The sequence below is a fragment of the Hirsutella rhossiliensis genome, assembly GCF_020360975.1.
Source record: "Hirsutella rhossiliensis strain HR02 chromosome Unknown scaffold00020, whole genome shotgun sequence".
Classification (NCBI taxonomy): Eukaryota; Fungi; Ascomycota; class Sordariomycetes; order Hypocreales; family Ophiocordycipitaceae; genus Hirsutella; species Hirsutella rhossiliensis.
Window position 1 is genome coordinate 767925 of NW_025408686.1, and position 133325 is coordinate 901249.

The 133325-nt window shown below is 55.9% G+C and overlaps 26 protein-coding genes across 26 annotated transcripts in view; 14 read left to right on the top strand and 12 right to left on the bottom strand.

Annotated features, from left to right (window-relative positions):
* Positions 1 to 183, top strand: part of HRG_11394 (uncharacterized protein) — a gene marked incomplete at both ends in the record, with an annotated part of 1505 nt that extends 1322 nt beyond the window's left edge. Inside the window, one exon of the mRNA XM_044869864.1 lies at positions 1 to 183. This exon is cut by the window's left edge and continues 15 nt beyond it. Coding sequence (XP_044715126.1) covers positions 1 to 183 — 183 coding nt within the window.
* A 3404-nt stretch (positions 184 to 3587) lies between these two features.
* On the bottom strand, positions 3588 to 4379 carry HRG_11395 (uncharacterized protein; the record flags this gene model as incomplete). The annotated part of the gene is made up of 1 exon (XM_044869865.1): positions 3588 to 4379. The coding sequence occupies one exon, from the start codon at positions 4377 to 4379 to the stop codon at positions 3588 to 3590; it is 792 nt and encodes a 263-aa protein (XP_044715127.1).
* Positions 4380 to 9991: 5612 nt separating this feature from the next.
* HRG_11396 (uncharacterized protein) lies at positions 9992 to 10848 on the bottom strand (the record flags this gene model as incomplete). Its single annotated transcript, XM_044869866.1, has 2 exons — positions 9992 to 10352; positions 10436 to 10848. 2 exons carry the CDS (start codon positions 10846 to 10848, stop codon positions 9992 to 9994), a joined length of 774 nt encoding a protein of 257 aa, XP_044715128.1.
* Positions 10849 to 14825: 3977 nt separating this feature from the next.
* Positions 14826 to 15287, top strand: HRG_11397 (uncharacterized protein; the record flags this gene model as incomplete). The annotated part of the gene is made up of 1 exon (XM_044869867.1): positions 14826 to 15287. The coding sequence occupies one exon, from the start codon at positions 14826 to 14828 to the stop codon at positions 15285 to 15287; it is 462 nt and encodes a 153-aa protein (XP_044715129.1).
* A 3579-nt stretch (positions 15288 to 18866) lies between these two features.
* On the top strand, positions 18867 to 19929 carry HRG_11398 (uncharacterized protein; the record flags this gene model as incomplete). The annotated part of the gene is made up of 4 exons (XM_044869868.1): positions 18867 to 19336; positions 19402 to 19673; positions 19737 to 19793; positions 19844 to 19929. 4 exons carry the CDS (start codon positions 18867 to 18869, stop codon positions 19927 to 19929), a joined length of 885 nt encoding a protein of 294 aa, XP_044715130.1.
* Positions 19930 to 20866: 937 nt separating this feature from the next.
* On the bottom strand, positions 20867 to 24982 carry HRG_11399 (PIF1-like helicase domain-containing protein; the record flags this gene model as incomplete). Its single annotated transcript, XM_044869869.1, has 7 exons — positions 20867 to 21001; positions 21057 to 21437; positions 21500 to 21502; positions 21574 to 22212; positions 22255 to 23338; positions 23411 to 24456; positions 24518 to 24982. The coding sequence occupies 7 exons, from the start codon at positions 24980 to 24982 to the stop codon at positions 20867 to 20869; spliced, it is 3753 nt and encodes a 1250-aa protein (XP_044715131.1).
* A 1700-nt stretch (positions 24983 to 26682) lies between these two features.
* HRG_11400 (reverse transcriptase (RNA-dependent DNA polymerase) domain-containing protein) lies at positions 26683 to 30415 on the bottom strand (the record flags this gene model as incomplete). The annotated part of the gene is made up of 7 exons (XM_044869870.1): positions 26683 to 27375; positions 27431 to 27643; positions 27693 to 28313; positions 28450 to 29186; positions 29284 to 29721; positions 29767 to 30239; positions 30351 to 30415. The coding sequence occupies 7 exons, from the start codon at positions 30413 to 30415 to the stop codon at positions 26683 to 26685; spliced, it is 3240 nt and encodes a 1079-aa protein (XP_044715132.1).
* A 2022-nt stretch (positions 30416 to 32437) lies between these two features.
* Positions 32438 to 33543, top strand: HRG_11401 (argonaute linker 1 domain-containing protein; the record flags this gene model as incomplete). Its single annotated transcript, XM_044869871.1, has 4 exons — positions 32438 to 32628; positions 32672 to 32759; positions 32805 to 33062; positions 33109 to 33543. 4 exons carry the CDS (start codon positions 32438 to 32440, stop codon positions 33541 to 33543), a joined length of 972 nt encoding a protein of 323 aa, XP_044715133.1.
* Positions 33544 to 37753: 4210 nt separating this feature from the next.
* HRG_11402 (reverse transcriptase (RNA-dependent DNA polymerase) domain-containing protein) lies at positions 37754 to 40118 on the top strand (the record flags this gene model as incomplete). The annotated part of the gene is made up of 7 exons (XM_044869872.1): positions 37754 to 37836; positions 37912 to 37960; positions 38027 to 38171; positions 38285 to 39432; positions 39509 to 39609; positions 39659 to 39812; positions 39861 to 40118. The coding sequence occupies 7 exons, from the start codon at positions 37754 to 37756 to the stop codon at positions 40116 to 40118; spliced, it is 1938 nt and encodes a 645-aa protein (XP_044715134.1).
* Positions 40119 to 42382: 2264 nt separating this feature from the next.
* On the top strand, positions 42383 to 43819 carry HRG_11403 (Heat-labile enterotoxin, A chain; the record flags this gene model as incomplete). The annotated part of the gene is made up of 4 exons (XM_044869873.1): positions 42383 to 42545; positions 42601 to 42679; positions 42773 to 43245; positions 43302 to 43819. The coding sequence occupies 4 exons, from the start codon at positions 42383 to 42385 to the stop codon at positions 43817 to 43819; spliced, it is 1233 nt and encodes a 410-aa protein (XP_044715135.1).
* A 2341-nt stretch (positions 43820 to 46160) lies between these two features.
* Positions 46161 to 46964, top strand: HRG_11404 (uncharacterized protein; the record flags this gene model as incomplete). The annotated part of the gene is made up of 3 exons (XM_044869874.1): positions 46161 to 46234; positions 46299 to 46410; positions 46488 to 46964. 3 exons carry the CDS (start codon positions 46161 to 46163, stop codon positions 46962 to 46964), a joined length of 663 nt encoding a protein of 220 aa, XP_044715136.1.
* Positions 46965 to 47732: 768 nt separating this feature from the next.
* On the bottom strand, positions 47733 to 49360 carry HRG_11405 (uncharacterized protein; the record flags this gene model as incomplete). Its single annotated transcript, XM_044869875.1, has 3 exons — positions 47733 to 48004; positions 48060 to 49270; positions 49335 to 49360. 3 exons carry the CDS (start codon positions 49358 to 49360, stop codon positions 47733 to 47735), a joined length of 1509 nt encoding a protein of 502 aa, XP_044715137.1.
* A 7158-nt stretch (positions 49361 to 56518) lies between these two features.
* HRG_11406 (reverse transcriptase (RNA-dependent DNA polymerase) domain-containing protein) lies at positions 56519 to 58598 on the bottom strand (the record flags this gene model as incomplete). The annotated part of the gene is made up of 5 exons (XM_044869876.1): positions 56519 to 57510; positions 57563 to 57632; positions 57699 to 57726; positions 57787 to 58017; positions 58099 to 58598. The coding sequence occupies 5 exons, from the start codon at positions 58596 to 58598 to the stop codon at positions 56519 to 56521; spliced, it is 1821 nt and encodes a 606-aa protein (XP_044715138.1).
* A 5269-nt stretch (positions 58599 to 63867) lies between these two features.
* HRG_11407 (reverse transcriptase (RNA-dependent DNA polymerase) domain-containing protein) lies at positions 63868 to 66410 on the bottom strand (the record flags this gene model as incomplete). Its single annotated transcript, XM_044869877.1, has 3 exons — positions 63868 to 64252; positions 65560 to 65891; positions 66366 to 66410. 3 exons carry the CDS (start codon positions 66408 to 66410, stop codon positions 63868 to 63870), a joined length of 762 nt encoding a protein of 253 aa, XP_044715139.1.
* Positions 66411 to 70331: 3921 nt separating this feature from the next.
* Positions 70332 to 71274, bottom strand: HRG_11408 (polyprotein; the record flags this gene model as incomplete). The annotated part of the gene is made up of 3 exons (XM_044869878.1): positions 70332 to 70516; positions 70594 to 71028; positions 71055 to 71274. 3 exons carry the CDS (start codon positions 71272 to 71274, stop codon positions 70332 to 70334), a joined length of 840 nt encoding a protein of 279 aa, XP_044715140.1.
* Positions 71275 to 71816: 542 nt separating this feature from the next.
* HRG_11409 (uncharacterized protein) lies at positions 71817 to 73122 on the top strand (the record flags this gene model as incomplete). The annotated part of the gene is made up of 5 exons (XM_044869879.1): positions 71817 to 71849; positions 71896 to 71964; positions 72027 to 72402; positions 72470 to 72994; positions 73052 to 73122. 5 exons carry the CDS (start codon positions 71817 to 71819, stop codon positions 73120 to 73122), a joined length of 1074 nt encoding a protein of 357 aa, XP_044715141.1.
* A 1913-nt stretch (positions 73123 to 75035) lies between these two features.
* HRG_11410 (GAG-pre-integrase domain-containing protein) lies at positions 75036 to 76409 on the bottom strand (the record flags this gene model as incomplete). Its single annotated transcript, XM_044869880.1, has 3 exons — positions 75036 to 75343; positions 75795 to 75817; positions 76012 to 76409. The coding sequence occupies 3 exons, from the start codon at positions 76407 to 76409 to the stop codon at positions 75036 to 75038; spliced, it is 729 nt and encodes a 242-aa protein (XP_044715142.1).
* A 3308-nt stretch (positions 76410 to 79717) lies between these two features.
* HRG_11411 (amidase domain-containing protein) lies at positions 79718 to 81521 on the top strand (the record flags this gene model as incomplete). Its single annotated transcript, XM_044869881.1, has 5 exons — positions 79718 to 79837; positions 79893 to 80017; positions 80081 to 80148; positions 80224 to 80398; positions 80441 to 81521. 5 exons carry the CDS (start codon positions 79718 to 79720, stop codon positions 81519 to 81521), a joined length of 1569 nt encoding a protein of 522 aa, XP_044715143.1.
* A 274-nt stretch (positions 81522 to 81795) lies between these two features.
* HRG_11412 (ATP-dependent DNA helicase PIF1) lies at positions 81796 to 83264 on the bottom strand (the record flags this gene model as incomplete). Its single annotated transcript, XM_044869882.1, has 6 exons — positions 81796 to 81865; positions 81979 to 81999; positions 82042 to 82321; positions 82477 to 82769; positions 82852 to 83098; positions 83180 to 83264. The coding sequence occupies 6 exons, from the start codon at positions 83262 to 83264 to the stop codon at positions 81796 to 81798; spliced, it is 996 nt and encodes a 331-aa protein (XP_044715144.1).
* Positions 83265 to 90721: 7457 nt separating this feature from the next.
* Positions 90722 to 94616, top strand: HRG_11413 (PIF1-like helicase domain-containing protein; the record flags this gene model as incomplete). The annotated part of the gene is made up of 18 exons (XM_044869883.1): positions 90722 to 90792; positions 90900 to 90984; positions 91071 to 91208; positions 91255 to 91296; positions 91340 to 91541; positions 91607 to 91839; positions 92033 to 92124; positions 92186 to 92246; positions 92324 to 92576; positions 92665 to 92729; positions 92811 to 92906; positions 92984 to 93070; positions 93293 to 93500; positions 93542 to 93728; positions 93794 to 93992; positions 94058 to 94170; positions 94225 to 94270; positions 94398 to 94616. The coding sequence occupies 18 exons, from the start codon at positions 90722 to 90724 to the stop codon at positions 94614 to 94616; spliced, it is 2397 nt and encodes a 798-aa protein (XP_044715145.1).
* Positions 94617 to 99712: 5096 nt separating this feature from the next.
* Positions 99713 to 105166, top strand: HRG_11414 (PIF1 protein; the record flags this gene model as incomplete). Its single annotated transcript, XM_044869884.1, has 17 exons — positions 99713 to 99783; positions 99862 to 99991; positions 100260 to 100482; positions 100529 to 100636; positions 100712 to 100937; positions 100998 to 101319; positions 101438 to 101521; positions 101604 to 102116; positions 102205 to 102369; positions 102566 to 102661; positions 102727 to 102788; positions 102836 to 103275; positions 103338 to 103818; positions 103975 to 104155; positions 104218 to 104532; positions 104600 to 104713; positions 104795 to 105166. The coding sequence occupies 17 exons, from the start codon at positions 99713 to 99715 to the stop codon at positions 105164 to 105166; spliced, it is 3903 nt and encodes a 1300-aa protein (XP_044715146.1).
* A 5278-nt stretch (positions 105167 to 110444) lies between these two features.
* Positions 110445 to 115901, top strand: HRG_11415 (PIF1-like helicase domain-containing protein; the record flags this gene model as incomplete). Its single annotated transcript, XM_044869885.1, has 17 exons — positions 110445 to 110596; positions 110647 to 110758; positions 110800 to 110870; positions 111023 to 111368; positions 111437 to 111616; positions 111691 to 111830; positions 111887 to 112256; positions 112335 to 112496; positions 112549 to 112842; positions 112894 to 113127; positions 113326 to 113420; positions 113493 to 113583; positions 113627 to 114205; positions 114267 to 114463; positions 114551 to 115014; positions 115240 to 115699; positions 115802 to 115901. 17 exons carry the CDS (start codon positions 110445 to 110447, stop codon positions 115899 to 115901), a joined length of 4047 nt encoding a protein of 1348 aa, XP_044715147.1.
* A 472-nt stretch (positions 115902 to 116373) lies between these two features.
* Positions 116374 to 117114, bottom strand: HRG_11416 (prokaryotic phospholipase a2 domain-containing protein; the record flags this gene model as incomplete). Its single annotated transcript, XM_044869886.1, has 2 exons — positions 116374 to 116485; positions 116789 to 117114. 2 exons carry the CDS (start codon positions 117112 to 117114, stop codon positions 116374 to 116376), a joined length of 438 nt encoding a protein of 145 aa, XP_044715148.1.
* A 1888-nt stretch (positions 117115 to 119002) lies between these two features.
* On the top strand, positions 119003 to 120600 carry HRG_11417 (uncharacterized protein; the record flags this gene model as incomplete). The annotated part of the gene is made up of 5 exons (XM_044869887.1): positions 119003 to 119084; positions 119135 to 119368; positions 119420 to 119990; positions 120088 to 120270; positions 120315 to 120600. 5 exons carry the CDS (start codon positions 119003 to 119005, stop codon positions 120598 to 120600), a joined length of 1356 nt encoding a protein of 451 aa, XP_044715149.1.
* Positions 120601 to 127028: 6428 nt separating this feature from the next.
* Positions 127029 to 127614, top strand: HRG_11418 (uncharacterized protein; the record flags this gene model as incomplete). The annotated part of the gene is made up of 2 exons (XM_044869888.1): positions 127029 to 127133; positions 127183 to 127614. The coding sequence occupies 2 exons, from the start codon at positions 127029 to 127031 to the stop codon at positions 127612 to 127614; spliced, it is 537 nt and encodes a 178-aa protein (XP_044715150.1).
* A 292-nt stretch (positions 127615 to 127906) lies between these two features.
* Positions 127907 to 128906, bottom strand: HRG_11419 (transposase-like protein; the record flags this gene model as incomplete). The annotated part of the gene is made up of 3 exons (XM_044869889.1): positions 127907 to 128329; positions 128433 to 128836; positions 128894 to 128906. 3 exons carry the CDS (start codon positions 128904 to 128906, stop codon positions 127907 to 127909), a joined length of 840 nt encoding a protein of 279 aa, XP_044715151.1.
* Between the last annotated feature and the right edge of the window lie 4419 nt (positions 128907 to 133325).

Genomic DNA, 133325 nt, shown 5'->3' on the forward strand with positions numbered 1-133325 from the left:
ATCTCGGATGTTTCAAGCGTGGACGGCTTTAGCACCTATCAAGACGTGTCCCCCTCCCCGACTGCCGCCAAAGTGCCCATAATGGCCCACGCGAGCCAATTGCTGGCAGAGATGAGCTCCAACCGTCGAATGGCCTCATCCATAGAGAAGATGCTTCGAGGATATCTTACCGAGTTATGGTGATGCAGAGTAGACTCGACAGAGTCTTGTTGTAACTTAACGGGTTCTCGCATCGGCCGGGGTCTTTGCGGGCGCGCTTCAGTACAAGTAGCAAGGCAATCGTGTCGCATTCAGGATGCGTATAATGAAATGCGCGGTTGATAAGCGATGTCATCGAACTTTCTAGATAACATTACAAAAGCACCCTGGGTGGCAAGTGGCAATTCGCCACCGCAAGGCAGTCATATTCCTCAGGACTATAAGGAGACAGAACTTCTCATTCATTTTAGATAGACGACAATGAACAGATTGACTCTTACCCTCATTTTATTGCGAGAAATCGCCTCACCGGGTTCGAACGCCGTTGGACAAGGCAGCCACAGTGCTTTTGCTCTCTTGCCAAACGCCGAATCTTGATAATTACCCACCCATTGCGTAAGTCTTCAATATGCATACACATATTTTCTAGTCCTGTTTTACGCGTTTGACTGTACTATGCCATGCACTGTCCGAATCCACCCTTCTCTTCGATGAATCGATGAAAATATTATCAGGGCTCGGAGCTCAACCGCTTCCCCATTTTCCTGTTGCCTCTGATCTGGGCTGGTGGCTTGAATGTCCAAAGAAACTGAATCGACGCTAGGAGATCGCCTTGATGTCCCAAGGCTTGATGACCCAAGCCAGTGCCTGTGACCTCGCAACCTCCTTAGCCAAGAATTTTCTTCCCTTCGCAATTGTCAGGTATCTCTGAGCATTTTTGAGCCATTCCTGCAGTTCGTCGAAGCTAGTGGTAGCAGTGAACGAGCGATCGCCATGTATCTTCAACACTCGTGGAAACCGTAGAGTATAGTACCGTGCATTTGCGGGCTTGTCGAAGCCAGATCCCACGAGTTCTACTATAAATGGATGCTGAAATAACGCCTTTGGGCGTAGTCCACGGTCGGGTCCAAGACCACGTCAAAATTTGGCGTGGACTCAATGAAGGGTATTTGTGTGAAATATCCATGTCGGTTGAGATATTGCATATGGTCTTTCGGGATGCCATGTTTGTCGATGATGTCGATGATGCGAAGTCTTGGCTTAGAATTATAACGGCAGACCTCATCTTTATTTTCCATGCATCCGATAAAAAACGACGTCCACCAGAGCTTGCCAATTCCAATCTCTTGTTCGTCCTCCGCGCTATGGTTGCCACCGACAATAGTGAAGTCGGCAGAGTCACCGAGGCCTGGAATGTAGTCTTTCTTGAGTTTGATGGATGACTTGTCGCAATCGGAGGTGAAGTAAGGGTCGTTGCAACCTTTCAGCACCAGTCCCTCCCACCGTTGTGTAATGGCTCGTGCGAATAGTTCAGTGAGCCGCTCAGCAGCATTGGCTGAGGAGAATGCAACCACTTCGCGGAACCCGACCTCGGCAAGACCAGGGATCCGGCGAACCAGAGACCGAAGTAGTCGTCGCCGCTTAGCATGGCTTTTTCTAGCGCAGACCGTGTCGTCCAGCAACAGAAGATCGTAGAACATAATCATGAGATGTTCATTCATATTGAATGGGGGGTCTTGGGCCGCTCCAAGGAGCCGTCCTGATCGTCTGACGTGTTTACGAATTTTGTGGAAGGGCTCGATTACCCTACTGTCGTCGTTCCATACCAGCAGCTCGCCCTCCAGTATGCATTGTTTCTTGATCCTGCAGCCTGCCGTGCCAAGGTCGAGGCTTTCTCGTAACGCGCGATGAAGGCCAATGCGGTCGATGGTAGAGTCCCTCCCACTCTTGGAGAATATTTTGATGCAGGCTCTGGTTTGCTTAAGTCAACATGAAGTTGACAGTATTCTCCATCGTATTTCCGCTCCACGCTCATTAGTCTTGAGCCAGCCAAGTGGCAGCAATGCTTGATGCTCCTTGCTTTCGCATAAGCTGGCCGTTCAATCATGACTCCAACCTGCGGCTGTAGGACTTTCCTCAACTCTTCCCAGGGATTTACCACGGCCTGTAGGGGTGTATTCCGGATCTCAAGTCCCCCTAGGATACTTACGGCAACTTGGATTGAATTCTGAAAACGGAGGAGATTCCACAAAAACGGATGAAATCTGCCCATCGCCAGTCTTTCTGGGACAGAGGCCGGATTGTAGTTTTTGGATAGCATGCGAACCAGCCATTTGGCCTCAAAGCTGTTTAATCTTCGGAACAAACTGATGAGCAGATCGTCCGAGCTGCTGCAGGGTTGACGGTATTTCCGCTCAGTTTCTTCTCGCAGATCAGCGGACGAGAAAGGTGAGAAGGCTGCAATCCGATCGAGCACATCGTCAAGTTCTTGCAGAGTCACTTTCGGACCCATCCTTGGTTCGCAGTCCGTTATAGCCATAACGCGCTCAACACAAGTTGCGAAGTCCGGGCCGTTCCTGGTTTGCCATATCTGTAGCTCCTTCATTCGGGACGATCCAAGACATTGTGCTTGTTGGACAATCCTTTCGAGCTGAATTTTTGATAAGCCGAAAACTCGGTCCGGCCTGCGTTCGGGAAAGAGGCATGACAAGAATGCCACGGCTTCTGACCCTAGACGTGGGATGGCTGTATCATGTTTGTCGAACCAGCCAACAAGACTGCGCACATCGAAGTCCTGGGTCTTCTGAATACTGAAAGACCTCGTGTGATTTCTTTCGAGTTCACTGAGGAGTTCACATAAGAGATGCAACGGAAATGGCATATTGGCTGAATATTTGTAGTCCAGGGCTGTTCAACCAGAGGATGGCGAATGTATGACGGAATGAGTCTTAGCACAAGCTCTGGGATGAGCGGAGGGAGTCGTAATCCAACTTATAAACGATGTCCTCCCTGCTCCATTTCCACTGAATCTATGGCCCTCGAGGCGAACTCAGACTTGTAGCATGCGGGTGGGTTGCTCCGTCTAATGACGACGTCGTGAATCTCGTCGCTGCGGCTGACAGCCCTTGCGACATAAGTACCCATTCTGCCTTGCCAAGTTATTTGTCGTGACTGGATTCGGCACCTCTAGTTCGAAGGTTAGGTGGGACTACTGACCTCGCAACGCAATAGCCATGAACGGCAAAACATGTTCACGGCTGGACGCTCGAATGCGACCTCCTTGGCATCCTGTGCCAACCCAAAACGGCTTCACGGCAACCGGCGCATGTATATTGTCACTTGATCTCTGCCCCAGCGCTATTTCCAGAAAGTAGTATCCCACTCGTATCTGCAACAAATGCTGCGTCTCGTTGCAAACCGTACAGTACGACTAGGCTCTAGCAGACTATTGTGATCCGTTGTACTCATACTTGACAAACCCGCCAATCCCTACACGCCTGATAGGGGTTGCAGAGCATCTCAAACATCTCGTCGTAACCGATGAGGAGATTCATTTCCTCAGCATATCCTGCCCTCGAAGGCTTCGGTCTCGTCATTCCATTGCAGCGTTATGGGAAAGTGGCTGCCGCCGTTAATCTCGACTTCAAGAAAAGAACGTCCGTCATCAGCGCAAAATGTACTCCTTCCAGCGTGGTATCGGCCCCGATTGTTTCAGACCTCCAGAGCCCTCCGGCCCCTCCACCATGCTCTCTTGGGCCTTTCAACGTATACTCATGGCGGGCACTCCCTTGGTTATTTCCGAGCCAGACCCGTGAGAGCTTGACTTTGTTCACTGTTTTCGCGGCTCCGCTCGCCCCCTCTGGGCAAGTCTTCCGATGCCTTCCACCGCTTCGGCGACGCGCGCGTGGTTCGTCATCCAGCGCCTGCTCTGCGGGCCCATGAGGTGGCTGGTCTCGCTGCTGCTGCGGGTCCTGTTTGGCATGCCGTTTGCGATCCTTGGTGCTGTGGCACTCCTGACAGACGGGTTTGGTATTGGCAAGTTGAGCTTCTAAGGCGCCGAGACGAGAGCTGATGTCGGCCAGCTGATTTCGAATTTCGCAGTGCTCGTTGTAGCAAAGGTCTCTGATCTTGCGGTCCGTCACAGCAAAGAGGCTGCCACATGTACAAGTAGTGCTCGCAGCGGCAGTTTCATTACAGCCGACATGATCGATTCCACTGTCTGCTGGCATGTGGCAGGATTTAAGTGCCTCGTTCACATAGGCAAGTTCTTCCAATTCGATGTGACCTTCGAAAACGGGATCACGACTGGAGTCGTCGACATTGTATTCGCGAATATATTTCGGCCCGGATTGACCCGGAAACGGTGTGATACGAGACGCAAATCCAGAAGCCCAAGCCATTCTCCGTCCGGCGTATCTGGCTACCATCTAGAGGCTAGCTCTAGACCGCGCCGTCACGTCGCAATTCATCGCCGAGCAGACCTTTGAGCTGGCAGCCCTCCACCCGCCGCACTGACTGCTGTCCACGACTGGCTCGCCGCCATACCGCCGTAGGCTCCGCCTAGCAAGCCTCCGGGCCGAGAGATGTACGATGAGGTGACAATGTGCTCCAATCAGAAGCGTCTGCGGCTTTGTGAAGCGGTATCAATCTGACTGATGATGAATCAGTGGATGAAGTCGTTTCCCAGACGTGGCGGCCGGTCTATGGTCCAATGGCCTGCGTGCTCCTCTGCACCCATGCCAGTATCGAGAGATACTTGCCCCGTTAGGGCCAACAGGCGTAATGAAGAGGCGATCATTCAGTGCGAGATAGCACGTATAATGGAACTTGTAAAGGCAAATATTGCTCCCGCTGATCGGTTGGAAAGCTCTATAGCCCCGCCAGGCAGTCATTGTAACGCCTCCCATGTCTCCGCTTGTAGTGGAAACGCAGCTGGGCTCGCGCGAGGTGTCATCGTCGTTCGCCGGTGAATACAACTGCCTGACGCTTGCTGGTTTGTGCGAGGCTTTCGTCCTGTGAGAGCTTTCAAGCTTAGATGGGCTCGTGCCCTCGGGTTGTCAGCCTGAGTATCGACACCGCTTTCGAAGTCGTCGTTATTGTCGTTGTCATTGCCTCATTTTCTGGGAAGCGATACTTCTGGCAGGGGTCGGCCAGGCAGGGGGACTCTGCTCGCAGGGACTTGGCTGGCCGCGGTTGTGATTGTGCCGCCGGTATGAGCCTTTGAACATGTGCCTTTGGACATCTAGTAGCGGCTCTATCCTATGGCGGAATAATGGTGAACTCAAGTGAGTGGTTGGCGGATGATTGGTACTGTAGGACAAAATTACCAGCTGTCGCAAAGAGAAGTTCGGGGAGAAGGCTGGGTACAGAAAACGCGGGGTGTCGCTCCTAGACCCTTCCGCTCATCATGGGTGCCTGGATTCCCGTTACCGTACCTGCGGCCGATTCTGGCTTCACAACAGTGCAGCAAGTCCTCGTCTTGGGCGATTGACAGCATCCTAGCTTCTGGCTGCTTGGTAGTACTGAGCTGTAAGGACTGCAACCCCTTCTTGGTAAGCAAAATCGTCTTCACTGCAGCCAGAAAGTGAGCTGGCGCCGAGCACCAGGCAGCAGCGGAAGGGTCTAGGAGCGACACCCCGAGTTTCCTCGACCAACCCGTTCCCCGCCACTCGCCTCTACAACAGTTGGTGATCTAGTCATGCCAGTCCTCCGCCAACCTCTTGACTTCACCATCACTCTACCACGGCGTTGCAACAATTCTCCGCTCATAGATCAGCGTCCCGGTATAACATGGAAATATGTTCTGACGAAGATGGCACATTGTATGACCAGTGCGTCTTTCTCCCGCCAATCCATCCGAGACTGGCCATGGACGAGCCGGTCCGCTTGGTTGGCAGTCACACCTCGACAAGATCTCTGGCCGTGTTCGCGGCCGCCCTTAGTCTTTGGAGAACCCGCAGGTGGAAGTGGATCGTGATACTGTTGATGAGCGCTGCGGCAGTCCCTGATGTCGCCGTGATCAGCAGGCGATTCGAAAGGCTCCTCCTACTGAACAACTCGACGAATGCCTCGATGATTCGCGACTTGCCAGTCCTGCCCTCGCCACCGACGAACTGGCAGAGTTGGCCGACTTCGCCTCCGTCGTTTTGTCGCATCAAATCGAGCTGGCAGCATATGATTGGGAAAGCGATCGACTGCGTTTTGTTCAGCGTCGGCCGTGTTGCCAACTCTCTGCCCGCCAAGCCTGCATTCCCGCCTCTACGTCGTCTGCGGTCTCGTCGAAGTCGGCCATCGCCATTTCGACATCTACCTCCTCGAAGCCAGCTAAGCCGGCCATGACCCTCCGCAACGCAGCACGGCAGTCGCTTTCTCGGACCACGGTTATACTTTGTATGCCTTGGATCATCCTCTCCCTCTCTTTCGAGGCACTCATCTGCTGCGACTTGGTGGCCCTGACCTGATCCTACGGTGGCAGTGCGACCCCGGAAAATACCCGCCCTACATGCTTATCCGTCTCGCCCCTTGTTCGGGTACTGTACCACGGCGGCCTGCAGCTCGGCCGTCGAGGAAAGCGCTGATCGATGGAACCGATAGAGCTGTTGCATCATCGCCATTGCTCCGGCGACTTGGCCGTCACCTGATTCGAGTCCAGTGCACCTCGGACGACGTCGATCAGCTGCGTTGCGTTTCCGATGCTGTTTGGACTGATACGTCGCTGTTGATTCTGCGCCCGCCTCGTCCGTCCCGCCCCTTCCACGTGTGCGACCGTCGGATAGGCATCTCCGGATGAGGATGCCCATTGCTTAGCGTCGCGTTTTGCGTCTTCGGCTGATCGTCGAACCAGCCGCACGATATCGGCACGATGTCGTCGAGACATGATATTCTCGGAGCCAGCGCCTCTCGCGCCCGCGCCCAGATGCTGTTGATGTCGCCCATTTCTTCGCACATGAAAGACTCCCATGGTCCGCGCAAACCTCCGATTACACGAGTCCTCGTCGTGGGCAAAGTCTTGCTCAGGTAGCCGTCAAGGCAAACGGTGGCCTGCTTTCCCGGCCGCCTGAGCACCTGAACCCAGCGTCTTCCTGGTGCCCGCCCATCATCGAAAGGCAACCCCCTCCTAGCCCCACAGCTCCCGTCGTTGCTGTTGCGTTTGAGTCTGACCAGCGATACGTAGTCGTACAGGCATAGGCCTCGCAGGAGATCTCCACGGTGCTGATATGCCTCGACGCGGGAGATCCTGGGGCCTGCTTCTTCGACGACGACCGACTCATCCAGGGGATCATCTGTGACCCATGCGCTACTTGTCGCAGATGCCGCAATCGTCGAAAGACGTGCCAGTACAGCTAGTACCGGTATGTGTTTAGGTACGCCTAGGCGCTGCCATTGGAAAATTCGGCTGGATATCCTAGAAGATGAGCGACGACCTCGACCTGCGACAGGGGACGCTCCGTGAACATACGGTTCGTCACCCTCATCAAGAACTGTATGGTCCGATCCGTGCTCCATGAGGTGTATATTGCATGTCACCATCTCGTCTGCCGGTTCGGTTCGGCCGACGCAAGCACTAGATCAATCGTGCTTTCCGAGTCTTGGCCCTGCCACGTCTTGGTGCCTCGCGGCAGGCTGCAGAGCCCACAGTCATTCATCAGGTCGATGATCGGCTGCGCTTCCCCTTGTCTTCTTGTTGCTACCTCATCGCCTCCCCAGAGCAGATCGTGGCGATTAAAGTCCCCCGCGACGACGTCCAGTTCCACCACGGAAGCCCACCACTAATCCATGCAGTTCTCTTACCGCTCTCGATAGCACCTCGCTCTTCTACTCTACGTATACCGACACTACCATCAGATCTCGGTCCGGTAGCCGAAGGATTACCGCCGTCAAATCCGCTGACTGCGTTACCGCTTGCTCCGCCTCGAGGTCACTCCGCACCCAGAGCATGCTCCGGATCGGCCAGCCGGTCTCGTGTATCGTCGTCAGTATCATTGTCACCCAACTGCTGTGGCTTATTGAGCTCGTAATTACCCTGTCGTTTATCCTCCTTGCGTACGGAATCCTGCGCGGCACCATGAACGGCAGTATGAGCGACAGTATGAGCGACTCTACCGCCGGTGACGGCATCTTGTGCTCGATGTCGGACCAAAAGGGGATAAATATCATCAGTAAAGATATCGACGGCGGTATAGTGCTGGAGATCTTAACATTAGATCTCAACTACCGTGGCTTCAAGGTCGCGCGTCATTTTCACTGGGTCTAACCAGACAGAGAAATATGGTTTTGGATGCTATACGCCAAGCTAGACCTACGAGGGCACGAGCCGACAACTCCACAGGCTAAAAATCTCGAAGCTAGTAGCCTCGAGAAGACTTTGAGAAAGATATCTAGAGTGTTTGAGCGCAAGGAGCAGAGTTGGTGTTGAAGGATCAGAGATTTCAGGCCTCGGCGGCTACGCTGCATCGCATGAGGCCAAGGAAGGAAAGAATGATCCCCAATCATAATAATATGTTCATAAACCTCCGATATATATTAGGGATTGGAGGGTAAAGCCACCTGATTCGTCGCCTTCTTACACATGGGCGGAGACAGACCAGAAACCCAACAGTCCACGGCAATTAAACATTGAAAGCACTACAGGGTAGTATTTCTTTTATAATTTATTATGGGCTAATAGCTTCAATTCAATTGATATAGTTTGTATGGTCAAGGCACCTTTTTGTGGTACCGGTGAAGGGGGTGTAACAGGCGATGGGTGGGGCATGGTAGGCCCGGTCGCCCTCGCTAAGCAGGCGCCGAGGGTGGGTCCGAGTACTCTTCGGCTACACGAAGAATATAAATCGAGCACGAATCTGTCATTGGGAAGATGCCACGTGATCACGGCGTAACAGTCACATCCACAGTCGACGAGAGTGCGTATTCAGTAGCCTCTGTTGACGGGTCGACCGTTCATTGGTGGCTTGAACGCTTCCTAGTCGACCATGCCGGTCACAGCCCGTGACAGATGGCCAGCTGTTGGAACGGCGCAGCAGGAAGGGCGGCATGGGTCACCTGCCAGATCACGTGGGGCATTCAGCTGAGATTTCTGCGGGCCCAAAAGGGGCACATTCCTAGCCGGAAGGGGCAACACACATCGCCTTTACACACACACAGCCGTGCCTATAGCTCCAATTGACCTCCTCTGTGTGCCCACTATCGTTGCCACCTTCCTCATTCGGACGAGCCGCAGAACCGCTGTTCTGACACCAGCTTAGGATGGTAGCTTAATACTACAAAGGAACCCCAAACGAGCGGCAACACTCTGGGCACAGGGAGCAAGACGTATCAGCAGATTGAACAACTGGACGCACGTATACAGGCACGCCGCCATGAACAGTAACGCTGCATGGCTGCCTAACCAACAACCGCCTGTCAAGAAGAGATTGTCCCTTGTGTGGTCCAAATCGACAATGATGTGGCTGGCCACGGCCTGCCCCCATAACCTCGTCCGCAAAAGTCAGTTTACTTTCCCGAATAAGATCCAGGAGATTTGGGTGTATCAGAAGACTTGGGCGATAGCATGAAGCCTCGCCCGTACCTTGCCCCAAATTGGGACCTGGCCTCTGTTTTGGCACCGACATCAGGTCCAGGATATGCATTGTCTTGCGATTGAGATTCCTCCTCCTTGGGCCTTTGGATATTAAGTGTGATCATGTCCCGTGATATCTGCCGGACCGTTTCATCACGAAGGTGACCCCCTACTTGCCTGCTCCTCCATCCAAGTCCCTTGTTTTGTCCGTGAATCGTCTTTCCGTCAGTCGAAACCATGAACTGCATGGCGTCGCCTGTAGCGTAGTTGTCAATAACGCTAATGTTTTCCTTTAAGCGCTTGTTTGCTTCAGAACAAATGCTCAAGCTTTGGCGCGCGTTTTCCCATTCTTCACGCAGCCTCGCAATCTCGGAAGTATCCCCCTCAGAAGCAGGCACTTTCTTTATTTTCCCATCAAGCGATCGAACAAATCCTTCTCGTGTTGTCCCAGTTTCACGACTGTGTTGTCAAGGTCTTCCTGCACCCATTCAGACCCTCATTGACGACCTTTTCGGGGAACGTAGCTGTCTCTTCATTTTCGGACGAGCTTCCACTGCGTTTGGTGGCCAGCTGAAATTCATCGATATGCTTCGACAGTTGGTCACAAATTTCAAGGCATCGCTGCGTGCTCAATCGCTCTTCCTGCATGGTTTGCAATTCTGGCGCGCCTGAGCCGGTCTCCGATATGGCGTCTGCGAGAAAGACACCTATTTTCTCGTCGATACTTTCGAGGTGAGCCCGGAGGTCACTGTGCGCTGTCTCGACAAGGTCTTTGTAGCTTCGAATGGTCTCGGCGGTGGCAGAGCATACGCGGCTACATTCACAGCATAAACATTAGAGTTGTTGCTGAATGGTTTATTTTATGGAGGGTGGTGGCTTGCAGACCGTGAAACGTACAGATTGGCGTCAGTGAGGGCAATAGTGATTGTCGACTTGTAGCCGGATAACAACCGCCTAAATCCGTCGATATCATCACCCATGTACTTGAGTTTAGCCCACCCCGAAAGGTCGTCTGAGTCCCCGGACTGCGACACGCATTTCATGAGTTCCTGATTGAACTCTGCACAGGCATGGCCGCATCGCAGCAACGGTCGATCGAGCGCTGAGAGGTCGACAGTATGGACGGCACTGACCGTCTCCGTAAGTGGGCCTAAGACTCCGCTCAAAGCTTCAAGCTCGTCAATGAGATCGCGCACACGTTTGGGATGGTCTCGAAAACTCTGGACAGTGCTGTAAAGCGTAATGCTGGATTGGAAGGCGAACGTAGCCAGGGCCAATAGCCCGGAAGCCAGTCCTACCGGCTCGGCCATCGCGGTGGACGGCCTCAGGCATGAAGAGCGTGTAGGAAGATTGCAGGAAGGTTTACAAATAGTTGTGGGGTGATCGCTCGTTTTATGATCTGCGAGGCGGTGCCTAGAGCTTCTTCGTCATACTTGATTGGTTCATCTCAGCCGAATGCCCCACGTGACCTGGCAGGTGACCTACTCCGCCCTTCCTGCTCGCGTTCCAACAACATGCTATATTACCGAAATTCTGCCTTACGACAATAAGCGGGAACGCCAGTGCGCCAATCAGTGGAGTTCGTGCGCCAGGGGGGTACCATGATTTGCCGCTTCTTAACTGGCTCAGCACAGAACAAGGCGAATACGTGTAAAAAACAATTCTTTGACTTTCTGGCCAAATTTTCGAAAAGGCCACTGAAATCCGAAACACCCATACCATGAAAATCGCCTCGACCGCCGTCCCCTGCCTACGGAAGTGCAGCCGCGCGCACGTTGTTGCGGGTGCGCTACGTGGCTGCAAAGATGGCGAGAACAGGCGGAAAATTCGCTCTGCTTGCGCTGGAGCCCCCAACGGGAACCTTGGTCGGCGGGTTGACCGGGGTAATTAGCGCCATGCGCCAACCTGACGTGACTTAATTCAGGGCTGCAGATATAATCGTAGGCTTTAACCGTGCCGTACCTTCCTCTCTCCACATTCTGCTCCACTTTCTTTCGTCCCATGCAGAAACCTGATTCCCCCCCCCTATAAGTGCAAAATATGGTCAAGGACGAGGAAGGCGGCGGCAACAAAGAGTGCACCCGTGCCGCTTTGGTTATTCATGACTCGTGATTGGTGAGCACTATCGTTGCGTTGTTGGTCTGCTGTGCTGCTAATGCATCATCGCAGTTCGTTGTTGGGCTCCACTTTAACCTACTGGGATGCACCAGCGTACCACAGAGCGTGGACAGACGGAAGGAACGTCATCTGGACTACTCGGGGGTTCCCCTGCTAGTCAACCCCCCGAGTATGGAGGCTTAGTGCGATCGATAAGAGCTAGCGTAGGATTTTGAGAGTGACAGGTCAGTCTGCAGGTCCAGGCAGCATCCAAAACACATTGTCTGTAGATTAGTTGGTTCCCATCGACTGGAGTAACCCTACATACATTCGATGTGTAACACGTGAATGCGGCTCGCTGTGCGACTGCGGCAAAGTCGCCTCCTTCCTCGCTCCACCTCTTATTGCGAAGCGGCAGTTGGGGCAGTATTACTCGTCTTCGCTTATCGATATGGAAGCCAAATAGCTCACGACTGTCGCCCGGTTCTAGTTCAAAATACGACATGCTCCCATGTAGACGCAGTCTTCGCCGAAAAGGGAACCATGCGCCTCGTGTATGCGTATGACTCCGTTACAGTACTAGTTACAGGGCTGCAACAAACCAAGAACCAACAACCGGCCTCTAAGGCCAATCGGAGGTGTCCCGCCCCTGTAGGGCATTCACTGCCCACCTAACTATCATCCTGCAGCACGAGCGTGCATCATGAAAAGGATGTGGGGCCTGGCTGCAGCGCAATGTCTTGCAGAACAAGTGCTATTGGAAGTGGAAGCACAATGTGGCTGCAGCGTGGCAGCTCGCAGAGCGATGACATCAAAGTTGTTACGAGCCCAATAAGCCCCAGCGACGAGGTGAAAATGTTACCGCCGACGACGCACGAGACAGGCTGGCCGATCCGGAGCATGCTCTGGATGCGATGTGACCTTCAGGCGGAGCAGGTGGCAACGCATTCAGCGGATTTGACGGCGCCACTCCTGCGGCTGCCGGATCGAGACCTGATGGCAGTATCGGTGTACGCAGAGGGGAAGAGTGGGGGAGGCAATGTAGATATGATGGTATCGAGGTACTATGAAGTACAACAGGAGAGAGGAGGAGGAAGGAAGGGAAGCTGGGCGACGCGGGGTCTCGGAGTCGTTGGTGATAAAGTGACCAGGAGCCAGAATCTACATTGCCAGACAGCGTCCGCTTCGAGATGCATTTCAGCAGCTCTACTTTTGGGTACATGTACATAATCACCCATAGTTCCGTGTTGCTCCTAATACTGCAGTTGGTTCTCAATGCGAGGTGGTGACCGCAAGGTGGATGTGCGTTGCTGCAAGTGGGTGCTTCTGACTGTCCCCGGCACGGGTGGTGTGAGTCATTTGGACGGCATTGCAGCTGCAGATCGTAGCCCCGTCACATCCTCTCCCTGTGCATTAGCGGATGTTTGCCTGCATCGAACTGCAGCCACCATTGTGATGGATGCCAGTCTTTCTGCATGAACCCCGGTATGTACATACAGTACAGTACGAGCCTTTTAACGTGTCAAATTACCAGCTGTCGCACAAGAGAAGTTCGGGGGAGAAGGTTGGGCACAAAAACGCGGGGTGTCGCTCCTAGACCCTTCGCCCATGGTGCCTGGGTTCCCGTTACGTACCTGCGGCCGATTCTGGCTTCACAACAGTGCAGCAAGTCCTCGTCTTGGGCGACTGACAGCACCTTCACTTCTCGCTGCTTGGTAGTACTGAGCTGTAAGGACTGCAACCCCTTCTTAATAAGCAATATCGTCTTCACTGCAGCCAGAAAGTGAGCTGGTACCGAGTAGCATTGCTGCCCCCAACCAGGCAGCAGCGGAAGGGTCTAGGAGCGACACCCCGAGTTTCCTCGCTCAACCCGTTCCCCCGCAACTTGTCTCTACAACAGTTGGTAATCTGGTCATGCCAGCCCTCCACGAACGTCTTGACTTCACCATCACTCTACTGCGGGGTTGCAACGTTTCCCCGCTCACAGACCAGCGCACCGGTATGACATGGAAACACGTTCTGACGAAGATGGCGCATGGTATAATCAGCGCGTCTTTCTTCTGCCAATGCATCCGAAACTGGCCATGGACGAACCGATCCGCTTGCTTGGCAGTCGCACCTCGTCGAGATCTCTCGCCGTGTTCGCGGCCGCCCCTTGTCTTTGGAGAACCCGCATGTGGAATGGATTGTGATACTGTTGATCCGGACTGCGGCAATCCCTGACGTCGCCATGATCAGCGGCGATTCGAAAGGCTCCTCCTACTGAACAACTCGACGAGTGCCTCGATGATTCGCGACTTGCCGGTCCCGCCCTCGCCGCTGACGAACTGGCAGAGCTGGCCGACATCGCCTCCGTCATTTTGTCCCATCAAATCGAGCTGGCGGCATATAATTGAGAAAGCGATCGACTGCGTTTTGTTCAGCGTCAGCCGCGTTGCCCACTCTCTGCCCGCCGCAGAATAAGAGGTTGATAGGCCAAACCGGACCTGCATTCCCGCCTCTGCGTCGCCTGCCTGGCAGCACGCTCAGTCATTGTCGTACCGCAGCGAAAAGAGATTACACGTCGTCGCTTCGCGTTTGCTCCCTCCTCTTGTCCGTTGCTGCGAGGCAGCCATCACTGCTTGCATGCGTTCATTGACCTCTTGCAGGCGGGTGAGTACGACGTCCGCTTTACCCTCGCCCCGGGCTCGAGGCGGATCCTCCGAGTCTTCGACCCTGAAGGGGTCGACGTGGTAGCCGTTCTATCGCATATCAAGTATTATCAGGGAGTAAGTACCCTTGTGCCTTGCCAGGAGCGTGGCAGGCGTCTTCAGGGTCCTTTTCAGTGTTAAATTCTCGGCAGTACACACTGACTCCATAGCGGCGTAGGCGGCGGTAGCGGCAGAGATATCACGAGAAGCTGTCACACAATGCGTAGAGGAAGACCGCCCACATGCAAAATTTTGCGAGGCCGGCCAACCAACGTCAGATGCCGGGCGGCGAGCGGGTTCTGCCCACACACCGAGAACAGAACTCATTTCACCCTTGCAGGAAGGGGACATCCGCGGCGCGGAGCGACTCGCCTCTGAACTCTTATGCCCCTGTCGGCTGGGAAAGCAAGAAAGCACCAGATTGGCTGTTCATTAACGAACCAAAAGTAGAGAGGACACTTCGCCGTCGGACCCCTTCGCCTTTTGTCCAGCCGTGCGCAATGGAGGAGTCTGCCACTGAGAAGTACAGCAAGCCGCAGGTCGCGCCGACAGTGCCCAAGTCTTCATCAGCTGCCTCCGCTGCCGGCGGCCACGAGCCAGCGGCCGCGACGGCGCCATCGCCAGCCGCAGGCTTTCGAGAGTCGTCCTTGGCCGCAGGAGCAGGAGCGGACGCTACCGCAGCCGCTATGGTCGGCGACGAGTCATCACGGCAGGCTGTCTCTCACTACCCCAAGCGCAAGCGCGCCTGCTTGTATAACGACCTGAGCGAGAGCAAGATGGAGATTTCTCAGCCAGCGTCCACTCAGCCCATGGCCGTTCATCAAACCCGCTTTCCCACCGACCCTCTGCCTGGCACCCGCCCGACACGAATCCTTCCAGGATACTGGAAGCAATCCAGCGAGCCTGATCCAAGGGATCGGCATGCCGTCTATGGAATACTTGACCACGACAACAAGTTCTGAGTCAAGGTGGTACGAGAGACGAGAGACGGCCGCTTCGTGGATGGAAACTCCCCCCTCGGGAGCTGGGGCTCTGGATTCCGTACGAGGAGGTAGGCTTTGAGAACCACCTCAAGGCTCTCAACAAACAGGAAGTCAAGGAGTACTGCCGCATTCGGCAGTACCAGCTGGATCACGGCGAAATTGATAGGAAGCGGGTCGAAAACGAAACAAGGGCCGTGTATGAGGCCAAGACCCGAGCCAGAACCCCCATTAAACAGACCAGTGTCGCTATGCCGACTTTCAGCATCACCCGTCCTGCCAACGTGGACATGGATCGGACCAGCCGAGAACAAGCTATGGCGGCGGTGAGCCTGGCCAGTCGCGGCGAATCGATCCGCGAGCGGACAGACGGGCGCCGCGTCAATTGCTCAACGAGAACGAGCTGAGCTCGGCTCAGCTTCGTCAGAGGCTCCACGTCATAGAACGCACCAGCGCCTTAGCGCGTCGCGAGCTAGCCAGAGCTGAGGCGGCCCAGGATCGCGCCGACCGCCTTGCTCTAACCCGAGAACGTGCTTTCTTCGCCGCGGCTAACAATGCTGTTGCGATAGCGGCTCCGCTTCAGCCATCAACGGACGGACGCTTCTTCACGAGTCAGAGGATACGCAGCACGTCAACAAGGTCTGGGCTCGCAAGGAGTCGTTTCGCATGAAAGCCTATGCCGAGGACGCCAAGATGCACGACGGCGTCAAGTATGGGCGGAAGTCGACCGGGCCATTTACGGGAAAGTTCGTGTCGGCGGGCACTATCGTTCATATTGACGGCGAGGACTATGTTGAGTATCGTGTTCTGACCACGTCCGTATCGGCAGCGTGTCTACGTCATGGAATGCCCGATAGAAGCCTCGCACCGTTGATACCCTCCTCTCGTCCGATACTGGTATGCACCAGGTTTGCTCGTTGGATAGCCTCTCCTTGACGGCAAATTCCTCTTCAAGGTAACGCAAGACGCTGGCCAAATCTTCCGCCTGTAGCTCACTTCTCCTCTGCCTCCGATGACCGACTCGGCTACGTTTCGGTGGGAGCTGGTCTCGGTCGGGCTGGCGGATCCTCTTCCTCTGTTCCACGGGCGGCGAAGATCTCGCCGCCGCCTCGACTCGCCTCGGCCGATCCTCTTCTCCCACCGCTGCCTGGCGTGGTGGCCGTAATGCCAAGCGTCCGGATGGCTGTCTATCTCCTGCTCCATCTTGCGTCTCTTTAGGTTGGATTGGCCGAACGAAGGGCTCCTTGACGGCTGTAGAGGAAATCCCGACTGTCGTTGCCGGCCGATCCTGCCCTGCCTGCCGTGACGGACGTGGTGATGACCATCCGGATGACTCCGCATCCCCTACTCTATCCTTCGTCGCTTTGGCTTGAATTGGCTGGATGAAGGGCTCCCTGACGACTCTAGGCGAACTCCCAGCAGCACCTGCCAGCTGATCCTGTCCTCCTGAGCCAGTTGAGTGTCCCTCAGGGGGTAGCATATTTCCGGCCGCATCCCTGATCTCGTTAGACTGGATGGGTTGAGGTGAGTGCTGGCATGCGTCTTCCGGCCGAAATCTAAACCTGCCAGTCGGTCTTCTCCTCCTATGCCCCCCGCCCACGCCCGTTGCCCGCTCGACAAGACCTCTTAGGATTATCTGTACGCCATCGCTCGGTTGCCTGGGCCTAACTGTCTCGAGGCCACCGCCAACCGCAACGGACGACTCCCCGATGCCTGATCCTTTGTTTCCCCTGACAAAGGCCTCCGGCCTGTCCCGCACGTTTATCGATGCTGAACGTGGCGCTTGGCCTCCCTCCGAAGTGGCACCATCGACGCGCGTCGTCTTCTTTCGCGACCAACCGCCTCTCCGACTTCCCTTAGGCATCGCTCTTTTCACTCCTTCCGCTTGTTCCCTTCGCGAGCCTTCCTCGGACGCCGGCACCGGCTTCGCCTCGATTGGCCGCAGCACAAGTGCCCCGCCCGCTTGACTTTCGTGGCCTAACGCCCGCCTCGGCCCTTCGTTCGTTGCGCTCGGTCTCGCCTCCGCAATGCTCCTCGTTATAGCAACTGCCGCTGGCCCGACGTTAGACCCGCCCTCGTCCGGTGGAGCTATGTGTCCGGCCGCGTCCCCGATCCCTTTGGGCCGGATGGGTTGGGGCGAGTGCTTGCTTACGCCCTTCAGCCGAAATCTTATTAAACGTAATGCTTGCCCTCCCTCTGAAGTGGCACCATCGACGTGCGGCAGCTTTTTTCCCAGCTGACCGCCTCGCCGACTTCGCTGAGGCAACAATCTTTTGAGTGCTTCTGCTTCTTCCCCTCGTGAGTCCCCCTCGGACGCCGGCGCCTTCTTCGCCTCGATAGGCCGCAACCTAGGTGCCGCGCCCGCTTGACTTTCGTCGCCCGACCCCCGATTCGGCCCTGTGTCCGTTGCGATCATCCTCGCCTCCGCAATGATCCTCGTTGCAGCAGCGGCAGCCCCTACTGTCTCCGGTTCACCTCTCCTACCACCGACCTAACGTCGCCCCTAGGATTCTCCCCAAACTTATATTTCCCTTACGGTAAGGGTCTGCGAACAGGCGAGAAATTACGAAGCCTTCGCCTGAGGTGTGATCCAAGGCCACCCCCTTGCAAGCGATGGCAAACTTATAGTCTCGATAACATGCGGGCAACACGGCAGTACCTGGTCCGGGAGAGGCCCCCCCTCCCCATCTATTCCCCCTTCTCCCCATCCTTCCCTACCTTACCGCCATGTGTCTATCCCTACGGACGGCCTTGACCGGCCCTAGCCCAGGCAATGATGCTGCAGCTCTATCTAGCGCGGCCTTCTCCTGGTCGACTCCCCTTGGCAGCTCCCTATTTGACCGTTGCCAAAGGGCGTCCAATCGGGCATTATACTAAGACATTCTCCTTCCTTGGTATCTCTTACCATCCCCGCCGCGCCGAAACCAGGAATCGCCCTGCCATCCGGCTCCGCTCGCCTAGCACGGTGGTTTTTAGGTCCGTCTTGCCCGACCTTCCCTGTCAACCCTAACTGCGACCTTCCTTATAGCCGCTCTCCGTGCGCTTGTTTATATTATATGATGTTCGGTCGACTTCTTCTACCCCTACTGAAGACGGCGTGCTAGTCATCATACGGCAAGGCGAGGAAGGCCGGGACTCGGTTCCGTGTGTCGACCTGGCTTGCTTTATCCTCCTATATTTCGGCCTTCCAACACGCCCCTTGTGTATGTCCTTCCGCAATAATGCCCCCCTTTATGCATTGGGCCTCCATTCTCCCGGACCTTCCGGGCTTCCTCTAGACCTATCGGCAGACGAGTCTGCCGACAGCCCTGCCGGACTCTTAAGTCCGCGTCACCCTTGGTGCCTGACTGGAGCCCAGCTTCGCGACACCACTGCGTATCCCTTCGACATCTAGGCAAACACTTGCCGTGGCGAAACTCCTCACATTTCCCGGCCAATCTATATCACCCTTGGTTTATTCTACGTACGTTTACGCTCGATCTCCTCCTTACTCCGCTCTTAACGCCAGGCAGCGGTCGTTCTAGGGGGCGCGACGGGTCTATCGACCGGCCCAGGTGCACGATGTCTTCCTCTCTACATCCTACCGACCTGCCCGCACCGCACCTCCGAAAGCCGCTCGATAGCCAAACCGGCGCTGGCGGTGATATGTCCGTGATGCTTTTCGTCCAAACCGACTGCCCCGCCAGGTTTGCCCACCTGGACGAACACCGCATCAAGGGACTTAACGCCGAAGCCATGGCCCGCGTCTTGCTGCCTCCACCCGCGTGGCTGCTCACAGCGGAATATGCGCCCCTGCGGTCGGGTGCCGACAGTTCCCCAACCTCCGTCTTCTTTAGCCTTAACCTCTCGATTTACGGTCAGTCGATTCTTGACACCGACTGGACCGAGCAGTGGTTCTTCATGAACGGCCGCGTCCACCCCTACGCCCTTGCGTGGGAGGTCGAACAGCGCGACGGCCTGGAGTCTGACACGGGCGGCACCGTTCTCTATACCATGCCCGCCCTCGTCGTCCGCGACCAGGGCTACCAGCCGTAGGCCGGGTCCCATTCCCCCGCGCGTGGCAGCGAGGAAATGGGTAGCTAAATCTGTCCTAAAGCGTTCTTCCTAGGCTCTTTGCCTCTATGGACGACTTCCCCCACGTCCCGCCTGTTGTTTCCTTCACCGGCCTCGTCGTCGGCACCGGCCACTCCCTGCTGCGGAGGGACCTTCTGCCAGGCCTAGACACCGCCCAACTTAGATGTTGCGGCTTCGTCCACCTATCTACCTACGTCGCCCCGGGGAACCCCGATAAGATCCCCTTTAAGGGCTTCCACCCCTTCCAGGCCTTCGTCATCTTCCCTATTCACGCCAGCCCCTGGGCCGTCCTATGTAAGAAGATGGCCGAGAGGCGAAACTCTTACTTTCAGCCTAATGTCCCCTTTACCTGCACAGGCAAGGTCGCTGGCCTGCTGGACCACGGCGTCATGGTTCACCCGCCGGGCTCTGACCGTGACTTTGTTTTTATAGTCGTCCCGGATTCCTGGACTTTTCTCGACAAGTCGTCCACCTCTATGGCTGCGATGACACCGCTACCCTCTACGCCACCAAAACGACAACAGTCCTCCGCTTCTGCCGCTTTTCATAATATGCGCGCTGCCTCTATGTCCGTGGTTATTCCTAGCACTCTCCCAATTAGTCCTCCGTCTTTAGCTTCGGCTGCGCCTTCGACTTGCTCCCCACGCCGCCCCAAAAGCGCCATTATCCTGAACCTGCCGATACGCCGACGAAGCGACCGTGCCTGACGCAACAGGCCTCTGGGTCTTCTTCTTCCCCTATCCCTGGCCCCTTGGCTACTCAACCCTTCTCGGTCTCGGCTGTCTCCTCCATTCCCGACCCGGATGTATCATCTAAACAGGGTCCCGCCTCGGGAAACCCGCCCCTTGATTCGATTGTCGCCCACCCCGTAGCCTCGTCGGCCCGCCCGCCTCGAAACCGTCACCCAGCTAAGAGAACGATAGATATAGAATAACAAGGCAAGTTTACTGTCGGCTGGGATTTCTTGAACAGCTCATGTTAGTTGACCTTTATTTTATCTACTCTTATATTACTTGATAGAGGCCTTGACCTGGCACATTATGTCGTGAATCGTCACTTACATCTACCGAACTAAACCTCGTCCCTTCCTATATCGTCCTAACTTCCTATCACCCCGCCCAACTTTGAGTCCTTTCTGCCTCCCCCTTTCCTACCTTGAGTCTTCCTAACTTTCCAACCTTAACTTAAAGTCTTTTTCTTTCTTTCTTAACTTCCCCCTCTTAACTAATCTTAAATCTTCCTAGCTTCCCTTTCTGAGCTTGGATCTTTTTTAGCTTGAGTCTTTCCAAACCTCCCCTTCCAACCGCAAGTCTTTCGTTCCTCAAGGCTCTTTGCGCAACCCCGCTGGGTTGCCTTCTCCTGTTTGCGCAACCCATGAGGTGTTGCCTTACCCGTTCCGTAAAATCTGCCTCTTTTGACTTAGCCGCCTCGTTCTCAACCCGATTGGGCTGAAAATAGCCTCTTTCGTTTTGGCCTCCTTGCTCACGTCAGCCGTTCCCGCGGCGTCCGACGACGTCGTGCCTCACCAAGCCTTCCCTCTCTTGCCTCGCGGCGTCCAAGTCGTCGCCGAGCCAGCACAGCGCCTCCCGAACGCTTCTGTCGCTTAGTTCCTCCAGTCTCGCCTGTGCGGCGGTCATCTCCCCGGGGACCCGGTTTCCCACCAGGTCCCTCTCGCACCTTCGACACGAGCATGATGCCGTCCAGCGTCGGGCACCGCGATAGCTGCACGTACAGGCTGTACGGGTCGCACTGCGACGGGACGGCGCGTCCGCCGACGTTGGTCGTCCTCGTCCCCCGCAGCTCGAGCGCCACGCGCTCCAGCGTCCCCCCCTGCACCTTGTAATCCGTGCACGCGAAGGCGGCGGCGCACGGCAGGCCCTTGCGGCTGACGTCGTTCTGCTGCCACGGTCGCTTCCGCTGACGCTGGACCCTGACGCTCATGGGCGTCAGCAGGATGGTGCCGGCCGGCATCCCGACGAAGTGGAAGTCCTTGGTCGTCTCCGACCCCAGTATGATCGCCGCCGGCGGCCCGAAGTGGATCGTCATGTCGGCCGAGATCTGATGCCCCGGTACGCCTTGTCGATGATGACCTCCGCCGCCGTGTAGCCGGCGCCGTTCACCAGCTTCAGCCCTGGTGAGTGTTGTGGTTCACGACGACCGGCATCCCCGGCACGAACATGAAGACGGCCGGCACCGGGATCGCGCTGTCGTCGCCCTGGTTCAGCATCGTGATGGCCTCTTCCTCGGTCGGCAGGCCGTCCTTCCACTTGTGTTCGGAGAGGAAGATGCGCACCGTCGACCGCTGCTGCATCTGGAACGCCAGGCTCGCCTCCATGTTGAGGTTCCACCGGTTCCTGTTGAGCGGCGTCACCACCGTGATGCCCGTTTCCCACGGGATCCGCCTGCCTTCCCGGTGGCACCTCGAGTTGAGGAGGTCCAGGTCCGCGTGGTCCTGCACGCCCCGTCGGATCCGCCGCAGGAGCCCCTGCAGCTCCGGGTCGCCGGCGGCGCGCATCTGCTCGTCCAGCATGACGACGGTCGTGAACCGCCTCCACAGCGCGTGCGCCCTGTCGTGCTGGTGGTGCCGCTCGGCCCTGAACGAGCTGTCCTCGTCCCACGAGACGGCGGCGCTCGGCAGCAGGATCGACCGCTCCTGGACCGGGCGGAACTGGTGGAAGTCCCCGCAGAAGAGGACGATGGGGATGCCGCCGAAGTCCCGCCGCGATCCCCGGAGCTGGCAGAGCCGCTCGTTGACGGCGTGCAGCGTCCGCGCGCCGAGCATGCTCACCTCGTCGATGACGAGCACGTCCTTGTCCTGCCAGTCCATCCGGGACTGGCCGTTGACGAACCGCTCCGCCTGCTTCGGCAGCCGCACGCCGTCGACGTTCCTCGCCGTGTTCTCGCCCGGCCCTTGGTCCTTGGTGAAGCCGCAGGCGGAGTGGATGGTGATGCCGTTGACCCGTGCGGCGGCGGTCCCCGACGTCGCCGTGACCAGCAGGCGACTCGAGATACCCTTGGCGGCGAAGAGGCCCACGAGTGCTTCGATGACGCGCGACTTGCCGGTGCCGCCCTCGCCGCCGACGAACTGGCAGAGCTGGCTGACGTCGCCTCCGTCTCTTTCCCGCATCGAGTCCAGGTGGCGGCATATTATCGAGAAGGCGATCGCCTGTTTCTTGTTCAGCGTCAACCGTGTTCTTAAGCCTTTCCCAGCCTCGAGGAAGGAGGTCGACGGGCCGAGGCGGATTTCCATGCCGGCCTGCGCGTTACCTGCCGTCTCCTCAGCTGCCGCTCCCGTCATCTGCACGTCTTCCTCCCCGAAGCCGGTCAGCACGCTCCGCGCCGCTGCGCCGCGATCGGTGCCGTGGGCCGGGGCCATGCTTTGTATGCCCTGGATCATCTTCACCCTCTCCCTGGAGGCGCAAGTCTGCTGCGACTTGATGGCCCTGACCTGATCCTGCGGCGGCACGGCGGCCCCGGAGAACACCTGGCCGGGCATGTTGATGTACCTCCCGCCCCGTTCGGTCACCATGGTGGCCTGGAGCTCGGCCGTCGAGGCTAGTGCGGATTGTTGGAAGCGGCAGAGCTGCTGCATCATTCCCGAAAGCTCCTGCGATCCCGCCGTGATCTGGTTCGCCCCGGCCGCGCTTCGCACGACGTCAATCAGTCGCGTCGCCATTCCGACGTCGTCCGACTGGTACGCCGATGCCGCCTCGTGATCCGCTTGGCCCTGGCCCTGCCCCTCCCCCCCCTCCCCGTCGCCGGACGAGGCTGCCCATTGCTTGGCGTCTCGCTTGGCGTCCTCGGCGGAACGCCTGAGCAATTGAACGTTGTCGACGAGGCACGAGGTTCTCGGCGGAAGCTGCTCCCGCGCGCGCCTCCATATGTCGTTGATGTCGCCTCGCTCCTCGCTAAGAAAGGCCTCCCACGGGGTGAACAACGCAAGATGCTGCACGGCTGACCTATAACGAACAGAACGGTTTAGTTGCGACGCGTTGCGATCCCCTTTTCAACCGCCCGTTTGCCGTGCTTACCTGCGATGGCATGATCCCTCGTCGTCCTCTTCAAAATCCTTGCTTAGGTACCCGTCAAGGCAGACGACGGCATGCTTCCCCGGCCGCCTCAATACCTGCACCCAGTCTTTACCCGCCACCCAGCCGCTCTCGAACGCCACCTCTCCCCAGGCACCGGAGCACCCGTCCTTGCCGACGCGTTGGAGCCTGACGAGCGAAACGTAGTCGTATAGGCATAAGCCTCGTAGGACGTTTCCGCGATGATGGTACGCCTCGGCGAAGCTGATCCGTTCGCCCGCTTCTTCCACGACGACCGACTCATCTACGGACACGTCAGCGACCGCGGTGCCGCTCTCCTGTCGAAGGTGTCGCCACCGTCTCGAGACGTGCCAGTAGAGCACCGACACGTTTAGGTACGCCCAGGCGCTGCTGCTCGTGAACTCGCTTGGGTACCCTAGCAGATGGGCGACGACCTCGACTTGGGACAGAGCCCGCTCCGTGAAGACACGGTTCGCCACTCTCATAAGAAACTGCCGTGTCTTGTTCTTGGTTCCATCATCACCGCCCACGACGCCACTTCCGGCGTCCTCCCCGGCCGAGACGACGGGCAGTAGATCCGCCGCGGCGGCGACGCGCTTCCACGTCGGGTCCTCTACCTTGGTCGCGTAGTTCGTGACGTAGTAGACGAGCGCCATGGTCTTCCGCTGCGTCGCTATGAAGGAGATGTCGTGGTTGTGGCGGAGCCCCACGGCGATGGCCTTATTCCATCGATTCACCATGGGATGCGTCCTACGGATCCGCAGCACGCCGTCCGGCGAGAAGGCCGTCTTCTCCACCAGCTTCCATGGCGCCTTGAAGCGACAGAGGTCGCCCTTTCCTCCCTTGTCACCCAGGGAGTACTTGACGCATGTCGGACTATGGGTGTCGATCTGCGTCGCGCCGGCGCAGAAGTTGGCTTCCTCTTCGAATGCGGCCGAGAACCGCTCGGCACTGTCCAGCAGGGACGAGACATCGGACGTCACCGAACGCTCCGCGTGGACGGCGCAAAACCCCTCCTGGTCCAGGTCCTGCTTTCCGTGTGTCAGCTTGCATCCTCTTGGCCCATGACCGCGACGCCCCGCCCCTTACCTCGCAGAAGACGCTATCGACATAGCGGACGATCCGCTCGCGGTACGCCGCCTGTTCCTCGCCGTGGGCGTCGGCGAGCATCGAGCCCAGGTGCGCGTTCCCGTGTAGCCAGAGCAGCCCGTGGACGTGATGGGAGCCTCGTTCGTTGGTCTCCACGGCACCGTAATACTGGCTGATGCGCCCGAACACCGACTCCCCCCCCCCTGCATTTACGTAATGCTCGAAGAACAGCGCCATCTCGCGATGGAAGAACATGGCCGAGCTCATCGGGTCGGAGACGGATAGCCGGACCCGTTTGAACGACATATCGAGGCTTCGCAGGAACGCCTCGGCCGCCTCGGGGTCGCGCGTGCGGTACGCTGCCAGCCGGAGCTTCACTGGGTTCGTAATGTCATTTGGGTTGATCGTGAACCAGATCGCGGGCACGCCGTAGCGGACGATGAGCGCCAGGATCTTGTGCCGCATGCTGAGACGGAGCTCAGTTCTTATCAACACCTTCATTCTTCAGTCTCGTGGCCGGCCTCAGTGGAAGCCCTACCTCTCACAGGGCCAGTGGCGGCAGCAGCTTGTTGACGAGATTATCGCAAGATACGGAAAAAGCGGCAGCTCGAGGCAACGATATAACGCCGGCAACGAATTCGTGCCAATATCACAGCATCAACATATCAACAGGGGGAAAATGCTCTCGCTGCTTGGCCTGCCAAGGATTCAAGCTGGGCCAAACACGGTCTCAAAGCCAGCAAAAAAGGGGCCAGAGGGCGGCTCTGGCTGACTTGACTGGCAATGCCCTCAACCGCCGGCAGGCGCGGCAGACACGTTGGGGATGTAATGCATGCGATGTAGCTTTGTGTAAAGACGGGAAGTAACTATTAATGTGTGAGTTTTTATTGGCTGTAATCCCTGTAAGGTACACGCTTGCAGCCTTCGTACACTCAATGGGATAGGGGCACGATTTTGAGGCTTAGTCAGAAAGCGCGCCCCGGGCGCCAGTGTAAGTTATCAGCCGCCGACGCAGTGGGGTACGTTAATCATCCTAGGCAGGCTTGATATGCGACTATCCATCCACCAAAAAAGCGGGGACGGTTTGAACTACCACCTCACCCTCGTCTCGTCTGCATTTTTCGCCTCCTCCACGACGATGCCAGGCCAGCCAGCATCCTCTCCGGCCCTGTTCTCTAGTGTGTCGTGAACAGCGGGCGCATCGAGGTGCAAAGACTGCGGGAACAGGCCCTGGCTAAAGAGGATAAAGGACGGGACACAGCTCTTGCAAGGCGCTCTCCCCGCCCGCCGCCCGTCACCCAGCACCGGCCCATCTCGCCATTCACTTCGTGCGAGCCCGTGCTCTTGCTCACAGGCAGCAAACGGCCTGCCCTGCGCCTGCGCCTGCCTCGCACACATTCCTCTTCACGGCCTCTGCCGCCCCGCGCAAACGGCGACTGCGCTGCTTGCTTGCTCACCGCCTCGGCGTGCACGTATATATAAATAACATGTAAGCCCCCCGCTGCCGTGCTCCGAGCAAGACCCTGGCCTGTCGCGACATCCCTTGCCCGGTCCGCGTTAATTTTTTTTGACACGTCCCTGGAGATAGACTTGGCTGTTGCGATGTCAGACCGCGGCGGAGACCGGGGCGGCGGCGGCTCCTCTGCCCGCGGCCGCGGCGGCTTCTCGGACCGGAGCGGACGCGGTGGCTATCGCGGCGGACGCGGTGGCTATCGCGGCGGCCGTGGCGACGGCGGTGACCGGGGCGGTCGCGGAGGCGGCTTCCGCGGTGGTCGTGGGGGCCGGCCGCGCGACACGACGATCGAGCTGGCGTATAGGTGTGTATATTGCCCCCGTCTGCCGTGCTCGACACCCGGCCCGCTGACAAGGCCCGCAGCGTCAATGGATCTTTCCCGCAGCCCGATGTTACGGCCAGGCACATACGAGCCTTGACGGCTATAAAGATGTATTGGCACTATGAACAAAGACTCAAAGCTAAGGAGCAAGAAAGGAAGACTAGACTACACGACCGAGCGGGCCCTTATATAGACACGAGGTCGCGCGTGGGCACGTGATGCTGCTTGGGCACGTGACACTGGTGAGGTTCTGCGCTGGCGGCTCTACGCCGGCGCCCAGGGTCGTGACACTACCCCCCGTCTAAGGCCTTGATATGCGTATCAAGGTAGTCAGTCGTGGCGGCGGGTTCTTGGTTTCACGGCTTTCTCTGCTGTGTCGTCATCGTCTCGTTCCTCGCAGCCCTCCTCCGCTGCAGCACATTCGATCCAGTATTGCAGGTTGACGGGTGGGCCTGCTGCGTCCGGATGTTCATCGTGGAAAATCTTCAATGCCATTGGTGCGTTACGGAAATTCCTAGCCGGGTACCAGGTCTCATCAGGGTCACATCCCTTCCATAAGACCTGGTATTCCAGTCGTCGACTCCTACCGGTTACTCGAGACTGCTGGACTTGATCAACCTCCCACTCGGGTTCTCCGTTGATCTCCTCGGGTGGCGGAGGTGACTGGATCTGCTGGGGCAAGGGGTTATCGGCTGCTTTTCGAAGACGGTCGGCGTGGAATAGGTTCTTCATTTTGTACGACTCGGGCAGCTGCAGTACGTAGCTATGACCGCGTTCTTCCAGGATTACGAACGGACCTGACCATTGGTTATCTAGCCGAGTAGTCGGAGCGTTCGTGGCGAAGCCTTTCCTGCTGAGAAAAACTCGGTCACCGATGGCAAAGTCGGTTGGTCGTCGTTTCCTATTAGCCTGTTCCTTCTGACGTTCTTGAGCGGCGGTGGCAGCATTCCTGGCGTCTTCCTGGGTTTCCTGGGCGGTCTGCACAAGTTCCCTAGCTCTGGCGGCGGGTCCGGTGGCAGCGGTCTTGTCAGTCGGGGGCAGTGACAGGGGGGTTCCGGATATCTCGGCCTAGGGCTACTTTTAACGGTGCCATGTCGATGGAAGAGTGCCAAGACGAGTTATGGGCGAAGTCGAGGGCGGGCAGCAGGGAACTCCAGTTATCTTGATGCTTCGTCACGTAGAATCGTAGCTTTTGATCTAGGTATTGATTTGTAACTTCTACACCCCCCTTGGGTCTGAGGGTGTAGGGAGCTTCCATGACGATGCTTCGTTCCCGTGAGCCGGTTAATCTCTGCGAGGAAGGCAGAAATAAACTGTCCAGCGTTGTCAGAAATCCATACGAGGGGCATACCGAAGAAACGATAGAGGTAGCGGAAGTAGCGGCTAGCTAAGACTTCTGCCGTATCGTTTTTCTTTCCTGGGAGCGTGGCGATAATCCGGCTTAGCTTGCAGACGAAGGTCCAAACATAGTCATATCCGTAACGGTCTTTCGGCATATCCTTCCCGTCACATTCGACGTGCTCCCAAACAGAGGTCGGTACGGGCAGTGGATGGAGCAGTCCAGGGGTCTTGTCTCGAGGGGTTTTGTTGCGGCGGCAGTCGTGGCAGTTCCGAATATAACGACGGATATCCTCCTTCATCCTTGGCCAGTAGAAGTCTCGTTGGAGCAGCTTGATCACCTTGTTCTGTCCGGCGTGAGCGAAGATCTGGGGTTCGTGGGCTTCGCGAATGAGCGCGGTCTGAAGAAACGTCTGCTTGTCTGAGGTCTGGGCTGGTACGACCAGGTGTGTTCCATGGGTACCGAGGTCTTGGAGGAGGTTCTCCTGGCGGATCAACGAAACGAGTTCGGCTCCCTTCGGGACCGAGTTCGGGTCTAGTTCTGGGCGGTCTTGATCGGGCGTCTGCTGTATCCTCGGTCTTCTGGGGTCTGTAGGGCACTCGTGGCCCTCAGAACTAATGGTCTAGTAGGCTTAGGTTCGGGACTAAAGTTCTGAGGGCAGGTTGCCGGCGGCCGTAGGGTCTAGAGAGTCGGTCGCGAAGCCTAGCCTTTCCGGAGGATCAGGGTCACCGTGCGTTCCTCGGCTTCCCGGCCTTTACGGTAGGGAGCTCCGCTGTCTTCCTGGAGAGGGCATCGGCGACTACGTTCAGTCGACCGGGGCGGTAGAGGAAACGGATGTCGAACTGGGCGAGAAAGTCGGACCATCTGATCTGTCGTACCGAGAGCAGGCGCTTCGTAGAGAAATGGACTAAGGCTTCGTGATCGGTGATCACATCGAACTTCTGGCCTAAGAGCTCTGGGTAGAAGTGCTCTAGACTCTGTACGACGGCGAGGAGCTCTCGATCTTGGATTGGGTAGGCTCGCTCGGCCGGGGTCATGGTCTTAGAGAAGAATCCAACGGGCTTCCAGGTCTGATCAGGCTGTTCCTGCCATAGAACACCAGCTGTGGCATTCCGGGAGGCATCGGTCTCCAGTCGGGTCGGCAGTTCTGGTCTAAAGAAGGCGAGGACCGGGGCTTCGATAGCCAGGCGCTTGAGTTGATCAAATGCTTCGCGTTGCTCCGGGCCCATCACAAAGGCAACATCCTTCTTAAGCAACCGGTTCAAGGGTTCTGCCACTCCGGAGGCGTGGTAGCAGAAAACACGGATGAAGTTGCATAGGCCAACGAATGATCGGATCGCGGTGCGGTCTCGGAGGTCTTCAAACTTCCAGTCTTGTATCGATCGAACTTTCCGAGGGTCGACACTAAGGCCCACACCGGCTTCAAGCAGAACGCCGAGGTAGTCAACCTTGGTCACGTTAAATCTAGACTTCTTGATGTCTCCCTGAGGTTGGCCTGATGGAGTCGCCAGATCACTTCTTGACAGTCTTTCCAGTGGTCTTCTTCTTTATCCGAGTAGATCAGGACGTCATCTGCGTAGGCGCTGGCGCACCGGTCGAGGAGATCGTGAGCTGCGCGTTGATAAACTGCTGGAACCAGGCGGGACCTACCTTCAGACCGAACGGGAGGACTTTCCAGCGGAAAGTTCCGAAACGGGTGCGAAAGGCGGTCAAATACTCGGAGTCAGGGTCCATGCGGAGACGGTGGAAGGCCTGGATCACATCGATCTTCGTGAAGCGTTGAGCTTCACGGCAACCGAAAGCAGTACCTTCGAGGGACGGAGCGGGCGTGATGCGACTTTTAAGATGATCGTTCATCCAACGGTAGTCGATGCAGAAGCGGCGGGCGGTCGTGTTCGGTTTCGGAGCGAAGAGGACGGATGCGGCGTGCGGACTCGGATCGGGCTCGATGAAGTCTATCTCCCGGAGGTGATCGACAGTCTCTTTCTCTAGAGGCAGATACTTAACGGGCGTGCGGTACGATGGGGGTCCTGTCGGCGAAAGAGGCTTCTCAAGCTCTAGGACTACATCGTGACCGGGTCGGCTCGAAGGTAGGGTGTGGGCCTCTTTCTTCGAGAAGAATCCCTCTAGATGGGTGAGCTGGGGCGGTAGACGACTACGGACACAAGCAACATGCTCAGGGTCTTCTCCCTGAGGGAACGGAATGCTTTGTCCCTGGTAGGTCTTCTGATCCGGGGAGACTTTAGCAACGGTTCGAGCACTAGGGACGGTCTGGTCAAGGCCGGAGCTTGGCTCGAGCTGGACTGGATCCCGGGGCATCAACGGTTCGAGTTCGTTCCACTGTTCGAATCTCTCGTGAGACTCTACTTGGCAGACCAGGGCGTTAATCAGGGCTTGATCTTCGGAGGCTTGGACCGAGGCGACGGAGACGAAGTCGGTAGCAGGGGCGGTCGTGAGCTGAAAACGGACAGACTTCTTGGCAGACGGAGACTTGGACTGAAACGACGGAGACGGAGTCGGTAACGGGTCGGGACAGAGGCCGGAGGAGCTTGATCAGAGCGGCGCCAGTTCTTGTGGAGGATCCGGTAGCGTTTCTCCTCTTTCTCGAGCAGGCGGTTCCGCCTCTCAGCGTCGGCCTGGATCTTAGGGTCGATCCGACCCGAGAGCGGGGCTTGACGAGAGAGCTGGATCGTCGGGGAGAACTTGGCGAGGCAGGAAGATCATCTGGCCAGATGATCTGTCGGGCGGCGCAGTCAAGCAGGAGGCGCTTCTCCGCATCCAGAAAAGACCGATAAAGATATCATGGCCACACTCAGCTATATCAAATGTCTCGTTTGCGAACGAACGGCCATCGATGACGAAAGTGGCGACCAGCTGTTTCTGGATATAGCCGGCTGGCTTTCCACGGAAGTCTTGGAGGGGAATCCGACTCGGGAGCTCCTTAATCTGGGCTCCGAGTCTTTGGGCGGCGGACTGGGCGAAGGTTGGGCTAACCAGCAAACGGGTTTCGGCTCCGGTATCACAGAGGGAGCGGGCAGGTAAGCTCACACCATCCACTTGGACTTGACTTGGCAGAGTGAATGACTTGCTAGACCTACTCGCTATCTGTGACACCTTAGGGACCATCAAGGAGTCTTGTGATGGTCCTATTCGTTTCCCGAATCTTGATCAGAGTCGTTGGCAGGGACAGGGACGGAGGCGACACGGGAGACAGCATGGGTGCGGTCGGGACAGTCGCGAGAGGTGCCCTGTTTTTCCACAAATAAAGCAGGTGCCATTATCCCAATGGACCCTTTTCTCATCGTCGGTCAAGGCTCTGCCAGCATCACGCGAGGTGATAGGGTCGAGCCGGTCTTGTTCGGAGTCTTGGCGGTAGTCGGAGCAGTCTTAGTCGGCGCGCGGCGAGATCGGTCGGAAGAGCGGGAGTCCTGTGTCTGCCTCATACTCCTCTTCTGGCAGTGGACAGCGTCCTTAATGAACCCACAGAAAACCTCGTAGGTCACGGACTCGTCACGGGTCTTGGTCAAGAGGCTGTTATCTAGGTTGGCCGGGATGTGCTGCCACAAGGTATGCTTCATCTGGTCCTCGGGCACACGACCGGTCGCAGTTAAGTAGTCAAATTCCGCAAGGAAGTCCACAATGTCGGTCTTCCCATTCACGGTAAACTGGAGGCGTTGCAGGCGGTCAAGAGCCTCGGAAAGCTCATTCGGATTGCCATAGGCGGACTCGAGGGCTTGGATCATCTCTGCCACTCCAGAGAAGGGTCGAGTGTCAGAGGAGAAGCGGGTTTCAAGTGCTCGGCGGGCTTTTCCTCGAGCAGGTTATACAGACAGACCATCCGGCTGTTCTCAGTCCGGAAGGTTCGCACGTCTTCGTCAAATTTGTTCTTTATGCTCAGGATGAAGGAATGGAACTCGTCCTTCTTTCCTGAGAACGTCGCGGAGGCCTTGATGCGCGATTTGGCGGCGTCGCTGTACTCGGGGTTCTTGCCCTCTGGGAAGGGGGCAAAAACAGGCCAGGCAGCTTTGCCTGTTGGTCGGAAGGCCGGGCCATTTGGGCCGGCAAAAGCAGTCGAGGGCTCCCGGTGCTGTCGATTTGATTCAACAGACGGAGAGCGTTCATTTAGACGGGCCGTTAAGGCCGCAATCTGTTCCCTCATCTCGCGGATGAGAGCGTCTTGGGGCTCAGGGCAGCCATGGCTACTATTTCGGATTCAGTGGCTTGGCCAGCAAGCCGGGTGGAACGGCGAGGCTGATCAGAGGGCAGGGCTTCCTCGGATATCATAGTCGCGAGGTGATAGGTGTCGGAAATGATACCACGCGGAATCACGGTCAGATGCCTGCACGAGCAGGGACGGTCGGAGGTCAGACGGGACGAATCCCTTGGTCGGAACGGTTGGTCGGACGGCTACACACACGCGTAGTCTTGGTCGGAACGGACGTGATCTCAGCCTTGAGGATCACTTGGTCGGTGGTCGGAGTCTTGGTCGGAACGGTCAGAACGGATGCGCTGGATTTACGTCAGGCGCGTGTGACGTGAAAGCTCGGTGCCTATTTGCTTAATCGCTGGCAAGCGATCTTATTGAGCTTTGAGTAGTGTTACGGCCAGGCACATACGAGCCTTGACGGCTATAAAGATGTATTGGCACTATGAACAAAGACTCAAAGCTAAGGAGCAAGAAAGGAAGACTAGACTACACGACCGAGCGGGCCCTTATATAGACACGAGGTCGCGCGTGGGCACGTGATGCTGCTTGGGCACGTGACACTGGTGAGGTTCTGCGCTGGCGGCTCTACGCCGGCGCCCAGGGTCGTGACACCCGACGCTGCCGTGACGGCCCTCGAGGACCGCCTCATCAAGACGCAGAGATCCTCGGCCGCCGGCCTCGCGGCGCAGATGGCCAAGACCAACATCCAGGCGCCGCCCCTCCAGGCCCGGTCCACTGACGTGTTTCCCCCTGAGGCCGGCCTTTGGCACAAGCGGCCAGCCCGTCACGCTGTGGTCCAACTACTTCAACGTCACCTTCAAACCCATGGTGCTGTACAAGTACACCTTTGAGTTTGTCCAGGTCGGCTCCGAGACGTCGTCGGGCGAGCCGTCCAAGTCGTCCAAGGCCGCCAGCCGCGAGGTCAAGGGCCGCAAGCTCTACTTTGCCGTCCGCGAGCTGCTCGCCACCCTCAAGGCCGCCGACAAGACGCTCGTGCTCGCCACCGAGTACAAGAGCCAGCTCGTCTCGCTCCAGAAGCTCAAGCTGGCCGAGAACCCGGTGCGGTTCCGGCTGGCCGTCGAGACCAGCGGCGACAAGTGGGACGTCATCGAGGCCACCATCCACGGCCCGACAGAGGCGCCCCTCGACGCCCTGCTCAAGTACGTCGGCACCATGAGCGAGGGCCCCGTCGACGGCCTCTTCCCCCAAGTACCCGGACGTCGTCGACGCCCTCAACGTCATTCTCGGCCACGGCCCGCGCTCCAAGCTGCACGACATCTCGGCCGTCGGCAGCGCCCGCTTCTTCCCCTTTGGCAAAGACGAGGCCGCCACCAACCTGTTCCAGGACTTTCACCAGCTCATCGCCGCCCGGGGTTTCTTCCAGTCGGCCCGCCTAGGCACCGGCCGGCTTCTGCTCAACGCAAACGTCAGCCACGGCGTCTTCCCAAAGTTGATGCCGACGTGGGCAGCCCTCCCCTTGTCGCGAGGCTCCCTCCGCTGCAAGCTTCGCCACCCCCGACACTTCCCAGGCATGCACATGTACATTGTCATACATTGGGTCAACGGCGAGGGAAGAGAAATTAACGGACAAGTCCTGCCTCGCGTTCCCTCCCTGAACCCCGTCGCAGGGGAGGCTGCGGACTAGTCTGCACGATTCGGTTCGCCCCCCTGCGCCTACAGAGAATTTGGCTACTCGTAATTTTGCAGCATTAGCGGATGTGATCGGCGCATAGATGCAGAAGCTGAACCTGGTCAAAGACGCATAAACCATCTCAGGGGTGGCCGGCAGGCGTCAGCTACAACAACGGACCACAGCCCGGAAGTGGAGGAAGGCGCATGATCCCACCCGACGATATGTGCAATGAGATGGCCAAAGCTGCGCCTTGGGGATTCTCGGGATGATTCGCTGGAGCTCTCGTCCCGGCCAGGCAGCCCGTCTCATACTCGTTTAGATAGTGAAGGAGGTAGGCACCACCCCCTTTTGTCCCAGTTTCCATATCTCCCATTTTCTTGCAACTCTCCGAAAGCCAACGAAGCCCTCCTTCCCGCCATGTCGACTGACACTACCTCGACTATGCAGGGGAATATGAGTTCCACTGAATCGATTGCCTGTGGACAAACTGGTCATCTTCGTGCTCTCGATATGCTTCTTTGTCCTACCTCGCCCACATCAGAATTCTCGGATACCGAAAGCCAATTCAACAGCACAAACTGCCGTGACAGATATCCACAAGACGAGATTGAAGTGTCACCTACACAAAATATACAGCCCTCGTTTGCACCTAGCGATCTTGAAGAGAGTGATTACTCTTCATTTTGGGGCGATGACAAGGAGAATCGTCCTCCTACTGGGCTCGTTTTCGAGTCACTGTATCCGATACTTGCCATCGAGTAGAGGCCAGCGGTACAGTCGAGAACGGACAAGGCAAACAGGTTGAGATGGAACTTGACCTCCCTCTCTGCAAGCCTGTTAGAATTACTATCAGCATTTCTCAGTCTTCTCCTTCGGACTCGTCACGACACACCAGGAAATGCGAGCGGAGAGACCATGGCGGGATATACGGGGGTGTGAGTACAGAATGTCGAGCGCCTGAAAGAATATGGCAAAGCCATGGGCAAGGGCATAAGCGACAGCGGATTCACAAAATCCGGAGGAGCAAGCAACCAGCCGTGGAGGAGTGTTGAATTGTTATATCTTCACCAGTCCTTATAATGGTAGTAGTCCTTAGATATCTCCTCTAAGAAACGCTGGTTCCACAAGCTGGCATTTGCATCCTCGCTCGCCTTCATGCGAGACTTGTCGGGGAATTGCCCTCGGGTCACCGAATCATGCGAGGCGTATCGATGATCCAAAACGGCGTCGGTTGTGACCGCCCCCTGCCGCCTTTCAGCACGAGTCCAAGTCTAAGTGAGTCGGTCAACAGCGTCAACTCGGTCGTGAGCACACTGCGGCGAGTCGTTTGTGGCGATAGAACTGCCCGGGGCTTCCCGCAGTCGCATGTGACTTGAGCATGTTGAAATTGAATCCAGGCTCCTCGCCAAATCCCTTGTCTGAGGTTGACTGTTGCTTTTTGGCACTCTCCACCACAAGTGTGATGAGTGATTGCCGCTGCTTTCCCCTAGGTTTGGGTGTCGTGCGCTGGAATAGCTGCCGCTGCATGCTCGGCTCGCTGCGGTCACTGCCATCTGAACTGTACCTAGTCGTCTGCGTTGAGCTCTTCGGCCCCAGAGTTTGGAATCCGATTGAAGCTTCGGTTGTAGACGTAAGTAGAGCATATATAGACGTCTGGACACTCCCTACAGCGTGACGGGTAGGGCGGGACGAGCCGGTAATCCTTAACTAGCGAGCCCTTCTGCGAGTCCGAGGAAAACCTTCTTGTCATTTAGACGACTGGTGGAAATTTTCGTGAACTAACGTAGGGAGTTCGAGTGAAGAGAGTGTGACTAAACTGAAGATCATACATGCAAGATGATGTACGCGGAAGGCATGGCTTCCTTTAATGCTTTGGAGGGCACCTTTGCGTCGCGCTTGCAGCTATGAAAGAATTATTTGGAGCGTTTGCATCGACCTGAACGCGGCATCTGCGGGTGACCTAATTTGGAACGTTTAAATTGAAGGAAGTAGCCGTAGGCAGACCGAGGACAGTGATGTAAAATTACCGTCACTCTGAATCAATGCCCTCAGAATGATACCAGTGCTCCGCCGACCGTTCAGTACCGGGTTCTGTCACCACAGACAGCTGCATCTCTCTATCTACCCGTTTCCTCTGGTGCTCTCTGTCACGGGCTGTGCCCGGCTGGTGGACCCGGTTGTACCGGGTCCGGTGGGTCGTGCTCCGGTGGCAACACCGGCCCCGCTCCGCGGACCCAGAAGCTGCGAGAACATTCCGAGAAGGGTAATATAAGCTCGCACTCGAGGCTACGCCTCGAGTTCAGCTTCTTTCCTCCTTAGCTCTAGATAGACAACACCTAGGCACCTGCTTGTTGAATAAACTCCGGGCCAGCCTTTCACATATCTAGAGCTCCTTCTAAATACCGCAAGCTGCAGACTGCTCGTCAGGATGGACCAGCAGAGTGAGCCCAAGTCTCCAGCAGCAATGGATTGACCAACGCATTCAAGAAGCGGTCAATGCGACTCTCAGCCCTCTACAGGACCAACTTTCCTTGCTGATGGAGCAACTCGGGCGAGCGCAGCCGCAGAGCGCCGACTTGCAATCGCCGCCAGTGGCACGAGGATTGGGCGAGAGCACGCCTGGCTTGGGCACGCCCTCCCAAAACCTGCGGTACTGGAATGCGGAAACCGTTGCCCAACCCACCCAAGTATGACGGCTCACGGAAGAGCTACTCCGCCTGGGCCAGGCAGATGCGAGACAAGCTGGACCTTGATGCACACTACTACAGTGGAAATCGCGAACTTTGGTACCTCATCAACTCATGTTTGGACGAGCGACCACAGCAAGTGGTCGCTACCTTTTACGCCGCGGGAGGCCCTGGGGTAGCTACGACCCCAAGAGTTCATGCGATACCTCGACCGAACCTACCAGGACAGCAACATCCAATCCCGCGCTGCTGCCACGCTGAGAACTATGCGGCAGCGCGAAGACCAACCTCTCGCGTCCTTCCTTCCCCGATTCGAACAGGCATTAGCTGAAGCCGGGGGAGCAGACTGGCCGGACAGTGCAAAGATCGTATTTCTAGAGAACGCAATAAATGCACGCCTCCAAGAGAGTTTGGTCACAGCCGTCCTACCCGACGACTACCAGGGATGGCTTGCGAGAGTTCAGGAAATTGCGGGCAGATTGGAGAGACTGAAACCCGGTAGGCAGCCGACGTCGACTGAGCGGACGCCTCAACAGCTACCAAGGCAACGACCCAAGGAGGAACCGGAGGACCCCGACGGAGATGTTAAGATGACGGACATCAACCGTATTGGCCACGAGTCGAAGGGTCGTCGACATGTCGATAAGAAGCCGAAGGATGAGCGCCGCTGCTATCGCTGTGGTCGGACGGATCATCTTATCGTGGACTGCCCAGCCCAGGTGGTCTTTCCTGGCGAAGGGAAGCAACAGCGACCTAAAGCTGCGCGCATGAAGAAGCCCGATGCCGCAGATGATTCGGAATCAACCGCAGCATCCAGTGAGGACGAGTCGGCGGGAAAAGACTAGCCCCGGGCGAAAGCGGGCGCCGGGGCCTGCAAAGGCAGACATCCGGGACTGGGAAGCGTTCAAGCCACGAATGAATAGTCGGACTGTATTAGTCAACGCGCGGGTAAACCGAGGCTATCGAATACGCGCCCTTGTCGACTGTGGATGTGACTGCTATGCCGTGATCGACGAAGCCCTTGTTCGGAAGCTGCGGATACCCTTCGTCGACTCGAAACCACGAGAAATTGGGGGATTCTCAGAGTCAGCGAAGAGTGTCATATCCCCAGGGTCGTGGCTGTTGTGGTCGAGACAGCTGGATTTGACGAACGTGTCTTTGCATACGTGATCCCAAGCCTGGGCCAGGACATGTTCCTCGGCCGGCCTTGGATGGAGAGAAATCACGTCGTGTACGATGCTGCCAAGCAGCGAATGTACCATGGGAGGGCAGGTGTGACGATACGCCTCATTGGGCAGGAAGAGCCCGCCAAGATACGCGCGATTCGAAGCGCAAGACTCGTGTCGGCAGCCGTATTCACGGCGGAGTGTCGACGCGCAAAGAGACGCAAGAAGTGCAACGCGATCTCGATTCATGCAATCAGTTTGTCGGATATAGAGAGGGCGCTTCAGCCGAAGCCGCCAGTCGATCCGAGCGAGAAGGTCCCGGCAGAAGTGCTGAAAGAATTCCGCGACCTATTCTCACCAGAAGAGGCAATGAAGCTGCCGCCACATCGACCGGGTGTGGATCATGAAGTCAACCTGCAGCCTGACAAGAACGGCAACGAGCCACCCCTTCCGTGGGGCCCACTCTACAACATGTCACGAGAAGAGCTGTTGGTCTTGCGAAAGACCCTGAAAGACCTGCTGGACAGAGGATTCATCCGAGCGAGTAGCTCAGCGGCTGCCGCGCCGGTGCTGTTCGTGCGGAAGCCGAATGGAGGGCTGCGATTTTGTTGCGACTACCGAGCGCTGAATGCAATCACCAAGCGCGACCGATACCCACTGCCCTTCATCGCGGAGACCCTGCAGAATCTGGCCAAGGCTAAGTGGTTCACCAAGTTGGACGTGGTGGCCGCTTTCCATAAGATCCGCATGGCTCCGGGACATGAGGAAAGAATGCATTTCGCACGAGGTTTGGGCTCTACAAGTGGCTCGTGTGCCCTTTCGGCCTGAGCGGCGCCCCGGCATCATTCCAACGATACATGAACAGTGTATTGCGCGAATGGCTGGACGACTTTGTCACAGCGTACCTGGATGATGTACTGATCTACTCGAGCGGTTCGAAGGCGGATCATGAGGCTAAGGTGCGACGAGTTCTCCAAGCACTCGCCGACGCTGGGCTGCACCTAGACCCAGCGAAGTGCGAGTTTTCGGTACAAGAGGTCAAATACCTTGGGTTCATCGTCAACGCAGGGAAAGGAATCGCCTGCGACCCCGAAAAGCAGCGCGCCATCCGCGAATGGGAGGCCCCGACCACGGTGAAGGGTGTCAGAAGCTTTCTGGGCTTCGCCAACTATTACCGGATCTTCATCCCCGACTATGCCAAGATCACGCAGTCTCTGGATGCCCTGCTTAAGAAAGGAACTGCCTTTCATTGGGGACGAGCGGAGAACGAGGCGTTTCAGGAGCTGAAGCGACGATTTTGCGAGTCACCGGTGCTCAAGCAGTGGGACCCGAGCCTCCCGACCTTTTTGGAGACGGATTGCTCAGGCTACGCATTGGGAGGCGTCCTGTCGCAGGAAGGCCCAGATGGACGTCGACACGCATGCGCCTTCTTCTCGAAGCGACTTTCGCCAGCGGAGTACAACTATCCCATTCACGACAAGGAGATGCTTGCCATCATGAGATGTCTCGACAACTGGAACGCCGAACTTAGGAGCTGCGGCCCATTTACAATCCTTACCGATCACCGCAACCTGGAGTATTTCATGACACGCCAGAAGCTCACGGAACGGCAGAGCCGTTGGGCAGCCGAATTGTCCCAGTTCGACTTCAAGCTCGAGTATCGACCGGGAAGCGAGGCTGTCGTGCCTGATGCGTTGTCCCGCCGTGAACAAGACAAGCCACAGGGCATTGACGACGAGCGGGAACAAGGAAGAATGATACAGTTGATACCGGATAGTGCCATTCCATCATCGACAAGAGCATGTATCAACGCGATGAGTTCTGACTGTTCAGAGGCATCCACCCTGCCGAAGATGAAGGTCTTCGAGGTAGCGGACCTGCAGCAACTCTGGGACGAAACGGTGGCGAAGGACTCGATATTCCGGGCAGCCTATAAGGCAGTCCGCGATCGCGAGCGTGCCTTCCCGCCCTCGCTGGGCCTGAAGATCCAGATTTCAGAATGTGCGATCGACGCAGGCAAAAGGCTGACATTCAGAGACCGTATTTGGGTGCCGGGTGGATCCGGAGGAGGGTAACCAGGAGGAAGCTGAGAAAGACCAGTTGAGAACCCGCATTGTGCAGCAGTCGCATGACTCTGTTGCGACCGGTCATCCCGGCAGGGAAGGTACGCTGGCTATTGTGGCTCGGCGATTCTACTGGCCTGGGCAGTCCCAGCTGGTTCGCCGGTACGTAGCCAATTGCGACACCTGCGGCAGAGCACACATCTGGCGCCAGTCGAAAGGGATTTCTCAAGCCTCTGCCGATTCCAGATCGACCCCGAAGCCATTTGTCCATGGACTTCATCACAGATCTGCCGCCTACTGGACCGAGCAAGGCAAGGTACCTGTGGGTGATTGTGGACAGACTGACAAAGGCTGTGACCCTCGAGGTGATGGACAACATGGAAGCTGAGCAGTGTGCAAACCGTTTTCTCCAGTGTCATTACCGATTTCACGGAATGCCACGGTCCATCGTCAGCGACCGCGGGAGCAACTGGCTAAGTAGGTTCTGGAAGAGGTTCTGCCGTCTTGCAGGTGTCACGCAGAAATTGAGCACGGCCTATCATCCTCAGACGGACGGAGGGCCAGAGAGAATGAACCAGGAGATCGAGGCCTACCTGAGAGCCTACGTGTCGTACGTGCAGGACGACTGGGAGAACTGCTCCTGCCGCGCAGCTGGCACTCAACAATCGTGAATCCGCAGCGACCAAGATCAGCCCCTTTTTCGCTGAGCATGGTTACCACGTCGATCCCATCAGCGTCGAGGAATCGGAAGAGCCACCGAGGCATAGAGAGGAAAGCAGAGCTGATAGCCTACTCAGTCGCCTGCAGGAGGTCAATGAGTACATGCAAGCAGTGATGGCCTCCTCACAGCAACAACAAGAAGAGGCTGCCAACGCAAAGCGACAGCCTGCGGAGCGATTTGAAGTTGGTGACAAGGTGTGGCTCTCGATGGCAAACTACAGATCGCCACGACCGTGCAAGAAGCTCGACTGGCTGCATCACAAGTACACAGTCACGAAGGTAATTAGTTCGCACGTTGTTGAGCTCGATGTTCGTGGCTCAATTTACCCGCGATTTCATGTTGACCTTTGCGGCGGGCGCATCAAGATCCGGCTCCTGGCCAAAGGTAGATGACGCACAGCCACCACCGGTACAAGATGAGTCCGGCACGGATCTGTGGGATGTCGACGAGATCCTCTGCGCGAGATGGAAGAAGCGCGGACGAGGGAATTCAGGCAAGCACTAGTGCGATGGACGGGCTACGCAGAGCCGACTTGGGAGCCAGTTGAGTGGTTGCAAGGAACAATTGCGATGAAGGCATTCGAGGACAAGTACGGGCCAATCAAGACCAATGATGGCCCTAGGGAGAGGTACGAGACGCTGGCAGGAACGCAAGAACCCCGCAGACGCCGACCTGGTCGGAGGGGACAAGGGGGGTAATGTCACGGGCTGTGCCCGGCTGGTGGACCCGGTTGTACCGGGTCCGGTGGGTCGTGCTCGGTGGCAACACCGGCCGGCCCGCGGACCCAGAAGCTGCGAGAACATTCCGAGAAGGGCAATATAAGCTCGCACTCGAGGCTACGCCTCGAGTTCAGCTTCTTTTCCTCCTTAGCTCTAGATAGACAACACCTAGGCACCTGCTTGTTGAATAAACTCCGGGCCAGCCTTTCACACAGGGGACTCCTCTAGCGTTCGGCCAACCTTACCTTGACCGCAGGAGCCGTCATGTAGTTATAGGATACAGACTTGTCAATACCGTGAGTCCCGAGAATAGCCACCTTGTCCCTCTCTTTTGATTCCGGTTCTTGAGTATTGGTCCTCACATTATAACATAGGAACAAGCACGCGACTACAACAATGCTGGAACTTTCACCCACCAGGACGAGAACCCAGGAGGCTCACAGATTGGGCCAGGAGTTTATATGACTGCTGGCCCCGGGGAATACCGAGATCTTGATGCAAACTGGTATTTGCAACCTTGAAGTACACCGTATCAGAATTAATATATCTAACTTCAATATTGCTAGGATTTGTGACATCAAAGCCGATGAAGAAGCATTCGCGCGACTACCCAAGGTCATTATACCCATTGAAATGATAAATGGGGGTTGGTTAGGTGACGACGAAGCCGAGATATATATCAAATCACTCAACTCCACCTGGGCGGTCAACGAGCCCGTGCGTATCTCATATCTCGATGAGGAGAGAGCAGCCGACAATACGAGAGTAGTACAGATCCTACTCCCTTTTCATCTTACGAACGACCAACCAGATGGGATCGACTTTCAAGTGGAGTGCTTCGTTAAGTCGGATGAAATTCTCCACCGGCCACGTGTTGACGTCTCCACCTGGACGAATGTGCGAGGTCGATGGGAGCAGCGAGATGATCACGGTCAGGGTATAACATCACTTCCTCCACCGCAGTCTAGTCACGAACCCATGGAGGTTGAAAATACGGCGGAACGGCCTCCTACACCACAGCTTAGCCATGAACCCATGGAGGTTGATGTCTTACATTGCTATTCCACCCAAGGCCAAAGTGCAAATGCCTATACACAACAGACTTGCCCCGAACCAATGGATGTTGACCCTGCTCCTAACGGAATGATCACGGAAGCGGATATGATGGAGGCTGCCGAGTATCTGCGCGAGCACAACGAACCATGCCGGTCCGATTCCGATTATCCCAATAGCCAATTGGCTATGGACGTGGAGATGCCATCACGACGTCCTTGGAGCGGCTTGACCAGCACAACCCCAGCGGACCGTTCGGACACAACCATGGCATTTTAGACGCCTCTATTCAGCAAGCTATAGAAAGGATGAGGCAAGGTGGGAATGGTGTATGCAATCTGATTGACGGATGCGGTTCGGAGTTTGGCAAGTTTCAGCGACGCAAGAGGGCCCAAGGTAAGATACCCAATGTTGGTTGATAACTGACAAACGCATCGAATCGATGCCCCTGCTAATTCGAGACGTTTCAGACGGGCCCAAGAAGGAACTGGGATCTTTCTGTCGCAAACTCAAAGAGACAATCGCCAAGCCTGCTGTCCATCTTTGCGAAAACGATACCTTCAATCCGCCGTGTACTACTGTTAAGAGCTCGGCCGGGCAGTGCGGTAGGTCCCGCCTCAAGTCAGTCCTTATACTTTCGGCTAACCACTTGTCTTGAAGTCTCTGTGCCCACCTCGTTGAAAGGCAAGGTGTCTTCGGTACGGCCAAATGAAGCTGCCGGTACCTGTCGCTTCTATAAGTAGGCTTTCTTATTTCTTCTTCTTCTTCTTCTTCTTCTTCTTCTTCTTCTCTTCTATTAACCTACGGCGTGGAAGCTAACGACCTCTTTTAGTAAGCCTGGCTGCAAGGACGGCGAGGGCGGTCACTTCGATGTCTCTTACCCAGGCGCTGATGTCTCCAAGGGCGAGTGGCCAAGGCCCGAAGACTTCAATGATAAGATCGCTTCCTTCCGCTGCGACGCGGCGAAAGAGTCGAACACGCCTGAACAATGGGAATGGTCGCCTAAGTCTCAGCCGCAGCTCTGCTCTCATTTCGATCACTTGAACCTTGGTTTCCAGTTATCGGACAGTAGTGGCGCCGGAACCTGGGATACCATTAAGCTCGACTTCCCGAATGCGGCTTCAAAAAAACACGTCATCGCAAACGGTCCAGCCGCTGGATTTCATGAGTGGCAGCCCATCAATATGCAGAATGTGTTTGGGTCGGATTTAGTCGAGGTCCGCCGTATGTCAAAGATCCGCCTTGCCACCGAGATAAATCAGGCAGTCCTTGATTTCAAGGAGGCAGATGAGTGGAGCCTTATAGGTGCGTATTATTACTTCGCTTTGCCCTGCCGCGAAAGACACTAACTCCTTATATAGGCCTAAAACTGACAGCACGATGCGCTAAGTCTGGTATATGGGTTGACATGGACAAATTCGCCTCGATGAATAGGCTGATGCAGGCTAAGCCTACTGACAGTGGCAGGTACCGATATCATAGGGATTGGGAAGTCTGGGCCGACGATATCAAATCCGAAGACTGGGTTCCGAGGCCCCCATGCAGCCATTTCCAGCAGATGGACGTTCGTGTGGAGATGGCTGATGAGAGCTGGGCCGGAACCAACAACGATCTCTATATCTATGCCGGCAATGGCCGTTTCCAGATCGCTCATCAACCCTCTCGCCGCCAAAGCTACATCTCCAACGTCAACCTCGAGGTCGCCTATAGGTCGTCGGCTGTTCCTGTGGCCGATATTAAGCGCATCTCGATCAAGAGTGAAGGAGGGTCTTGGAATAAGGCGTTGGCTTCGAGTAAATCCCCCTCCCCCCCTCGCCTCACCCCTCGTGTCTCGGGGAAAGCATGGCAGCTGATACGTCGTGCCAAATTCAGATATTAGCGTCCATGCACGCTGCGCCAGCTCGCTCACTGGTGTTCATGTCGATTATGAAGTGAAGGACTGGCTCGCTGACGGCCAGCAATGGAACCTCGATTTGACTCCTAGAAATTGGACCAGGAACAACTAACTGGAGGCTACTGAGATATCAATGCGTCCAGTGGATTGAAGTTGAAAAGGAGGCGTACAAACTAAGGGGGGCACAAAGAAAGGGGGTTACGTAGGCACTAATAGGGACTAGTTATATGCACAACAGGTTACGCTAAGGTTATGTGCACAGCAAAAAGTGGAGTAGTGTGGCTTGGTGGCGCAGGAGCGCCGATAACGTACCTCACTGAGTCATGCAACGCACCACGTCATGCAACACAGGAGACCGGCCCCTTTCAGGGTCCGCCAATGCCTTGAGGAACGGGACTGAATTTGGTTCCGCACTGGCAGGTCTGCTGAGACGATGAGGCTTGCTCCCGGTACCCGTGCCACGCCCCACTTATTTCGCGTTCGTTCCTCACCAGCTCCATAAGCTGGTGCTGGGACATACATACAAGTGGGTGATGAGGAAGCTGGTGCTGGACGAAAGGCTTGCCGGCTCGATCGATTCGATTCCCGTTCTTCTTCATATTTCTTTACGCTGGGGTAGGTGTGGCTCTTGATTGCCATCATGGCAGAGCCTGAAATGGCGCCTCCGGCCGACGTGGGGGCGGGGCTGGATCCAACTAGCCCGTCGCCATTGACGCGTCCGACGCGAGGGATGACGCCCAGCGCACGAGTGCAGGATACGTTACGAACGCTGGAAAATGCGACCGCGAGAGCTCCCAAGCGTGTCTCGACCCGAACGACGCGAGTCATATCGGTGGGCAACGAAAGCGAAAGAGGCGACGAGGTGAAGTCACGCAGCAATGCGGAGACCGCCAAATCGATGATGCAGAGGGTTCTAGAGATGCTGGCGAAGATGGGAAGTGAGATGCTACTTAGGATAAGCTTATAAAGCTATATAATCCGTTAAATCTCTTATAGAATTATTTACTTATAAAGTAGCTCTTTAATCTTAGTCCCTTAGGCTTTAATTTAAAGAAATACCTTTATAATATAAAGGAAATTGTCAGAACGGTGGTTCTGCGGCTCGGGCCTAATGAGGAAATAGGTGGGTATGTACGATGGATCAAGGCTTAATGCAGCAGCTTGTGTGCTATACCTAGCCTAGCACGTCTTTTGCCCTTATAGGGATGTCCCAGACGGTAATCAATACTACTACTACTACTACCACCTTACGGCGGCAGGCCAAGGCTGCGGCCGGGCGCGACTTCCAGGACTGGTGGGCCGCGGGGGCCCCGAGCAGCTACAAGAGCCTAGAGCTCAAGGCCTCGCTCGGGTGCCCCCCGGAGCTGCACACCAAACGACAGCACCTCCATCACCTGCTCGCTGCGAGGAGCGGGCACGGGGACTTCGCCGACTACCACGAGAGGTTTAACCACGAAGAGGCCCGGATCGAATGCTCTTGCGGGAGGAGAAAATCACCGACACACCCTTCTACTGCCGGAAGGTAGGTACTCGACACCGCCTAAGGCTAGCCCCACGGCGGGCAAGGCTATCAACCAGGCACTAGGAAGGGATTTGACCGGTTCCTCGGGCTAGTTACGGAGGCAGAATTCTTTGATCGGATCTGCCACCGCCACTAGCTCGAGGCAACCCTCCAACCTAATATGTACAACTCTCTCTTTCTATGTTTTCTGCCCGTAGGCTCCTGTGGGCCTACGGCCCAGCTGACTGCGTGGGCTTTCTCAGTCACCCGGCTCTGACCGAAGACTGACTAATATTACGGCTTCGCCGCCGTGCCCGGAACCCGCTGACGGGGAAGGGACCTGAGAATCGAGCGGCCACAGAGTCCAAGAATTGCTAGATAGGGAGTAGAAGTAAGGAACGCGCGACGGGTCTCCGACGAGCATCCCCATCTTGTACTATACCTAGCCTAGCACGTCTTTTGCCCTTATAGGGATGTCCCAGACGGTAATCAATACTACTACTACTACTACTACCCACAAAAAGAGTGGGGGCGGGCACGATTAGTCTAGCTCAGCACGTCCTGTGCCCCGTCTCGGGGACCTGAGCGGCCTAAAGGCCGCTGGACGAAAAATACACACACACACACACACCTGAGATGTGCGGAATGCTGATTGGGTGTTGAGCTTGAGTGGACGGGTGGAGCCTAGGAGAGAAGAATGCCGTCACCCGACGAACCTTGCATTTAATAGCGCACCATCCGCTTCACGCCCGCCGCACAGAAACTATCAGACATCAACCCCGCAGTCACTCTTCTCGCGACCACAACCGGAATCAGCAACGCACCATGGCGGCAAAAGTCCAAATCCCCGGCCTCAACAGCGGCCTTACAGATGCAGATATGGAATGGAGCCGTCAGCTGTACGTCACACGCCTTGTCCCATGCACCACGCAGACTGCCACGCACACTGACCTCGTTCCGCAGGTACAACGGCCTTCCCTCCGATGAAGCCCAGCCCGAAGTTGAGCACCTTCTCCAACAGCTCGCCGAGATTTTTGTCCGAAACAACGCCCACAAGGTTTTCGGCGTCCACTTGGTCCATGGTCACCTCCAGATCCCGGAAAGAAAGTCCTGTTCGGAGACAGGACTGGCCCACGTTGCCGCTGGACAAAGCCTACCAAGGTGGACTCATTGAACCTCGACAGCTTGCGCGGGCACACTTTTATTCTCACAGACAAGGGCTTCCACCCGTACGAATACCACTCCGGCAAACATCCCGAATTAGCCCAAATCGAGGATAACTTCGTTTCTGAGCTGGCCGACTTCCTCAGGACAAACCAACTAAGCAGAATAATTGCACTTGAGGTTCTAGACAGCCCGTTGCCGGAAACCATGATGGAGCTTGTCCTGGGGGATCATGGAACCATGATGATGGAACCGGAACGCCTGAGAGGCTGCAGACCGTTCCGGCAAACTGGCTGGGCTTTCGTAGAAGAAAACGGCGAGCCACGCGTGTGTAAAGATGGGAAGCAGCATCATGTCACAGGTCCCAACGGCCACATCATCATCGTTGAACCGCCGAAAAACAATGAGATTGAGACTTGTTCTGATGCTTTGCATTTCTTGAGGGAGCATGGCCTTCTCAACTAGGTGCACAGGACATTAACGAAATTTTTTCCCCCACATCCAATGTAGTCCACACCGTGATGAATGGTTGATTGGGACTTCTGGGGATGTTCAGAAAGTAAGATGACCCGTTCAGCAGAGCTGAATGAGCCCCACTTTCGGTGACATCAGCAAGATGACCCAGCACTACCGGTGTTACAGAACTCTGCTCCGGAAGTTCACCAGGCCGATTTGTTAGTTTATGGGCTATTGGTTCGGGAACGGTAAATGTGACACAAGACCCCATCCTGCCATCTTGGTCGAATGCCGTCTGGAGGAGTATCAATGTGAATTTTTGAGCATTGTGGTTTCGTAAAGCCCATATTGCCTGCTCTTTGCCAAGCATGAACGAGCTAGCTTGGAAGCTAGGGGAGGCTGCATATCGTCAACCCTGCATAATTTGATTGTAAAATGGGAGCATAACTCACTTGAATCAAAGGCGGCAATTGCACCTGCGTGCGGCATGAGATGCTCTTGTCCAATATGTCTCTGTATCGGCGGGCCAAGCGCGCCGGGTCGCGCAACTCTGGCTTGCTCGCGTTTCGCGTGCACTGCAGCGTCGTCATCCAGGCCATGTTGGGCAGGGTCGGACATAGTCGCACCTGATGTGCCGTTGAAGACTAGATCGGGCGAGGAGGACGCTCGTGCAGCTAACTTGAGCCGTTAGCACCCTGATGTGGCAACGTATCTAGAAGCACTCACTCTCTTGAAATGACCCCTGCACCCCGGCTGCGGGAAAGGGACAGTACCAGATCACATGCAGCATGTTGTGATGAATGAGTAGCGGGTGTTTGGCAGGAGTGGGCAAAGGACTCGGTCAAGGAAAGACGGCGCCGGGCGGTGGGTGACGGTAGCGGCGTCTGAAGGGCTTGCGGCAGAATGGGAAAGATGAGAGGCGGCCGTGCTGGTATCTCGGTAGGATCTCTCACCCTTCTTGGACTCTTCTCTGGCCCACTCTAACGATTGCGAAAACTGCGGTTGGTTGGCCAGAGGCGAGCCCTGGGCCTGGAGCTCGGCCAATAAGTCTGGGTCAGGCCAGTTAGCAGCGGCTTCCCAGTGACAACGGAGCCTTTGACTCACCGTAAATTTTCCCGGCATCAGCGGCAGCACTAACGGTGGGGAGACGAGTCCTCTGCCTCTTGGTCGCTCGATCCGAGGGTGTCGGAGCTGTTCTTTTGCCGTGGGAACCGCTCGAGGGTAGGGCTTGTTCAGACTCTGCAGTCGACGACAAAGTTGGAGTCGTCCCAGCGTCAGGTGACGACGGCGGCGATGGCGGGAACGGGCAAGAATTTCCACCAGCAGCCCTGATGTCGGCAGGCAATGGGGCTGGCAACGGGCAAGCCGCTTCGGTCTGCAAGAGTCCACTGTAGCCGATGGGCGGTGGACGATCGGGGGCGATGCTGCTCGCTGCTGATGGTGCGGGGTTTGCTCGATTGCCATCTTGGCCGTCGGTCTCGAGACTTGTTGGCTGATCGTCAAATTCCTCCCTCACCACAACGCCGAAACGGTCCAACCCAAGACTGGCAGGCAACCTATTGGCGGCACGGTAAAAATATTCAGACTCATGCTTGGCTGCCTTATAAGCGGCTTCCCGGTCTTTCTCGGTGGCCAGACCCTTGGCTTTGGCGCGCTGGATTTTGCCGCGTTGGTCCTGCCTTCTCGCTTTCTCAATGTCGGGCTGCGTGATCGGGTTCATGGAAGCTGGGATGGGATGCACATTGAGAGATTTGGCCCAATGTCGATCCAACAGAACTTGGTTCAACCTCCTCACGAACGTTGGCCAGTCTATCTCCCTCGCTGCAGCGTGTAGCTGTTGGCAGTAGGTGTGCGATATGGTCCCCCAGCCATAGTGGCGTGCGACCTGGGCACCCCAATGATCAGCCACCGTTTGGAGAGCCTTGACACGGGCCGCCCGTAGCTTCGCTCCCTTCGCGGCTAGCTGCGTGAATTGTCGCCACGATCCATCAAGCTCGCCAGAAGTGCAATTTTGCTCAGAAGCTTCCATGACATCTCGGCAGATCGCGGACAAGATCTCCAAATTCTCGTGGTCGCCCAGAAGGCTGTCTCGTGTTTGGCGGCATACCATGGCCTTCTCTGCATCGGATTTGCAGGAAGCGAGCTCGCGCTGGAGTTTGTTGACCTGCTCCAGTTGATGGCCGACGAGCACGACAGCGGGATAGCTCAGGGCGAACCTGGAGACGATGGAGCTCTCGCCATGGTGTGCAAGGAATACGGTGAAGGCTGGGCTAAGGGAGAAGGAGACGGTCCGTATGGCCCTCCCAAAGGCAGGACTTGGACATGTTAATAACAATGCCGAGACTCGAGGCTTGTTGCGATTTGCTAATCCCTGTCTACCTTGCTATTGGTAGGTACTGCCCCATATTTGGTCATTCGAAATGGGACGAAGTGGAGCATACTGTAATCCCAGCCACCAGCTGGGGTGTCTGCGCGCCGCCTGCATATACGAACGACCTTCCTCCAATTACAGTTCTCCTATAACCTTTCACGCCTAGTCTTGCGACGCGTAGGTTTACTATCCCTTTGAATGTGCGAAGGTAGCCCCCAGGTCACAGACAGGGATCTCAGCCAATAAGACCACTAGCTGATAAAGAGTACACGACATAACCAGCGAATTGGGCTATGATTTAAGTCCCAGCAATCTGGCCGAGTAGCCACGTACTGTGGGTTTTGTGACCTGGGGGCTGCCTTCGCACACTCAAAGAGATGAGGGCCGGTGCGCCAGCCAGTAGCGAGCATGGTACATGGCAGGCGAGAACGCGCACCCCCTTTGGCAATTCAAGGTGAGGGGCAGGCAGTGAAGCTGTCCCAGTTCTCGTGTTGTGTGCTAACTGACGGTGCAAGAGAAGCCTTGCTCAGGTCCTGCGAAACGAGAGTTCGCAAGGACCCTCCGGGCCATGGAGACCACGGAACAGCTGAGAGGAGTGCTAACCTGCAACGTGGTGTACGCGCCATGGAACACCTAGGTGCGACGACAGCCAAGCAGCATCCGAGGCAAGAAAACGACGCTAATGAGTCGAGGGAAGCATAGGGACAATCGCCGGGATGCTCCAACGGCCCTATTAGCGTATGTGTGACCCCGGTAAACACACCTGAGTAACATCTTGTAGCTGCGGGGCCATTGCAATCCCAGAGTGGTGCAGGGGTCACCTTGGGTCGTCCCTGATTCACACCTTCCACTTCATTTGCACTACATATCTGCAATAAGATGCCCCGGCACCACGGGCCGCCAACGCACGAGAACGGGTGGCGTCGTGTTGTCACGGCCTTGCTCCACCCGGTAGCGGTACAAGTCAGCCAATACGACTGAAAAACGAATACCTGCGATCGCCCACCCACATTTCAAATCTGCACAAGGGTCACAGTGCAACCGCCCAGCTGAAGTGGAACGAGATAACCAGCACGAGGCATGATCGGCTGCTGGCCACTGTACCTAGGCATTTGTTGTGGGCGTCCTCGTCCGCCGTTATACTATCGCATGAGGACCTTCTCCGCAAAGTTGCATTTCAGCATGTGCGGCTCATGCAACTACCACTGCGCGCCACAACTAGACCAACTGAAGGCTTTCCAGTTAGCCCACCCATAGATAAGCTAATACCTGGTTCCCAAACATGCCTTTTACATAAGAGCCGGTGTTCCACCCCAAGGTAGCCGCTTAGGACCAAACCTCTCAAGGCCCTGATCTATAAAAGTGCCGAACGGTCCACCTCGCGTCTGCAGTCTGACAGTTCGAACCCACCAAGCTACAAGTCGCACCCACGGAATCATTGCAATGGCGAGGTATGTCATTCTTTCGGCGACTATTTAACTTACTAACAACGAAAGTAGCACGGCATACGATCCAGAAGCATACCGCTCGCTCCCAAGTTTGCACCGGGCAAACCAGTTACTCAAGAAAATGGTTGTGAAAGTATCATCACCGGCCCCATTCGGGAGCTCTTTCTTCGCCATAAAGTTCAAAAGCATCTTGGACTGGCCTTGCTACACAAGCATTTTGACATCCAGCCACAGGAGCGCCTCGTGGATCTTCGCAGCGTGTCCACGCCTTGGCAAACCGGGAACGACACGGATGCTGTCATTTCAAAGTATAACGGCCACGTCGTCCCACGGGCAACGAGATCCTGGAAGGGGGGCTGGGGTCCCTACGAGTTTGAGTTTACGGAGAGTGGATCATCTGACGTCGCGGAAGGCAGTGCGCTTTTCCTACAGGAGCTGTCCACATTCCTGCACCAGTCCAATCTAGATCAAATCCTGGGAGTCAGGATGCTGGATTCGCGAGATACTAACGCGTCGGTTGAGGTTACCGAGGTCGCTCAAACATCATGCTCGCCAAGGGGTCTGTTGACGAAGAGAGTCTCATCTCTGCAATGTGGGTCTTTGGCATGGATGAGGATGACCGATGCAATTGTAGGGAATACTGTTATAAAGACCGGGGAGGAGCACATACTGGGAGCAACCATGGGTGTGGCTGACTGATACCCGTGCCACGCCCCACTTAATCTCGCGTTCGTTCCTCACCAGCTATGGAGCTGGTGAGGAACGAACGCGAGATTAAGTGGGGCGTGTCACGGGTACAGGGCAACCGGGGTAGTGGGGACTATGGGCATGTACTTTCCTTAGTCACTCGGCGCTGGTTTTCGCCCAACGGGTTTTTCCAGCGCTATTTATTACCTTGCAAATGCAGAGTGACTCATCTTTTCGGTCTTTATCAGCCGTCTTTATCTGCCGTACCCAATCCTGTATTCCCGCACACACACACATCCACGAACTTATCGCCATTCCTTTCACCATCATGTATCCCATCCTCAATATGCAGTTGCACATCGCGCCTCTCGATATTGAAGGTGCGGACGACGTCGTGCGCAAGGTAGATCTGCCTGCTATGAAAGATGGCCCTTTATACCGCTTGATGTTTCCCTTGAAGGAGGTCACAGAAGAGCAACAAACCGAAATCATCCACTGGTACGTACGAGGGATCATCGATGCTTTAAATCGTACCACCGACACACTCATTCGAATTTGCGACGCTGAAGGCACACCACTTGGATTCTGCGGGTGGACCGTAGAGGATAGACCTCTCGCGAGGAGGGAGAACGGACCAGCAAGGCACCTGTTGATACCTGAGATGCTCGATATATCAGCATGGTCCAGCGTCTCGAGCAACTTGAGAAAGGAGAGAACGCGCTCTCAATGGTCGCAAGCACGTTTGCCGTAAGCGTGGAATCTTGGCAAAATCAATCTGGAACTGGCTGACCTATGCCGCTCAGGCTTAACCTTCATGTCGGTCCATCCTCGTCGTCAGCGTCAGGGCTTAGGTTCTCGACTACTACAGCATGCCTGCAATCGGTTTGATCAATTGCACTGCCCTGCTTTCGTCATGGCATCACCCTCCGGTGTTCCACTGTACCGAAAATTTGGGTTCCTCATCGTCGGGAAGGTAGAGACTTCGAAAGGGATTTTCTCTAGCATGATCAGGGAACCCCAGAGCGGATGCCCTTAGCAAGACTTCCTAATCCGACTGCTAATTGCCATTCAAGCTGCGGCAGGGTTGAAACCCTTTGCCCGCAACCCATTTCAACTGCGGGTGATCGATCGCTAACCTTATCCACCGGTTGTCTTTGAGGATAGATATTTTTGGGGGCCGTCCAGGTTGGGTGTGAGAGTGGGCATTCCGGTTTTCAGGAGCATCAGCGCCGAAATGGAAGTAAGTATGCGCGAAGCATGGCAGGAAGAGCCCAGAAGATTTGACAAATTGGCGAGTTGCGGTGCGAGCGCGGTTTTATGGATGGTCAAGAACCGTGTTCTATTGATGAGTTGGACAGCGATAAGGGTAAAGCACTTTTAGCAAGGGCGATGGAGATGATTCTTGAGGAGACGAAAACGCCAAAGGAATTGCCCAGTATCTAATTATCTTTTCCCGTCTCAGAGATCTATTCTCTGTTCCTTCCCTTCCCGCCTGACAATCCTGCCTTTTCTTGACACTCACGACCAATGGCCCCGGTAAGGCCGACCAGGAGACAGCCAAGTTCTTGGCTCTGTGCGCCAGTACGAAACCCATCTTGCGGAATTGTCACAGCTGAGAGTCACGATTCCTGCAGCCGCGCTGTTGCCCCACAAATCCCAATGTGGAATGTAGCAACGACACACACCTTTTGCCGTGTCTTTGGCCATCCTTGTTTGGTCCATCTCCACCAGAGAGCTCATGGTGTCGTCACGGCCCCTGGGCAAGTTGCCCTCTGTGCCGTTCCATGGCGTTCCGACCCCTAGTCAAGGATTGTTTAGACGCATGCAAGTTAGAGTGCATGAACCAGGTTGTATGCACTGCTGGTGATGCCGAGATACTGGATGGCCTCGTAACTGTGAGCCAACCACATTGACCAGCTGAAGTCGTGCAATTCCACCCACCCTACTCTGACCAGGGCCGTTTTAATGTGGAGGAAGCTCATATGCCTCATATATGTAAATCATCATATCAACAATAGCCCAACCCCAAGGCAATGATAGTGTAACCTTCCTATGCACAGAACACCCAATCACCATCTTACTCTAGGTACATCGTCCCGTTTGTAAAGCGACTGGACAATGTGCTGTGGCTCTCTTTACCTGAGCGTTACTTGCTATGTACTAACATTCGCTGTTATGACTTAACGTCTATATAAAGCACGTCTCTCGTTCTGGGCGAATCCGATGCTCATATGCCTTCTCATCACTCTAAGTCCCAAATCCACTCTCTCCACCATTCCAGGTTGCCGGATGCCGACATGCATGACGAGATTACCATCAAGGAGGTTACCGAGGCTGGTGTCGTGTTTTCCGTGACGACGGTCTTTCTGGCGCCCTACCTGTACTGGATGATCAGAGTCAAGCCACGAGAAGCTTCGCGTAGGCGAACTTGGGCGTTAATTTCTACGGCCTCTGTCTTCTTGGGAACCGGACTAATATTTGCCTCTTTGTTCGGCAGTGCGAGAAATGCACTCTTACCAAGCGTCCTTGCCTACCCCTTCTTCACAGCCTGGAAAGGAGTCACAATATTATGCGTCGACATCATCGAGGTACTCCTATTTAAGCCCGTCTAGTTATCTCCCCTATATACTCATTGTTTACAGCTTATTCAAGTTGTCGATCCCTTGATTTACGCCTATTTTTCTCGCGCCGTCGAGCCTGACCCATCCATTAAGGCGAGAATCATCATTTTTGGACTAGCATTAGTCTTTCACCTTCCCTTTATTGGGGCGACCGTCTGGCATATCAGGCTATCTGGCATCGAATACTGGTGGGCTGCTCCATTGGTATCTCACTTGACTACCGTTATTATGGTTATGGCGATATGGAGGAAGACACAGCGTTTCCGTCGTTTTGACCGGTGCTCGAACCAGCCGACGTCAAACCAAGGGATGCCGTGGCTTGGAGCAGTAAGCGGACTGGTGTTCCTAGCATCATCTGGGCTCCTAGTATGTTCTATGACTGGTTGGGTGAGACACCAGTTTGGAGGTCAATGTGGACTTTGTCTGGCGATTTTAGTTATGCCGGCAGTACCTCTTGACAATATGATAAGAGAGTGTGAAAGGCTGGCCCGGAGTTTATTCAACAAGCAGGTGCCTAGGTGTTGTCTATCTAGAGCTAAGGAGGAAAAGAAGCTGAACTCGAGGCGTAGCCTCGAGTGCGAGCTTATATTACCCTTCTCGGAATGTTCTCGCAGCTTCTGGGTCCGCGGAGCGGCCGGTGTTGCCACCGGGCACGACCCACCGGACCCGGTACAACCGGGTCCACCAGCCGGGCACAGCCCGTGACATTACCCCCCTTGTCCCCTCCGACCAGGTCGGCGTCTGCGGGGTTCTTGCGTTCCTGCCAGCGTCTCGTACCTCTCCCTAGGGCCATCATTGGTCTTGATTGGCCCGTACTTGTCCTCGAATGCCTTCATCGCAATTGTTCCTTGCAACCACTCAACTGGCTCCCAAGTCGGCTCTGCGTAGCCCGTCCATCGCACTAGTGCTTGCCTGAATTCCCCTCGTCCGCGCTTCTTCCATCTCGCGCAGAGGATCTCGTCGACATCCCACAGATCCGTGCCGGACTCATCTTGTACCGGTGGTGGCTGTGCGTCATCTACCTTTGGCCAGGAGCCGGATCTTGATGCGCCCGCCGCAAAGGTCAACATGAAATCGCGGGTAAATTGAGCCACGAACATCGAGCTCAACAACGTGCGAACTAATTACCTTCGTGACTGTGTACTTGTGATGCAGCCAGTCGAGCTTCTTGCACGGTCGTGGCGATCTGTAGTTTGCCATCGAGAGCCACACCTTGTCACCAACTTCAAATCGCTCCGCAGGCTGTCGCTTTGCGTTGGCAGCCTCTTCTTGTTGTTGCTGTGAGGAGGCCATCACTGCTTGCATGTACTCATTGACCTCCTGCAGGCGACTGAGTAGGCTATCAGCTCTGCTTTCCTCTCTATGCCTCGGTGGCTCTTCCGATTCCTCGACGCTGATGGGATCGACGTGGTAACCATGCTCAGCGAAAAAGGGCTGATCTTGGTCGCTGCGGATTCACGATTGTTGAGTGCCAGCTGCGCGGCAGGGAGCAGTTCTCCCCAGTCGTCCTGCACGTACGACACGTAGGCTCTCAGGTAGGCCTCGATCTCCTGGTTCATTCTCTCTGGCCCTCCGTCCGTCTGAGGATGATAGGCCGTGCTCAATTTCTGCGTGACACCTGCAAGACGGCAGAACCTCTTCCAGAACCTACTTAGCCAGTTGCTCCCGCGGTCGCTGACGATGGACCGTGGCATTCCGTGAAATCGGTAATGACACTGGAGAAAACGGTTTGCACACTGCTCAGCTTCCATGTTGTCCATCACCTCGAGGGTCACAGCCTTTGTCAGTCTGTCCACAATCACCCACAGGTACCTTGCCTTGCTCGGTCCAGTAGGCGGCAGATCTGTGATGAAGTCCATGGACAAATGGCTTCGGGGTCGATCTGGAATCGGCAGAGGCTTGAAAAATCCCCTTTCCGACTGGCGCCAGATGTGTGCTCTGCCGCAGGTGTCGCAATTGGCTACGTACCGGCGAACCAGCTGGGACTGCCCAGGCCAGTAGAATCGCCGAGCCACAATAGCCAGCGTACCTTCCCTGCCGGGATGACCGGTCGCAACAGAGTCATGCGACTGCTGCACAATGCGGGTTCTCAACTGGTCTTTCTCAGCTTCCTCCTGGTTACCCTCCTCTCCGGATCCACCCGGCACCCAAATACGGTCTCTGAATGTCAGCCTTTGCCTGCGTCGATCGCACATTCTGAAATCTGGATCTTCAGGCCCAGCGAGGGCGGGAAGGCACGCTCGCGATCGCGGACTGCCTTATAGGCTGCCCGGAATATCGAGTCCTTCGCCACCGTTTCGTCCCAGAGTTGCTGCAGGTCCGCTACCTCGAAGACCTTCATCTTCGGCAGGGTGGATGCCTCTGAACAGTCAGAACTCATCGCGTTGATACATGCTCTTGTCGATGATGGAATGGCACTATCCGGTATCAACTGTATCATTCTTCCTTGTTCCCGCTCGTCGTCAATGCCCTGTGGCTTGTCTTGTTCACGGCGGACAACGCATCAGGCACGACAGCCTCGCTTCCCGGTCGATACTCGAGCTTGAAGTCGAACTGGGACAATTCGGCTGCCCAACGGCTCTGCCGTTCCGTGAGCTTCTGGCGTGTCATGAAATACTCCAGGTTGCGGTGATCGGTAAGGATTGTAAATGGGCCGCAGCTCCTAAGTTCGGCGTTCCAGTTGTCGAGACATCTCATGATGGCAAGCATCTCCTTGTCGTGAATGGGATAGTTGTACTCCGCTGGCGAAAGTCGCTTCGAGAAGAAGGCGCATGCGTGTCGACGTCCATCTGGGCCTTCCTGCGACAGGACGCCTCCCAATGCGTAGCCTGAGCAATCCGTCTCCAAAAAGGTCGGGAGGCTCGGGTCCCACTGCTTGAGCACCGGTGACTCGCAAAATCGTCGCTTCAGCTCCTGAAACGCCTCGTTCTCCGCTCGTCCCCAATGAAAGGCAGTTCCTTTCTTAAGCAGGGCATCCAGAGACTGCGTGATCTTGGCATAGTCGGGGATGAAGATCCGGTAATAGTTGGCGAAGCCCAGAAAGCTTCTGACACCCTTCACCGTGGTCGGGGCCTCCCATTCGCGGATGGCGCGCTGCTTTTCGGGGTCGCAGGCGATTCCTTTCCCTGCGTTGACGATGAACCCAAGGTATTTGACCTCTTGTACCGAAAACTCGCACTTCGCTGGGTCTAGGTGCAGCCCAGCGTCGGCGAGTGCTTGGAGAACTCGTCGCACCTTAGCCTCATGATCCGCCTTCGAACCGCTCGAGTAGATCAGTACATCATCCAGGTACGCTGTGACAAAGTCGTCCAGCCATTCGCGCAATACACTGTTCATGTATCGTTGGAATGATGCCGGGGCGCCGCTCAGGCCGAAAGGGCACACGAGCCACTCGTAGAGCCCAAACCTCGTGCGAAATGCAGTCTTTCCTCATGTCCCGGAGCCATGCGGATCTTATGGAAAGCGGCCACCACGTCCAACTTGGTGAACCACTTAGCCTTGGCCAGATTCTGCAGGGTCTCCGCGATGAGGGCAGTGGGTATCGGTCGCGCTTGGTGATTGCATTCAGCGCTCGGTAGTCGCAACAAAATCGCAGCCCTCCATTCGGCTTCCGCACGAACAGCACCGGCGCGGCAGCCGCTGAGCTACTCGCTCGGATGAATCCTCTGTCCAGCAGGTCTTTCAGGGTCTTTCGCAAGACCAACAGCTCTTCTCGTGACATGTTGTAGAGTGGGCCCCACGGAAGGGGTGGCTCGTTGCCGTTCTTGTCAGGCTGCAGGTTGACTTCATGATCCACACCCGGTCGATGTGGCGGCAGCTTCATTGCCTCTTCTGGTGAGAATAGGTCGCGGAATTCTTTCAGCACTTCTGCCGGGACCTTCTCGCTCGGATCGACTGGCGGCTTCGGCTGAAGCGCCCTCTCTATATCCGACAAACTGATTGCATGAATCGAGATCGCGTTGCACTTCTTGCGTCTCTTTGCGCGTCGACACTCCGCCGTGAATACGGCTGCCGACACGAGTCTTGCGCTTCGAATCGCGCGTATCTTGGCGGGCTCTTCCTGCCCAATGAGGCGTATCGTCACACCTGCCCTCCCATGGTACATTCGCTGCTTGGCAGCATCGTACACGACGTGATTTCTCTCCATCCAAGGCCGGCCGAGGAACATGTCCTGGCCCAGGCTTGGGATCACGTATGCAAAGACACGTTCGTCAAATCCAAGTGGTTTCGAGTCGACGAAGGGTATCCGCAGCTTCCGAACAAGGGCTTCGTCGATCACGGCATAGCAGTCACATCCACAGTCGACAAGGGCGCGTATTCGATAGCCTCGGTTTACCCGCGCGTTGACTAATACAGTCCGACTATTCATTCGTGGCTTGAACGCTTCCCAGTCCCGGATGTCTGCCTTTGCAGGCCCCGGCGCCCGCTTTCGCCCGGGGCTAGTCTTTTCCGCCGACTCGTCCTCACTGGATGCTGCGGTTGATTCCGAATCATCTGCGGCATCGGGCTTCTTCATGCGCGCAGCTTTAGGTCGCTGTTGCTTCCCTTCGCCAGGAAAGACCACCTGGGCTGGGCAGTCCACGATAAGATGATCCGTCCGACCACAGCGATAGCAGCGGCGCTCATCCTTCGGCTTCTTATCGACATGTCGACGACCCTTCGACTCGTGGCCAATACGGTTGATGTCCGTCATCTTAACATCTCCGTCGGGGTCCTCCGGTTCCTCCTTGGGTCGTTGCCTTGGTAGCTGTTGAGGCGTCCGCTCAGTCGACGTCGGCTGCCTACCGGGTTTCAGTCTCTCAATCTGCCCGCAATTTCCTGAACTCTCGCAAGCCATCCCTGGTAGTCGTCGGGTAGGACGGCTGTGACCAAACTCTCTTGGAGGCGTGCATTTATTGCGTTCTCTAGAAATACGATCTTTGCACTGTCCGGCCAGTCTGCTCCCCCGGCTTCAGCTAATGCCTGTTCGAATCGGGGAAGGAAGGACGCGAGAGGTTGGTCTTCGCGCTGCCGCATAGTTCTCAGCGTGGCAGCAGCGCAGGATTGGATGTTGCTGTCCTGGTAGGTTCGGTCGAGGTATCGCATGAACTCTTGGGGTCGTAGCTACCCCAGGGCCTCCGCGGCGTAAAGGTAGCGACCACTTGCTGTGGTCGCTCGTCCAAACATGAGTTGATGAGGTACCAAAGTTCGCGATTTCCACTGTAGTAGTGTGCATCAAGGTCCAGCTTGTCTCGCATCTGCCTGGCCCAGGAGGAGTAGCTCTTCCGTGAGCCGTCATACTTGGGTGGGTTGGGCAACGGTTTCCGCATTCCAGTACCGCAGGTTTTGGGAGGGCGTGCCCAAGCCAGGCGTGCTCTCGCCCAATCCTCGTGCCACTGGCGGCGATTGCAAGTCGGCGCTCTGCGGCTGCGCTCGCCCGAGTTGCTCCATCAGCAAGGAAAGTTGGTCCTGTAGAGGGCTGAGAGTCGCATTGACCGCTTCTTGAATGCGTTGGTCAATCCATTGCTGCTGGAGACTTGGGCTCTCACTCTGCTGGTCCATCCTGACGAGCAGTCTGCAGCTTGCGGTATTTAGAAGGAGCTCTAGATATGTGAAAGGCTGGCCCGGAGTTTATTCAACAAGCAGGTGCCTAGGTGTTGTCTATCTAGAGCTAAGGAGGAAAGAAGCTGAACTCGAGGCGTAGCCTCGAGTGCGAGCTTTATTGCCCTTCTCGGAATGTTCTCGCAGCTTCTGGGTCCGCGGAGCGGGGCCGGTGTTGCCACCGGAGCACGACCCACCGGACCCGGTACAACCGGGTCCACCAGCCGGGCACAGCCCGTGACACCCTGAAGGAAAATGAGTGCCAAAACACTAAAGAAGGATGGCCACATGACGAGACTAGGGACCTGAAGGAAGGTATTTGGACAAGGAATCAATACCACAGATTGAGAACTGCGTCTTCACCTCACGCGTACAGACAATTAACATTTACTCACTGAGATGGAGGAAGTAAGTGCGTATTTCCTCTTCTATATAAGGGATTTTCCGGTGATCTGCCGGATCTGGCGATTCGCCGGATTTTGGGCTCATTGCATTCCAGCAAAGAACTGAGAATAACTTCACGAATACTATTTGAATTGTTCTAAAATCTTATAAGAGCAGTTAATAATGCTCAAAGATGCCACTCAATCTTTTTGAAGTCATCCAGCCATCGAGGTCGTCTTCTGTTACTCTCCGATCGCGCAAGTCCCCGAAATGCACCCATTGCCTCCCGATCACTATCAACAGCTAAAGAGGGCCTTTGAGGACAGGATATGTCGTTTGAAGTTATCATTGCCTTATTATTTGCGTTATTATATAGTGTGTTTGGTACCTGCAATGCTATGGCCCGCTCTGGTGTGAACGGAAGAGTGACAATTTTGCAGCGTGAACATCCTGACTCCTCTCGCGACCCTCAGAAGCCACCCGTCGCTCATTCTGCATTTTCTGTGGCTTTTCCACTTTCAAAATCTTCAGCTCTTGTTAATAATGCCAATTTATCTCCTTATTTTGCTTCACGGCCTCCGTCATCCGTCGTTTTCTCCCAATTTCCGCCTCTCATTGCTTCCTCTTCTCTAGAGCGAGAGCTTTTGCTCCGCTGCCTTCTGCTGTCGCTGAAGCTTTCAGGCCTCCTTCTTCAGAGCCTCCTCTTTCTTTTGGAGTCCTTTCACTGTCATTTTGGCGAGCTTGAGCCACAATTTTAGAGCTAAACACCTCGTCTGCACTAGAATCTGTACAGCAGAAGAGATCATCTTTTGAAGCCTTACCGGTCTGCCTGCGCTGGTTCTTGTGACTACTTGTTCTCTGCATACTTTAACTCTCATATCAAGCACTTAAAACTCATATTGAGGGCTCCCGAGGGTGCTGCTCAGCCTTCGGCTGTTGCGGCCAGCATCAACAGAGGACTTCTCGACTACTTCCTGAAATGCGTTCCAAAACACAGTCTAGATCTTCGATTTCAGCAATCCAATGAACCTTTTGATTTGTCTGTGTACTGGATAAGATCATGCGTATACGCTGTTGAGAGAGGCTGAATAACGATACATCAAGGGTTGCAGCCGATGAATGGATTGAGGAAACACCACAACGATCACTCGGTGCCGGTCACACCACTCCATAAATTCGATACTAAAATGGTTAAGTGGCCATCGGGAACCAAAGGCGATAAGCACAACCGTTTCGAGCTTTCACCCTGGTAAACCGGTCGAACGTACCGGTGAGCTGCTCATTTCCAATATTGTGATTCGTCCACCTCGTTTTTGACGTGTTAAAAATATTTATTGACGACTTGATTCACGTTTCACGAACCAAAAGTCCAGAGTTTGTGCTGGCTTGTCTTGGTGGATGAGAAATGGGGCAGCGATGCCATCTCTTGACTGACGCACATCTTGAACGTAAGGAGGATGGGTTGCCATTTTTAATACGCCGAGCAATTTTGCCTTGTTTTCTTATAATAAGAGGAATACCCTGTTCGTTCAAATGCTCATAAGGAATAGAAAGCCCATTTCATCCATGTTATACGTGTTTTAGGGTAGGGTGTCGAATTTCTCAATTTTCGTGCACGTCTTTCCTTGTCAGGTGTGAAAGCGGAGCCTCGCGCACTGAATTTCAAGCTAAAAATAAACCTTACATTCAGATGCATAGATAGGTTCTTTTCAGAAGATGCTTGTACCGTCGAATCACGTTCAATCTGGCTCATTACGGGTGCGTAGAATGAAGTTATCCAGCTCGCCCTTCCAACCCCCATTTTTTGCAGTATCCTGAGCCAAGTTCTGCACTATGGATAGAATGGGGAGAATCCCACATGATTAAAGCCTACGATGAAAGCCAATAATGTTCTGTTTTTGCTGTATTGGCTGAAATGACTTACACAATCTGTCGGCATCCTATTTTGGCCGTTGCTTGGTTTGATGTCAGCACCGCAGCGCATTGCCCCCTAGATAAAAGTTCTAAATATATGCCAGACTTTCACTGCTTCTGATGATTCAGGAAATCAAAGGATACGTCAATTGGCACCGTTGTTGTTGAGCTATTGTCGATTGATGTTGAGCGTGCGAAGTCGCCGCAATCCGGCAGATCACCAGATCCGGCAGATCATCGGAAAATCCCTTATAGTACTCGTAGCTCGTAAACAGATTTTTTAAAATATTTTGATTACTATGACTCACTATGATAAACACGTTAAAAACAAGTTTAAGAAGCTAAAATTTAGCTATAAATTAGTTATTTTAACTAGGAAATTAAGGAGCTGCCCCTACTCCCTTAATGCCGTAGAAGCTGGGGACGAGTCAGGGCTTTAGCGTCTCGAATTTTCAAGCTCCTTTAAGTATGAGCACTAACAAATCCCCATTTTTTCGTAGATCTTCATTTTATTTTCAACCACTGTAAACTCGGAGTAGCTATATTCGCAATGAAAACAAGCTTGTCGAGTATACGCAGACCCTGTAGCAGGGTTGAAATCCACTCTCTGACCACGAGACAGCTTTCTCTTCATGCCTGGACGTCCCGCTGACGGGCAACAGGTTTGTCATGAGCGCCGTTGAGCCGATGAAATGCTGGATAGTGGGTGAAGTGTACGATATGTAGCAGGTAAACACCCGCTAGCTCAGCACGTCCTGTGCTCCCCCGCGGAGACCTGAGCGGCCAAAAGCTGCTGGACGGAAAATACACTACTACTGCTACTACTACTACACTCAATCTACTAGCAGCCTATGTGGAGTGGGTAGATTATAATCCACTTGAATGCTTTGGTATAGTGGATCCATTGGAGTTATTGTGGATTGCGTGGATTGCGTGGATTGCGTGGATTGGCAAGTGTCTTTATTCGAAATGCTTTCCTGTGAGACCTGAGTCTGTAAGATCAGGATCCACTTCCTGCCTTTGCACGGCTTGCATAACTTTATATATCCCCTACGCGAGATCATCTCTAGCTAGATTCTGCCTCCTTCTAAGCGCTAGCTACCCGCCTATAGCTACGAACGTAATACCTAGAATATACTAATCGTTTATGCCTTAAGTCGATTCTAGAGAGAAGCGACTATTCTACTTACTATAGAAAAAAAATTACTTATATTTAGCGGATATTAGCTATATAGTTAGGAAGCGATAGATTTAAATACTTAAGTCGCTTATTATACTAATATATAATAGAATCTGTTGGAATACTAACCTGCTGAGTAACCCGTGCAATCGGGATACCATCACGGTTCATGCACGACTCCCACGTGACACCCTACCCCGCGATCAGGGCACGCAGCCCCGGCTGCATGCCCCATTACCAGTGCACATTCCGTTTCTTGTGAATAGCTTCCTCTTCCCTAGTTAGTTACAATTGAAGTCATCACCGGTTACCCTACCTGTCGTGACTGTGACTCAGCCTACAGCTTGTGCGCATGCGTATCTGTAGGCACATAGGTGCCTACCATCAGAATCGTTTACTAAGCTATTATTAGTTTTATAGTATATTATCTAATATAGGTATTCGTCTTAGCTAGGCATAAGTCTATCTTAGGGGGGTAGTTATCCGTACAACACATTTTGCTGAACGTACAACAAAATGTGGCGCAGATCGCGGGGCAGCGCCGATACCGCATTTTTGTGTGCACATTCCCCACTACGAACTGCAAGCGGGCGCAAGCAACGTCCATGGCGCAATTGAAGTCGCAATTGAAGCCGGCCGTGATACCCTTTACCTATGGAAGGGAGTCGATTTTAGAGTCATACGAAGCGCACCACCGTCAATTTAAATACAATCGCAAAGGAAGTAGCTACAGCGGGTCATCTGTATCCAAAACTCGCCGCGCACGAGCTTCTTCATCCACCCGCCGTTCCATCTCATCGAAATCGGCCAAAGGGTCGTCCTCATCTTCTATATCCTCCTCTTCTCGACGATTTGAGGGCATCGTGACCCGCTGTGAAGTCCGCTGTGAAGTCCACTGTGTAGCTGGCTGCGTGGCCTGATAACAGTGGATCGTGCCCTGCGTCTCGCCAGCAAGCTCGTCATCAGAGTCATCAGCAGCAGCGGCGCGCTGATACGCCCGTGGCATCTCTGTGCCCGGCTCGTACGAGTCGCCGTGTGTATGAAGGTATTCCAACGCCTGACTCGTCATATTAGCGCCGCTGGCAGTGGTGTTGACAGCGACAGCCTTGCCCCTGCGTGTGTTGCGTGTAGAATTTGTGCCCGTCAGCGCTGCCGGCGCTGTTGACGGCGGCGGCCTTGTGGCCTTAGCTCGCTCGATGCCCTCAACGACCTCAAAATTCCGACTGGTCGCGACGTGTGCTTTTTTGAAGGTTCAACGAGCCCTGTGGCCGGCCTTTGCCGCGTATAGGGAGCGGATCTTGTGGGGCGTCGTCAGGGCTCATGCCCTGAGGCTTTTCGCGATGCCAGAACACGTCAACTTGCGGCGGCGGCGGTAAGTAGTATGTGTGGAGAGATATCGCGAAAAGCTTCACTTCTAATGCAGATGCGTTAGGTTGATGCGACGTTGTGACGCTCTGTGGGCATGGCATGCCAAAATCCTGCTGAGGTGCGATATTAGACTAGGGTACGGCAGCCTATAGGGGTCACTGTTGCAAAACCCCCAAAACCGCTTCCGACTAGACAGAACAGGTTAGTGTGGTATGCAGGTTACCCCTCAGTACATTCCTTCATGTACCTCAGTGTATGGTGCCGCAGAGGACCAGCAAAACGCAATTCTACAGACAGCAAGTCGCCTGCCAGCCGCACCACCAATGTTATACGGCGAGTCGGCACTCTACATACCACTGGCAAACACATTGATACGCACAACTAGACTTGACAAAATTACTGGGGGGTTTCCTGGCCGCATTCCAGCGGGCGAGGCCATTATTTCACTAAAATATTTTTGTTTATGAAATCTGGACTGTACCAAGACGAGTGGAGTGTCTCGCGAAGGAGAGAGCAAAAGTGAGCATAAACGTGGATAAAGGGACTTTTTGAAGGTCGAGTATCATACGATCAGATGTTGTGTTAATCGCTCTCACCCCGGTAGCCTCCTTTCCCGTCCAAACAGCCCCTTTTATATCCCTCCGAGCTTCTCCCAAGTTGATATCCCGTTTTCAGGTATAGTATACATTCTATCAGGAAGAGGGCACTTCTTGCCACTTGCTGCCGCTCCAGGACCAGCTCCCGTGTCGAATGGATCATCCAGCCAAAAGTGAGATGCACATCCCAACAGCACTTCTGCTAGAATAACTGATATGGCCTGTCGCTGATTGCAACATCCCGCTTGGCCTCTTTCGACGAGACAGCTGAGAAGAGCCCTGGGAAGCGAAAGACCATGGCGCTGGACCATCGCCGCCTCCGGAGGGTAGTGAACGGACTCAAGGAGCGTCAACGTGCGGGCCCGCTGCTAGTCCGCGGTACATTTTCCACACCAACCCGAGGTACTCATATGACCGGGGCCAGGGAGCCTAGACCCAAAAGGGAGTTTTGCAACATAGTGCTGTCGAGCCAGACGCCGAGCCAACGCATCGCCCGGCCCGGCCGTTTCTCAAATTCGCCATGGAGCACTGGCGGCGCCGTCTTGGGCGTCGTTCGAGAGAAGTGCATCACTTCTGTCTTCTCAGGGTCAAAGGAGATCCCGTTGGCGGCGCCCCACGATACAAGCTCACGCACGTGATGAGATGCTTCGGCGGACGTCTCATCCAGGCTATCGCCGACGCAAAGGATGGCAGTGTCGTCCGCATAGCCGAAACGCCCTTTTGAGCTGCCCAAGCGGTAGATTGGTTCCGTATACAGTAGGAAGAGGATCGGCGAGACTGGCGATCCCTGTGGCAGCCCGCACTGGAGAGGCGATGAATTCGTTGCGATATCTTGATAGCGGATGCGTGCCGACCAGTGTTGCTAATAATATGACAATAAAGTAGTATACTGCAGTATATACAATACAATACGCGATTTCTCATATTGTACCAATACAATATGCTCGCCGTCATATTGTGACGATACAATATGGCGCCTTCCATACTGGCAATATATGGCTTGTATTGTTTGTATTGGTTGGTGGTCATTCGCCTTTCCGTTCCCAATTCGCGCCAATATGATGACGCGTCAAAATACACGCGTAAATATAAGCATGTTCTATGTATTGTTTTTCGTCTGGCGGACCTCCAGGACGTAAAATCTTCCTATTGGCGCACGGAAACGCGTAAATGTATGTATAAATCCAGACCTACAGGGTAGCGGCTCGCCGTCCAAACACTGTTTTCCTCCTCAACCCCGCTTTCCCACCCCAGGACTTACAAGCAATCTCGATGCCTCAACAACGCCTGCCTTTTGTTCAAACATCGCCGCGACGGGATTCGTCAATATCAGACGAATACTCGGAGATTTCCAGCCCACGGTTGCATGATCCAGATGAGACCCAAACCACTGAATGCCAATCGTCGCAACCTCGCACGGCCTCCATAAACCCTTCGGCCAAGCCAAGAACATCATGGGTCTTTTCTCATATGCCAGACGAGGACATAGAGACGAAATACTACAATCAGCGGACCGGAAAAGAAGAATGGCGCTGCAAACACTGTGACAAAACGTATTGCTGTTCCGGTGGAACTGCGGCCCCAGCCAAGCACCTTACGGATCCTCCTCCTGACGGTCACGGCCTCCCAAAGGCGCGCCACGAACAGCCAAAGTCACGAATATACGAACTATTCTCGAGATAGCTCGTGTTATGGCCAAAGAACATCCCCGAAAACGCCGTCGGCTCAACGATCAATCCGGAGACTCGATCGACCCAGACCAGCTCGAAGCTTTATACGTAAGGTTTATTACGTCCTGTTCTCTCCCATTTAGGCTTGTGGAATGCCCAGAATTCCGAGCATTCTTAGCCTACCTCAACGCCGATATCGATACTTGGCTTCCAGATACACACGAGACCATCAAGAAATGGATTATGCGGCAGTACGAAGGTCAGAAGGAGAAGGTCAAGCAGCGCATCCAGTCAGCAAAGTCAAAAATTCATATCAGCTGCGACCTATGGACTTCCCCCAACTCTTTGGCCATCTTAGGCGTAGTTGCTCATTACGTTGCAGAAGACAGTCAGTTGGAACACCATGTCTTGGCTTTGAAAGACATCGACAGTGAGCACGACGGATATCACCTGGCAAGGGCAATTTTGGAAGTGGTTGATGACTGGGGTTTGCTTCCAACCTTGGATATTTTGTGATGGACAATGCAGGCAATAACGATACAATGATGAGATCTCTTTCCCTTGGTAAGTACGGTGCCCTGTTTTTCTGACTGGCCCTAACATCTACAGGCCTTCTACGTCGATATGACATTCGATACGATCCCAAATCTCACCGACTCCGCTGCCAAGGTCACATTATCAACCTTGCCGCCAAAGCTTTCTCTTCGTTACCGATAATGAGAAGCTCAAAGACGACGAACGTGATGGGCATAATGTGACACTAAAAGAGATCGAGGCGTGGCGGAAAAGGGTCCCTTGGCAAGCTCCACAACTTCGTGGTTTTCGTCCAAAGTAGTGTTCAGCGTCGCCAAAAGTTTCTGGCCATCAGCCATAATCGCAAGCTTGCGCGAGATAATGACACGAGGTGGAGTTCGTGGTACACCATGCTACGAGCGGCCTTGCATCTTAGAGGCGCAGTCGAGGATATTCAACAAATGGGTGGAAGGAGATTGTGCCGGAGACGAGCTCTCTCCCGAGGAGTGGGTCATCCTCGAGAAGATCAAGTCTTTCTTGGAGAAGCTTAAAATGACGACAAAGGCCCTTGAGTCATCGTTTGCAACTCTTGACAATGTTCTCTTGGCTATGGACTTCGTATTGGCGCAATTTGAAGCAGGAAAAGAGGCACATATCGACGATCCGATTATGGCACCAATGTATAACTCGGGCTGGGCGAAGATGGATAAGTACTATTGTCTTACTGACGAATCGCCTGCCTACGTCGCTGCGATTGTGCTTCACCCTTCGCATAAATGGCACTACATACACGAAAACTGGAAGAAGGAGTGGGCTGACTCGTCAAAGAAGCTGATGGAGACACTGTGGGATGATTATAAACCTGTGGAGCCGCCTTCTCTATCTGAGGTTCCGTTGACGACCACGAACGAGTTCTTGAATTGGAGAAACAAGCACCTACAACCAGCACTTATCACAGACGAGTACGAGCGATATTGTAAGTCTGAACGGGTTTATGGGTTCACAAGCGCCCTCGCATGGTGGCTGGAGGAAACACAGCAAAAGAACTACCCATACCTGAGCAAAATGGCGGTGGATATACTGTCAATTCCCGCAATGTCTGCTGAGCCCGAAAGACTCTTCTCTGGGGCAAAAATAACCATCACAGACCGTCGAAATCGACTTGGGAGTGATGTAATTCAGGCATTGGAGTGCTTGAAGTCATGGTTTGGGATACAGGATTTTCAGGGTGACGATATTTCAGCAACGACGGTTGAATAATGAGGGTCACGTGGGATATACGGGATATATTGTTTTACTGGCAATATATTGGGTCACTGGCAATACAATACAATATGGACCAATGCCATATTGCGCAATACAATACGCACCTCTTGACAGTACAATAATATTGCGAGGGGTCCATATTGCCAATATACGTATTGTTTATATTATTAGCAACACTGGTGCCGACCTGTCTTGCATAAACGAGCCGACCCATCGCGCGAGGGTCGGTGCCCAGGCCACCCTTGCTCCCGTAGGCGAAGGACCAAGCTGTTGCGGAGGACTGTGTCGAAGGCGCCCTGAATGTCCAAAGTCACCAATGTTGCAACCTGCTTGCAGGCAAATGCCTCCTCGATGTCATGAATCAAGGCAGCAACGAGATCCACGGCCGATCTGCCCGGTTCCGTATTCGCCCAAGATAACGCCTCTACACATACGGCTGCGGTTGTGCAAGACTGGCTTGTGCCATGGTGCGAAGAAAACGGGGTGCGTTTGCCCGACTGGCCGGCTTATTCGCCGGACTTAAATCCGATTGAGAATCTATGGAAAGTCTTAAAGGAAAAATTTATAGAAAACCACCCCGACCTTGTTGGCCTCCCAAAAAAATGACTGTGCAAAGCGGAAGCTATGCGAAGCAGCGGTTGAGGCGTGGGAGCAGATTGAAGAGAGGGTGTTGGAAAACCTCGTGGATTCGATGCCTCGGCGTTGTGCGGCTGTTGTAGTCGCGCGGGGTTGGTATACTAAATACTGAGAATAACCTCGAAAACTTCCAACTTCGGCTAAATAAGATTCATCAAACGGCTAGTCAATTGCCCTTAAATTGGCTGTGTTTTGCGCCTCTAAAGTTGCTTCGTTGCCGTACCAAATTTGGGTCGGATTTGGATTAGGCGGAACTTTTGGAAGGTGACTGTAGCCCAGCACTATCTTTTTTTTTTTCAAGTTGTATTACGCCCGGAGGGTTCCCCCTATAGAGCCACTACGCTAAGCTATAAACCTTCTGTACATGGTCCCATCTCACCTTTGGTGAGCTCGTGATGAACAAGCGAATGCTGGACCCGCTCAAGCAAGCACCACCTTTTATTATTATTGTCGGGAGGTCTGTACTGCAGTAACGCAATGGGTTGTATTCAAGATGTCTTGCTAGGAAGGGAGGAAAGGGAATGAGGGGGCACACTATGTCGCGAAGCAGATTTGATGTTCAATTGAACATGTCACCTGAACAACAGGTGGCTTGATTTTTCGTGACAGTTATGAGCCCGGGAGGAGGGGCTAACCCCTCCTGGAACTTCCGGTAACTGCGCACGACCACCTAGGCTAGCGCGCACCCCGACGGAGTCAGTGTTCGAGACCTGCACCTGTGTAATGCCATAGCCAGAGCCCGAGGCACTGTCGCAGAGTAGCCCGAATGGCACAAGGCAGAGAGGGCCCAGAGCTAAAGCGAGAGTGGTCTCAGGAATCCCAGGCTAGCCCGTGATCCCTGAGGGGGTGTGTCGCGAAGCAGATTTGATGTTCAATTGAACATGTCACCTGAACAACAGGTGGCTTGATTTTTCGTGACACACTACGTGCCCTTTATACACGGATCCCCGAGGTCCATACACGTGACGCTAAGGGTCACGTGTGCGTGTGTGCGCACCTCCCTTACAATCCTACTATAGCTATATGCTACATTCCCACACTGGCAAATCTTCTTTTATCGCTGCAATCGCAGCAGTAGCAGCAGGTGCGGGAGCGTAGCAGCAACCGCAAGGGTGCGAAAAGAGTGACGGTTCGAGCGGCAGCTAGCGGGGAGGGCGTTCGACTGATCCTTCTATCCTAATCGTAAGGCTATTCGTATCGACGAGGCGTTCGAGGGCGCGGTTAGGCGATGCCTTTGTCATAGCATCTGCTGGGTTGTCTGCGCCGTTAATCCAGCGGATTTCTGTGATCTCACGCCTTTCGTAGGATTGACGTAGGGCCATGATATCTATCATCAATCGCTTCTCCTTCGTTGTGCCTAGCTTAACGAGGCACTCGTAGAGGGGAAAAAGAGTCGGTGCAAACGATTAGGGGGATAGGGGGGAAGATTGAGGCGGTCTGTGATCTTCCGTATCGTCGTTGCTAGTGATATCCCAATATCGAATCCGTTGACCATGCCGTAGATCTCTGATGCTAGCACGCTTCGGGTGACCCTCTTACACTTCGTTGAGCTCCAATGGAGGACATTGCCCTTGATCCCGAATTGGTCTTTGGTACGTGCGGTCTCGGTCTCATTGACTAGGGCAATGACGAAGCCTAGCTGTGACGATAGGTCCTTATTGTTCGCAAAGGAACCGTCGGTAAAGACGATAAGCTTGGCATTGGCGAGGTCAATAGGGATATACGTTAGGCCTCGCTGCTGGTGGTCTTTCTGCCATTGAAGCCGCTTGTTGAGGGTCGTGCAATCCTCTTCCGTAGGGGTTTGGACCTGGGCAGCAATAGAGATGTCGAATGAGGCCTCTGGTTGACAGATTGAAGCCACATACGCGCCACGGGCACGCTGTTCCACGTACTGTTGGGCTCGATCGTATGCCTTGATGTCGATGGGTTCGATCTTGGCCAGGCTTGGAAATCGATCGTACAATCGATTTGATCGAATCGATTAATCGAATCGATTTCGATTTCGATCGATCGATTAGAAGTCCTGCTCGATCGATATCGTATCGATCCAACCTCCAATCGATCGATTTGATCGTCGTTCGCCATGTCCATACAAGGTGTCCAGGGTAGGCTGCGTAGGTTGGATGCGTGACGATGCTGCCGCCCGACGCGTCTGCCAAACACCCTGGCAAACGACCGGGGGTCCCAGGCAGCCAGTCATATCTATCTTGTTGCCGCGCGTCGCGTGTCGACAAAAGTAAATTGATCTCTCCGTCTCTTGCGTTTGCAAGTCCTCCCCGTTCAACGGAATCAGTACGCGTCGCAACCAGGAATTATTTCGGGCCTCAGCCTGTCCGAGTAGACTTCATACAGATTCGACCTTATCAGCCTCGCACCCTTCGATTTGACCTCGCCCACATTGTTTACGGACGTTTCCCACCATGGACGCGCTTGATGAGGACATAGAGATCGCCTCCTCCACGCCGCCGCCTTCCGAGCCGACAACCAGTTCAGCATCAACTAAATATGCACCCATGGGGTTTCCAGATTATGAAGCTTGGACGACTGATAAATTTGGGCGGTTCCCCGGCACGATTTGCCACGACCCTTCTCGAGAACGGACGTGGTGGTGGCAATTCGGATTCAGAATGAAGGACAACAGGTCACGGCCCCACAAGATCGTATGGATCTGCGAGAGATGCTTCCTCCGGGACAGGCCGAAGACAGCACATTACGTCTTCATCGCTTCGACTGGGAAGCGTCGTCCGACATCTGAGGAAGGAGCACAAAGTCGTGGTTTGTGCCACCTCTCCGTACCCCATCTCCACGTCGTTCGATCATGCCCGCTAACTTGTCAGCCACCTTCTAGACAACGTGCAGGCTCAGTTACCGGGAGTGGAGGTGCAGAACGGAACCTGCTTGATATGCTTCGCGCCGATCCGACGAACCCTCGAGATCAGACTCTTCTCAGCAATCTGCATACGTTATTCGATCCGAAGATGAATCAACTGCTCCTGCTCGACTGGCTTACATATCATAACCTCCCCTTTAATGTCGTAAACTCAGACTCCGACAAAACACATCATTCCTCGGTATCAACGCCCACTTTATCGACCAAGATTGGAACCAATGGGGAATCCTCTTGGCTTTGCCGGCTCTCGCGAAACGCCATACTGGAGCAGCGCTTGCAGATGAAGTTGCAGATACAATATGCGCGTTTGGTCTTGAAGACAGGTATAGAACCACAGTCAACACTTCTTGGGTCCGTTAGCTGACAATCTTGACTGTTATCCGGCGTCAGAATCGGGTACTACACGCTTGACAACGCTACGAATAATGATACGGCTGTGGAAGCGCTTGCCGCTGAGTTCGATTTCGACAGGGAAGAGCGTCGCATCCGCTGCGCCCTCATTTTCTGAACCTGGCCGTCAGGGCTATGATGTACGGCAGCAAAGGGATAATTTCAACGAGTTGCTTGCTCATTGGGGCGATAAGGACTTTGTGGCTGAAGAGGAAGAGCAGCGCCAGTTGTCCGACGCTATCAATGAGCTGGCGACCGACGACGACTTCTGTGTGCCGAGCATGGAAGAAGGATTCGAGGTTGAAACAGTCCCAGAAGGCAGTCAGGATCAGGACGTACTGCCCGACATCATCAATGGCGAAGAAGTGGACAAGTACCGCAAGTTTGGGCCATTTGGCAAACTTCACAATATTGGCATTGCTCTTCGAACGAGCAGTCAACTTCTCGAGGTCTTTACGAAGCTCAACGGCAAACCGCTCCTACTGAACCTATTCTTACGTGGGTTCAAAACGTCTGCACTCGCTGGCAATCCGATGAGGCGATGGCCTCACGCGCTCTGCTGAAGCGTACGGCTTTGAACAGGATGTTTTCCATCATCGAGGAACGATGGCTTGGCAAAGGCGGCAAAGAACAGGACAAACCAGCGATACTGAAAGAACAACTTTCCCTTGAAGAATGGAAGGTCGTTGTTGCGGTTCAGAAGATCCTTCAGCCATTCAAGATCGCCTCGAAGCAACTCCAGGGCGAGGGTATTGCTGGTAAACGCTCCACGTCAGGAGGGTTCGATGAGTACTTCCGGTGGTAGAGATGCTCCTTGACCACCTCGAACTAGCAGTTCAGGGAGTTATAATCGAAGAGAACGAAGATCAGACCATGAAAGAGGTTCACCTGTTCAATGACATGGACGCAAGAACTCGCAGGGTTTTGAAGATTTACATCAAGCTCGGATGGAAGAAGCTGAACGACTACTATAGCAAGCTGACCTCAACCGCATATGTAGCGGCAGTGGTGTTCCACCCTGCAAGAAGTGGCGCGCTCTGGAACGGCTTTGGAGCCAACTCCGTCTCGTCAGACGTCGGGTGGGAAAGAACATATGCGAGAAGCTTAGCGACAGTCTGGAAAGAGAGTACAAGAACATGGCTCATCGGCAATCCTGCGATGGTGTTTCAGCGGATACGACTAATAGTGGCTTGGACTATATTGAGCGTCGATTGGCGTTTAGTCGATCATTGGCTTGCCCTGAGCCTCGAGGGCGGCAAATTAAAGGACCAAAGCAGTCAACCGCCTTGCAAGAACAGGACGAGCTTGATCAGTACCTATCAGAGCCGCCGGTGGAAAATATCGCATACAAAACGGACCCAATCGCTTGGTGGAAGGACGTTGGTGTTGCGCGGTTTCCTCGGCTGTCTTATATGGCTGTTGACTACCTTACCATCGCGTCGTCTTCAGCAGGAACGGAAAGAGATTTTAGCAGCTGTGGGAGGATGATAACACCACTGAGATCTCGCCTACGACGCCATATTGTGGCGATGGCGCAGTGTCTTCGTTCCTGGAGTAAAGCTGGCATCTATCAGCCGACACTTCCTCTTGGTCTGCTTGAAGGGACAATTGGAGGCAAGTTCTTCAACTGATGGGCAAGATCACCCTAGATAGGGATGATTTTTAGTATTGATCGATTCGATCGTCGATCGATTCGAATCAAACAGCGATCGATCGATATCGATCGATTGAAGGTGACGATCGATAAAATTCGATCGATCAGGCTCGAAAATCGATCTATAAGATCGATTTCCAACTCTGATCTTGGCTGCTTGACCCTTTTGTTGAAGCAGTAGAGCGTTGTGGAAAGTGGTGTCTTGGAGGGTTATCTTTGCACCGTTGAAGTCAATGCTAGTACCCGGGGTCATCGTTGTCTTCGGCTTTGCCCGAAATTGTGCCTTTACGAGTTCCGCTTCCTCTAGCGCGGAAAAACGTTGTGTGCCAAGCATAAGGGTATCGTCAGTCTGCATTCCCACAATCCCAAAGTTATCAGGTCCCTTATTCGTAATTAGGAAGCATAGGTCGTAGGTTGATGTGGACATGTCGAGGTTATCGACATGATGCCCGTGATAGGTTCGAAACCAATGGACTCCGGCCTCCGCAATTCCGTATAGGGGCTTAATAACGCGAATGATTGTTCCTTCCGGGTATCTTCCTTCTAATTCGGCGGGAAGATGCGTGAGAATGGTGCGGAATAGTTCGGTCTGCGCCTGGGGATACGCTTGTGTGATGTCACGAAGAGAGAGGTCATGCCGTGAGAAAGGAGGTCTGGGGAGATAGCAGAAACAAGCCGTTGACTGACGCGTTGAATTGTCGGGGATTGCGTCAATAGGGTGGTTTCTCTTGGTCGTTGTGCCCTTGGACCACGAGCCTTGACTTCTCGTATGGTTTGGTTTCTTTGCCTTTAACCTCGCGGACCATGCGGGAGCGGAAGATATGATGGTTCCCGTGCTTTGCTTCATTGTAGCGTTCGAAGCTAAACACTCCTCGTACCAATAGATCATCGATCTCCGTGCTATCGGATTCCTCAAAGGGTGCCTGGCGTTGTGATAATGCCTTCGTCCCGTAGCTTGATGGCTAGTTGGTAGGCATCTTCTTCCTTCTTGACTAGGAACGTCGTCTTTGGCTTGTTCTTCGAACCAGGGGGGCGGCCTCGCTTGCGCGGCGCCGGGGGATTAGGAGCAGGAACAGGGGCAGGGGCAGGGGCAGAAACAGGAACAGAATCGCTCGCAGGATCAGAAACAGGAATGTCAGAATCATCCGCAGCAGCAGCAGCGGGGCAGGGATCGTCGTCTCGTCGCGGAAATAAGGCTGCACAAGGGTGGAACGGAAGGTCTGGGGTCCGTTGATAGTATCAATTGTGACATTGGAGCCATCAATTGCACTAATCTTAAAAGGCCTTGCCAGCCGAGCTTTTCTCTCCACACTCGGACCTCGCTTTGCAGTGGGAGCGATAGTATAACGCCTGTTGATGATGGTCCGTTCTTTGTGTGTAAGGCGCCCTGCACTTGCCGCTCTGCTGAGAGCTGACGAAGCATTTTCATCGCTTTCTGGGCTGCGGCAGCCCTTTCAGGGTCGTAGCAGAAGGGGCGAATCTAACGCCATTCGAGGGTAGGCGCCAAAGACTAGGAGCGTAGGGACAATGCCATTTAGCCCTGCTGTGTCGTTGATGGCTTTGATAGCCATTTGAAGGATCGATTCGGGATGTGAAGGTCCCGATTTCTGCGTGGAGGATCTCAAACGCACGGCGGAGAGGGCATGATATCTTTCAACCTTTCCAACGGACCAATGTGCTTCCACAGGGACTTGCTTGCAGGTTATCCCCATAAGCTTTGCCTCGTTACGGAACTCTAGGAGGCAAAATTGGTCCCTGCGTCGTGCTTGATAGTATCAGGGGGTCCGAGATATGTGTCTATCCAGAGGGCTCGGAGGGCTTCCCACGTATCCTTTGCTGACATCGATAGGAGGAACCTGGCTGCTTGGAACGCTGTTGCTGTATCTACCACGTGCAAGACGGGGCGTTGAGGGGTTCAAGGTAGAGCACATCAGCGACGATTTCGTAGTTGAATTCCTGGTCATCCTTTAGGGTGAATTTGAAGCGTCTTGGAGCTTGAGAGTGCATTTGACAGTGATGACAGAATCTCGAGATGTTCTCTAGGATATCTATCGTCACATCGTTGTGGCCAGCTTGCCGTAGGAGGTTGTGAAGTCTTGGGACCGCTGGGTGCCCGAATCGACGATGAAGAGTGCGGATCTCGCTCTCCGTGAGGAATGCGATAGCGGCCTCGTTGGTCTTAGGTAGGAGGAACCAAGGATGTCCCCATTTGCGGATAACCGGGAGGGTTGTTCGTCCGACAATAGTGTCTGTAAGGTTGTTGAAATAGATGCCTAGGCGATCCATATCAGCGAGAGAGAGAGGAGGGAGTAGGGGTCTTGAGGATATGGAATGTGATCCTTCCGAGAGGTGTTTTAAGGGCGATAGAGCCGAGGGATAGAATGGCTTCGCCGTTGCCGAATTTGATAGAAGCTTGGCCTGCTGTAGTCTTATCGAGCGTTATAGCAGGGTCTTCTCGTTGTAGAGCGATGCATTGGTCGTAGCCAGCTGTGGAAACCTTCGCGGCGCCTGTGTCAATTATGATGCCCTGGAATCGGAGTCTTGAGTAGCGCTCCTCTATCATGAATTGGGAAGCAGGTGTAGCGTTGTTTTGAGAGTGCTATACACGTCTTCCCCTGTGATCAGATGGTTGAAGGCTTGCTGGCAGAGCATTTGGCTTGTGTGCCACTGTTCTGGGTTGTTGTCATTATCTTCATTGTCGTCCTCGTCCCAGGGTCGTTAGCATCATCGTGGGCATCCATCTCGTGACCTTCAAAGTCAAGAACGTAGGCTGTAAGGTCCTGGGAGGGGTAATCCCTATGAAGTGACAGTGGGCGACGTATTGGTCTCGGATCTTTGACGTTCCTCGGCAGTGTGCTTTGTAGACCAACATCCTTCCTTATTGCAGACGAAGCACTTCTTATTCCACGGGTGGTTGTGGCCGTAACGGCCTTGTGGGCGGTTAAAGCGTTGACTATTGAAGATTCCCCGTGGAGCGTTGTAGCTGCCTCGTTGAGCGTTGCCTCTATACCTTCTATACCCTTCTGACCAAATCTTCCGCGATTGTTGTTGTATCTTCGATCGAGATAGTAGTGGTCATTGGGATCCATATGATCAGATGGTTCCTCGAGGTCTTGATGGTATTGAGGGCCTCCTTGAAGATAACGAGGCGCTATTCCGCGTGCAAGATGGGTCTCAACGGAAGAGCGAAGATCTGCAAAAGGGCTCGATTCCTTCGGCGGGCTTGAATAAAGCGTATTCAAGTTCAGGAACACCGCGGCATGCATTAATAAGCGTTGTACGCAGTGGAACGTTTCCTGCATACGCGTTGCCAAGAGCTCGTTGGCATAACTGTAGCTTATCAAGGAGTAGCTGAAGAACCTCGTGTAGGGATTTCGTAGCATTATCGGCACGGAGCTTGTTAAAGGAAATAGTCGTCCATTCAGTATAGTAGTGAACGTGGTTAACTTCCGTATCGAAATGTTGCTTGATGCTATCGTATGCCTTGCGGAACGTTGAGGTCCAGTTAACGTGGTCAATGTAGTACGTTTGGGCTCGGCCAGTAAGGATTCGAGGAAAAGAGCGTGGAATTGGTCCGGCTTGACCTGAATGTTATAACAGATACTCATAAAGATGCGTAGCTTATCATCGAGAAGGTCATAGGGTTCCCCCGTATAGTTCTTCTCTTTGTCCCAGATCTTGGTGAATTTCTGTTGTGTGTCGGCATCGACGATGTCGTTCGGGATGTCGGCCGGGGGAAGCGTTGTGTACGCTTCGAGGGATGTGGGAGAAGAGGGTTCTGCTAGAACGATGCTCTGTTGCTGGAACTGATAGCTTGTAGGATGTATTGTTCGTTGGGAAGCGTAGCAGTCGTTGTGGGCGGTTCCGCAATTGTCGTAGCGGGAGGAGCAGGGAGCGTCGGAATAGGGGCTAACGGCGTGGATGGCTCCGCCGTGTTGGAGGTGGGAGGGTTCTGCGTTAGTCGTCTCTCTTTTCTTGTATAGGCCTCCGTTCCTTTATCGAATTGGGTTACCATGAATTCGTTGTCGGGCCAGGCTGGTGGGTTATCGATCGTCTGTAGGAAGACGAGCTGTGGGATGATGTGGTCACCCTTTTCTCCTGTATAGATACCACGTCTCTTTAAAAGGTAACGTAGCTCCTTCGAAATTCCTTTGGCATCTTTCTCCACGTTGCCTCGGTCCACTGTTGGAAGTGATCCTGGAAGAATTCAAGGATATTAGTGCCATGAAGGTGTACGTTCTCCTCGCATTCTGACATAAATCGTGCGGTATATGTCATAACAGCTATTCTATCTTCCTCTTGTGGCGTGATCTCATCCTCCCATCGGGTCGGATCGATATCCTGATATTGGGTCTTTGGGATCGTGAGATTTTGGACCAATTCCTTACTTGGTCGAGGAAGGCGTCGTTCCTCGTAGAGGCGGGGTTCGGGGTTGGGGTCGTGCTTGTCATTGTGAGGGTTGTCACGTAGTTGTCGAATCGTGAGGGCTGTCACGTAGTTGTCGAATCGGCGTTGTGGACGCACTTACACTTAATGTAACCGTTAAGTGAAGTTGGAAGGATCTATCAATGGCCTACCGGGAGCTAGTTGGTTGCCGGGTCCGGGTAATCGTAGAGTCCTTGATCTTAGCATAGAAACCTCCTCTAGGTCCAACCAGGGCAATATCGCTAGGAATATGGTAGTTGGGCTTTCGAAGGTTGCGTTCTATCTCTTCTTCCTTGCCAATCTGTGATCGACCAAATCGATCACTGATCAGTGTCGGGAGGTCTGTACTGCAGTAACGCAATGGGTTGTATTCAAGATGTCTTGCTAGGAAGGAGGAAAGGGAATGAGGGGGCACACTACGTGCCCTTTATACACGGATCCCCGAGGTCCATACACGTGACGCTAAGGGTCACGTGTGCGTGTGTGCGCACCTCCCTTACAATCCTACTATAGCTATATGCTACATTCCCACAATTATTATTATTTTGTATTGCGCCCAGGTGGGGCGCGCTCGCGAGTTACAAATAAAGGTGGGGCGTGGCACGGGTAATCCCTGTTTGTGACCTGGGGGCTGCTCCCGAGCACTCAAAGGGATTAGAGTAAGAAGAGCCGAGAGGGTTGATCACCTGTTCAGCTCAGTATATGCCGCAGCCCACTACTTGTCCTATATATATAAAATGAAAAGAGTTTCGGCCTGAGCCTACATAAGTTAGTCTCGCCGGGGGCCCTTGCTTTCTCAGGTTTATGCCCCTTTGCGGGAGGCTAGCATGATTCGTATCACTTTTCTTTAGAGAAACCAAGGTCACTAAGAAACGGACATTAGCATAGTATTTAGATACCAGTCACCTCTCAGTAAATCGATATACGAACTTTGATGCAGAGCTATCTCTTGTTTCTCTTACTTGATCTACTACCAGTATTCAGCCATTCATGTTGCAGCCGCCTCGTTCGCTTACGTTAAACGAACAACAAGATGTATAAAGAGAATCACATGGGGATGATCTCAGTCCTGTGCCTTTGTTTGACCGTTCTCTGTGTCTCGGCATATTCGACCAATAGTTACGTCTTTTTACCCGCACTGCAATAGGTCTTTGTAAATGCGAGCCTCCATGCTAACCCCTTGTGTTCTTTTAGCTAAATGGACCTTTCCTAGTCTCATTAATGCTACGCTCGAAGACCTTCAGCAAGGACTTCACAGGGGATGCTTCAATAGTTTCGACTTAGTAAATGTAGGTTCGAGAACGTTCACTTTATATCATGTTCACACTACTTAACTAATAGCAGGCATATCAAGAGCGCATCCGGCAGGTTCAGGGCAAAGCTCGTGCTGTCACCGAGATCAACCCAGATGCTCTTGCTATTGCAACGTTTCTCGACAAGGAGAGGAATATCGGCGGCAAACGTCTCGGGTGAGTAGCAGCCACGACTTTGTGCCTCACTTGATGGTGCTTGCTTTCTCACGGCAAGTACAGGCCTCTGCATGGGATACCTATCCTTCTCAAGGATAACGTCGCGACGATGGACAAGATGAATAACACTGGTATGTACTGAACGCTCCTTTTAGCCAGTTCCAGAACTTCCAGCAGTGAATCATGGCAACTAAGACAGCCTCAAGCCGGATCGACTCTCCTGCTCGGAGCAAAGGTTCCCCACGATTCTACGGTAGCGAGGAAGCTCCGCGAAGCCGGAGCTATTATCCTTGGCAAAGCAAACATGGACGAATGGGCTGATTTTCGCACCGGCGTTCTTCATCATGGCTATTCGCCATACGGGGGCCAGACACACGCCGCGTATTATCCACATCAGAACCCTGCTGGGAGCTCCTGCGGCAGCGGTGTGTCTGCCGACTTGGGTCTGGCCTTTGCAGCAATTGGCACCGATACAGGCGGCTCCATCTCATTTCCGTCGAGTTTTAACGGTATTGTAGGGATCAAGCCGACCGTAGGACTTGTCTCGCGCTACCTGGTTATCCCAGCGTCAGAGCACCGAGACTCAGTCGGGCCTATGGCGCGGACGGTACGGGACGCGGCACATGTCCTGAAGGCCATCGCAGGACCGGATTCGGCTGACAACTACACGTCTGCAATACCGTTCGGCACTCTCCCGGACTACGTGGAGGCCTGCGATGAGAAGGCTCTCCAGGGAGCACGCATCGGGGTGCCCTACAATGTTTTGGATCAAGCAACTGACCTGTGGAAGAAAGGAGGTCCTTGGGCCGATGCCTTTCATAAGGCATTGAAGATCATGAAAGATGCTGGGGCGACCATTGTTGAAGCCAACTTCACAAGGGCGGGCAGCGACAATTCTATCGACCGCGACGATTCCATGACGCTCGGGGCGGACTTGATGACCGACCTTCCCAACTACTTTGCCCAGCTCATCGAGAATTCATCCGATATCCACACGCTTGCCGACTTACGGAACCGAACACGCAACGCCCCAGCCGAGGAGAACAACCTATGGGGCACTTCGGTTTGGGATGACGCTCTCGATAAATTTGGCTTCAACAACACCGACCCACGCTTCTGGCCCAGCTGGCAAAGGCTTCAACAGCTCCAGGGCCCCGACGGACTGCTCGGCGCCCTGGAGAGGCACAACCTTACAGCTATAGTGTCGCCTACCATCTACGCTCCAAAAATGGCCAATTTTATCGGCGCGTCTGTCGTGACGGTACCCTTGGGACATTTTCCAGCCAACACGTCAATAATATCGAACACTGACCCAAAAAATGAGACCCTGGTCATGATGGCCCCATCAATCCCCTTTGCCATGTCCTTTGTAGGACGGCACTGGTCTGAGGCCGAACTGATTGGGCTGGCGTATAGCTTCGAGCAGAAGACGCGGGTACGGGGTGAAGCGAAGAGAGTTATTATGCCCGAGGCCGAGATCACTGTATCTTCATGCTACGCTTAGTGCCTGCATTTCACGCCCCTAATAACCTAGGCCGTGATTAACCAGGCTCAAGTGGCAATCCCTGAGAATGTAAGGAGCACAATATCTCACGGAGGACGAGCAAAGGAGGCATAATATCAGGGACTGAAAGACTCTTGATTCTGCTATCTAGATCCGGAAGAAGGTGAGGTCTTTATAGACTGTCCTGTGATATTTGCTCTGCCGATTTGATGCTTCATTTGTGGAGGAAAGTAGAGCATATCTGGACGTCTGGACACTCTCTACAGCGTGAATATTAGGCCGAGACAACCCAGTTGTCCTTATCGAGCCCTTCTGCGAATTCGAGGAAGTCCTTTCGGACATGTCTTTCAGACGAGTCTCTTCATATCGGGGCATGTGTTGGTAGAGGCTCCGCCAGTGTAAATCAGCCGGGCTAAATGTGATGAATGCGCCAGGACAACCCAAGCTGTAGGCATACGCCTCGAGGTCCTGCCTCTTTCTATTCCAAAAGGGTCGCGTACCGCGAATTGACACCGCATGCCTTGTGATCGAGTTGATCAGCGCCTGCGCCCGTGGATCCTCAGCGTGTTCGAGCGCCTGAATAAGCTGCTCTCGCGTGAGCGGCTCACGGGTGCCATCGTGTTGCTTCACGAAGAATTTGGACCTCGCACGTGCTTGGGACCGCATCAGGGTGTTGAATGCGACAAAGCGGAAGGTTGGATGGCGCGCAAAACGGCCGTCGTGCCACCGCATCGCGTGCTCGATGTAATCCTTGTACTCAATGGACCGCAAGCGAGGCTCCACAAAGTCGGCTCTGCCGTCTGGAAACAGGCAGGGAATGCCAAGGAGAGCAGGGCATGAGAGTGATTGAACTCATTGATCGGCGTGTGCCGTATGTTGGGAAGCTGGAGCTCGTGCCTCGCCTGCCCTGGAGAGCCTGTGGCAAGGGGTTGCCCCGCATCCGCTTCGGATTCACCCGCGAGAATAGACCACAGAGCATCCAGCTCCGTGTCCTTGGCCAACAGGTCAGGCACCGCAGCCGCATCCTCTAGGTCAGGCTCTGCCTCCTGATCTTCCTCCGGTCCCACATCGGCAGCCTCCACCTGACTTTGGGGGATGGCGTCCACCACATTGCCGTCCTCGGGCAGTTGGCTCAGTCGCTCGTCGTCGATCGCGATGGATCGATAGCCAGGATGATGATGGCGCAGGTAGTCTAGCCATATCATAACCGCCTGGCGACGCACGCGGAACTGGCGGGGGAATTGCCGGCTGAGATTAGCGTGTGACGACGTGTTGGCAGGACGCAGCAACACCCTGTTCAACTCCCGGCAGGAGAGGGAGCTGGTTGTACACCAAGCCAACCTCGCGGAGAAAGTGAACGACGTGCCCTCGATACTTGTACTGCTGCCCCCGCACAAGCATAATGTTCACGTGGACATGGACACGAGCAATCAATGCCTCTTCGGTAGGTGTGAGCTCGGGCAATCGGGTCGGTACGGGGCCAAAGTCGAGCTGGTTTTCCGCAGAGAAGAAGTAAGGCTCGTCGGGGCCACGTTTCTCATCCTTTCGATAGCAACGCGAACAAATGCCGTCATAATCTATTTCCATCTGAAACCAACACTCGCGGCATCGGCTGCAGTATTCCATCTGGTCATTGTTGAGCTTGGTCCAGAACTCACGGAGGGTGGCCCTATCGCAGTCCGTCAAGGCCCAAGCATCCAGGTCGCCAGTCCACGCCGGATCTTGTGCACGGAAGACCGCCATTTCTTCCGGTGGAATTATCACTGGACTTCGAATACGCCGTGGCGGCCGCGACAGTCGATATTGCCGTCGAGGTTGTCTCTGGATTCGCCTTCCCGGTTGTCTCGGCCGCCCTCCTGTGCCAGGGCAGGACCACGGCGGCCGCGTCTTGGCCGCGCAGACGGCTGCTGCAAGCGACTACGAACAGGGCTTTCATACACTGAATCGTTATCGCTGTTCTCGTCTTCGTTCTCGGCATCGGAGTTACAATCAGCCCCTAATTGTTCACGGTAGCGACGCGGTCGAGCGGGGGAAAGCAGCAGGTTGAAATAGTCCTCGGCGTCCATATCGGGTTCGGAAAACTGGTCTCTATTGCCCCCTTCCTTGGCTACCTGATCCCCATTCGGCTGCGGCCGATCTCGACTCGCATCTACTTTCCCTGTTAGCCCGAACACACTGCTGCAACGAAAACACAAGGGACATCTTATCCAGGACACCCGAACCTTCCGAGACGCCGAGTTGAGATATGGAAGGAGTCAGGGACACAGTCTCCCTGCACGACGTCGTGATCGATGGTCGCGCTGGATAGCGGCCAGCTTAACCTAGCCCCTGCGGTAGAGATCATCTTGCGATACCTTCCCGCCTTTGTGAAATCTAGCAGCCAGGTAAGAATAATTCATTCTGGTTGCGTTGCCTCGGGCAGTCGATGGATCAAAATGGGAGGCGACTGGATCGGTCGCTGGCTGCTCAGCAGGTGACGGGGCCAGCGCCCGGAAGAACCGCGAGCTTTGTTGGGTTGGTGGAATTGGCGTTCCCAGCTCTATGTGCGGCTGGCTAATTGACTTTGAATAACGTCATAGCTGCATGAAGTCGTCGTAGCTTCTCCGGCGAACTAGGCTGGGTTCCCGATCTCGCTGGGAGGCGACAGGTCAGCATCTGCCTCGACTCTTTTCACGCTAGCTCTCCCAGGCGAGGAAGGACGGGCGGCGAGGTCCTCAACGTCAGAATCGCCCTCGGGATCTTGAACACTTCACTTCGTTAGTATTGAATGTCATACGGAGCGGGAAGACAGAGCTGACATGAGAACTGCACCGACTCCGACAGTCCAGGCAGTTCTTGGTGTTCCCGCCAGTTTTCCGTTTGCTCACGAAGTCACCTGCCGGTTTCTTCTCGCCACAGCGGGCACAGACGATCGAAGCCAAGTCAACTTGGAGCCCTTGAGTAGACCTAGAACTCATTATTCAGCCGAAGGCTTGAAGCAAGATATCAAGACGAGTTGGGTCAGTGAAGTTTCCATGTCACGCGACATTCCAAGTCACGCGACATTCCAAGTAAACAAACCGGGACCCACTTTTTAGGAGCCGTCATCCAGTTGCTGATCGTTTTGCGACCGTACATACAAATTTGGGACCAATCAGAGCCCAAGAAACTTATGACCCCTGTCTGCACCAAATCCTCATATACGAGAGGAAGGCTCGCCAGCCGCGGCTCGCGCAAAGAAGCCTTTCGGAACGAAATTTGGCGACAAGAGAACCGGAGAAGAGTTGGCTACAGAAGAGAGAGAGAGAGTTGGCGACAGTAGATTGGAGACAGGAAGAAGAGTGAGGTCGAGATACGAGACACGGCGAGAGACGTAGAGCATTATCGTGAGTGAAACCGAGACAGAGCGTCGGGGAGGCAGGCTAGGCCGCTGGAGGAGATTTTGTTTAAAAGGCGCAAACTCAAAGGGCGTGGAGAGACGGCAGGGTTGAAGAGAGATGTGAGTGGGTAATGCATGTTTGGGCGAGTGGAAGGCTCGGAAAATTTACATGTGCTACCGGTATAAGTCGTAGGTATAAACAGAATAAGGAGTATATTGGGGAAGTTTTGACTTGATCGTCTTCATGAAAAGGAGAACAAGAAGAGAAGAGAATGTGCTATTCGAGCCTTTGGCAGTTGATTTTGAGGATGATGAGACATGTTGTCATGTTGTATTGTTTCGTTTGATGCTTTAAAGTTTAGAGAATATTCTTGGGCGGACGTCGGGCGCGCAGTGGTCGGGAAGATATCGACGCGGGAGGTCTGATAGAGCCAGAGGCGGATGTGTCTTGGTGATTGACCTGTTCGGTGTCCGTCTCTGACTCTGCGGGGTCTTCCGGGGACAGAAAGGAGGAGGTATCGGATTTGGGAGTCTTGACCGTCACAGTCGGTGATTATGGTGGAAGTTTCGGGAGAAAGTCGCGGTCTCTTGGTTGGGGTTTGGTAGGGATCGGGCATTGACCGACTTGATGCCAGCATAAGGATCGACTGGGCCAGAAGCATGCGGCGTGGGGAGGCGGGGCTTTGGGCGGCCTTGGGTTTCTTCGTAGAGGTAAACCTGGCCAACGCAACGCTATAGTCCGAGGATTGCCGACCGCGCTCTTGGGTGTCGTCGGCAGTAGTTGTGTTGCAGAAGCCTGGTCGGACATGGCCTTGTCGTGGAAAGTCCACGTGTCGGGGACGACGATGAAGATATAGTCTTGGTCGAAAGCCGGGGCATGTTTCATGATCTGGTGATCCAGTAAGCCGGCGATTTTGCCCGTACAGGTGAAGAGAGCGTTCGACTGGAACTGGCTGTCGCGCCTCTCGGTCATCTTCTTGCATAGGAGGTCAAGGATTAGCGTGAATGGGGAAGATGACGAAAACTTGGAAGGGTGAAAGCCCTTGAAGGGGTTTTGCCGGGAATCCCAGGACAAATAAAGGTGGAGAGCTGGACAAAGCCGCAGCAGCTCAGCTGGGTGTCGTCAAGGGCCGCAGCCGAGTTTCCATGCAGGAGGTCGCGGCCGGAGCCGATGACAGGTCCCGTGAAGGAGACAATGGGTTGTATCGTTGGGAAAGTATCCACCGAGCTGAGGTGCGAGTGACAATTCTATGGATATCGTCAGGAGGGCAGTGGCGACAGAGATTTGGAGCATAGACTCACGGTTGGTAGCTGTGATCGCGGACTATAAGCGCGGGGACGGTGTATTCTGTGATGTTATCATCGTCCGACTCCAAGCCATCACGTCGCTCGATTTCCCACGTCAGGGCAAAGGGATGAACACGGCCGACCATGAAGAACCATTGCTCGGTCCATTCCGAGGAGATTATCTGTTGGTTGTATATGGAAATATTAAGGCTGAAGAAGATGCAGGTCGATGGATTGCCAGTATCTGACCGGATTGCTGCATACTCCGGAGTCGACAGCCATGAGGGCGTGGGAAGGAAGACCCTCGCTAGGGTTTCTGCGTTGAGCCCTTTGACACGATGCTCATTCTGGTAGGCGAACCTAGCCGGGCAGCCGGGCTGGACAAAGGCCATCATGGACATGTCGGCGCCAGCATTTTCTGGCTGTCAAGAGGTTGCCGCGGGGAGGACGAGGTATCGACGTTGAGCTGGGAGGCCGACATCGTGAGAACATGGCAGATGTAGTCACCGTGGAAGTGTAAATGAGGGTTACGCAGAGTGGAGGTGGGCATCCTATAAAGCAGGTTTTCTTGCTGCTCGAAGAGGGCTCGCGGCTAGGGTCGGGAGACTTAAGAGTCAGAGAATGCTACCTAGGTGATAGATCAGAAGCGGGGGTATGCGGGAATGAGCTGGCGAGGTTCTTGAACAGTCTCGACCATCTGGTTCTATGGTCGTGAGTGAAGTAGGGAGCCGGGGGTTGGAAGTTGAGTAGGGGTGATGGCTATGTCGCGAGAAGTTGGAGGTCGGCGAACAGTAAGGTTAGTGTGGGTAAGTCTGCGGAGAAAGAAAGTCCAGCAGTACCCTTCGGTGTCATCGTTGCATGGAGTAGATAGCAAAGGCGACAATAACGAATGAGTGAAGGAAAGAAAGAGGTTATGGTAGTATTGCAGGGTCCCTTTGACGGTCGTCGGTAGTTGGATGGGCATTGCGTGCGGCTGAGCGAGGCGGGTGCCGACCGTGTCGAGTCCACTATTGGGACACGGTGAAGTCGGATATAGGGGACGACCTGAGGAGGAGGATGCGAGTTGGTCACGAGAACTCTCAAGAGGGTTTGCAAGTCGAGACTCCGGTGGCTAGCGACTACAAGAGGACAGGCAGGGGATCCTGGCTGTCGCTTTAGCATGAAGGCCGTTGATGCGACGTTGGTGGTGGCGAGGAGCAAACCTAGCCGGGTAGTCCGGTTGCACGAGGACACCGTGGACATGTTATCGCCGGCAGCCTTTTGGCTGTTGCTCGACGAGGTGGAGTGGCAGATATTGATGGAGCAACTGATGCGCAAGGTGGGTGGGACGGCGTTGGAAGGGCCGGAGAGTATGGTTGGAAGTGTGCGGCGGGCGGTTGGCGCGGCCACCCCATGTGCCGGAGGTCGGCAGTAGCCAGGGATTCGCTGGAGTGCGCAAAGAGAGCACGGCGATGGAAGGGCCGCCTTTGGCAAAGCTGGGGTAGCAGGTCGCACGTGGAGACCAGCCGAGGTCGGGACGGTGGATGCACATAGGGAGGGTAAATGGGGATTACAAAGGGTAGTAGTATTGCATCGCTTCGGTACCATAGGCAAGCATTATAAGGAAGAAATGCCACGGCCATGAGAGTAGTGATCGTTAGGAAGCTTCCCACTCGGAAAGAAATAGTGTACGCCAAGAAGCGAGATTATCCAAGTGGAAGTGCTCCGGGCCAAAACTTTCTAGCCTGTTGCCAATCCACGCTAGTCGACGTCGAGGAGGCAGTAGCATGGCGGACAGTCCTGCAGGAAGCTAGGCGAGGCGGCCGCTCACCGTGGAGCCTGTTCGTTGTCAGTCGAGGATGGAGAAGAGGGTAGGAACGGGGAGTGCCTGTTTCGGGGTGCGGAGATGATACAGGGCAACTCCGAGAAGGGCACGGAGCACGGGAGACAAGGTTGGGGCGGTTCGGGAGATACAGATCAGTGGCGAATGAAGCATTAACGTTCCGGCTGATTCAGCCTAAGCAGTCTGCGGTCGAAGAAACCGCATGGAGAAAGCATGCAGAGGCGATCGCAAAGTCACTGCCGAGAAGACCGCCGCGAGGCGGTTTGCGGTCAAGCAGAGCACGGAAGTCCCGTAATTTGGTCAGCAGCGGAAATTCCGCGCAACGTCAGTCACCGAGTCCGCTTCCGAGGTTCGTGTTGCCTACAGAACGTGGAGACCAGGGGCAGTGGGCTCTAACAGTCCGCCCTTCATCGGCCGTTTTGCCCCAGGAGAGGTCCTGAAGGTGACGGGCAGGGAGATAAGGCGGCGACCGGCGGTGTCCCGGGTGTTCGTTCGAAAAAGGGACCGACGCTCCGACCTATCCAGCCCAAGGATACGACTTTCCAAGACCTAAGACGAACGGCGCAATTTGCAGCATCGATTGCATGGGGTTTGCCCAAGCTCCGTCGGGGACCGGTTCGGCGGCCAAGGGCACAGGTGGGTGTGGACGATGGCGCAGCAGAGGCAGCGGACGGCTCGCTGCGCGGACAGAGGCAGTCCCGGAGGCGGGAGAAGAGAGCCCGTCTTCCTAGCCGGGATGGGCGCCCGATAAAACAGGTCGAAGTGGAATCGGAAGGCATAGGAGACGGGAGCTGCAGGCCGAAGACCTGGCGAGTGTGCTGCGCTTTTTGGAGGAAGACTTTGCCTTGAAGGAGAGATTGTCTAACGATCAGACGTGGTGCACGCCAATACCGCTCGAGAGGAAGGTGTCGACGGTGCGAGACTTCTATCAGGCGTTCCACGATGCGAGCACGTTGCCGATACGGACCTGCATGGTGTGCTACCGCAAGTGTACGAGAGGAGAGTTGAGGAGATTACATGGGATCATTGGCTGTCAAGTTGCGTACCAAAGGGCGGCCGCTCACCATTTTCATGCCGGAGTTGCTTTCCTGAGGGCGAGTCCGTGTCGGTGTGCGCCGAGTGTGGCCGATGCCTGGCGCGCAGGAGCCTGTCGCCGGCGATCCACCTTCACAGTCGCCTTGGCTGCGAGCACATGTTCCCCGATGAGCTCAAGGACTGACGCCGGTCGAAGAAAGCTCATCTCGCTGAACTCATGTTACGGGTTTGTCACGAGATATAGCATTCCGGGCGGGCAGAGGCAGAGCGTGAAGTATCCGAGGCATGTCAGGGCCACATCACGGTGTTTCGAACAATGTGCAGGAGCTGGCCACCAAAGTGCTCCCGCACCCTTTGCAAGCACTGGACGAGATCCACATCTCGTGGCAGGGCGCGGAGAAGCCGGCACCGAGCGACCTGTCGAGTCTCTTGTCGGTGAGGCGGCGGGTGGTCGAGAGGGCCCTTGTCTGGCTGAAGCGGAACAACCCCACTACGCCGAGATCGAGATCGACGCGGCGGAGATGGAGAGCTGGGAGACTCGATACACGGGGTACCGTCGTCGGTGTGCGATCGTATGGAGCGGAACGAGCCGTCTGGGTGGGAGAAAGCGCGGACGGCGCACGTTGTGCCGCCCACGGAGCGGGCCATGGACGACGAGGGCGCGGTGGAGATCGAGGAGCTCTTCGCCCTGCTCAACCAAGGACAAGAAGCCGGCGGCCAGGGTGAAGGTCACGGGCCCAACGGAGAAGGCGCGGTTCGCGATGGAAGTGACGCCTGCCCCGACCAGAACGTTCCAGCGATCAACGAGGTGACGTCTTCTGGCATGTTCGCGCTCGACGGACCGCCAGACGTCGCGGACGTGGAGAAGCTGCAGTTTGCCTGTGACGCTGTTGGTGAAGGTGCCGACGACGGCCGTGCGGGCCGAGAGCGTGGGTCGGGTCCCTAGCCGGGGTTCGGGGCGTGGCGACGGTGGTTGTGAGCCATACATCCGGGTTTCGCGGGGTGAGTTTACCGATTCCTTTGAGGCGTCCTTCTTTGCCAGGACGTTCCCGACCCTGTTCCCATTTGGCGTTGGGGACCAAGGCTGGTTGAAGAGACCATGGTCGACGCGGGAAGGTCACGGCCAACTTGCGAGGCAGGGCTGTCGAGGCAGAGGCGGCCGCGGAGACCCCGTATCGTCTCGAAGCTTGAACCTTCAGGCGTGGGCCGAGATCGTGCTCCGGCGCCATGGTGGTCGATTTGCACTGCACCACATCTTCGCATTTCTCGTCTTCAACATGGGGTGCGGTCGAGGAACCGCCGGGTCAGCATGTTGAGTGTGGGAGGAAGAACTTCCGCAAGGTAGAGCGCATCGTGCGTTCGATGACCACAGAAAGGCTAGCGGCGGCGAGGGTCGAGTTGGAGAGCTCGGGTAAGACGACCGATGGTGACGTGAAGGAGCTTCTCAGGAGCCTCTCGCTTTACGGCCACCGGCAGCCCATGTCGAGAGAGTCCGTCTCAATATGCGGCGGAAAATCCAGTCGCTCATCGTCGGATATGGCGTGCCGGCCATCTGGTTCACCATCAACCCGAACGACATTACGAACCCGGTGAAGCTGCGACTGGCGGCATACCGCACGCGATCCCGACGCGGCCGAGGAGTTCTTAGAAGGCCTTGGGGATGCGTATAAGCGGGCACGGCTGGCGATATCGGATCCCATGAGCTCGGCCGTGTTCTTCCACCGCGAGATGAAGCTGTTCTTCGATCATTACGTGAAGGTCGGTGAAGAGTCGGTATTCGGGCGCATCGGCAAGTACTATGGCGCCGTGGAGACGAACGAACGAGGGCGCTTCATGTTCACGGCTTGCTCTGGCTGCACGGGAACGCGCATCTCAGCTCGATGCTTGCCGACATCCACGGGGAGGATCAGGCGGCGTATCGCGAGCGAATCGTCCGATACATCGATAGCGTCTTCTCAGAGGTAAGAATGCCTACCTAAGATGTGCCACCGGGAGCCTGAAGTACTCTTCTGATGGCCAAGTGGGGCCGGGTTGACGTGCAAGGCAGGATCTGGACCAGGAAAGTTTTTGCGCCGTGCAAGCGGAGCGATCTGTGACGGGCGGTATTGGTTCCCTGCTGGACAACGCCGCGCAGTTCTCGGCCGCGTTTATCGAGGAGGCCAACTTCTGTGCCGGCGCGACGCAGGTGCACACGCATAGCCCGACCTGTGTGAAGTACTCCTTGGGCAAAGGAGGGCGGAAGGGGACCTCTGCCGGTTCAAGGCGCCATGGAGGTTAGTCGACAAGACCGCCCTCACGGCAGACGGGGTGCTGCAGATCCGGAGGACACACAGCATGGTCAATCGATGGAACGAGGCTATTGCTGTCGGGCTCCGGCACAACCATGATATTTCCTTCATTGCGACGCAGCGCAAGACAATGGCCCTCATCTATTATGTCACGAACTACGCGACCAAGGTGGAGGACCCGGTGTGGAAGCGTGTGGCGGCCGCGGCCGAGCTCCTGGCCGCCTCAACAGGTGATGGCACGGCCAACGGAGGGCGGGACGGTGGCGGAGACGCTGCCACCGATGACCCTGTCAAGGGAACAGGACGCGACAGTTCCTGATGAGAGTGGCGAACCGCGTGTTCACGGAGCGTCCGCTATCACAGGTCGAGGTCGTCGCTCACCTTCTCGGATATCCGGCCGAGTTCACCGACAGCAGCGCGTGGGCGTACCTGAACTGTTCTCTGCTGTACTGGGAAGTCTTTCGGCGATGGCGGCATCTCCGAGAAGCCAGTGGCGCTGCGGCTACGGATGACACCTTGGATGAGTCGGTCGTCGTCGAAGAAGAAGGCCTGAGAATCTCCCACGTCGAGGCGTACCAGCACCGGGAGAGCTGCTGAAAGGCCTATGCCTGTATGACTACATATCGATCGTCAGACTGAAACGCATCGGCAACGACGAGCTGGGCGGCTTGGGGAGATGTCTTTCGAGGATGGATGGGCGCCGGGACGACGCTGGGTTCAGGTGCTCAGGCGGCCGGGCAAGCACGCTACCGCCTGCCTCGACGGCTACCTGAGCAAGGACTTCACCTACGATGACGAGTCGTGCTACCGGAGGTGTGTATGGCAACTGCTCTGTCAGCGGGCATTATCGGAGAGGCTAACCCACCCCCTGAAGGGCAGCCGTGCAGCATCTTGCGCTGTTCGTGCCGTGGAGTCCTTCCTGGGCGAAGGAACAGGTGAGATCAACAGCATCTGGGCGCGGGCTCGAGACGCTATGGCCCCGAGAATATCATGTCTCGTCGACAACGTGCAGCTGCTTCGACGATCCGCCGAAGACGCAAAACGCGACGCCAAGCAATGGGCAGCCTCGTCCGGCGATGGCGACCCGACGGTCGCACACGTCGAGGAGGGTGGAGCAGGCGAGGCGGGCGCGGAGTCTGCAGCGACATATCAGCCCAACAGCATCGGAGACGCAACGCGGCTCATCGACGTCGTCCGAGGTGCAGTGGGAGCGAATCAGGTGACGGCCAAGTCGCCGGAGCTCATGGCAATGATACAGCAGCTCTGTCGGTTTCAGCAATCGGCGCTGCGCTCGACGGCCGAGCTCGAGGCCACGGCGCTGATCGAACGAGGAGAGGCGGTTAAGCATGCCAGGGCGGGTATTTGCCGGGGCCGCGCTTCCGCCGCAGGATCAGGTCAAGGCTATCAAGTCGCAGCAGGTAAGTGCCTCGAAGGAGAGGAGAGGATGATCCAAGGGATACAAAGCACGCCCGCCGCCTGGGAAAGCGATCGCCGCGCAGCGTTGCGAAGGTGATGACCGGTTTCGGGAGGACGAGGTCGAAATGACGATGGCCGACTCCGACGAGACCGCTATCGACGCAGGGGCGGGAATGGACGTTCAGTTTGGCCCATCAACCTCCTCCTCGCGGCGGGCAAGGTGTTGGCAACACGGCTGACGCTGAACAAGAGGCAGTCCATCGCTTTTCTGATAATATGCCGCCAGCTCGATTTTATGCAGCAGACCGACGGGGCGATGCCTGCCAGCTGCGCCAGTTCGTCGGTGGCGAGGGCGGTACCGGCAAGTCGCGAATCATCGAGGCACTCGTCGAGCTGTTCAGTAAAAGAGCCTTTCGAATCGTCTGCTGATCACGGCGACGTCGGGGACTGCGGCGGCGCGGATCAACGGCATCACGATCCACTCCGCCTGCGGGTTCACTAAAGACCAAGGGGCGGGGGGCGCGAACATGGTCAAAGACCTTGACGGGTGCGGCTGCCGAAACAGGCGGAGCGGTTCATCCACGGCCAGTCTCGAATGGATTGGCAGGAGAAGGATGTGCTCGTCATCGACGAGGTGAGCATGCTCGGGGCGCGGACGCTGCACGCCGTGAACGAGCGGCTTCGCCGGCTTCGCGGATCGCGGCAAGATTTCGGGGGGATCCCCATCGTCCTCTTCTGCGGAGATTTTCAGCAGTTCCGGCCGGTCCAAGAGGGTCGATCGTCCTGCCTAGCGCGGCCATCTCGTGGGACGTAGACAACTCGTTCAAGGCCGAGCAGCGTCACCAGCACGACAAAGCGCACGCACTGTGGAAGAGGTTCACGACGGTCGTCATGCTGGACGAGCAGATGCGCGCCGCCGGCGACCCGGAGCTGCAGAGGCTGCTGAAGCGGATCCGTCTAGGCGTGCAGGATCGGACGGATCTAAACCTCCTCAACTCAAGGTGCTACCGGGAGGAAGGCGGATCCCTTGGGAGACGGGCATCACCGTGGTGACGCCGCTCAATAGGAATCGGTGGAACCTGAACATGGAGGCGAGCCTGGCGTTCCGGGTCCAGCAGCGGTCGACGATGCGCATTTTCATCTCCGAGCACAAGTGGAAGGAGGAGCTGCCGACGGAGGAAGAGGCGATCATGATACTCAACCAGGGCGACGATAGCGCGATCCCGGTGCCGGCCGTCTTCATGTTCGTGGCCGGGATGCCCATCGTCGTGAACCACAACACCCACCAGGGCTGAAGCTAGTGAACGGCGCGAGCTACTCGGCGGTGGAGGTCATTGTCGACAAGGCGTACCCGGGGCATCGGATCTCGGCCGATATGACGATCCACTTCGGGCCGCCGGCGGGATCATTCTCGAATCGGAGACGACGAGATATCTCCACTTCGTCGGGATGCCGCCGGGCACGATCTTGTTGACACCCATGACCGTTAAGATACAGTGCCAGCGAAAAAGGCCGTGGCAACGCAACGACGTCAGCCGAAAGGGTTTGCCGTGCGCAGCAGCGTTCGCGTGCACGGACTACAAGGTGCAGGGCAAAACGCTGGAGCGCGTGGCCCTCGAGCTGCGAGGACACGGACGACGAAGATGGATGGAACGGTGGTGCCCTCGCAGTGCGACCCGTACGGCCTGTACGTGCAGCTATCGCGCTGCCGAACTCTAGACGGCATCATGCTCGTGTCCAAGGTGCGGGACAGAGACTTGGTGGGCAACCGGGTCCCCGAGGAGATGACTGCCGCACAGGCCAGGCTCGAGGTACTGAGCGAGAGGACCGTTGAGGAGGCGTTGCGCTGGCTGGACGGTGATGCTGAAGAGTCAAGGCGGCCGCGCTAGGTGACGCGATGAAGAGTTCGGCAGGCGGGAAGAGTCGGCAGGCGGCAGACAGGGTGGGAGGCGCCTAGTGGTGGGATAAGGCACGCGAAAAGGCAACAGAAGCCGGGGAAGGGCAGCGACCAACGAGGAGGGAGGCAAGGAGGACCAATCACAAGGGACCAATCAAGGGCGGAGAACCTTTGGGGAGAGGGCGGTCTGCGGGGCACGTTAGAAGGCCTTTCGTTCCTCAAGGCATTAATGTACGAGGGGAAGGCTCGCCAGCCGCGGCTCGCGCAAAGAGGCCTTTCGGAACGAAAGTTGGCGATGGCGACAGGAGAAAGTCGGGGAGAGGAGAGAGTTGGCGACAGGAGATAGGAGACAGGGAAGTGAGAGGAAGACAGGAAGAAGAGTGAGATATGAGATATGAGATGGAGATCCGGCGAGAGACGTAGAGCATTATCGTGAGTGAAATCGAGACAGAGCGTCAGAGAGGCAGCCTAGGCCGCTGCAAGGGAGATTTTGCTTTGCAAAGGCGCAAAGGGCGTGGAGAGGCGGCAGGGGTGAAGAGAGTTGTGGGTGGGTAATGCATGTGTGGGAGTGGAAGGCTCTGAGGATTTACAGGTGCTATAAGTGGTGGATATAAACAGAATAAGGAGTATATTGGAGAAGTTTTGACTGGATTGTCTTTGTGAAAAGGAGAGCAAGAGGAGAAGGAAATATCCCATTAGGGCCTTTCGCACTTGAGTTTGAGGATGATGAAACATGTTCCTTGTCATGTTGTGTTGTTTCGTTCGTTGCTTTACAGAATATTCTTGGGCGGATGTCGGGCGCGGTGGGGTCGGGAAGAGATTGACGCCGGAGGTCTGATAGGGCCAGAGGCGGATGTGGCTGGGTGATTGACTGGCTCGGTGTCCGTCTCTGAGTCTCCGGGGTCTTCGTGGGACAGAAGGAGGAAGTGTCGGATTTGGCGGGGCCTCGACTATCACAGGCGGCGACTATGGTGGAAATTTCTGGAGAAAGTCGCGGTCTCTTGGTTGGGGTTTGGTCGGGATCGGGCAATGACCGCTTTGATGTCATCATAAGGATCGACTGACCTAGATGCAGGCGGCGTGGGAGGCGCCGCTTGGGGCGGCATTGCGTTTTTGGTAGAGGTAAACCTGGCCAACGCATCGCTATAGTCCGAGGGTTGCCGACTGAGCCCTGGGTGTCGTCGGCAGTAGCTGTGTCGCAGAAGCCTGGTTGGACATGGCCCTGTCAAGGAAAGTCCATGTATCGGGGACGACGATGAAGATATAGTCTTGCTCGAAGGCCGGGGCATGTGTCATGATCTGGTGATCGAGTAAGCCGGCGATTTGCCCGTGCAGGTGAGGAGAGCGTTCGGCTGGAACTGGCTATCGCGCCTCTCGGTCATCTTCTTGCATAGGGAGGTCAAGGATTGGCGTGAATGGGAAGATGACGAAAAGTTGAAAGGATGAAAGCCCTTGAAGGGTGTTTTGCCCGGAATCCCAGGACAGATAAAGGTCGAGCTGGACAAAGCCGCAACAGCTCAGCTGGGTGTCGTCAAGGGCCGCAGCCGAGTTTCCATGCAGAAGGTCGCGGCCGGAACCGATGACAGGTCCCGTGAAGGAGACAATGGGTTGTATCGCTGGGAAGGCATCCGCCGAGCCGAGGGTGCGAGGATGACTCTGTGGCCATCGTCAGAGATGGTAGTGGTGACGGAGGTCTGGAGCATACACCTACGGCTGGTAGCTGTGGTCGCGGACGATGAGAGCCGGGATGGTGTATTCTGTAATGTTGTCATCCTCCGACTCGAAGCTATCACGTCGCTCGATTTCCACGTCAGGGCAAAGGGATGAACACGGCCGACCATAAAGAACCACTGCTCGGTCCATTCCGAGGGGATTATCTGTTGGTTGTATATGGAAATATTAAGGCTCAAGAAGATGCAGGTCGATGGATTGTCAGGATCTGACCGGATTGCTGCATACTCTGGAGTCGACAGCCATGAGGGCGTTGGAAGGAAGACCCTCGCTAGGGTTTCTGCGTTGAGCCCTTTGACACGATGCTCATTCTGGTAGGCGAACCTAGACGGGCAGCCGGGCTGGACAAAGGCCATCATGGACATGTCGGCGCCAGCATTTTCTGGCTGTCAAGAGGTTGCCGCGGGAGGACGAGGTATCGACGTTGAGCTGGGAGGCCGACATCGTGAGAACATGGCAGATGTGGTCACCGTGGAAGTGTAAAGGAGGGTTAGGCAGAGTAGAGGTAGGCATCCTATAAAGCAGGTTTTCTTGCTGCTCGAAAGAGGGCTCGTGGCTCGGGTCGGGAGACTTGAGAGTCAGTGAATGCTACCTAGGTGATAGATCAGAAGCGGGGTATGTGGGAATGAGCTGGCGAGGTTCTCGAGCAGTCTCGACCATCTGGTTCTGTGGTCGTGAGTGAAGTAGGAGCCGGGGTTGGAAGTTGAGTAGGGGTGATGGCTATGTTGCGAGAAGTTGGAGGTCGGCGAACGGTAAGGTTAGTGTGGGTAAGACTGCGGAGAAAGAAAGTCCAGTAGTCCCCTTCGGTGTCATCGTTGCATGGAGTAGATAGCAAAGGGGGCAATAACGAATGAGAGTAAAGGAAAGAAAGAGGTTATGGTAGTATTGCAGGACTCCCTTTTGACGGTCGTCGGTAGTTGGATGGGCATTGCGTGCGGCTGAGCGAGGCGGGTGCCGACCGTGTCGAGTCTACTATTGGGACACGGTGAAGTCGGATATATGGGTCGACCTGAGGAGGAGGATGCGAGTTGGTCACGAGAACTTTCAAGAGGGTTTGCAAGTCGAGACTCCGGTGGCTAGCGACTACAAGAGGACAGGCAGGGGGGTCCTGGCTATCGCTTTAGCATTAAGGCCGTTGATGCGACATTGGTGCTGGCGAGGAGCAAATCTAGAAGGGTAGTCCGGCTGCATGAGGACGTCATGGACATGTTATCGCCGGCAGCCTTGTGGCTGTTGCTCGACGAGGCGGATTGGCGGTTATTGATGGTGAACTGATGCGCAAGGTTGGTAGGATGGTGTTGGAAGGGCTGAAGAGTATGGTTTGAAGTGTGCGGCAGGCGGTTGTCGCGGCCATCTCCATGTGCCGGAGGTCGGCAGTGGCCAGGGATTCGCTGGAGTGCGCAAAAGAGAGCACGGCGATGGAAGGGTCGCTTTTGGCAAAGCCGGGGTAGCAGGTCGCACGTGGAGACCAGGCGAGGCCGGGACGGTGGACGCACATAGATAGGCATGGTAACGGGGGAATATAGAGGGGTAGTATTGCATCGCCTCGGTACCATAGGGAAGCATTTTATAGGAAGCTATAAGGAAGAAACGCCACGGCCATGAGGAAGTGATGGCTAGGAGCTTCCCATTCGGGAGAAGTAGCGTCGTCAACAAGCGAGACTGTCCAAGTGGAGGTGCTCCGGAGCCAAAGCTTTATAGCCTGTTGCCAATTTACGGCAGTCGACGTCGAGGAGGCAGCAGCATGGCGGACAGTCCTGCAGTGAAGTTAAGCGAGGCGGTTGCTCACCCTGAAGCCTGTTCGTTGTCAGTCGGGGATGGGGAAGAGGTGAGAACGTGAGCGGGTCGGGTTCGGGGCTCGGAGATGGTGCGACAGGAGCCGGTGTAGATGTGGTGGCAGCTTCTGAGAGGGCCGCAGAGCACGGGGAGAGCCTGGGACGGTTACGAAGATACGAATCACGGGCGAATGCGGCATCAACGTTCCGGCCGATTCAGCCTAGGAAACCTGTGGTTGAAGACACCGCATGGAGACAGCACGCAGAAGCAATTGCGAGGTCGTTGCCGAGAAGACCGCCGCGAGGCGGTTTGCGGTCAAACAGAGCACGGAAGTTCCATAATATGGTTAGCAGCGGAAGTTCCGCGCAACATCAGTCACCGGGTCAGCTTCCGAGGCCCCTGTTGCCTAGGGAACGTGGAGATATGGGGTAGCGGACTCTGATCGTCCGCTCCTCATCGGCACTTTCTGCCTCAGGAGGGAGATCCTGAAGATGAGGAGCAACGTGTTACGGCGGCGGCGGGCGATGTCCCGAGTGTTCATTCGAAGGAGGGACCGAAGCTTCGATCCATCCAGCCTAGGGAACCGGGATTCGACAACTTAAAAGAAAACGGGCAATGCAGCAGCGATTGCGTCTGGTTTGCCCAAGCGCCGTCGGGGACGGAGTTGGCGGGTAAAGGAGTACCAGGCCGCAGGGTGTCTCCAACGCAGCAGGTACGGCGCAGCATCCGGGGCCGTCTCCTGTGGGGTGGGCGACGCCGCGGCAGAGCCAGCGGACGCTTCGCTGAGCGGGCGGAGGCTGCAGCAAAGGAGGTGGGCGGCTCATCGCGGGTGGCGGCTGGGGAGCCCGTGCAGTTTGATCGGCAGCAAGAACGAGGAGAGTGCTGGAAAGGCAAGGACTGAGGTCAAGGTTCGGCGTGGAAAACGTTCGCCAGCACGGCCCGGTGCCTGTCCAGTGCAAAGGGCCGGATGGCGTGTCAGGGGATGCGCACGTAGTCGGGCAGTCGTCGCCAAAGCTGCCGCATCCGACGGCTTGCGAAGAAGCGAATCAGCCACGGAGAGAAATCATGGATCGGAGGCGGCCCGGAGGCGGCCCCGGAGGCGGGAGAAGAAAACGTCTTCCTGGTCCGGACGAGCGCCCGAGAAAACAGATTCGGAGTGGAATCGGAAGGCAGAGGAGTCGGGAGCTGCGGGCCGAAGACCTGGCGAGTGTGCTGCGTTTTTGGAGGAAGACTTCGCCATGAAGGAGAGCTGTCTAACGATCAGACGTGGTGTACGCCAATACCGCACGACAGGAAGGTGTCGACGGTGCGGGATTTTTATCAGGCGTTCCACGATGCGAGCACGTTGCCGATACGGACCTGCATGATGTGCTACCGCAAGCGTACGAGAAAAGAGCTGAGGAGATCAGATGGGATCAATGGCTGTCAAGCTGCGTGCCAGAGGGCGGCCGCTCACCATTTTCATGCCGGAGCTGCTTTCCGAAGGCGAGCCCGTGTCGGTGTGTGCGGAGTGCCCGATGCCTGGCGCGCGGGAGTCTGTCGCCGGCGGTCCATCTTCACACTCGCCTTGGCTGTGAGCACATGTTCCCTGACGAGCTCAAGGGACTCATGCTGGTGGAAGAGAAGCTCGTCTCGCTCAACTCCTGCTATGGGTTTGTCACGAGATATAGCATTCCGGGCGGGCAGAGGCAGGCCGTGAGGTATCGAGGCACGTCAAGGCCACATCACAGTGTTCCCAACAACGTGCAGGAGCTGGCGACCAAGGTGCTCCGCACCCCTTTGCAAGCACTGGACGAGATCCACGTTTCGTGGCAGGGCGTGGAGAAGCCGGCACCGAGCGACCTGTCGAGTCTCTTGTCGGTGAGGCGGCGGGTCGTCGAGAGGGCTCTTGTTTGGCTGAAGAGGAGCAACCCCACTACGCCGAGATCGAGATCGACGTGGCGGAGATGGAGAGTTGGGAGACCCGATAGACGGGGTGCCGGCCTTGGTGTATGATCGCATGGAGCGGAACGAGCCGTCCGCATGGGAGAAAACGCGGACGGCGCGTTGTGCCGCCCACGGAGCGCGCCATGGACGACGAGGGTCGGTGGAGATCGAGGAACTCTTCGCTCTGCTCAACCAAAGGCAGGAAACGGGAGGCGAGGCTGAAGGGCACGGGCCCAACGAAGAAGGCGCGGGTCGTGATGGAGTTGGTGCTAGCCCCGATCAGAACGTTCGACCAATCAACGAGGTGACGTCTTCCGGCATGTTTGGGCTGGACGGACCGCCAGACGTGGCGGATGTCGAAAGCTGCGGTTTGCCTGTGACGCTGTTGGCGCAGGTGCCGACGACGGCCGCGCGGGCCCGAGAACGTGGGTCGGATCCTCGGTGGGGTCGAGGGCGTGGCGACGATGGCAGTGAGCCATACATTCGAGTCTCGCGGGGATGAGTTTGCCGACTCCTTTGAGACGTCCTTCTTCGCCAGAACGTTCCCGACCCTGTTCCCATTTGGCGTTGGGGACCAAGGCTGGCCGAAGAGGCCATAGCCGAGGCGGGAAGGCCCTACCAACTTGCGAGGCACCGGTAGAGCTGCTGAGGCAGGGGCGGCAGCGGGAGACATCGTATCCTCCCGAAGCTTGAACCTCCGGATTTGGGCCGACATCGTGCTCCGGCGCCATGGTGGCCGGTTTGCGTTGCACCACATATTTGCATTTCTCGTCTTCAACATGGGGGTGCGGTCGAGGAACCGCCGCGTCAGCATGCTGAGTGTGGCGAGGAAGGACTTCGGCAAGGTCGAGCGCGTTGCCCGCTCGATGACCGCGCAAAGGTTAGCGGCGGCGAGGTCGAGTTGGAGAGCTCGGGCAAGACGACCGATGAGGGCGTGAAGGAGCTTCTCAGGAGCCTCTCGCTGTACGGCCACCGGCAACCCATGTCGAGAGGTTCGGCTCAATATGCGGCGGAAAATCCAGTCGCTCATCGTTGGCTACGGCGTTCCGGCCATCTGGTTCACCATCAACCCAAACGACATTACGAACCCGGTGAAGCTGCGACTGGCGGCATATCGGACACGCGATCCCGGCGCGGCCGAGGAGTTCCTAGAAGGCCTTGGGAGTGCGTACAAGCGGACAAGGCTGGCCATGTCCGATCCGATGAGCGCCGCCGTATTCTTCCACCGGGAGATGAAGCTGTTCTTCGATCATTACGTGAAGGTCGGAGAAGAGTCGGTATTCGGGCGCATCGGCAAGTACTATGGCGCTGTGGAGACCAACGAACGAGGGCGCTTCATGTTCACGGCTTGCTCTGGTTGCACGGAAACGCGCATCTCAGCTCGATGCTTGCCGACATCCACGGGAGGATCAGGCGGCGTATCGCGAGCGAATCATACGATACGTCGATAGTGTCTTCTCCGAGGTAAGAATAGCTAAGACGTGTCACTGAGAACCTGAATTGCTCGTCCGATGGACAAACGGGGCCAGGCTGACGTGCAAGATAGGATCTGGATCAGGAAGGGTTCTGCGCCGTGCAAGCGGAGCGATCTGTGACGTCCGATATTTCCTCCCTGCTGGACAACACCGAGCAGTTTTCGGCCGCATTTGACGAGGAGGCCAACTTCTGTGCCGGCGCTACACAGGTTCAAGGCTTAGCCCGCCCTGTGTCAAGAATTCCTTGGGCAAAGGAGCGCGGAAGGAATCCATGCCGGTTTAAGTCTCCATGGAGGTTGGTCGACAAGACCGCCATCACGGCAGACGGGGTGTTGCAGATCCGGAGGACTCACAGCATGGTCAATCGATGGAACAAGGCTATCGCTGTTGGGCTCCGGCACAACCACGACATTTCCTTCATTGCGACGCAGCGCAAGACCATGGCCCTTATGTATTATGTCACGAACTACGCGACGAAGGTGGAGGACCCGGTGTGGAAGCGTGTGGCGGCCGCGGCCGATCTCCTGGCCGCCTCAACGGGTGACGGCACGGCCAACGGAGGACAGGACGACGGTGGAGGTGCTGTTGGCGATGACGCCGCCAAGGGAACAGGACGCGACAGTTCTTGATGAGGTGGCGAATCGTGTGTTCACGGAGCGTCCGCTATCTCAGGTCGAGGTCGTCGCTCATCTTCTTGGATATCCGGCCGAGTTCACCAACAGCAGCGCCTGGGCGTACCTGAACACATCTCTGCTGTACTGGGAAGTCTTTCGACGGTGGCCGTATCTCCGACGAGCAAGTGGCGCGGCGGCCATAGATGATACTCTGGATGAGTCGGTCGTTGTCGAAGAAGCAGGCCTGAGGATCTCCCACGTTGAGGCGTACCAGCACCGGGAGAGCTCCTGCGAGGCTATGCTTATACGACTACATATCGCTCGTTAGACTAAAACGCACCAGTAAGGATGAGAGCTGTGCGGCCTGGGGGGAGGTGCCCTTCGAGGATGGATGGGCGCCAGGGAGACGCTGGGTCCAGGTGCTCAGGCGGCCGGGCAAGCATGCTACCGTCTGCCTCGATGGCTACCTGAGCAAGGACTTCGGCCACAACGACGACGAGGAGTCGCCACCGGAGGTGTGTATAGCAACCGCCCTGCCGGCAGGCATCATCAAGTGGCTAACCTCCCCCTCCCCTTAAAGGGCAGCCGTGCAGCATCTTGCGCTATTTGTGCCGTGGGAGTCCTTTCTGCGCGAAGAAACAGGTGAGATCAATAGCATCTGGGAGCGGGCGCGAGGCGCTGGCCCCGAGAATATCATGTCTCGTCGACAACGTGCAGCTGCTTCGACGATCAGCCGAAGACGCAAAGCGCGACGCCAAGCAATGGGCGGCCTCATCCGGCGATGGCGATTCCACGGTCGCCCACGTCGAGGAGGGCGAGACAGGCGAGGCGGGCGCAGAATTTGCAGCGACGTATCGGTCCAACAACATCGGAGACGCAACGCGCCTGATCGACGTCGTCCGAGGCGCAGTGGGCACGAATCAGGTGACGGCCAAGTCGCCGGAGCTCATGGCAATGATGCGGCAGCTCTGTCGATTCCAGCAATCGGCGCTCTGCTCAACGGCCGAGCTCGAGGCCATCGCGATTCCCGAACAAGGGTTGAGGTGCATAAGCATGCCAGGGCGGGTATTTTCCGGGGCCGCACTACCGCCGCAGGATCAGGTCAAGGCTATCAAGTCGCAGCAGATAAGTGCGTCGAGGAAAGGAGAGAATGATCCAAGGCGTACAAACCACAGTCGCAGTCCGGGAAAGCGATCGCCGAGCTGCGTTGCGGAGGTGATGACCGGCTTCGGGAGGACGACGTCGAAATGACGACAGCCGACTCCGACGAGACGGCTAGCGACGCAGAAGCGGGAATGCGCGTCCAGCTTGGCCCATCGACCTCCTTCTTCGCGGCGGGCAAGGAGTTGTCAACACGGCTAACGCTGAACAAGAGGCAGTCGATCGCTTTCCTAATAATATGCCGCCAGCTCGATTTGATGCGACAAACGAATAGGGGCGATGCCGGCCAGCTCTGCCAGTTCGTCGGCGGCGAGGGGGGCACCGGCAAGTCGCGGATCATTGGGGCACTCGTCGAGCTGTTCAGTGGGAAGAGCCTTTCGAATCGTCTGCTGATCACGGCGACGTCAGGGACTGCCGCGGCGCAGATCAACGGCATCACGATCCACTCCGCCTGCGGGTTCACTAAAGACCAAGGGCGGGCGGCGCGAACACAGCCAAGGACCTTGACGGGGTGCGGCTGACAAAACGGGCGGAGCGGTTCATCCACGGCCAGTCTCGGATGGACTGGCAGGAGAAGGACGTGCTTGTCATCGACGAGGTGAGCATGCTCGGAGCGCGGACGCTGCACGCCATAAACGAGCGACTCTGTCGGCTTCGCGGATCGCAGAAAGATTTCGGGGATCCCCATCGTCCTCTTCTGCGGAGACTTTCAGCAGTTCCGGCCGGTCCAAGAGAGGTCGATCGTCCTGCCGAGCGCGGCCATCTCGTGGGACGTAGACAACTCGTTCAAGGCCGAGCAGCGGCACCAGCACGACAAAGCGCACGCGCTGTGGAAGAGATTCACGACGGTCGTCATGTTGAACGAGCAAATGCGCGCCGCCGGTGATCCGGAATTGCAGGGCTGCTGAAGCGGATCCGGCAGGGTGTGCAGGACCGCACGGATCTGGACCTCCTCAACTCAAGGTGCTACCGCGAGGGCAGGCGGATCCCTTGGGAGACTGGCATCACCGTGGTGACGCCGCTGAACAGGAATCGGTGGAACCTAAACATGGAGGCAAGCTTGGCGTTCCGGGTCCAGCAGCGGTCGACGATGCGCATCTTCATCTCCGAGCACAAGTGGAAGGAGGGCCTGCCGACCGAGGAAGAAGCGATCATGGTACTCAATCAAGGCGACGATAGCGCGATCCCCGTGCCGGCCGTCTTCATGTTCGTGGCCGGGATGCCGGTCGTCGTGAACCACAACACCCATCAGGGGCTGAAGCTGGTGAACGGCGCCGGCTACTCGGCGGGAGGTCATTGTCGACAAGGCGTCCCCAGGGCATCGAATCTCGTCCGACATGACGATCCACTTCGGGCCGCCGGCGGGGATATTACTGGAATCGGCGACGACAAAGGACCTCCACTTCGTCGGGATGCCGCCGGGCACGATCTTGTTAACGCCGATGAGCGTCAGGATACACTGCCAACGAAAGCGGCCGTGGCAGCAGAACGACGTCAGCCGGAAGGGATTGCCGTGCGCAGCAGCCTTCGCCTGCACGGACTACAAGGTGCAGGGCAGAACGCTAGAGCGCGTGGCCCTGGAGCTGCGGGGGACACGGACGACGAAAGTCGATGGAAGGGCCGTGCCCTCGCAATGCGACCCGTACAGCTTATATGTGCAGCTATCGCGCTGTCGAACGCTAGACGGCATCACGCTCGTGTCAAGGTGCGGGAGAGACTTGGTGGGCAACCGAGTCCCCGAAGAGATGACCGCCGCGCAGGCCAGGCTGGAGGTGCTAAGCGAGAGGACTGTCGAGGAAGCTTTGCGTCGGTCGGATGGCGACGCTGAAGAGTCAAGGAGAGTTGTCAGGGTGAGGTGACGAGGGGGAGAAGACGGAGGAGCGCGCCGGCGGGCAAGAAGACAAGGGCACTGGGCAGCAGCGATCAACGAGGGCGACTTTTAGACTTGAAGGAAGAACCCGCTAGAAAGGCATGAACGAAAGGGCAAAGACAAAAGACGCAAGTTTTAGACACAATAAGAAAACCGGCGGACGAAAGGAAAAAGGTTGGCATTGGCATTGGCATTGGCAGGGTAAACAGGAGTATAAACGGGGAAACAGGGCAAGGCATGAGAGGGGCAAGAAAAGGCGGCTGCGACCAATGATGAGGAGGACGGAAGGGTCGGCGACCAATCACACGGGATCTTTTATTCCGAAAGAAATAAATCAGCCAATCAGAGGCGGAGGATGTGGGGGTGAAGCAGTCTGGGGCCTTTTTTCCCCGCGCGCTAATGAAGTCCTTTCGTTCCTCAAGGCACGTTCCTCAAGGCATACCTTTTCTTTGGCGGCCAACAGGTAAGGCAACCCTTCATGGGTTGCGCAAAGAGCCTTGAGGAACGAAGGCCGAAGATTGGAGAGACAAACAAGACAAAGACAGGGTGAGAGAAAGAACGCAAGCAGGCGGTAGCGCTAGGAACTAAAACATGCAAAAAAGGTAGGTAAAGAAAGTGGCCATTCGGGCACCATCCCGCCGCGGGGAAGAGGCAGAAAAAGCAAGAAGGCAAGTAAAGCGGTGGTGACGATTGCGGGGTAAGCGAGAGGAAGGGAGCATAAGAGGCGCCAAGGCACGAATAGGAGAACAAGAGCAGAAGCGTCTACCCTAGCTACCGATCGAGCAGTTAGGAAAACAACTACAGCATGGCCACTTGCAACGTTTCCGTGGAGTTCTGGTGCGAATTCGGGGCCACGGAGCTGAAGTACAAGCATAGCATCCCGAAGACGCTCGTGACGCAGGTAGGCCAGGCGAGGCCGAACCACGCAGCCAGTGCACTGTTCCTACAGTGGATAAGGCCGATCCTACGGGAGCACGAGGCAGCGTGTCGGAAGGCAGCAGGGTGCGCTGCGAGAGCTGCGGCGGACTCGCAAAGGAGATTCTACAGAGCCCGATATCGTACCTACACGCAGAGAGGCCGTTTGTGCTCGTGGTCGTGTCGTCGTTCTGCGGCAAAGAAGGATGCGAAATTAGGACGAGGCAGGAAATGCAGGACACGATGGCAGAGGCGGGGCAGGCGGGCGGAAACAAGGGCGCGACGCAAATGCAAGGGCAGGATGCGCAGAGCACAGAGGAAGGTCTGCCGGGTTTGTGGAGAGATGGCGGGGCGAGGAGGTGCAGCCGATGCCTGACGGTGGCGTACTGCAGCAGGCAACACCAAAAGGAGGACTGGAAGGTGCACAAGAAGGATGCAAGCCAAAGGCAAGCTAGGGAGCTAGGGAGAGGAGGGAAGGAAAGTAAAAGGGACAAGGCATAACGCGCAGGACATAAACAAGGTCACGGAGAACAAATAGAGGCAGGCACTATCGTAAGAAATAGGTCGCAAGCTAAAGTTGTTGTTTCAAAAAGAGATAAACGTTGTAATGTGTAGAGTAATGGTAATTTTGCAGCGATAAGTTTCGTTAGGAATAGCATCTCGAGAGGAGAACGGTTTATTTTAGTAAAGGCAAGAGGCGTAAGAGAGCGATAGGTTTATAGTAGGCAGCTCATTTCTGCATGCGATAGCGGATAGGTCGAGCGGGCGGGTCGGAGGTGCTCGCGACAATAGAGTCAAGAGGGGAACCCGGCTTGGCTGCCGGAGCAGGAACGGTCGGGACGCCGCTCGGTCGAGACGAAGAAGCGGCCGGCGGGGAGAGGAGGAGGGCGGCGGAGCTGACGGTGTCCGAAGACGAGGAAGGCGGCGAATTCTGCTGCTGCAGCAAGCGCGCCCTCTTCATGGGCGTATCGGCAAGGGCGGGTGGGAGCGCTTAGGCGGTGGTGTGACGGGGTCGAGGGCGGTCGGGGCCGAGGCCAAGGAAGGGGAGCCGACGCAGCCGAGGCCGGCGCAGCAACGGAGTACAAGGCGGCGCGGACGGAATCAAAGGTAGAGGAGGCGGATAGGGTCTGACGTTTAAGGGCGTAGCGGGGAAGCCGAGGCGGAGGCGGCCGCCGAGGGCCTGTCGACAAAGTTCCAGCTGTCCGGGACGACGATAAAGACGTAATCGCGCTCTGAGCCCGGGGCAGAGCATAAGACGGTGGTCGAGAAGGCCGACGACCTTTCCAGTGCAGGTAAAGGGGACGCCGGGCAGGAAGGAAGAGTTAGGCCTTTCAGCAATTTTCTTGCATAGCACGGCCCAAGGGTTAGCATAGATGGGAAAGATAACAAAGACCTGGAAGGGGTGGTAGCCCTTAAAGGAATCCGGTCCGGCAGGCCAGGGTGATGTAGGTAGTGAGCCGGACGAAGCCGCAGCAGCGGAGCTGGTCGGGCCCGAGACCTGGCAGGAAGTCTCCACGCAGGAGGTCAAGGCCAGGCCCGGCGATGACGCCATGGAAGGAGACAACAGGAGGCGTAGACGGGAACTGGCCGCCAGAGGCCAAGGAGCGGGAGGACGCTAGGAGAGAAGTCAGCGAGGCGGCCGGTGAAGGGGCAAAAAAAAAAAAAGGGGGGGGCGCACGGCTGGTAGCCTTGGTCGCGGCCGATAAGGGGGGGCACTGGGTAGAGGACGGTATCGTCTGGGCCGGCCTCAAGACCGTCGCGGCGCTCCACCTCCCAGGCGAGGGCGTAGGGGTGAACGCGGCCGCTCATAAAGAACCATTGCTCGGACCAGTCCGTGTCGACGATTGGCTGGCCGTATGGTGCGTAGTCGGCCTCGAGCAGCCACGAGGGCACCGGCAGGAGGACGCGGGCGATAGCCTCAGCGTTGAGGCCCCTAATGCGGTGCTCGTCGTGGTGGGCGAACCTCGCGGGGCAGTCGGGCTGGGCGAAGAACATCATGGACATATCGCTGCCCGCGCCCTTGCTAGAGCCAAGGGGCTTGCGGAGGTGCGGGGCAGAGCTGTCCGCCGACGGAGACGAAGACATGGCTCGGCCGTGTAGTAAAGAGCAACGTTGCTGGGCAAAGCTAAAAGCGGCGAGAAAGATAGGCAGGAGTGCTCCTACCTATACCGTCTTACGAGTTTAGTGTAAAGAGAAGGGCCAGTGGCGATGGTGTGTAAGAGAAGTCAAAGGATTCTAAACAAAGACGCAACATGGCGTTAGTGGTAGGTTATATAAGGAGCCTTTGTAAAAGAGGGTTATAAGATGCGTATAGAGGAGAGTGCAATAAGAGAAGGAGAACTTTAAAAGGCGGTCTAGTAAGATGTTGAGAGTTTTAAGACAAGCAGGACGCGCGAAGCTATATTTGAGGAGAAGCAGGCAGCCCTATTCGCAACACGTGTAAGACATGGTTTTAAACTTCAGCGGGCAAGTGTCTAGGGGCATACGGAAGCTTTGACTGATAAGAGCTGGATGACAAGAAGGAAAAGCGTAGCATGCAAAGCATAGGCAAGAAGAAGCCGTCGCGGCGACGTACATATAAGGATCGGCCGAGGCCGTCTAGCCTATCGCATATAGCAGCAGGCAATGGCGGGCGGGCTTAATAGAAAGGCGGCGCCGGTATAATGCAAAGAGCAGCAGCACGCATATAGATATAGTAGAGAGCTACGAGTAAGATATATAGACTTTGTAGAGGATCCTATATGCGCAAGAGGGTGCCAGTCAGCAAGATAAGTGCAGGGCGAATAATCGAGGCAAGGATTTATACGCTGTTATTACACTTACGAGTTTACGCCAGAGCCTAGTGGCACCATAAGTAGGCAGGGCCAAAGAGGGCAGGTGCAAAGAGGAAGACAAGACGTCCGTGGGGGCTTTGGTAGACCGGTGTCGCAATGAAGCCAGCCAACGGAAGGACCAGTCGGAGCGGGGACGGGGCAAGCCCGGCGCCAGAAGCCTGCGCAGCGCCGTACACAGGACCAGAGTTCCAGCCGACCACAGCAGCGCCGGCACTTGCTAGCGGCCCGCCCTCGGAGAGCAGAAGAGGCGTCGGGAGGCGCCTCCGAGGCGAGGGCGGGGAAGACCGCCAGGACTAGGGAGATGGAGGATCAGCGCAGGCCGAGTCATGCCGCGGGATATCCAGCCTCGGCCGACACCAAGCGCGGCGGCAACGGCTGCCGCCGACACCGAGGCGGCAGGGCACTGGCTGCCGCAAGGCGTGCCCAGCGCCGTCTCGGCCTCAGGAAAAACCAGCGCGCACCAAGAGAAATCCGGCCTCTGCCGACGGTAGAGCCGCCGGTCCTTCGCCGCCGACGAGAAGTTCGGACGTTCCGCGGGACATTCGGCCACAGCCGACATGGAGGGCCGCCGGCCCTTCGCCGCCGACGAAAGTTCGGACGCGCCGCGGATATCCAGGCTCTGTCGACACCGACGGCGGCAGGGCGCCGGCTGCCGCAAGGCGGGCCTAGCGCCGTCTCGGCCTCAGGAAAAGCCAGCGCGCACCGAGGAAATCCGGCCTCTGCCGACGGTGGAGGCCGCCGGGCCTCGCCGCCGCCGACGAGAAGTTCGGACGTTCCGCGGGATATTCGGCCACAACCGACTTGGAGGCCGCCGGCCCTTCGCCGCCGTCAAGCGGGACTAGCTCGGCCGTAGTCTCGATCGGAAGCCAGCACTCGCCGCGAGCCATCCAGTCCCGGCCGGCCAGCAGGGCCGAGATCCCCGCCACAACTCCGGCCGCAGCCGGGCTGCTTGTTGGCGGCAGAGATAGCGCCTCGGCAGGTACGGTCGTAGAGCGAGGTAAAGGCGTGTAGCGGTGATAGCTAACCGGACGCAGGTAGATCGGCGATAAGACGGCAGGCGAGGAAGAGCAGAAGAGGAAACGCCATCTTAGTAGTGGGCAGGCCGAGCGGAAACGCGCCCGGGTCGGTGAAAGGGTGCCGAGACCAAGGGCTGCAGGCCGAGGACCTAGCCAGCGCGCTGCGGCACCTCGACGAGGAGTTCGAGGCGGGCGAGAGCTGGCCAACGAGCAGACGTGGTGTGCGCCGGTGCCGCGCGAGAGGCAGGTGAGGACGGTGCGGAAGTTCTACCGGGCGTTCCACGACGCTGGCACGCTGCCGATCGCGACCTGCACGCTATGCTACCGGAAGCGGGCCAAGGGGAGCTGAGGAGATGGCGTGGGAGGGTGGGAGGGTGGTCGCGGAGCGGTGTTGCGGGGCGGGCGGTCCCCGTTCGGGTGCCAAGCCTGCTTCCCGGAGGCAGGCCGGTGGCGGTCTGCGCAGAGTGCGCGCGATGGGCCGGGCGTGAGGGCGTCGCCGGCCATGCACCTCCATGGGCGGCTCGGCTGCGAGCACGCGTACCCCGACGAGCTAAAGGACCTCACGCCGCTCGAGGAGAAGCTCATCTCGCTCAACTCGTGCTACGGCTTCGTGACGAAGTATAGCATCCCCGGCGGCCAGAGGCAGAGCGTGAGGTACCCGAGGCACGTCAAGGGCCATATCACGGTGTTCCCGAACGACGCAGGGCCTGGCTGCAGGTGCTCCCGCACCCGCTGGTCCGGGTCATGGACGAGATCCACGTCTCGTGCCAGGGCGCTGAGAGGCCCGGGCCGCGGGACCTATCAGGCCTGCTGTCGGTAAGGCGGTCGGCGGTCGAGAGGCGCTGGCCTGGCTCAAGGAGAACAACCCGCTCTACGGCGAGGTCGAGATCGACGCGGCGGAGATAGCCAGCTGGGGCGCCGCCGCACGGTGCCGCCGGTGGTGTGCGAGCGGCTGCGAAACGAGCCGTCGGCGCGGGAGAGGACGCAGACGGCGCAGGTGGTGCCGCCGTCGGAGCGGGCCATGGACGACGGAGGCGCGGCCGAGATCGAGAAATCCTCGCGATGCTAAGGCAGGGCCAGGACCCCGCCGAGGAGCCGCGACGTCGGGCTCACGTGCGAGGACGACGACAGGGACGGCGCTAGGCCCGAAGAGGACGGGGACGTAATCAATGAGGTAACGTCTTCCGGCATGTTCCCGTTAGATGGGGCGCCAGATGTGGCCGACGCCGAGAAGATTCGCTTCGCCCGCGACGCGGTCGGGCCCGAGGCGCGCCAGCCCGAGGACGTGGGTAGGGACGGCGGCCAGAGGGCGGCGGGCGACGGCGGCGACGGCGAGCCGTACATACAGGTGCGACGCGGCGAGGATTTCGCCGACTCGGCGGACGCCTCCTTCTTTGCAAAGGCTTTTCCGACCCTGTTCCCTTTGGCTTAGGCGGGCCGAGGCTCGCCGACGAGGACGCCGCGGGAGAGCGCGGCCCCAGCGTCGGGAACCAGGGCGCCCAGGCGGAGCGGGTTGCAGAGGGCCTTATGTCGACGCGGAACATGAAGCTCCAGGCATGGGCCGACGTCGTGCTGCGGCGTCACGGCGGCCGGTTCGCGACGCACCCTATCTTCGCCTTCCTTGTCTTTAACATGGGCGTGCGGTCTAAGAACCGCCAGGCCAGCATGCTAGGCGTAGCGAGGAAGAACTTCGCAAGGGTCGAGGGCCTACTAAAGTCGTTAACGGCGCAGAGGCTCGAGGCGGCCAGGCCGAGCTCGAGGCCACAGGTAAGACTAGCGACGACGGGGTAAAGCTCCTCCGGTCCCTCTCCGTGTTCGGCTACCGGCAGCCAATGTCGAGGGAGAGCCGCCTTAGTATGCGGAAGAAGATACTATCCCTCATCGTTAGGTACGGGGTGCCGGCTATCTGGTTCACGCTGAACCCGAACGACATTACGAACCTAGTAAAGTTACGGCTAGCGGCGCACCGCGGCCGCGACCCCGCGAGGCCGAGGCCTTCCTAAGTGACCTAGGGACCGCGTATAAGCGGACGCGGCTGGCCATATCGGACCCGATGAGCTCGGCCGTCTTCTTCCACCGGGAGATGACGCTCTTCTTCGAGCACTACGTCAACGTCGGGGAGGAGTCGGTGTTCGGCCACGTCGGCGCATACTACGGGGCGGTAGAGACCAACGAGCGAGGCGCCCTCCACATCCACGGGCTCCTCTGGCTAAGGGCAACGCGGGCATTGGCGACGCGCTCGCCGGCCCGGACGCGGAGGAGCAGGCGGCGTACCGGGCGCATCGTCCGCTACGTAGATAGCGTCTTCTCTGAGGTAAGGCGGCCGCCTTAACACAACCCCGATGCCCCTATCTGGGGCAGGCTGAGGGCCTAAGCTGAACCGAGGCCGCAGGAGCTAGACGCAGAAGGTTACTGTGCCATGCAGGCAGAGCGGTCGGCCACGGCGGACATATCGTCGCGGCTCGACGACGTCGCGCGCTTCACGGACACCTTCGACGAGGAGGCCAACTTCTGCGCGGGCGCGACGCAGATCCATACGCATAGCGCGACCTGCGTAAAATACTCGCTCGGCGTGGGGCGCGGGAGGGGACCTCTGCCGGTTTAAGGCGCCGTGGAGGTTGGTGGAGAGGACGGCGCTGACGGCGGACGGGGTGCTCGAGATCCGGCGGACGCATAGCATGGTGAACCGGTGGAACAGGGCGATGGCAGTGGGGCTACGACACAACCACGACATCTCGTTCATCGCGACGCAGCGCAAGACCATGGCCCTAATCTACTATATTACTAACTATGCGACGAAGGTAGAGGACCCGGTGTGGAAGCGTGTGGCCGCCGCGGCCGAGTTCCTTCCTGTGCTAGAGCCGACGGGAGAGGGCAACAGAAGTGGCGCCGACCGCGACGCCGGCCGGGAGGCGGGGCCGAAGGGGTAGCGACGGCGGCGGACCCCGTAGGGGAATAAGACGAGAACGTTCCTGCTTAAGGCGGCGAATCGAGTCTTTACGGAGCGGCCGCTGTCGCAGGTCGAGGTGATCGCGCACCTCCTAGGGTACCCGGCGGAGTTTAGCAGCGGCTCAGCGTGGGCGTATATAAACGCAAACCAGCTCTACTGGGCCGTCTTCCGCCGGTGGCGGCACCTCCGACGGGCGAGCGGCGCCGAGGCGACGGGCGACGCGCCGGACGAGACGGTCGTCGTCGAGGAGGCTGGCCTGAGGATCCCTCTCGTCGAGGCCTACCGGCACCGGGGCGAGCTCCTGCGGGCCTCTGCCTTTATGACTACGCATCGCTTGTAAGGTTAAAGCAAAACGGCAGCGGCGCCGACGGTATGGCGGGGGGGGGTGAGTACCCTTCGCGGAGAGCTGGGCGTCGGGAAGGGCTGGGTGCAGGCGCTTAGGCGGCCGGGTTGCGGGGCGACTGTATGCGTCGACGGATACCTCAGCAAGGAGTTCAGCGAGGAAGACGACGAGTCGTGCCACCGGAGGTGCGTACTATAAGACGGGGGGCGCCTAAGAGGAAGGCAGAGCAGCTAGGGGCATCGGCTAACAGCATCTAGGGCGGCGGTGCAGCACCTGGCCCTATTCGTGCCGTGGGAGTCCTCGGCGAGGAGGCAGGCGACATTAACAACATCTGGGCACGGGCGCGGAGTCGCTGGCGCCGAGGGTCGCGCGGCTCGCAGACAACGTGCAGCTCCTCCGGCGGTCGGCGGAGGACGCGAAGCGCGACGCCAAGCAGTGGGCCGCCACGGCCGAGGAGGGCGGTATGACGGCGCCGCAGGCCGACGACGAAGGCAGGGGCGGCCGAAGGGGCGAGGAGGCATACCGCGCCGGCGGGGCGGGCGACGCGGCTCGGCTCATCGACGTCGTCCGGAACGCCGCCAGCGCGGGACAAGTCACGGCGCAGTCAACAGAGCTGCTAGCGATGACGCAGCAGCTCTGCCGGTTCCAGCAGTCGGCGCTCGGGTCGGCGGCCGAGCTCGCGGCGACGGTGGTGGCGGACGAGAGGGCAGGCAGGCGGGTGAACCTACCGGGCTCGGCGCTGTCGGGGGCGGCACTGCCGCGGCAAGAAGAGGTGCGGGCCATCAAGTCGCAGCAGAGGAGCGCGGCGCGGGGCGGAGCGGGCGATCCAGGGCATCCAGGGCGGCGGGGCGGCGGCGGGCGTCGGGGCCGACGCGGCGCGGCCCTTCGCGGGGTGATGGGGGGCTTCGGCGAGGACGACATCGACGTAACGGCGGCCGACGGCGACGCAGACGCAGGCACGGCGGCGGGGGTGCGCGGGCGGCTCGGCCCGGCGAGCTCGTTCGTCGCCGCCGGCAGAGGCTGGCGGCCAGCTCACGCTCAACGAGAAGCAGGCCATCGCCCTCCTAATCGTGTGCCGGCAACTCGACCGAATCCGGCAGGGCGACGACGCAGGCGGCGACGGTGGTGGCCAGCTCTGCCTATTCATCGGCGGCGAGGGCGGCACCGGCAAGTCGCGCGTCATCGAGGCGCTCGTCGAGCTGCTCGCCCGGAGGACCTATCGAGCCGGGTACTGGTTACGGCGACGTCGGGGACGGCGGCAGCGCGGATCAACGGCATCACGCTGCACTCGGCCTGCGGCCTTACGGTCGGCCAGGGCGGCCGGGCGGGAGGGCGACGAGGACATTGACGGCGTACGGCTGGCGGGCCAGGGCGAGCGCTTCGTCGACGGCCGGTCGCGGATGGACTGGCAGGAGAAGGAGGTGCTGGTGATCGACGAGGTCAGCATGCTCGGGGCGCGGACGCTGCACGCCGCCAACGAGCAGCTCTGCCGGCTGCGGGGGTCGGCGCGGGACTTCGGCGGCATCCCGGTAGTGATCCTCTGCGGCGACTTCCACCAGTTCCGGCCGGTGCAGGAACGGTCGATCCTGCTGCCGAGCGCGGCGGTGGCGTGGGACGAGGACGGGGCGTTCGCGGCCGAGCAGCGGCGGCAGCACGACAAGGCGCACGCGCTGTGGCGGCGCTTCACGACGGTCGTCATGCTGACGAGCAGATGCGGGCCGCCGGCGACCCGGAGCTGCGGCGGCTGCTCGGGCGGATCCGCCGGGGCGAGCAGGACCGGTCGGATCTGAGCTGCTCAACTCGAGATGCTACCGGCCGGGCAGGCGGATCCCGTGGGAGACGGGCCTGACGGTGGTGACGCCGCTCAACCGGAACCGCTGGAACCTCAACCTAGAGGCGGCGCTCGCGTTCCGGGAGAGGCGGCGGACGGCGGCGCGCGTCTTCCTCTCGAGCATAAGTGGAGGGACGGCGTGCCGACGGAAGAGGAGGCGGTGCTAATGCTAGGCCAGGGCGACGACAGCGCGACGCCGGTGCCGGCCGTCTTCCTCTTCGTGCCAGGCATGCCGGTCGTCGTGAACCAGAACACGCACCAGGGGCTAAAGCTTGTGAACGGGGCCGGGTACACGGCGGTGGACGTCATCCCCGACCGCGCCTTCCCCGGCCACCGCGTCTCGGCGGAGCTCATCATGCACTTCGGGCCGCCGGCGGGCATCGTGCTGGCCTCGGAGACGACCAAGGACTTCCACTTCGTCGGGATGCCTGCCGGGACGATCCTGCTAACGCCCATCAGCGTCAAGATCACAGCGCAGCGGAAGCGGCCATGGCAGCGCAACGACGTCAGCCGGAGGGGCCTGCCGTGCGCCGCGGCCTTCGCCTGCACCGACTATAAGGTGCAGGGCGGGACGCTAGAGCGCGTGGCGCTGGAGCTGCGGGGGGCGAGGATGACGACGGTCGAGGGGGGGCGGTGCCGTCGTCGTGCGACCCGTATAGCCTATACGTGCAGCTGTCGCGGTGCCCGACGCTCGACGGCATCATGCTCGTATCAGAGGTGCGGGGCGGGACCTAGTGGGAACCGGGTGCCTGAGGAGATGACGGCAGCGCAGGCCCGGCTAGAGGAGCTTAGCAGGCAGACAACACAGGAGGCGGCCGACTGGCTCCGCAGGTAACGCAGGCGCCCTGCATTTTCCACACTGACGTAAAAGGAGTGTAGGTTAAGGGCCAGGAGGACGGGCGAAGGTGGTCTGTGGAGGCGTGTGGTCTATGGCGGAGTTAAGCCGGGCCGGCTTGGGCACCTTCCTCTATGTGGTCTGCGGCGGCGTATGGTCTACGGAGGCGTTGGAAGCGAACTGCGCAGCTGGAACTAAAAGGGGCAGCAAGGGGCAGGGCATTATGCATTTTTATTTATTAACGAATGAAAAGCGAGAACATCGACGAATCAAAAGCGAGAAAGAACAACCGACGAATCAAAAGCGAGAACGCCAGCGAATCAGAGGGCGGCATTTGCGGGGGGGAAATCGATGGCGAATTTTTTTTCTCCCCGGGGAGGAACCCTAAGAACCTTTCGTCACTCGTTCCTCGTTCCTCAAGGCACGTTCCTCGTTCCTCAAGGCATAGTCAGCCTTCGGCTGAATAACCTCATCAAGCTGTCTTTACAGGTGACTCGGCGCTGGCTCCTGATAGCTTCCCAGGCGACTCAGTGCTGGTGGCGTTTGCTCCTGGGATCATGCCGGCCTTTCGAGTTCCTCTAAAGCTGCCTGGTAGTCAGCCAAGGCTCGTTGGTAACCGGCCTCGGCCTGTTCTTGATCTTGCATAGCTAGGTCTATATCTCTCTTCCTGGCTTTGCCCCAAGCTTAAAAGATTGACACCCGGAAATAAGCATTTGCGCCAAGCCAACACACCGGCGGCTGAAGCCAAACCAGTTAGATCCTTCCTCCTGGCATACACCTAATAGACTTTTACTTGGTTAGTAACCCGAAAGGTAAAAGAAATCAGGTGCATCAGAGACCTGCTTAGGAATAGGTTTTAGTAATGGTGATATTATAGAGATACGTACTCAAAGAGGAATTTCTGATCGATGATGTCTTTTGCAGTCTCAGTAAAACGGTCCTGAGCCTTATAGTTGCGGTAGGCGAAGTCATGACGGTAGCATCCATTCACAAAGGAGAAGCCTAAGGGATTATCGAAGACGTAGGTGCAGCCATCACTTTCCCAGTCTAAGGATTCTGGATCTTTTGCGTCTCGCTTCTTTAGGAAGTCAGGCATGGCGAGCTCAAAGACATATTGATCTGTGATTGTTTTGATTGTATTTGCGTTGGGCTCCGGAGCCTGCTCATCGCGATCCGTGTTTGGTTTGGGTGCTTTGGCGTCCGGCTCTATCATGCTGTTGCCCTTGCCAGAACTCCTAACTCTGGCCTGAGCAGCAGGGAGGATGACAGAAAACAATAGCAGATGCCTTCATTTTGAACGTAGTTTGTTAGAAGATGCGGCAAGAAAAGGGTGGATGCAAAAGACTGAGTGAAAAGAGTGAATGTGAATCTACAAATGAGTGCCAATAAATCATGTCGATAAGTGATGATCGATTGCTCAACGGAACAGGGGAATCAATGAATACATATACATTATTCGAGTACTTTTCGTGCCTTAGTGTATAAATCTTCAGCTGAAGAAGGCACGAGCTATGCTTTTACTGGCTAGCGTTAAACTGACATTACGGCTAATCGACCATCTATCTTATAGACAAGAACACTATAACATGTGTTGATTAGACTCATGACTCTACGGTTAAAAGCCATGCTATCTATATTGCGTGTCAGCTTCAGGAGGGATGGTGGTTTAATTAAAAGCATTTACAACAGGCTTTGATTCCTTGTCCTCTGCTATAGAGTCATCCGTTTGTTGCAACTTAGAGAATCCGTTCTACCATAAAATGTAATTAAACGAAGGGATCTTAGCACAACTTATACTACCTGGCTATATAGATATAAAGGCGGCCTGGCGTATAACATTAAAGCCTTCCGCAATAACCATTATAGCTCTTATAGCGTTTAAATGTATTTAGCAGAGGAGTGTCTAGTGTGACGGTCATGCACTGAGCCAGAAGGCTGTGGACTCTATTACGAAGATTCTGCTCTGAAGAAGAGAAAGGAGAACAGAACAGCACAACTGGGTGTCCTCTCCCTAAATATGCCTTCCGTACGTGTGGGCCGTTGGCTCAACAACATGTGGGTCATGTATGCAAGGGGGTGTGACGGTGCTGGGCCGTCACAATATAATCTCCTAAGGATGTGTCGGCTGTATTGTAAACCGTTATAACTCTAGTGATTGTGCCGAGTCTCGTCTGGTGTCTAAACCACGATAATTAACTAGGGGTTGGTTTGCAGCGCCTCTTCAACCAGGTCCCATTTTTAGAACCGGTGCAGCACAAGTCGAATGGACTAGTCGCACAAGAAGAGCAGTACTACCGAGTTACTCGGTATATGTTTGACAATGTCGCCTAGCTAAAACTTCAGCCCATAGTTGGGATTGTAAAACCCAAAGAGGTTGGCGGGGTGAGAAAAGCTCCGCCGGTCTTCCTAGACCGGCTGCCTTTTATTTACCCCACCTAACAGGAGCGCGCTACGCAGGCAAAAGTGGAAATGCGTTCAGCCAGCTGCAAGAAGCTGACATGTGTTAAGCGGCATCTTGACTCAGGGTGATGGTATCGTGCCCTACCAATTCCCTTCCGCACATCGAGTCAAGCACAAGCACTTGATAAAATTTATGCAGCCGCTAGCGACGTTTTTGGGCCTTGCGGAGTTGCAACTTGTTCAACTTCAGCTCTTCGGGTAGGCTATACAGGCCTCACTGCCTCAGCTCGTTGGGTGGATTTTTCAGGCCTTGGATCTTTATGGCTGTTATGGACTCTTGGTTCCTGTTCCTGCGCCTCCACGATGGTGCTCTTGGGACTTCTATATAAACGATGCACAGTCATGACATCTTGTTCATCTCAAGCATCCGCTCCTCAGCCACCTCTCTACATTCACTGTCACTCTGCACACTCACTCGGTCTCTGATATTCACTCGCCTCACATTCACTCATCTCGACACCATCACATTCCTTTACACCAGCTTACAACAACATCGTCACCATGCGCAGCCCTGTATCGCACTTCTGGCTTTGCCATTTGCGCTAGTCGCAGCCTTGGAACCTTCTCTGGACCTCGAGGTCTCTAACGATCTCGACGATGAGACACCCCTGAAGCCGATTCCTCAACCTGATAAGAATCTCATGGACCTCAAGAACATTGAGCCAAAGCACGACATTGCCATGCTATGGAAGCAGGATGAGACTGGTTCTGTCAACGTCGCCAGTCAGATGTCACTTCCGACAGTCCTACTCGAGGACATCGGGACCATCGAGAGGTCGTCTGCGATGCCAACTCGATCAAGGTCATATTCAAGGACAACACGGCGTTCGAGACGGCCCAAGACAAGTGGCCCGGCCAAGGACAATTCCTGTTCGTGACGAATGCTCAGGGAAACTGTGACCAGGAGACCGAGAGAGGCATCTACCGCGCCGACGGCGTCACGGCCAATCAAGAATCCAAGACGTTTGAGATTGCGGTGCAAAAGACGGATTTCAAGGAGACGACCGGTCCGTCATGGCCTTTGCTCTCATTGAATACATGCGCTGACTAGGAAGCAGAGGACACGGATATTACAGTTGATAGTATCACAATGCCGGGGCTCTCGAGGCGAGCCGAGTTCTCCAAGAAGTTCGAGACGTCGTACGACATGGAGCACAGCAAGGAGCTCTTTAACTACAAGAACGTGTCCCTGGTCGCTGATCATCTCCACATAGAGGCGGGCGTAACATTCTCGGGCAAGATCAAGATGAAGTGGTTCTCCGTCACCGAGTGCTGGTTCGACATGAGCGGCCACGCGGCCCTGGACCTTGGCCTCCAGCTCCAGCTCATGGCGCAGTTTCAGGAAACCATTAGCAAGTCAACGAGCCCGCTCACTTTTCCTCTTCTGGCGGTCCCGGGCATCATCACGGTCGGTCCGGCCGTCCAGTTTGGCGTCGGCATGGACATTGCAGCCATCGCTGCCCTGACCGCCGAGGCCAATGTCAAACTCGACTTCCCCAATGCCCAGTGGCACGTCGACCTCGTCGACGGCGAAAAGTCCAAGTCGGAAGGCTTCACGCCAAACACCGAAGCCAACGTCAAGCTGGGCGGAAGGGCCTCACTCCTCATGGACCCCTTTATTGACTTTCGGTTCATGCTCAACGCGCAGCTCTTTGGGCCTGGCCAACATTAACGGCGGCGTGGGTATCAAGCCCAAGATTGCCAACACGGTTACCGTCGACGCCAGCAAGGAGGTCTTTAACACCAACCCAGAGGGCGGCGAGCAGAAACCGGCCGAGGCACCCTCAGGAACTCCCAGGAGGCAAGGAGGACGCCAGCGGAGAGCCGGAAAGTCACACGGCGGCAAGGGCCCCAACTCCATCTTCGGGGACGACGACAAGCCGGACAAGGGCAAGAAGAACAAGAACAAGTTTGGCGGACCGTTGCCGCGAACACGGTCAGAGGCTTGATCAGCCGCACCACTAAGCCCCGGAAGAGCCAAAAGCAGGCCAAGAATGACGCCGACAAGCAGGAGCTCCAAGAAGACAACAAGCCGTCCAAGACTCCGGAGCAGAAGGCGGCCGAGAAGAAGGCCAAGGAGCTTCGACAGCAGTCCAACGACGTGGCAAAGAGCTGCTCCAACGGCGTGCACCTCAAGAGCGAGGTCCAGCTCGACATCTACGCATTTATCCTCCAGTGGGAGAAGTCAATTTTCCATAAGAACTTTGACCCCTTCTTCGACCAGTGCTACTCGTTTTAGATGGTATTGTGTCTGTCGGCTAGTATAGGCACCGCGCTGTTAGTAGGTCACCTGAAGGATCAAGAGAGGCCACCTGAAGGATCATTATGAGGCAATGTATCGGGGACCCCACAAAGACCTCACGGGGGCCAGTTTGGTGTCAGTTAAAACTGACAGGTTACAGTGGATGAAAAAGGATGATTGATTGTCTGTTATCACACACAGACCACATGCCATAATGTTAATTGCGCACCACTTGTTGGAGCGCGCGTTCTACTTTTGGTGCAATATCTGACTAAACGATGGTAAGAAGTTTGCTTCTGTCAGAGGGAGCAGACTGACGGTCTAATCAGCACACGTATAAACTCCGGTGAAAGAGGCAGGTCAGACACAAGGACTTGAGTCAGGTATCGATACAGTACTAGGGGGGACTAAAATTCGTCCCTCATCCCCCTCCTTCCAGGAGGGGGGGGAACGCGACCAGGAAAAGGCCAAGCGACCGGGAAAAAAAAGAGTAGTACACAGATTTAGTATGATGCAGCCACGTAAAATGGGGTATCCCCCCTTTCCTTCAAGTCCCGCATACTAGACATTTTAGCTCCGCCAATACCGGATATGGTGATTCTCTTACTGTAGCACTAACGCGACATTTTGTCCTCGCCATCTCTCGCGAAGAAAGTAGGCAAATGGACATGGAAAGGGTCTTTGTTTGTGCGAGTGGCGTATTCTGTGTCGGCTGTCTGTTGCTCCTCTTATCATCTCCCAAGGGCATGCCAGCCTATTATATCCATCCTTCCTTCCTTATTAATATCCTGGCTGTCTTCTGAATGATCTATAGGAAGCTGCTGCTTTTTGCCACTTGCCGTGCGCCATGTCAGACTCTTCAGCTCAATCTTCCTATCTTTCAGCCATTCCCGTTGTCATCCAACTCATTCCAGTTGTCATCCAACTAGAGGCTCAACTTTTCTATGCAGTCAGCAGACCTCCCAACCGAGCTTGCAGCTATTTTGACCCTGAGGCTGCTCCTAGTCACCGGATCGTTCGGACCTTCTTCTCGACACCATCCTGCCACCGCAAAGTCAAGTATTTGCTAGAAATGCTTTAATTGAGCTCAAATTAAAGCCATGATTCGACCCAGGCTCAACTTAACCTAGCAGGCAGCTGGCGCCCAATCTCCTCCTCAGCACGGTGGGCAAGATAATAGAGGCGACGATCGCACGGCGGCTCGCCGATACTGCGGAGACGCATCTACTGCTCCCCGAGGGACAGATGGGCAATCGGCTCAGACGCTCTACGGAAGTAGCAGTCCATATTGTCGCAGAACTGGCGCGCACGGCGGGATCGAGGCGGTGTCGCGTCCCTTCTTCAACTCGATCTCAAGGGTGCTTTTGACAGTGTAGACCACACCTGCCTCCTCCAGGCTTTAAAGGGAGAGGAATCCCGGAATGGCTCTTAGCTTGGATCCGGAGTTTCGTAAGCAACAGAACAGCTCGCCTACTCTTCGACGGCGACGCGTCGGACCCCTCAGCATACACGCAGGCGTCCCCAAGGATCCCCGCTTTCCCGATCCTCTTCCTCTATATCGCCCCCTTTACGACGCTCTCGCAACGGCGGGAACAATACTAGTCGGCTTCGCGGACGACTCGAACATTCTCGCCTTCGGCAGAACCACAGACGAAACCGCCGAAAGGCTCGAAGGAGCATGGTCTGCATGCGAAGGCTGGGCGCGCGCTGTAGGCAGCGTTCGAACCGGCGAAAAGCGAATTACTGCACTTCACACGCGCCCACGCCCCGCCCGAGACGTGCGTTCGCCTCGGCAACACCACGATAGCGCCGTCAGAGTCCTCCCGCTTCCTCGGAGTTTGGCTTCACCGCAAGCTCCAATGGGGCCCTCACCAGCAAATCCAGACCAAGTTTCAGCGCCAACGGTGGCACTTACCGCGCTCGCTGCGTCTGCGTGGGGATGTCGACTCGCGCGCACGGGAGATCTACACCAAGGTTATCCGCAGCGCCATCGTCTATGGAGGCCCAGCCTTCCATACGCCTACGCCATCGAACGGACGCCCAAGGAGTGGCTCGTGCGCTCTGCAGCCTACAAACGACGTGCCTTCGCACCGTCGCCGCGCGCGTATAAAGCCACACCAACCCGCAGCTAGAAACAGAGACCGAAGTCCCGCCGCTTGACCTCTACCTCAACGAACGGCTAGCGAGATTTCAGAGTCGACTCGAGACCTCGGGGATGGCGGCGCGCCTGCGTCTGGCCTGCGCAAAAGTCAGCAGCGTGCTTCGAAAACGCAACCATGGCGCAAACCCGGAAATGACGGCGAGGAGTGGCAACAGCGCTGGTGCATAGGCTCGACGGAGCCTCGTGAAGCTCTATGGCGTGAATGGACGAGAAGGTGGGAAGAGAGCTGCGAGACGCGAAGGCACGCCATCCTCGTCGCGCCCTCCAACCATCAGACACGGAAACGCCCTCCGAAGCCCGGGAGAAGGCTGAAGGCCCACGCCGACCTCTACAAGCACGAGAGCTCCACGCTTATCCAGCTCCGCACGGGGAAGATAGGTCTTAACAGCTTTCTATCACAAGAACGTTCCCAGCGCGACGACCCCCCTCTGCCGGTGCGGTGGCGGGGAGGAAACAGTGTTTCACGTCTTCCTCCGCTGCCCCCTACAAGCTGACAACCGCAGGCTCCTCCCAGGCGCCCTCCGCACTGACGCCGACCTCCGCGCGCTTCTTATGCGACCCGACACAGCCCCATACCTCGTCCGATGGTTTCTCAACTTTCGGCCGATACCCCACTACAAGGTAGCAGCAGATCTCGCAAGAAGCTGGACCGCCAGCGCCGCGACAACGACACGATCACGAGCGGACGGAGAGTAGAAAGAGAGAACAAGGTAGCAGAAGGTCTTTACTCTTGTCGGCTCCCAATCCCAAACAGCCGCGAAGGGCCTGCACGCACTGCCGGGCCTCGACCCCACAATGGTGTCAATGGCCCCCGCCCTTAGTACGGCTCACACTCGAGCTTGGCGGGCCGTGGACGACCGACTGAACACCAGCAAGAAATTCCTGAGAAAGGAGGTATAAGCGGGATAGAGTTCTCCGTCAGCTGCGCGCGTTGACGGCTATTCGGGTACAACGCGCCTACGGGACCTGACGCCCCGGCCCAGTTTGGGACGGAGGTCCCCCACCTGCACCAGGCTGGCGGCTGCGACCCAACATGCTCAACATCGCGACGACGGCGGCCCGCGGGCCGAGGCAGATGAGAAGGTTGTATATAGGTTTTCCTCCTGGGCCACCGGGTTTTTCCTATAGGTAACGCGAGGCTCTAGAGCCTGCAGGCTAGCTAGTGTAATAAACTACTACTACTACTAAAGCCATGATTCCTTCAACGTCCCATTTATCTGCGGTCCAGAAATGGATCGATTCTAAAACCAACCTGCCTATATTTCAACGCAACATACCTCAGAACCTCGAGGAGCGCACTGTCGCTGGTGCGGAGCTATAAAAGAGGGATTTTACCGGACAATCAGAGCGGCGGCACAGGCGCTAGACGTGCCGTACAAACGACTATGGTCTCGTGTCCAAGGGCATCAGCCAGTGCAGCAGAATGGGGGCTTGAATAAGCTCTTCTCGCCGTCAGAGGAGCGAGAGATTCTCTGCTGGTCTCATCGCCGCATCACACAAGGGCATCATATCACAAGTCGCACCCTACGACAGCACGCCAACGCCATTCTTCAAGCTAAAGGGGAAAAGCCGACTATATCAACAACCTGGGTAAAGAACTTTATCAAGAGGAACAAAAAGCTCTTTCACGCTAAAAAGGCAGCATCGCGAGATGCTAAGCGTAAGGCAATGCAAGACCGGGTTCGTGTGGAAGCCTTCTTCCGTGACTGGCGAGAGTTTCTTATAAGGCGCCGTATCGACTATCGAGCCTCGCAACGTCTGGAATTTTGATGAGACCGGCTTTATGATTGGATACCTTAATAGGGGACTTTTGTGTGGACTTTCAACGAGATTGAGACCCCAATCCTTACAGATTCTCACGATACAGTCTCTATTACGGCCATTGAGGCTATTTCCGCATCAGGGAACTTCATTCCTTCATTTTTAATCCTCCCAGGCGTTCATATCCTCTTCAATGGACCCAAAACGCACTTGACGGCGAGACAACCCTCACAACAAGCCAAGGGGTACATGAATGATATTATAGCGATTGAGTGGATTGAGCACTTTGAGCGGCATACACGACCCCGGAATCTGAAGGAAATTAGAGTTCTACTTATGGACGGATGCGAGAGCCATTTTACTAGCGACATCGTCCACTTTTGCAAGCAACATTTGATCGAGCTTTTCCTGCCGCCGCACCTACACATCTACTTCAGCCTCTCGATGTAGGTGTATTCCGCTCATATAAGTACTGGCACCAGCAAGTCTTATATCGGGAGGTTGCCGATGGAGCCACTGACTTTAAGAAGACTGATTTCTTATTCCATCTTCAAGAGGTGCGGAATCGAACGTTCAAGAAGTCTACAATCCTCTCTGCCTGGCAGAAATGTGGCCTCTTTCCCCATAACCCGAGCATTGTTCTTGATGAGCTTCAAGATGCGTTATCTTCTCTCACACAGGTTGTACGGGAACAGGATCTTCCAGGCTATATAAGTGATGGAGCAGCCAAAGTAGCGAGGCTGACGGCGAGGCTAGAGACGATATTGTATTTGCAACGCCCAAAGACCACCAAAATACCGCCTGCAAGAGGACGATTTGACTGGAAGACTGCACAGACCCCAAGCTCAACCTGGCTGTCATTCAAAACTATCACCAATACGTCAACCTACGGATCCAGGTTTCTCACTATCCCGGGTGCCACTAACGCCGTCAGTGCAGCATGTGTACGAGAAAGTGCGGAAGGCATCGCATACACTTGTCCTCAACGGCATCACAGCCACGGCTGAGATGAGACGAATCAAGGAAAAGCAACTTGCCCGTTCAAAGCTACACGAAAAGACGTCCATCGTCGCTAAATTTGGACCGTTGACACTTAGCGACGCACGAATTCGAGCAGCCAGAGATGAACACCACAGGCGGGCTGCTCAAGAAGATGAGGCTCGACGAATCAGGAAAAAAGGGGTTCGAGACGAGGCGGCATATCTTCGCCGCTGGCTTCGCGATGTCAGGAGCATTGTGAGGCATAGCATCACAAAACAACACCAAGCCAGCATCGATGTCAGGGTAGGTGGCTTAAGGCGGATAAAAGGCGTACCTTAACACCATCAACTGGGTCTGTCAACGCTATCGCATTCATCGCGATCTTATATCTAATGGCCACACTTGTGGCCTTAGAAGGCAAGTCTTTAGCAGCAGCACGCAAACGTGGCGGAGTATTATGATCACGAGCCAGATGCAGTTGAATTTGTGGTCCTGGAGACAATGGATAGAGACTCAAGCCGGCAGCTAATGACTCGAGGCTGACGGGTTTGAGATCACGACGGAACAGGAAGCTGATAACCCGGCAGGCGAATTTTAAGTCATTAAGCTAGAAAACACCAATAGATAGACCCATGATGCGATGCTTCAATTGACTTTTCTGCCTCAATCACGATACATCATTTGTTAAGGGGCTGTTAGGGAATGTGCATTTAAAGAAAATCGGGTACTTGGTCCCCTAAGAAAATAGCTCGTGGTATAAGTACCGTGTTTTCCCGGTCGCTTGGCCTTTTCCTGGTCGCGTTCCCCCCCCTCCTGGAAGGAGGGGATGAGGACAATTTTAGTCCCCTAGTACGGCAACGTCCATGCATATGCCTGGGGAGTATTGGGGTGGCGAAGCTTGCAGCAGACTGAGCAGAGGAGCCTCTTGACAAGGAGGGCCGCCCACGTCGGCATCAACTTCGGGAAGACGGCGACCTTTACGAAACCTGATTTTGGGGCTAACGAGAGCAACGCTTTGAAATGTTGGCTGAATACAATGGTTATGAAAATCAGCAGGAGCTCCAAAGGAGCGGCTCCAGAGAGCCTTCAGGACACCCCCAAAGTGGGAAAACGAGACATCGCGATGCTCAGACGCCACCATAAACTGCTGGTTTGTATGATCACCTTTCCGGCTTCCATATTGTTTCCCAGCTCTGCTACCAACTCCGTCTTCCATTCATACCTTGAATCAACACTCGACTCCTGGGTCGTGAGTATCTTGCGGCACTTACATAGCCGCGGGCACATGCGAGCGTGTGATAGCAAATCTAGTCGAGGCAATGTCGCAATGTTGAAGTGGGTCATCAGAAACCCTGAACCCTGAAAGGCTCTCTGAGGAGCCTCTGACACTAGCTTGGAAGTGATATATTAAGGTGGCATTTCTCTGTATTTACTCACAGATTTCTTCAACCTTCAATGAACACTTCATCCGCTACACAGCCTTCAACACGCAAGCTCAGCATCCTCTTTTCGACTCCTACGCATGTGCGAGAGGCTCTTCGCCCTCCAGCAACCACCCAAGCTACACTCCGAAGCCACGACAGCTGCTCCAAAGCCTGAGCGCCAGGACGATAGTAAGAACGCCATCGTGACCTGTCATGACGGCAGCGAACCTTTGACTGACGTGGACGCTATAGGGGAACTCAGGTAACACTGAGGGCGAGTCGAACAATGCGAGTGATGGCACAATCGAAGAGGCCATGCCTCAATCCGAGGGCCTCCGTCTGACATCCAGTCGTTTACCCGGCGAAGGTGTGGAGATCCCTACCGTCGCTTTCCAAACAATTATCTTTGGAATCATGCGGGGACTTTTCAAGGAGATTGAGGGGAGTTTTGAGGGAGCACACGTATTTGCGAAAGAGTGCTCATCAACACTATCACGACAGGATCTCCAGGTGATTGCACGATTCCAGGGACAGCTCGGATCCCCAGACACACTCGGAGGAGACCCACCATATCCTGTGGCCGAGAACATGAAGATTTTCGTCGGAATGCCCTCTACAAACACGGCCGTTTTGATCGCGAGGGACGGAGAACGCATTTGTAAGTTCTCTCAGAAGCAAAATTGATTGGGACTAACCCGAGCAGCGACGGCTTTTTCAAGCTGTAGCGAAGACAGCGACAGTGTGGCTAACAAACCGACCGACTCAGACCGGCCTCCGGTCGGTCGGTCTAGGTCAATCCTGAGTCTTGGTCGGTCGGTCTGGGTTTTGAGCACCGGTCGGTCTGGGTCTGAAGGTGGTCTGAAGGTGGTCTGATTACTTAATTTGCTACAAGAAGTCATACTTTGTTGTGCATTTTGTGTGCATTTTGCAAAGTATTCTCTGCCAAGTTACGCGTCAGATATGTTGCTACTTCGTTCTACTCTACGAGGCCTCTGGATAACCATTGCTTTTGAAGCTGATCTGCCTCCACAGTGTCCTCTGACAGATTGTTGCGCTCGTCTGTGATCAGTCTCTTGGTCTGGCTGAAGACTCTCTCGCATTCAGCGCTCATGCCGGGAATCGAGAACAGGTCGAGCGCCATTCGATACAGCACTGGGTATTCAAGTTGATGTTGATGCCACCATTCGAGCGGGTCGGCGACGTCGAGATCCTGTACATAAATTGGCCGAGTTTGGAATAGATCGAGCTCGGTCACGGTTCTGGCTCTTCTCCGCCGCACATTGAGAGAAGTGACTGATCTCTTGCCGAAAGAGCTGTAGTCATTGTCGGCACTGGCGGCCTCCCTGTCGGATTCGTCGTCCAAAAGCCCTGTCTGCGCCTGTATCTCGACCTCTGCCTGCTGCCGATATTCCTCGAAAAGGTCACTAACCGCCCTTTTCATTTCGCTGTACCATTCCGGTTTGTCCATTCCCTCCGACCAGTGCCGCTCAAAGTAATCGTACCCGTAGGAAGGGGAAGCGCAAGCGCCGCACGACACAGGGGACCGATCTGTCTTGAGGTAGTAGTCCTCCAGTTCCGCCCAACCACAGTCGATTCCTGATTTGAAGTGAGGCATCCTCGTGTCGGGTCAACTCCGCGGCTTGCTTGAACTTGATGAAGAGATAGTCCATCGTCTTCAGCGTCTCCCACACGGCTCCATGGCCGCCCTCTGCTCCGTCCTTACTGGCGTTGCCTTCCATCGTCTGGGTCAAGATGTGAAAGGGCTTCAGAAAGTCAAAAAACCGTTGCAGCTCGACCCAGTCGGTAGCGTTCAGGAAGTCCTTGGTGATGTCACGTCGATCCACATCATTCCTGAGCTTCTGCCAACGCGACTGATAGAGCTCAATAGCACTCCGAAGCTCGAGCGCTGCTGACGGTCAACGATGTTCAGATGGTTGCAGCTTCAGACACCACGGAAGCCTACCTCTTCTAATCATCATGTAAATGGAGCTCCATCTCGTTTTACCATCAACCAGGATCTCCAGCGTAAAGATGGGATCGTCCCGGCAAGCTCCGATTGCAACTGTCGAAGTGCTTGTCGCCGCTGGTCCGTTCGACGGATGTACGTGGCGAGGTTGTGAAGTTTTCCACTGCTCCGACCTTGGCCCAGACATCAAATTTGAACTCGTCGGTCGCAGCTCGAAGTTGTGACTCAAACTTCCAGCATTGGAGCCAAATATGACAGCCCGGACGACCAGGTTGATGATGTGGCCAACGCAACGCAGTCGCCGTCGCTGCACGTCCATCGGGTACCATTGCGCCAGAGTTTGAAGGCATGTATCGTTGCTCCGCATTGTCAAGCATGAAATACCCAAGCTTTGATCCTAACTCGTATCGGTCTATCACCTTCTTGATGTGTGGACCAATGTTCTCACCGGAATGCGGCCCTATCAGGCGCGGCAGTCCCAGAAGAACATCGCGCTTCTTCCCGTGTCCGTCGACGAAATGACCAACGACCCCGACGTAATGAAATCCATTTGAAGCTGTCCATAGATCAAAGCTCAAGTGAACGGAGCTCTTCGATCCTCGTATAAGATTGCATATAGCCTGTCGACGCCCTTCGTACGAATCGCGAATCCATGAACGAATTGTGCTGTGATGCTCTGGCAGTAGCTTGCTGACTTGTTCCCCACCATTCGCCAACAGCCATCTGAGCCTCTCGCTCGACGCTTGACGGAAGGTCACGTCTTCGGCTATGACCCAATCTACAAAACGTGTCCATGTCGCTTCGTCAAAGCAGCGTGCAAGATGTAGACCCGGACCTAACGGACCAGGTACAGAATACGACCTCGAGAAAGCGGATGCTGCAGCCAAAGCGAACGGATTTCAAGCCGAAATCATCCTCTCTCGCCTAATTCCGTAATTCGATGATGACGAAGCAAATGCCGCGCTGCATGAGATGTCCCAGATGAGACGTACAGAGCTGTCGCATAGCTTCTTCTCAAATGACAGATCCTGCAGAGCCAATAACGAACGCCGGCATGCTCAAGATTCGCACCATATCTGTAGATCCATGATTCTTTGATCTTGGTGCCGACCACCCTCCTATGACGAAATCGCCGCTTTGCGCCAACGAGCCTTTTACCATGGTGCCAGATATTATCCCAGTCGATTGCGAAGTCACACCTCGACGAATCCAGCTCATCGACTGTTGCTTCCGAGGTGGCTGGAGTGGCATCTGGATTCTCTCCGGTGAGGTATGAGGCTGATGGGATAGACAGCGCTGGACTGCCGCCCTACAAGCAAGCCATAACCGTTGAAAGCCAAAGAGCGCGTGGCAATGTCACGAAAACGAGAACGCGACAGCTTGAGTCGGCAGAACAAAAGTTCTCCGCTCCATAGTAATGGGCCCACATTAAGGGTGGTCAGACCGTCTGATCAGACCCAGACCGTCTGAGGTTTTCGGGCGGTCGGTCTGCAACTCAGACCACCTTCAGACCGTCTGACAGACGGTCGGTTTGTTAGCCACACTGCATCAGAGGTCTCTGGGCCAGGGCGACAAGCGCGCACACCTCAATTGCAATGAGTGGACGTGCGCAAGCTACAGGATTCTCCGCGAGCTACACAACCGCGCGTAGGGTAGCAAGGCGATCATGTGGCCGGAGTACTATGATCGCGAGATTGTAAAGGAAGCAGTCGAATTAGTGGTGATGGAGGCAGCGTGCAATTTGCCGTCAGACTTTCCTTGAAGCTGACGGCATCGAGATGCGATGAAGAGGAATCATAAGACGCGCTCGAGGCTGGGGAAGAAGAAATCGAATAGAGCTTAATTCGATGCCAAAACACCAAAAACACCTCAAAGGCAGTATGGTGATGCATTTGCATTGCTATGACTAGCTTGCAATAAAGCGAACATGTGTTGCACTTATCGCGGGAAGAGAGGTACTTTTGTTCTAGCAAAATGGCGGGGTTCTTATGTACTTTCTTTTTCCAGGTCAACGAGCTTTTCTAGGTCAACCGCCCCCGTGACTGTGGAGCTGTCACGGATTGGCTGACTTTGAGGCCCCTCATTACTGTGGCCCGCCAACCAGCCTCGATATTTTTGGCCGTAAATGCCTGGTTCCACGCATCACGAAAGAGTGGCCAAAAATTCCGTTTGGTATAGGAATTAACCCCATCCAATGGACATCAGCTGGTCGGAACCTTGAGCATAATAGGTGGAGAGTGCGGAAAACAGGCCAACATCGAGTGGTTGAAGCCGATGAGTTGAGTGCGATGGCAACACAGCAATGAGAATTCGATTTCGATCGGCATAGTCAATGAATTTCAGGTTAATGTGACTATTGTGACCGTCTAAAATTAAGAGACGGTAGGCACGACCAGCCTTTTGCTTCGTATGGCAGTCAAATATGCGCTGAAGCCAGTGTAACCCAGTGCATCACAGCTCCAGCCGTTTTCCGTACTGGCGAAGAAGGCTACTTGCTGGAATGGTCAAAATCCTCAAGCCAAGTATCTTGGAAGTCTTTTGACTCCCTTGTAAATGAGGGCCGGTGGCAGGTACGAATAATCTGCACATATGGCAGCGATCAGCGTGATGATCTCCCGGTTCCCGTCTTGGCTTGCCCTGACCAGTTTTCCGCGCCTGAGGGCTTCGGGGACAACTCGCTTGGTGGAGCGAGAGAGACCAATTTGGAATCCCTCTCGTCAAAATTATAAACATTTGAGGACTGATGTTGTACTTTTCGATCTTTTCGCGGAGCTAGTTGGATTCGGTCAGAAATGGCGACTTTACGGCATTTGACCGAGTATTGTCGGCAGTATACCCTTGAAATGACGATAAAAAGCAGTCTTACTAGATTGAAGAAGTTTTGAAATGCCTGAATTATCAGCAGCCTTCCGCTGATGATCTATGGTGCGCAAATACAAGCTCGAAAGACGGTCATGGTGTCGCTTGAAGCGGCTCACCCAGTTGACACCAAGCTCTGTCCCTGCGATTTCCTCGGCGATATTCTTCAACATCTGAGGGTAGGCGGGATACCACGGTCGGTCAGCTTATTGACGTGCCCAATAAGAATCTCCTCCTGCGCGCTGGTGAGTTTCTGTCGCGAGTAAGAGTTCGCGTCGTGATTTGAGGCTGTTTTGCCTTTGAAGCGGCGCCACAGCGTGGATTTGTCGATATTGTATCTCCTCGCGGTCTCTGCATATTTAGGGCGATCTTGGGATTGCATTTATAATTGCCTCTGCAATACGAGTGTTGTGGTCCATATCGCGTCAATTTGAAGAAGACGCGTCAGGTGTTGAAAATTGTCGCATGACCTAGTGCGTTGCATGACGCAGGGGTACGTTAATGTGTTGCATTTCCCTCTTTCGGCCCGCCAGTTGATCCGCCATCGGACCAAGTGACGGGAGCGGCTATATTGGCGCCCTCCTCTCTCTCCTTTGCCATCCGTTCCCCATGGCTCGCTCGACACAAGTTCCGTCAAGATGGAACAGCCGCCGAGCTCGAATCAACGCGTCAATGCAGAGGCCCTTTCCATCTACGAGTCGGCTCGCCAACCGAGGAAGCGCATTCTCATCGAGCCTCTACTGTGGACGAGACTGCATCTTGAGATCTTGTCGTGCACATTCAGCCAATGCAGTCCTGCCCCCCCGGCCATGATGCATCTCTCGCCGACCGACGATGCCTATCGAGTACGGAAATTTGAGCGCTACTTCTTTGGCAATCGACACTTGTGGATGGTAAAGGAGGGATCAATACGTGGGCTTCTTGGCCTCGAACCTTCACCATTGTATTGGCGGTGAGTCGATGCACACGGCCAAGTGGCGCAACCTAACCTTGACACCCGTAGTTGCGATCTCTACCTGCATCTTGGTGGCCATCGCAGTGTCATTCTTCCATGCCACTACTACTGCCTCGGCGATCATATCCCCGTGGCTGCACATGTCGACCGCAGCCGCATTATCTCTCAACGCGAGAAAAGGGTCGGACCGCCGATACGTCGATACAATCCCCCTGCAATCAACTTAGGCAAGCTCCAACTGAAGATGGACTCCTACCGAGTCGTTACACGATCCGTATCTGGTGGCGCTCTGATTGCCCTCGGCCAGCTACAATGGAGGGCGTTGGGCCGGCAAAAACTCAGCAGGCGGCTGGCGTGACGGTAGGTATGCACACCGATCTATGTCAGCTGACCTGCTAATGCGTTTATAGCCCAAGCTCATGTTCAGCACCGAAGACCGCAATTATATATACATATATTCAGCAAATATACCTCGTCCCTCATCAGCATGTTCGACAACCCCGCCATGAAGCCGTCGGCGCCCGGTTCCCTTACCGTTCAAATCTCCTCTGTTCCCTATAAGCCTGTTGAAACGCTTCGTGGTCGTCTCTGGCGCTTCTCCTCGGCGACAAGCCC